This window comes from Eumetopias jubatus, unplaced genomic scaffold, assembly GCF_037043125.1.
Source record: "Eumetopias jubatus isolate StellerSeaLion01/CBP00866 unplaced genomic scaffold, mEumJub1_p1.0 scaffold_3, whole genome shotgun sequence".
Lineage (NCBI taxonomy): Eukaryota > Metazoa > Chordata > Mammalia > Carnivora > Otariidae > Eumetopias > Eumetopias jubatus.
In genome coordinates, this window is record NW_028274809.1 from 79,258,500 (window position 1) to 79,379,933 (window position 121,434).

Genomic DNA, 121,434 nt, shown 5'->3' on the forward strand with positions numbered 1-121,434 from the left:
CTCTTTACATTATCTCAATTCTTGTGCACCTAAAAATCAATGTGGGTGTTGTGTTTATCCCCTGTGTCATAGTTTGCCAATATCTGCCCCACTTGAACTTGCTAAGTCTTCTATGAGGGGAGGAATGTGAGGGGGTGGAGTGTAAGTGAGGGCATTGTCTGTGCTTGGGTGCAAATGAACACACTGGCCCTCTCATGCCCTGCAGAGTGATTGGAGAAAAGCAGGAACTGCATTCTCTAGGGGACTGACTATAAATTTGAATGTCAGAGCAAAACTCCTCTAGCTTAACACCATTCTTGTCCCTTTGTAGACTTTGTTCATCAATGTGTAATTTTTCCTATCAGTTAGAATACTTCTAATTGTGACTAATGAAAGACCCAAGTAAAAGTGGCCTATAAAACAGGGGATTTATTATCTCATATACCAAGAATTCTTAAGTCTGGGCAGTTTTCAAGGTTGATTAATTTGGTAGCTTAATAATGTTAGAGACCTAGGTGCTTTTTGTCTTTCTTCTTTAACTTGGTCATGTTCCTCTTAGGGTCTCAAGATGGCTGAGGCAGACTCTGGTAACACATGCAGACATGAAGATGAGGGCTGGCTTCATGGGTATGTAGTCCGGATGCTCTGTTGGGGCCCCAGACTCAGAAGAGTGCCATGCCTAGGGGCTAATGCTCTGTGATCGCCATCTTGAATTTCTTAATAATTTTACTTTGGATTTGTGTTTTGTAAGTGAAGTTAAATGGAACAAAGGAGCATAGGACCAAGGGCTTGGAGCCTTGACTCATGTGCAGTCCTGCCTCACCAGCTGAGCTGAACAGGTTTTAGATCACCTGCTCTCTGGCCCCTGCCCAACAATACTGCCACCCCTTGCCTCCAGTGGGGTTCTGAACATAGATGTGGGTAGAATCAGGGTCAGGGTCATGTGAGCTCTGTATGCTGAGTTGCAGGGTGAAGCTTCAGATGCCTATGAGGTTATCCATGCCAAAAGAGCAAGTAAAAAATACCATGGCAGGTGGAGAGAGACAGGTGAAGAAAGGAACAAGGATCTTCCCATTTTAAGTCTTTCCTGAGCTGCACAAATTATTATTATTTTTTTTCATTTAAATTTTAGTTAACCTACAGTGCAATATTGGTTTCAGGAGTAGAATTCAGTGATTCATCACTTACATACAACACCCAGCACTCATCACAACAAATGCCTTTTAATACCCGTCACCCCTCCAGCCCCACCTACTTCCCTCCATCAACCCTCCGTTTGTTTTCTATTATTGAGTCTCTTATGGTTTGTTTTCCTCTCTCCTTCCCCCCCTTCCCATATGTTCATCTGTTGTTTCTTAAATTCTATATATCAGTGAAATCATTTGTCTTTCTCTGATTGACTTATTTCACTCAGCATAATATATTCTAGCTCCATCCATGTCATTGCAAATGGCAAGATTTCATTCTTTTTGATGGCTGAGTAATATTCCATCGAATGTATATGCCACATCTTCTTTATCCATTCATCAGTGAGCCCCACAAATTATACGGCTGTCCCTAAATACTGATTTCCAGCATAGGAAACAGATTTTACTGTGGGTCTCTTTTTTCTAGCAAAGGAAGTCCTTTGCAATCACTCCCAAGAGATTCTAGTTCTACAAAGCCCAGAGTAAGAGCATATATTCATGCGTAAACCAATGACTATGTAGTGATTAAGACTGCTGTGATTGGCATAGACCAATAGAGATTCACCTGTAGGCTAGGAATGGTCTATCCCTGAACCCATGGTTGCTCCAAATCTCAGAACAAAGTCAGAGATCTGTGAACAATGAAAGATAAGAGTGAGGTGCAGTGGAGTGTGGGATCTACATAAAAACCAGGAATGTCTGTCACGCTATTCTCTCCCTGACTCATCTCTTTTTTTATTCTATCATATCAACTACAGAGGCCATAAGGATCCTCAGAAATAAATGAATCCAATACTTTTTTAGTTGTTTTAACAGTGGGTCCTATTTTTTTCCATGAAATCACATTGAGATCCTCAATATCAGGAGGCATTTAAGAATAATAAAAGGGAGCTACTTTGGTTGAAACAGATGAGTGTTCCTTGGGTCCTAGTAAATTAGGAAATTGTTATCCCTAAGTGAAAGTGTATCAAGCCAATTCGATGGTGTCTACTTAAGGTGTTGTGTGCTCTGAAACATCTTTCTGTGCTACTTAAGTTCATTTTCTTAAGGTCTCAAAAATATCTTAAAAATTGGTGTTTGGCAAGATACATGTGCCCTACAGCATATTCCATTTTCTAACTGAAGTGCAACACTTTTCCTCTTTCAGGGCATGTAAAATAAACTAACCCATTAGGAAGTGATATTACAACAATTAATGTTTTTCTAGTCTAATTCTTGTTTTACCTAGGATTTAGTATCTCACCATGCCTTCTGATGGTTGGCTCCTATACTTAATCTCTGGAACTCCAGAATTACATTAAAATCATTAAATGTTCAGGTTTGGATGACTTGTTTGACCAAGCACAATGTTACTGGGCAAGTTGGGAATTGATTTTTATTTTTTTCCCCACATCAAACTCAGCTTCTGGGCAGGAGATCTTATATCTTTCTTTCATCATTGTCCAAGAAGATTTTTATGCCAACTCTTTAGTACCCAACTGCTCAGGTACACTCCCACAGAAGTACAAATGCAACCAGCTGAGAATGTTGGGAAAGGAAATCCAAGCCTGACTGTACACTTGGGCTTTACAGAAAACATTTGGCACTTGGAAAGGCCTCGACAGAGTGCATCCTAACCCTTCCACATTCCATCCATCACTTAAACACGGTACAAATTCATACACTGCAAGCCTCGCCCCAAAGATACACACTGTAATCCACAAAACTGCACCCCTGTGTCCACACAGTCGGAAACACACTGGATTTCTTCTGCACACAGATTCTGCAAACAAAGGCCAGAGTCTGAGGTTTTCACCACAAAGATTCCGCCAGGATTAATGCCGCAAAGACTCCGCCTGGGAAAGAAATGCCTCACACAAATTGAACTGAGCATGGCTAGTGGAAGAGGAGGAAGGACTCTAAGGCTCATACAGGCTGCAGTGTCTTACTGGCCATTTTGTAAGTCTCAGAATTAGGCTTTAGTTCAGCAAGGTCCGGTGCACTGAGGCTGGAGATCTTTTTGTGGTGTCTGCCAGGGTTTCTTAGCTTTGCTCTAATCTTAGGTCTATGGCATCGACTAACTGAGGCTGCTGACCAGGAAGGAGTGTACAAAGAGGATGGCGTAAGCGGCGGCCCCAGGTTGGTACTGGAAAACAAAGACAATCCAAACCCTTAACATACTCTGCTGCTTGAGCAATACCTCTGTTATATAGAAGGACACGGTGGAAAACAAGAATCACACTTTGACCTTCTCTTTCTAGACCATTGCAAGGCTGCCAAGCTGGTTCCAGCATTTCCGGTGGCATTTAAGTATGGCAGAGATGCGTGACATCTCAAGTCATAAATAGCAACATAGGATGACACTTGTGAAACTGCTTTGTAAACTAGGAAGAACGTTTTCTTGTTCATTGGTCCAAACTCCTCATTTCCAGAGTCAAACTGAAACCCCAAGGGGGCGAGTGACTTGCCCATGACTTCCAGTCTCCTGGCCTTCACTCTAGTCACCACAAAGCAGACAGATCTAAAAACAAATGCGCAGAGCTGATTTTTCTTGGCTTAGCTAACTCTGTCAGATACATTGTTATGCATGTAATACTGGTAATTACAATCTATCTGGAAACGAACATCATTAACCACAGTAAGTTGTGGATGGGAGTTCTTGGAGATAATCATTTTCCTTGCATCATTCAAGTGATTTTGGAACTCATAGAACGAAAATGTGTATCATTTGCCTTCTATGTCCAGTCAGCATCTGCCTGAGTCTTAAGACGAAAGGCACAATAATAGTCACAGACCCGTGATGCACATGTGGCCCAGAGCTTGGGGAAGCTTGTTAGTGTTGCCCTTTAAAGGGCGTGTTTAGAATGTGTCTTCAGCCTCTCCAGGTACTCTGGGCTATGCCAGTGTCAGGGTCATCTTGGCTCCTGGCCATCAAGTGTGGGGTAACAAGTCCTGCCAGCAACCACAGCTTGAATAAAGAGGATGAGTCACAGAGAAATTAAAGTTCTGTGGTATTGCATGGTTAGTGTTGAGGAGAGTGATAATGGGTCAACAGGGAACAATTTCTAATCAAGGACAGGACTACTTTTCGGAGGGGTACTTCTTTGACTTTGGTTTCGGGGGGGTACTTCTTTGACTTTGGTTTCGGGGGGTACTTCTTTGACTTTGGTTTCGGAGGGGTACTTCTTTGACTTTGGTTTCGGGGGGTACTTCTTTGACTTTGGTTTTGGGGGGGTACTTCTTTGACTTTGGTTTCGGGGGGGTACTTCTTTGACTTTGGTTCTATTTAAAAAATAAATAAATCAGGTATGCATATTTGGCCCCCAGTTTTGCTGCTTCTCTAGTATAACCTTGGTATAAATTGAACATAAGCATCTTTTTGACCTGGTATTTCTTGGCCGTAACATGTAATCTAGTCAGTCCTCCAAGCTATGAGATTCTATTACCAAGGGGTCAGCAAACTTTTTTAGAAAAAGGCCTGACAGTAAATATTTTAGTCTTTGGGTCCCTACTGTCTCCTCTGTGCTTCACAACCTTACCATTCTAGCATGAAAACAGCCACAGACAATTTGTATAGAAATCATTATTGCTGGGGCGCCTGCGTGGCTCAGTCAGTTAAGCGTCTGCCTTTGGCTCAGGTCATGATCCCAGAGTCCCGGGATCAAGCCCCACATCAGGCTCCCTGTTCAGCAGAAAGTCTGCTTCTCCCTCTCCTTCTGCCCCTCTCCCTGCTCCTTCTCTCTCTCGCTCACGCTCTCTTTTTCTCAAATAAATAAAATCTTAAAAAAAAAAGAAATGAGTATTGCTGTGTTCATTTATAAAGTTTTATAAAAGTTATGGCCCTTGGAGTCATAGTTTGACAACCTCTGCTCTAATAGTTCTGAAATTTCTAGACTCACTCTAGTGATAGTGAGTGAGAAGGTAGATCTTAATGGGTTCTGAGAAGATTTCAGCGTGGAAGAGAACCATGTAAGGGTGGAAAAAAGAGGTCAGAGTTCTATGCTTTAGTCATCATTAAGAGGCTGGGGAGGGAGAGATTTGGAAGCCACCAAGGTCCCCCTAGAAAGGCTCCAAGTCCCCCGTGTGGGGGAGAATTGGTTGAACTGATCCTTTTACCACATTCTGCAAGTTCTTTTTACTAAAAATAGTAGAAATCATTAGAAGGAAGTTTCACCTACTATCTCTGCCCTACTACCAGCTTGAAAACAAACCGAACCTCATTTGACATGTTTGTAGATGCCAACAGACGTGTATTTTGAGCTTATACCCCAGCGTGTGGTTAAATATAATTTTGGCCAGGGCAATGTAACTTGTAGGCATGGAGACACATAGTTTGAGGGGCTTGAGCTCCTGCTCTGTGTGCGTGTTCGCCTATGCCACAGAAAACAATCCCATCTGACTAAATGGGAGGCTTAGTGCCAGATGTCAAGCCGGCTGAGACAGGCACACAAGCAAACAAGCTAACCTCAGCCTCCACTTCCTCCTCCACCAAGAATCTATTAAAAGACTCAAAACGGCTGTTTGGCCTCAGAGAGTGGGACATGATGCTCAGCAGCTGCAGCCCCGTTTGAATGACAGTCCTCGTGGCTTCCCTGCCCCAGCACAACCCAGAAGTCAGAGGAGGAAACAGAAGGGCTTCCAGGATGGAGATGGGGCAGGAAGCGGGACAAAGCACTCATGATGGAGCCGGGAGACAGCTGCGGGGAGGCGGACACTTTCTGTGCTGCTGCTGGTCCACGCCCGTCCTCCATCTACCTCTGAAAATGCGAGGTCTGAGGCTTGGAGGTAAAACTTAGGAAAAGTAAGTGAAGTGACACAGAAGCCTTTGATCATGCTGCAGAAGAGGCCAAAATCCCAGGGACTCCGGAGTTTGCCAGTTCTTCCAAACGTTTGCCTTTATAGACACAAAGGGAATCATTTATCAAGTGAATAGTATTTTTACATTAAATATATATCATAGAATTTTGCACACATAAAGAACATACCAGAATATATAACAAACTCCTGTGTATCCACTGTGCAAACCTATTGAATACTAACATGTCAGCCATACTTTTTTAGAGGAAATAAAATATTACAGATACAGTTGAAGCCCCCTGTGTATCACTCTCTTCTCTGCTGTGCTCTCAGAGGTAGCTCCAAGAGTTCCTGCATTTGGCGTGTATCTTTCAGCATATTTTATACTATTATACATGCTTAATATGCATACATAATCTGTAGACATTTTGTATGTTTTTACTTTTTATAAAATAGTATTGTAATATCTATGATACACACATGTTTTATATATACAGTTTTATATATATACATATGTGTGTGTGTATATATATAGTTTTTTGGCCTACTTTTTTATAAATTATGCTTTTGAGAAACTTTCTATGTTGGTACATAGGACCCTAATTCCTACATTTTAACTTTTGTATACAATTCCATTTTATAGATATACACAATTGAACTGGAAAACAGACATTCATTAAATATTGAGAGGAAGTATTTTACTGTCTCCTGTGTCTCCTACTGTTTTATGCTCTGAGTACATAGAAGTGAATAAAATAGAGTTTCCTGCCCTCATGGAATTGACCTGGTGGAGAGTGACAAGAAACAAACAAATATATAATAGAACGTCACTTCTGAGAATGTCTGAAGGGATTATAAAGCAAAGTAAGGGGACAGAGCAAAGAGGAGAGGAGATGTGACTTTAGAAAGCCTCTTGGAGGAAGGCCTTTCAGAATTGGAAAGGTTTGAATGAAACCACCAAGTGGTTTCCAAGTTTTTGTCATCATAAACTATGGTGTAGTCAGGCTGTCCAACACAGCATACAAAATGCCATAGGCACGTATTTGCTACTCCTGTGTGTATCTCCTTGTCAAAGTGAAGGCACATATTCTGGGCAGGGTTGTGTAACATGTTTTGTGCATTGAAAATGAAAATATGTATATGGCATATTTATGGAAACAGGTGAGTGTCCAGAAGAAACCAACACAGGACTTCAGGTCACTGTCAGCCTTTCCCTCCCCACCTGTCTCCAAGCCTCCAGGGTCAAAGTCCCTGCACACCAGTGACCCATGCAGAGCTCACTGCATGGTTGGTGGGAAGTCCTGCTCTAGGATGGAATTCCTGGACAAACGAGTGGGGGCATCTTCAGCCTTAGGACATAATGCCAAGTATTTCTTCCCCAAAGTGGATTTACCAATTCACCCTGCCCTTCAGCAGCACACAAGACTTACCATTTCACCACCGCACCAGAACGTGGCATTATGAGCTTTGAAAATTTTGCCACATCTGTTTATATGGGCATCTCCCTCATTAGTTGTCACATTGAACATCTTTTCATATACTTATTGGCCAATGCTGTTTCCTCTTCTGGGAGTTATATCTTTTTTTCCATTTTTCTACTGGGCCCTTTGTTTTTTTCTTATGAATGTCTGGAACTACTTTCTAGAATCCAGGTACTAATCATCTGTCGCTTATACGCAGATATCACTTCCTAGTCTGTGGCTTGTCTTCTAATTTTGTTTATTAGTACTTTTTGTTCTACAGACATCTTAAACTTTAATGTAGTAAAATCTGGTAATATTTCCCCTTAGGGTTTGTGCATTTTTGCCTTGTTTAAGACTCCTTCTCTGTCTTGAGGTCATATGGTAGTTTTCTATATTTTCTTACGAAACTTTTCCTGTTCACATCAAGTTCACATTGAACTTTGTCTAGCACTGATGTCCTGAGATCCAGGTTAGTTGGTGAGGTTTATTTTATTTTATGATGACTTGGTCCTAGGACCATTTACTGAATTGTCCTTCATTTCCCCGTTGACTTTCATAGATCACCTTCATAGACATGCATGCCTTCTTTTTGCAACGTATGCTCCCTTATTTGAGAAAAAGAGCCTAAGAGCAACATTTAGCACCTTGCCACAAGATTCCTTGATGGCCTGTGAGTTAGCTCTTGCACTGCCCAACACAGCAGCTGGGAGCAACTCCAATGCTGGAGGGAATCTCCACTTATGATTTGTGGTAATTAAACTTGGGGAGAACTTTTTGACTCAAGACCTCTTTAAAAATTTCAGTGCATTAGTCATGCCAAAGCTCATGTGCTATTATCATGAGCTCCAGCCTTCAGAACTTCAGAATGAATCACAGCCAAGGTACAATGTGTGCCCCGTAGTTCTCTACAGACTGGAGCCAACCATCAAATTTCATATATTCCAGGTTTGAGAAATGTAATTAGTTGACCTACAATAAACACTCTTTATCACTCATGGGTGTTTTACTCTGTTTCCTGCAAACTGTGAGCCACGTGCATTATAATCCTCATACATTATTAAAACAGTTTGTTTTCTTAAAAAAATAGCTTGGCAAAATAATATTGGAATTAAACCAGAAATTCAACTTTCTGGACTTAAAAATGGCACAGATCCAGACTAAGATTCAGAAACAAAACAAAACAAAACAAAACAACCCTCAGCTATTTTAATTAACACACCACCACCACAACAAATCAGCAGTTTGAAGAAAACTTCACAAATACCTTATGGTAGAAATTTCTGTTAATGGAAATACCATGGAAATGCTAACAAAGGAAAAGAGAATGGAATCTACCCTTTACTGGACACCTAGTATCAATCAGTCACCACAGAAAGCATTTTTATATATACTGTGCCATTTAAAACTTACCACAGCCCTCAGATACATTATTTAAGTTCCCACTTTAAGGATGAGAAGATCAGATTTAAAAATCTTGGTAATCCTGTCAAAGGTGCAGAGCTGGTAAGCATTAGTTCAGGGATCCAGCCTCAGATCCGTGTTGCCTAACGTCTTTGCTTATCCATTTTCCACCATGGCTTCTGGTTCTAGCACTTGGATGTGTTACTGTAAGAAGAATCATTCAAATAGCCTCCTTAGTTTCAGGACGAGGGATCAAGTTGAAGTGTGGGACTAGAAATGTGTGACGTCTCTGAGGCTGTCCTCAGTCTCCTCTGGAGTAGACCCAACCTGTGGCTGATGTCAGAATCACCCAGCCTCTGACGTAACACGCAAAATTCACCGAGAATTGTGGTACCCTGTCATCAGGACGTCTGTAAGCTGGGTCACTGGGACTCCACTCCATATTACAAGCCCCATGATGCCTCCAAAATCTCTAGGGTCATATGTATATTAGAGCACAGGATGTTTGAGTTTTAGAAAGATAATGTGCTGTGTTAGCAATTATCCCAGAACACGTCCTACAGGTGTGAGGCAGCGACTTGTAACCTTATAATTATATTGATATTTCTGCTGTGGAACAAATGAATATTCATAGTGAATAGGGGAAAACAAGATAATAAGTATGCCTGTCAGTTCAGGTAAGACTTGGCCGCTAAACAAGTTAGAAATACTTTTGGTTTAGAGTTTTGGAGATTTCAGAATTGCAGACAATTGATTCTGAACCTGTTTTTCAAAAACTGGATGCTTCTGGGAAACTATCCTGTTACTATTTGCAGGGGAGAAAAAGAGTAAATACTACATGAAACTTGAATAATACTTTGCTCTCGACAAAATGTTTTCACACATTATTTCACCCTCAGAGTAACAATGTGAGAGATTTTTATTCTATTTTATTGGTAAAGCTGTTCAAGTTCAGAAAGCTTGAGAATCTTGCAGGAGGTCACGTAGCCAGGAAATAGTAGGCCTGGAAACACTTATATCCTCTGAACTCTATACCTCTGACCGGGCCTATAGGTTCTAATTCCAATTTCATCTCTTTGTACTGTGGACCCTTCAAGCCACTGAAGTAGGAAAAACCGAGTCCTCCTCCCAAGTTTGTTCTTTACTCTCACATGACTACCACATTCCCAACACTTGTGACAGCAGCTGTGTTGCGGGGGGGCGGGGGGGTTCCCCACACCAAGCTACTCTGTGACACTGGCTGGGTGCCCTACAATTTTAACTCCATTCTGGCAGTATTTCTCTGGAGATAGCATCCGATCCCACATGTTAAGGGCTCAATTAAAGGGGGTTAAGTGTCCCTCTAACTTGAGATACCAATCACAAGTTTAGGTTGTTACCTGTGCTCCTGCTTGATCAGCTATAAATTGGGAGGCTCCTGCAACCCCGCTCCTTAGATTTGATTAATTTACTAGAGTGGTTCTCAGAACTCAAGAAAACAGTGTATTTACTATTTACCAGCTTGTTATAAAAGGATATGATAAGGCATACATGTGAACATCCAGATGGTAGAGATGCAGAGGGCAAGGTATGTAGGAAGGGCCACAGAATTTCCATGCCTTCTCCCAGCGTCTCCATGTGTTTACCAACCCGGAAGCGGAAGGGCTCCCAACCACCTACTTTTGGGATTTTTAATGGAAGTTTCATCATGTAAGCATGATTTATCATGAACTTCTTTTCCAACCCCTCTCCCCTCTCTGGAGAATGGGGAGTGGGGTGGAAAGTTCCAAGCCTCTAATTATGGCTTTGCTCTTTCTGGTGACCAGCCTCATCTAGGAGCCATCTAGGAGTCTACTCAGTCACCTCATTAGAACAAGAGACACTCCTATCACTGAGGAAAGTCCAAGGGATTTAGGAGCCCAGTGTCAGGAACCAGGGTCAAAGACCAAATATTCAAACAAAAGATGCTCCTAGTGCTCTTATCACTCAGGAAATTACGAGGGTTTTAGGAGCTGTCAGGAACCGGGGCCAGAGACCAATTATGTGGTTTTTATTATCTCATACCCCTAAATCTCACTGAAGTTCGGTTTCCTTGTCTATAACCTAGAGACAATTAGTTTTCTGCCTAATTCAAAAGACTGTAGTGAGAAGATTATATTGTGCTATGCAAATGTAAGATCTTATTACTGTACACCTGCATCATTTGGCTCAAAATCCATGTAGCTTGGTCAGGACAGGGAGTATTATCTGTGACTTCCTGGGGAGCTCATCAGAACTTATACAATGGCCAGAAGGGGACCTGTCCTCTCCTGCTGAGACTTAGCCCATAGCCACAGCTGCAAAGTTCTCATGTTTTAAATTTCCAGCTGATCCCTGAGCACATTCCTTTCTTGTAATGCAAATTTTAAAGGACATTGGCCTTCAAGCATGCTGGAAAAAATAAATTGAAACCTCTTTTTCAGTCTTTGGACCTTGGAATATATAATTCAGGTAATAAAAAATATATCACATGTTTTATTGCACATTTCTACGTAATACAGAAATAGATATTAGGGTGGAAGTTATCTTTCTTTTCAATACAGTCTTTTCAGGACTTCATGAAAAAGCAGCTATGCCAAAATCTGCTTCATGGAAAAACTCTTTAAGAGGGTGTCCAGAAAAATGCAATAAAGGTCATTAGTATGCCAGGAATTCGGTATTTGAAATATTGACCAAACCAGTTCCTACGTATATATTTTGTAGGTTACCGTTCGTCCTATAACATCACAGGACAGATTGGGCGTGGTCTTGTCTTCTCGACACTGGCATGATGGAAATTTTATACCACATTTATTATTTTCTTCCTTCTAATTTTGCATACACACCAAATTTCACATAAGTAAATAATTAATTTCTTGTGTGTATGTATATAAATATTGCACATACATATGTATATATGCACATGCATTGGACACATATCTATTGCACATATATATCTATGTGTGTGTGTGTAGGCATACACACATTATATGAGTGGTCATTTATTCTACAAACATATATTAATTACCTCATGTGAATCAGCTACTTACATGAGGCATTGGGTATAGGAAAAAAGAATATAATCTAATTCCTAACCTCTAGCAGACGGACGTTCATGAAAATGAATAATTTGGTTAGTGTAGTAGAAGAGCATTATCACAGTTTTATTGAGGGTCCAAGGAAATTGCATGAGAGAGTGTATATATATCTTCTCCATTAGAGAATCTAGAACTATAGAGATGCTACTTTATATTTTTCAAACGTGGAATATTGTTTTGTATCTTGTATATGCTTAATTTCTATTTTGTTGTTTAATAGTGGTTGGTTTAAAAAATCTGGAATGCGTTATTCTGGAAAAGCGATCAAACTTTGTATTTGCGTGTGATCCTTATGCAGGTGCCTTGCAAATCATCTCTTTACTGTTCCAACTTTAGTATATGTGCTGCCGAAGAGAGGCCTCAAACTTCGTATTTGAAAGGTAATGCTGGAGTGATTTCTGTATAGGACCAACCCAAATGAATGCTTTTTAAATCCAGATTGTGCAGACAGTATGTTGTCTTTTCATTTGTTAATAACTTCTTAAATTCCAAAGCATAGCAATTAGAATTGGATCACACATATAAAAGTTTAGATAGAAAAGTTATGAATTAAAAATATATATGTGGTTTCAAAATGTTTCAGTCATTCCCTTGTCAGCATCCTCACCTTTCAAGCCAGTCTTTCTGTCTTTGGAGCCAGATATACCATGTCGTATCTCTGTTGCTTATTGAAAATTTTGACAGGCAATGAGATGGAATGTACTTCGGCGGAAATACCAGGGAGAGGAATTCTGGAAAGTATTCAGTCAGTGGCCTTGGCTTTCCTTAGCATTATGTGTTGCTAGGGTTGTGTACAGAGACAAAGTTGTCACTATTAATTTCTGTTTGTGAGGCATTCCGGAGATATTGTTGAAGATAAATCCACGTTGTTATTTTCAGGTATGTGAGCTGTAAAACTGACACTTTAGCCCTCTGGCCATTTTTCAAAACATTACCTAATCCATAACATCATAATGATGACTAGAGGGAAACTTTCAAAAGCACAGTCATAAAGTGCCTCGATAAAGCCCACCGTAGGTCTTGTAGCAAAAGCTGATGTGAACGCCTCCTGACAGCAGCTGGAGGAGGCACCCAGATGTGTCTGCCATTGTGCCCATGTCATTTATATCCTTCAAGAGTCTCCGTTTCACGTTGGGATGGAGAGCCGGGCAGGGAGACCACATGACACAAATTGTACCAAATCCTCCTCAGGGAGGAAGGAGCCTACTGCATGGTTATGGCAGATAAAAACCCTGTTGACCTCTTTATCTTTAGACAGTGGGGGAGATTCTGAGTCGGTAAAGCCTTGCTCTTGCACCTGTGCCTGTCGGAGGTCCAGCCCCCTAGGAAGGGGCGGGGTGAGACGCAAGGGCCCAGAGTAGAAAGAGCAGCCTGCCAAGACAGGACAGGCCCCAGCCTGCACAAGGCTGCATGGCTGGCACTTCTTCCAGAACCAGCCAAAAACGACAGACAGCTGGCGAAGGGACTATAACTGGCAGGGGCTGGTGTGCTGCTCATTTTCTACGTGTACTCACAGAGCCAGAACTCTATCTGCCTCGTACCCATGGCATCTGCAAGAGACATCTCAATTGGCTCAGTTCTCTTCCCTGGTGACTGGTCTGTCTTCTCGCCTCTTTCTTACTCTTTCCTTACCCTACATCCCCCACCTGTGCCTCTGCCATTTCCGATCCAGAGCTCCTGAAAGGTTAACCCACATGGTGGTTCTCTACACTAATTGTACATTAGAATCACCTGGGAAGCCTTAAAAAGACGACCTACGCCTATGCCTCTGTGCGCGGCGCTTCTAACTCAGATGGGCCACGAGTCAGCATACGTAAGAAATTCACCAGGTGATTCTAATGTGCAGCCAACATTAACAACCGTTGACCTAAGGAGTTAGGGCTTTTTAAAGTAAGTAATGAGTCGCGCTAGTAATGTTTCTGGATTGGGGAGTGTGTGAGAAAGATACATCTGGTGACATTTTGCAGGGTATATAGGAAAGGGGAGAAAATGGAGATGGAAACCATGGGTTTATCAATTCCATCAATATTCAAAGGAGGATCATTCATGGTGGCTGGAATGCCATTGCAGGTAAAAGGGCTCCACTCACAAAACTTTGTTTAGGCCCCATTAAATATTTTGTTCAAATGTCATTTAAAATGTCTTCTGTGATAAAAGATCAAATACTCAGAATGTGTTTCTATGGAGGAGGATTTGTAATTGACAGTGATTTGCACCTGTAGCTAAGGGAAAGTGGGATTGGCTTTCTTTCAGACTAAGGAGACATGCAGATACCCTCAAACCTATTCTCCATTTTTATGTTAGATGATGAATTCTCCCTCAGTCTGGCTGGAGGCCAACGAAGCTTGTTTTGGTCAGATTGGAGATGGGGAATATCGAGAATAATCCCATCCATTCACTCGAGATCAGGGGCTATGAGGTCATGGAAGCCACCACTCTGCAAAGGTAATCTAGCCAGAAGATAGAGAAATTGGGAGAAGTTAGTTATAAAACATATTCATGCTGCTGATATGGAAGTACAGTAACATGTTCCTATTGCTCTCTTCTGCAAAATGGAAGCAGAGAGAAAAAAGTGATTCTAATTTGCCAGTTAAATACTAGAAAGGTATGATAATTCATTCAATCATTAATTCATTCTTTTAAAAAAATTTTATTGAGGTGATATTTCAGCAACAAAATTCGCATTTAAAAGGGAAGAGTGAAGTGTCATTTACTACATTCATGATATTATACAATCACTACCTCTATTTAATTCTAAACCATTTTTAACATATAAATACTAATTTATTCTTAAAATATTTATCCATTACCCTATATACAACCCCTGTTGTGCCAAGCATGAAAAACTTTATAAAGAACAATAAAACAATAAAACTTAATTTACTTAAAAAGTAAATTTTCAGTAGGGAACTTGGCCATTTTCCTTTAAAATATAAGACAATATATGATAATATCTATAAAAAAATGACACCAAGTAAAGGATAGCTAATTTCTGATTTGTGGATGTCAGTAGGTTTGGTGTGAAATCCTCATGAAGGAGGCAGTATTTGAGACAGGCTTTGAGTGATGGGAGAAAGAACAAGTGGAGGGAGGCAGCATACTTCTGGTAGCATGAATATCATGAGCCAAGGAAAGAAAGAAGAGGCATAAGAAATACTCAGGGAGTGTGACATGATTACACCTGGGCAGGATGGGAGGAGCAGAAGTTCAGACTGGAAAAGTAGATTATGCCAATATCATTCATAGAGATCTTTGAATAACTGACAAAGAAATTTGGATTTTATTTGCTAAGCAATGAACAGTTACTGAATATTTTTTAAGCAGGAAGAAATATGGACAACACAGTATTTTAGGGAGATAAATGTGATGACTTGGTAAGGATGGATCAGAGAGAAGGAAATTGTCCCTTTACGTAACTCTAGCGACACCCAGGGCACTGGTCTGTCAGTGTGTAAATCAGAGGAGAGAAGCTCCCAAGCCCCCAAAAGCAAGCTGGTGTGGCCATAAAGGATGAAGTTTTTTTGTTTGCTTGTTTGTTTTGGTTTTTTAAGTAAGCTCCATGCCTAACATGGGGCTTGAACGCACGACCCTGAGATCAAGAGTCGATGCTCTACCAACTGAGCCAGCCAGACACCGCAAGGACAAGGTTTTAAGGAACCTCAACCACCACCTGTTGCTTCTAGTCTAAGAACCAACTTTGGTTGCCTTGTCTTAGAGACTCTGTCCAAATACTAGGCCAGTCTTTTGGTAAATCACAGGATCAGCCTTATAGGTAAATCATGGTCAGGAAGTTAGTAATTGTCCTTCAGTGATAATTCCTCTAGTGACTCTAGTCCAGGGAAACATGGGTCTCTACTGAACAGGGCCTGTTTGACCATATGCATGTCATGGCAGTGATGGTTATTCGATTGACAAATCAAAGGCAATTTCTTCTTCAGCAGAAGCTTGTGGTCAGGTGTGCAAAGAATCCTCTCGAACATGAGGTATGTAGATTTGCTCCACTGGTCATGTTATTCTCATTCAACAAAAATATGCTGAATGCCTACTGTGTGTTAGTCCCTCTCTCATCAAGGACGCTCACCGGGCAGAGAGAGAATATCAAGTCCATTTGCACCATTTCCCTAAACTACAGATGACAGGTGTGTGGCAGGCTTTCCCTCCACTTCCTACTTCTCAGTCCAGGTGGTCCTAGCGCTCCTTCCCACTGGTCACAGCTCACATCCTCCTCAACACGAAGCTGCAGGCTGCCTCCACATACACCGAGTAGAGGGGACTTATGGGATGTTGCTGATTGTCATTTATTCACGTGCCTGCCTTGAAACGAGTAGTTTCTTCTTCCTTCCAGTGTTAAAATGCCTAAACCAGAGCAATATCGCTTTATCGTGTCATTCAATTTTAAGTGTCTGCTTTGTTTGGGCCTCCTTCAAACTAGGAGACTTGCAGTACAAAAAAAAAAAAAAAGTATATTCAGTCTCCCTTTGATATCCTTGCTACATATTCCGTGTTTATCTCCTATTGTCTAGAGTCAGTTAAAATGTGTAGGATCAGAAAAGGTCTAATGTGACTGGAAAAGATTCGCTGGAGACCTCTGGGCGCACTATTCAAATATGAGTCTCCACTGGGTATTTTTATGACCCGTCCTTTCACCTGCTGGCAGCCCTCAAGCTCTGAGTAGTCCTTCTCTCTCCACTGGTCTCCTCACCCCAGCAGAGTCCCTCCCAAGGATGTCCTTCCCAAAGTTGGCATCTGGACCACAAGGAAAGTTTTTCCTTTTCCCTTCAATTGTGGAAGTACAGGCTTGTCCCACCTCAAATCTGTCCCTTCCCTCTGCCACCAAAAAGGAGAAACTCCAGATATAGCCTTGTTCATTGACATTCTTTTGGGAATGAGTCAAATTCCAGTCCTCACATCTTCTAGGTATTCATACGTCAGATTCTCTGAGTTCCTCCTAAAGCCATCCCTCACTTGGATTGAGATGAAGGGTAAGTGCCCCTTATGTCCTTCATGAGTGGGGAAGGATGAATGTCCAGCACGCCAATAATTCTCCCTTTAAAATCTTACTATTAGGGCACCTGGGTGGCTCAGTCAGTTAAGCGTCTGCCTTCAGCTCAGGTCATGGTCCCAGGGGCCTGGGATCAAGCCCCACATTGGGCTCCCTGCTCAGCGGGGAGCCTGCTTTTCCCTCTGCCTCTGCCCCTCCCTCTGCTTATGCTCTCTCACTCTTGCTCTTTCTCAAATAAATAAATAACTAAAATCTTTCAGAAATAAAATAAAATAAAATCTCACTGTTAATCCCTTTAGCCCTCAAATGAATTCTTGGCTATGTCTTCTATAGCCTGGAGGTGGATGAGGGCTAATCATGACCGCATAAGTATCACAGTCTCCAAGTGTGTCCTGCACAGGTGGTTTAGCTTCTGCCTTGGGCTACTGCATTTTTCTCTCTGAAAATCTAAGACAAGAGGAAAAATTAAATTTAATGACCAATTATATTTCTATTTTTTTGTGTGAATTAAAGTTCAGACAAAATTTGCAAACTACATGTCTACAGGCCCTTCTCTGAAACTTCTCGGAGCAGGTAAGTTTCAGAACTCATGATTTTTCAGATTTTATAAAGGCAATATGATGCACATAGCATAGATTATGCCACACTCCCAGTAGGATCAGGGGCAGCAGTATTCCATAACAAATTCAGCAAAATGTGCACATATTCACCCAAAGTTGGTGAATTAAGATGACAAATGGTGGTCTGATCGTATGTGGAGAAAACTCCTTAGGGCATCAATTCTGCTCTGTGAACTCTTGGGAAAGAATTTTTAGGAAGTTTTGGTTTTGTATTGTGAATGGCAGACCTCTCTGCTGTCTCTTCACGAGACTTCCGCGTGTTTTCAGTACCTCTTGGGATGTTTCTTTTGTGTATGACACATGCCGGGATAGGTCACAGTTTTATTAGTTATATTTTTATAACATCTTTTTAAAGTGCTCTTTAAGCTGCTGTTTAACTTTATTAAATAATTCTCCTTTTGAATTTTAAACAGTGAGTAAAAAAAGGCTTGTTAATCTTTTTCTCCCTTAACCAAGGCTCCGTTGGAATCCTGGCAATTCTGAACATGTAGATAGAACCAAAGCAAAATACCAAAGGCAGTCTTTTAGCCATGAACTTGGAAACTGAAACCTACAATGTTATAGCATGAAATATCCTAACCAAGAAAAAGGTATTTTGTTTTCTAGTTTGTGAACACTCTGTGTTCTTAACTTGGAAACAGGCACAGGGAGGATTTACAGGCCATTCCCACGGATGCGTTTCAGTAACATTTCCTCATTGTTTGCAATGAAGTGCGGGAACGATTCTGGCATCAGTGCCTACTAATTTCACACGCTCTCCCCCTCGAGTCTGTATGGTCCCAGCCCCAGATCCCAGCACAGAAGGGCATTGCACCTGGCCCCTCTCTGCAGCCTTCCCTGTGCTGCGTCTTTGACACACGTGTCTTTGTTCTGCCTGAATGTGTAGCACATCTCCTTTTCCCAGCCATTTCAAACCTGGATGTTCATTTCCCATCCCTTTTCCAGTTCATTTTGTTTATAGGAAAGATTTCTGGTTATTTTCTAGATTTTGACTGCCGGCTGATGGACCGATAGGTTCTGCTGGCAAATTTGAACAATTTTCTGTGTTTACATCTGTTTCTTCTCAGGAGCACCCAGTGCTAGACTGGTTGTTGGCATGCCGCCGATTTCCTTCTCTTTGTCCAGGTCTTGATTTTAAAACAATACAACCTCCACAATTTGCCCTGAAGTAATTATCAACACTTCTCCCAGATGCATGATGTGGAAGGGATTTCTTTCTGCTGGAGATTACCTTCCCAATAGATGGAAGGAATTTTCCTTTCTCTAAAATGACTTCATGTATCTCTATCGTTGCTTTCATTGTCTTGAGCCAATGCTTTGTCTTGGAATGGTCTATCAGCCTCTGCTTTGTTCTATTTGTTGTTTATGCCTGAGACCCTGTCTGTTTCGCTGCACTTAGGATTCTCTTTTTGTCACCGTACTTTTCCCAACGGTAGTTCTAGGGACTCCTAAAGATACAATGGGTTATATGTTGGTGTGTGTTTGTGTTTATGATTTTTCAGCTAAAAAAAAAATCTGAGATGGCTGATGAATAGTACTGATTAAAAGGTATCTGTCGTCTACCAAAAAGGCATATTACTTAAAGACAAAATATTTTTAATGGGTAAACTATGCAGAATTCTAATCTATACTTTCCAGTTATCTGTTATAGAAAACCCATGCAGTTTAGTAAGGCTTCAAGATTGCCAAGTTTGAATACTTAACTTCAAGAGTCAGTGCTCAGAATGGGAAGTACACAGACTCTAGAACGGAGAACGGACAGACTTGGAGTCAGGTTGTATCATTCAATAGCTCTCCTGGCCCCATCTCTCCATTTACAAGATGGGAACCCCAGGGGTGCCTGGGTCGCTCAGTTGGTTAAACCTCTGACTTTGGCTCAGGTGGTGATCTCAGGGTTGTGGGCTCAAGCTCCACGTCGGGCTTCCTGCTCAGAGGGGAGCTTGCTTCTCCCTCTCCCTCTGCCCCTCCCCCCTCCTTCTGTTCTCTTTCTTATTTTCTCTCTCAAGTAAATAAATAAGATCTTTAAAAAATAAATAAATAAAATGGGAACAATAACATTTGCTGTACAAGATGTAGTTAAGATACATTCACACATAAAAATGCTTAGAATATAGTAAGCACCCCTCCCCCCAGAGGTAGCCACTTCTACTTTTATTATTGATTTTTCTGAAAATGCCCTCAGTCTGCCTCACTCAAGTGCTCTTACTGGCATGATTAATTATTATTCTTGAGTTTCATAAACCACATTTGGCTTTAATGAAATGATGCATATGTCCATCTGGAAAGTAAGTTAAAAAAATAAATATAATTCTACAGAATGACTAATAGCCCCTTGGGAAGAGCAAAGCACTTGGCAGGCTGAGGATTTTTAGGTATAGGACATAGAAATTTTGTCTGGGAATAAACAATCAACGCCTACTTTTTCATTAAAAATGCCAGAAGAAATATATTAATGTGTTCAGAGTCTATATTTCTAAGGGTTCATTTCTGCAACTCCCCCACAGTAAACTTTATTGTACTCCATTTATCTCCTTGGAAAACCAATCCAATTCTGGGATATGATATGTCTGAAGGAATATTCCACTTGCTGACTCGACTCTCAAAAGTTTTCTAAGATGCATCATGAATGAGCTTTAAAGAATTTCTCAGGAAACATAATCATTCTTGCTTGTCTAGATAAAAAACCAAAAGATGTAAATGGGATAAGGATCTCTCAATTTGGCAATAGAACAAACGTTTATAGAGCTCTTTTAGGAATTCCTATGAGGCAAATTGTTTCATATCAGCATTGGTCTGACCCAAGGGAACCAGAGGAAAAAAATGGAGACAAAAAGGGTTCTATGAAAATCGTAACAGAAAATTAAATTTATGAGTTATAGTAAAGATATTCATGGATGGTTCAATTTTCTGGCAATTCTGTTACTTAAAAATGTTGCATTTTATAATTAAATTCAAAGCATGTGTAAAAAGGTACCAAGCACTTGAAAAAGCAAGTTTAACTATTTACCAAAAGCTATATTTTGCATGTTTAAAGTAAGTCTTTTAAACCAAATACTCTTTTGATGCTTCATTATGCCTGGGGCTAGAATGGAGCATTGTTTCCATTAATTTGGCATTGTTATATCCACCAAGACTGTGTGTTCTCTTCTTAATACTTTCCCATTTACTCTCAGTAAGTACTTTAAACTACTTCACCAACATTTTAATAAGTCATTTTTAAGTTACTTGACATAAAGCTTCTAATATGAACAACACCCCAAAGTAACGTCTTAAAATGATCTGAATTTTGCTGTTAAGATTTCTAATGAAAAGCAGAACTCTTCCAAGGAGCAGAGTTAATTTTCAGACTTAACTTCCAAGCCTCCCAGAGACTGGAGACAGATTCACCATTGGTTATGATAAAGGAACATGAGACTTGCTCAAGAAATGTGGGGTCAAACTGGTGCCGAAGGCAGGGAAGAGATTTGGTGCTGGGTACTGGAGAACAGCAAGGCTGTGTTGGGGATCATCAACTTTGACATTTAACTACACATTTTCTCCAGAAGGTGGTGCTTGTCAGTCACTCCTGGATGGTTGTTAGAAAGGACTAAAACACATCCTAATTCTTTTAAGAGTTCCCCTCACTAAAAGAAGCCAATGAATACAGAAGCATTACTAGTTGGGCAACAAGACCTTATGTGTCTGCATATCCACAACTCTCCCATAATAGGCACCAGGGATCTTGGGCTGGAGGAATGGGTGGGGATAGACCAGTCCAGTCCTTCAGGCTTGGGAAGGGAAAATTCATGGAACCATAAAATTTTAAGCTGAACAAGTTTTTAAAGATCATCTGTCCTAAGAGGTCTTAACAAAACCCTAAGCTTGAAGTTGTTATATCATTTTGAACTTGAAGTTGTTATGTTATTTTGGAGTCATTTGCAAATTTCATATGTGTATTTACTGAGGAGGGGGGTTGATAGCTTTCATTATATTCACAAAGATGTCAAAAAATAAGTAAGATTAAGTAACGCTCACTTTATTTTATTTTTTTATTTTTTAAAGATTCTATTTATTTATTTGACAGAGAGAGAGAGACACAACATAAGCAGGGGGAGTGGGAAAGGGAGAAGCAGGCTTCCCGCCGAGCAGGGAGCCTGATGGGCTTAATCCCAGGACCCCGAGATCATGAACTGAGCCAAAGGCAGTTGCTTAACCAACTGAGCCACCCAGGTGCCCCGAGTAACGCTCATTTTAAAAAGGAGGAAGCTGAATTACAGCATGGTTAAGTGACCTATTTGTGTCTCTTTCAGAATAGCAGCGGCAGGGCGAGACATGGAACTCTGAGCGATGTTGCAACTACACAAAATTCCGACAAGTTTTCTTTATTTTTTAAAAATAGAAGTGTTTAGGGGCACCTGGGTGGCTCAGTCGTTAAGGGTCTGCCTTCAGCTCAGGTCATGATCCTAGGACCCTGGGATCGAGCCCCAGCGTTGGGCTCCCTGCTCTGCGGGGAAGCCTGCTTCTCCCTCTCCCTTCCCCTTGCTTGTGTTCACTTTCTCTCTGTCTCTCTCTCTCTGTCAAATGCATAAATAAAATCTAAAAAAAAAATTAAAAAAAAATAAAAATAGAAGTGTTTATAGGGTACTCTGCTAAACTTGTTTCTGTATGGTCTCAAAATAACTGTAAGGTTGGTTAAATATTCAAAGCTATCACCATTATGCTAATCATTTAAAAAAATGTTTCATTGACCAAATGTTTCCATTTTGATTGATTATGTTGGCATTATCCAGACATAGTCCCAATAACAGCACACTCCCATGACCAAGGTCCTGTAAATACTCTGGCATCTCCCCCCTTACCAATAAAACTATTCGGCAGAAGTATGCAGCATAAAAGGGAGAAAAATGGGAAACATATGTCTCAGTTCTCCATGTGAAATCTATAGCCATTAAGGGACTGATTTGCATTATGTGACCTAAGCATACAGTTAGTTAGCGACCATGGGACCCAGCAAAGCGAAAAGAAGGAGCAAAGTTGGAAGAGGTATTTCCAAAGGGGACAGGATTACAACTCTTTTTTTCTAAACCAAAACAACTCAGAAGCAAAACTAGTGAGAAAACATTTATATAGGACAAAAGAAATATAGTATCTTGTACTCCTATGGTATGAAAGAGTTCCTAAAAATTTAGCACAGGCTGATAAAAAGGCAAATATTCTGAGAAAATCTATAAATGAATAATTGTGGCAAAGTAACCTTAATAATGTGGCCCAAACCTAAATGAACAAAACATCCTCCACAACATTATCAACAAAATAACACCTATGATCCCAAATGAGTATCATAGGATAACAATTATTAGCCTGACTAGTGTTCATATCTTTCCCCACCTCTGAGCACTTCACTTCTCCTACCACTGAGAAAGGTTAGAAGTCGAATTTTCATGAGAAAACAGAATAGAAAAAGAAGGTAAGTCCCCCGGGGTCGCTGCATGGAGCCGGAACCTGGGAGTGTGGGCTCCCATGACAGTACATGATAGGCGCTTGGAGACTCAAGATAACAAGGTAGACGGCAAGGAGAAGAGAATGCTGTGGGGTAGAAAAGGGAGAGACTCTGGGTGGGGGGTGTAGAAAATAGGAAAGGTGAGACCGCTTAATAGGGTTAACACAGGCCAGGATAATAGAAGCCCTGATAATCTTGAAGGAAATACAGTAATGCTTGACAATTCCAAGTTGGGGGATGTCTCCCTAAATGTGACACTGTGGAGAGGGAGGCAAGGGCAAAAAGCAATCAAGGCTTTATGAAAGACTTACACAAGCCAAAAAGAAAATAAACAGTGTTTTCTAAAAAGAATGTCCAGGTCTTGCCATGTGTTTATGATGTAGATACCCCATGTGTGACCGAATTTTCACAATGGGTCATTTCACCTTCAGTGTGATGGGCATATTTGTCACTGCACTTGCCACAAAAGGACGTGTTCGGTGCACAGTGGAATCTCATTATATGGATGATGATAAGGACTGGGCTACAAGGAAGTGAAGGGTGAAAGAAAAAGGCTAGATAACTTAAAACTTAAATGAGCATCAAGGTCAATTGCAAGTTTCAACACATGGTAATACCAGGAAGTGAGGTAAGTTAGTAAATCCCTTCTATATTTGGGATGGCTGCTATCTACATTAGTCAACTATGAAAACGAACTAGACTTCTTCATGCTTGTGAAGGTGTGGAGCATAGCAGGTTATAGTGAGTGTCCATGGCCACAAGGGCCCGGCTCAATCCTGCCATAAATAGTCTTTGGAGGCTCTGTTTTCTTTGTTCGCCTATGTCCTGAAAGTCTTCACTTTAGTGACTGGCTTGCTAGGGCAGGCTTTGAATCAGGGATCACCACATCAAATCTTCAGATTGTGATTCAGTGGAAATGGCTAGAAACCCCTTGCTTCTGGCAACCATCAATCTGTTCTCTGTATCTATGAATTTGTTTTTTTTTTTAAGAGTCTACATATAAGTGAGATCATATGGTATTTTTCTTTCTCTGCCTGACTTATTTCAATTACCATGCCCTCAAGATCCATCCATGTTGTTATAGATGGCAAGATTTCCTTCCTTTTTATGGATGAATAATATTCCATTGTATACATACCACATTTTCTTTATCCATTCATCTATCCATGGACTCTTTGGTTGTTTCCATACCTTGGCTATTGTAAATAACACTGCAGTGCATGGCAGTGCATATGTTTAAGTTAGTGTTTTTGTTTCCTTGAATAAATACCAGAAGTGGAATTGCTGGATTATATGGTAGTTCTGTTTTTTTGAGGAACTTCCATACTCTTTTCCATAGGGCCAGCACCAATTTACATTCACACCAGCAGTGTACATGGGCTCCCTTGTCCCCACATCCTCGCCAATGCTTATTTCCTGTCTTTTTGAAAATAGCCATTTTAAAGGTGTGAGGTGATACCTCATTGTGGTTTTGATTTGTATTTCCCTGAAAGTTAGTGATTTTGAGCACCTTTTCATATACCTGTTGGCCATCTCTATGTCTTCTTTGGAAAAATGTCACTTTAGATCCTCTGTAGGGCAGTTTTTGTGCCTTCAAAAATCCCACCATGGAAAATGTATCTGGGGCATGCTGTTTCACAATGTGGTTTATGAATCATTTGCCCCAGAGTGCATCACTCAGTAACCTCTAGTCCAGACTAGCAGACAACCTCCTCTAGATATGTCCCCCTTCAATATTTCCAAGTGTTACCTGGGGTGTACTTCCATGTATCAAAGGGTTGGTCCTGTTTGCACCCAATTGCCCCCGGGATGTGATGCCCACACACTCTCCTAAATTTGGAGAATGGCAGCCAACTCTACAGACCGGCTGTCACAGAGGGCATCCCACCCATCTTATCACAACTGGTGCTGGCAAGCTAGAGAAATGCCAGGCATCTAAAAACCCAGACAAAAGAGATCTGCTGCCATGTCTCAAGCAGCGTGTCTATGTGTATCATTCATACCTGCAGCAGAATTGCGTGGGTCTGAAACTCATAGTGAGTTCCAATCTCTGCCCAGGCCCAGAAGATTTCAAGACTTGACATTTCATCCAAGGGCATTCCATCCCAAGATAGTGTCTGCTCCCAAGTCTCTCTATCCCAGAAGCACTTTCCAACGAACATGAATAAGACCAAGGCAGGTTCTGATGTTCACGGTTCAGACCACTGATCTTATTTTTTTCTTACTATCAAGAAAATTTTTTTCTCTGGAGCTTTTGTTGCACTTCCCAGCCACTGGACATTGGTAAACACCACCCAGCAGGCTACAGAAGCTTTGAAATTGAGCAGAAATGTACAAAGAGCTGTGGCTCTGTGCAAATTTGCCAAAGCTCTCTCTAGTCATCCTAAAATTTCATACATCAGTAGTTGTTCTCTTACTCCCATCAGTAGATACTCCACTATCCCGAGTATAACATAGAGGCAAAGTGTGAACATTTGAGTTATGAAGTCCTGGCTCAGAAGATGACATCCATTCTAGACAAGTGTCCTCGAGGGAGTTCCTGACTCTCTTTAACTTCTTTCCTTATCTGCACCCTGAAAATAATAAAGAGAATAATAATCTTATGGGGTGGTTAATGAGTTTCAAATTAGTGATATAAAGGGTTTAGAGCAGTCTTTGACACGTAGTAAGTACACGGCAAAGGGTAGTTCTTACGAATATCAGTAATAGCCTCTAATAAATATCTGCTGTAAGGTGAAGCTGTGGTCCACCCAGTCATAGATGGGGTTTATGCAAGAATCATGCTGTAGGGGCACTTCTCTGTTCTGCCCCTCTTGAGCAACAGAATCTCAACCACAATGGGCAGGTGGGGTCCTCTTATTCCAGATACCCATCTGTAACAATACCTGGCATGATCCTTAAGTGAGGACTTTATGAAGATAAAAAATTATTAGCTGAAAATGACCGGGCCTACCCAATGGAATGAAAATTATATACAAGTCACTACACAGTTAACTCAAATATATTAAGATACAGTAAGCATGCGGCTGTGATATTAATGTCTAGTTTCTCCTCACTAGAGAAGCTGTAGAATTGATTCTTTTTTTCAATTATATTTATTATTCTCTTCCTTTTTTTCTTGAAATGTTTCAGAATTTTGAAAAGTTCTTGTATTATATAAAACAAATGCTCAGTGTTAAACAATTCACGAACCTAAAATTATCTCAAAATAATAAAAAGCTAATTTTAACAATTCAAAAGTATGAAATTGTATAAAGTAAAAAATATAAGTCCCCACGAACCTTTTCCCCTACTCTTTATCCTCCCGCCAGAGACGTAGACACGATAAAGCGTTTGGTGTATGCACTTCTAAACATTTTCTATCCATATATAAACATGCATATATGTGGATATATGTACTTTTTTCTTTGCATAAACTATCTCATGCTACACATGCTGTTCAATGACTTGCTTTTTCCCTTAGCATGTATTTTGGGCAGTTTCCCACATGAGGACATTTAAATTTTCTTAATTTTTAAACATCGTGCGATTTAGATTGACTTAGTTGTTTAAAAGACTTAAGCAAAAGGGTGCCTGGGTGGCTCAGTTGGTTTAGTGTCTGATCCTTGATTTTGGCTCAGGTCATGATCTCAGAGGCATGAGAGCCAGCCCTGCATCAGGCTCCGGGCTCTGCTGAGAGTCCACTTGGGATTCTTTCTCTCGTCTTCCTCTGCCCCTCTCCCCATTCATACACACACACTCTCTCTCTCTCAATCTCAAATAAATAAATAAACTCTTTTAGAAAAATTAAGAAAAAAACACTTAAGCAATGTATTCCATTATGTTTATGAGCAAGGCTGTGCAATTTCAATGTTTTTTTTGGTGACTTGTACTTCTTTCCATGTGGCCTGTATCCTTTGTCAAACTTCCTACAGGATGATTTGTCTTCTTATTGATTTATAAGAACTTTCTGTTTAATTTAACCCTTTAAGACTCACATGTGTGGCAACTATATTTATCCAGGCTATTATGTCATTGTTTTATTTTATTTATGTTTTATGTTAAATAAGTATTAAATTTTAGTGGTCAACTTATCTAGGTTTTGGCTTATTAACAAATTTATTGTTATGCTAAGAAATGTATTTCCCAGTTTAAGATTACCAAAAAAGAGTTAATTTTTTTCCTCAGGGTTTTACACTTTTAAAACATGTTTAAACTTTTACTCCCTCTAGAATTTGTTATGATGTAAGGAGCAAGTATTGTATTTTGTTCAAATGCCTACACATTTGAACCTACAATATTTGCTGAATAGTACATCTTTTCCCAACTGTTTTGAAAATCCATTTTAACATATATAAAATTTACATTTTTCCATGAATATAATTCTGGGCTTCCCATTCTCTTTCATTGATTTCCTTGTCTATTCCTGTACCGTTATTTTAAACGTTATCTCTTTTTAACATATTTTAACACTTTGTATATTATTCTCCCCATGTTAGTTTCCTTTTTTACATTTTCCTTACTTTCCATGAGTTTATTCTTTCTAATAAATTATAAAATATCTTTATAAAAATAATTCATTTTTTTTACCAAGATTGCAAAGAATTTCAACATTATTTTAGGATGAATTTGCATCTTTATGTTGGAGAGTGATTCCCCCGCCCCCCAGGAACAAGTGTATGCTTTTCTATTTGCTCAAGCCTTCCATTATATGACTCAGTAAAATGGAAATATTTCTCTTCAAGTATATCTTGTTTATTTCTCGTTGATTTCTTGACATTTTAACATTTATTTTGAATGGGATCTGATGGTTAATTTTCTTTTTTTTATAAAAGACAGTTATTTATTGTGTCTATTTTTTTAACTGCCATCTTGAGTGATTTCTCGTCTTTTCTCTAATGTTTTCTCATGCGTCTTTCAGGCGTAAAATCATATTATTTGATAGAATTTAGATGATGAATATATTAGTATTTGCTGTGTAAGTCTTTCAAATTTTTTGTGTTTAAACATTTTCTGTATTCTTGAAAATTTTCATAATAGAATGTGGTAGTGAAATAATTTTATCTGACTGTACTAGCCCAAGCTTTGAATATTTCCCTATAACCTACTTATAATATATAGCTACATGAGATACTATCTCAGATTTATTTAGCAAAATACTTATTAGCTTACTAATTATTCTTGTTATTGAATACATTTTCATTTCTTTTTTTAAAAAGATTTTTTATCCATTTATTTGAGAAAGAGGCGGGGGTATGGGGTGGGGAGGGAGGAGCAGAGGGAGAGAAGCAGACTCTGAGCTGAGGGTGGAGCCTGTCCTGGGGCTCGATATCAGGACCCTGAGATCATGACCTGAGCTGAAACCAAGAATCAGACGCTTAACTGACTGAGCCACCCAGGAGCCCCTGAAAACATTTTTTTATTCCTTCTATCTCTAATTCCCCTTCCGTCCTTTTTAAATCAGAGTAGTGGTTAATTAACCCAATGATTAGGACTTATTTTATAATTTCCTATCCTGAGAAATTTTTTAAAAGTCATTGTGGATTTAACTGATTTTAGCATAATTCATTATTTGTATCTTTAATTGTTATTATCATTTGTAAGCACATGCTGCACAAGGTCCCTGCCCTGGGGAGCATATCAAAGCTCACATTTAATTATTATCTTGAATTTTCATGGTATTCCAGGTAACAACAAAAGCTACAATAACCTAGAAATAATTAGAGTATATAATTAATATTACCAGTTTAATGTTACCATACACAGTGTCCAATCAACCAAATAAATAATTATTTAAATCTCCCAAGATTATTACAATTGACTAAATATCTGTTGGGACAATTTGGCAATAATCTCAAGTCATGAGGCCTTATCATGCACATGCCATTAATTTTATTGCTTTTATGCTTCAATGTTCAAATAGAATAAAAGGATTAACTTTGGTTGAGGTTTTATATGAGAATAAGTACACAAATGCCTAGTTTATAAACGGATTCGTTTATTCTATTATATTATACATTTTCCTGATAGGTTTATAGAGCAGGTACTTTGCTATAGTCTATATTTTAGGCACATCCAAACACATGGACTTATATGATGAACTTCTTAAGAAATCAAACATTCACATGTACGTATGCTGTATATCATTAAGATGATTTGAATTCCTTGATATACTTATAAGCCTTCTTTAATTGCATGACGGAAATGTCTTTCCCAATAGATTTTAAGTTTCTGCAGGACAAAAACATGTTCTTCCTTTTTCATTTTACGTCCATAAACCAATTGGGGTGCTGCTTTGTTCATAGAAAACAAATAAACATAATAAATAAATTATTGTATGAATGACAGAGCTTGTAGGAAGAGTAGACTTTCTTATGGTAAACATTAAATGCCATCCCTATGTTTAGCTCTGGTGATGAAGAGGCCAGGACAGAACTCTACTAAGACCCTATGTGTTTTTGGACATCGGCCGCATGAAGACTTAACGGCCGGAGCAAGTGCCTCATTGGGCCTGATTGGATTCTTCCGCCCCGACTCTGTTCCTGAAAAGGAACTTTGATTTATTGTTGCACTAAACTTACAACACTGAATAGTCACTGAAACAGTATAGGTCTTACCTGTTAAATGAACAAATAATAGGGACCCCATGAAAGCTTGTTTTTAAAATACAGAAACCAAAATGAAGAATATGATTCAAGCCACCCCCAGTTGTGCACCATCCATTCATCAGATGATCTGAATCCTCCCTCCTGGGGTACAGATGCTGCTGGAAAGTGCCTTCGAAATGCTCTAGAGTGCAGGAGGAAGGCCAGGAACCTATGTCTTAATGAAAGCTATGAACTAGAAGAGTAATGTCTGTCAGATTTTCATATGGTCCTACTTTTCTTCTGACTACATCATTTGTCTCTTCTAGTTCTGTATTTACAATCTCTTTCCATTTTGACATTCTCCCTTCCCAACAATATCTGCCTTAAGTGCATTTTATCACCGAGTGTGGTTTCTCTTCCAACTTCCACCTTCATTTTTCAGAGTCATCTGGTGGTTTTAGCGGCATCTCTGGGACTGGCTCCTTCTCTGGTCATGGAGGCCAACATGCAAGCCTGCCTCTCAGACGGTACTTAAAAGTTGTAAGTCATGGCTAATTCAAGGGCTGCCTATTGTTCTAGAATCCTGAAATTTGGGTATTGTCTCCCTTCTGGTCCACCATTTTTGTAGAAACAAATTTCTAAACTGCTGTGCACCTTATTAATGATCCCAACTCTTTTGTCAGTTACCTCTGTATCCATTGTGTATTTCCAAAGTCCGTTGACTGGAGCTCCTTGCACTATTCTATTCCAAGGCATTCAGTCATCTTATAAGGGACTACAAGGTTTTCTGATGATACCCAGCACTTTGCTATTCTTTTTGGCTTCAGCAGCCCAGTGAGCTGGGCTCACTGAGACAACAGTCTACTGCGCCTGAGAAATCTTCCTGCTGTCATGTTAGTATTAGGAAAGCAGCACTTTCCTTCAGAATTTTTGAGAGTCTTTTTTATTTGGGGGCCAGCTTTTGTCAAGCTTTGAGATGCTCAAGCTGTTGCAGTTTTTTATAAGACGCAGTTTGATCACAGATATTAGGTGAGTGCCCTGCATAGAATGGCAGAATTTTCCACTCCTACACTGCCAGATGTACCTGTAGAGGATGAACAATATTCATATTTTCCTATGTCCTATTTCTTGTAATCTATAATCAGTTGTTTTAGAACTGGAGTTAATATTTCTTGCCTTTTGCTTTATTTATATATTGACATATTTATATATTTAATTTTGTATTATATTATTTATTATGTAGTTTAATTTTTATTTAATTATATATTTATTATTTATTATATTATTACACGTTAAACTATTATATATTTAATATTAAAAATTTTTTTGGATAAAACACTTGACCATGATAGTCTATTCGGGAAGTATATCAAAGAATGTGGGGTATACTGTTCATTGCTCATCCTGTGGCAGTTCTCTTCTTCCTCTTTGGTGAGCAACCTTGGTTTTCTCCCAGTGGCTATGCACCTAAGCACCCTAGGATGGATCATAATTGATCTGTGCCACATGTGGTAATTTTATGTCCACAGAAGGACAAATGACCTGGTTTGAGCTAATGTGAAATAGGGGTGAGAGGCTTTTGGGAAATCTTTTCTTCCCCGATGAAGAGAGGGCTGATCACAAGGGCTGCTTGTTCCTTCTTTCCCGTTTTTTTTTAAAGATTTTATTTATTTATTCATGAGAGACACACACAGAGAGAGAGAGAGAGAGGCAGAGGGAGAAGCAGGCTCCCCACTGAGCAGGCAGCCTGATGCGGGACTTGATCCCAGGACTCTGGGATCATGACCTGAGCCAACGGCAGACGCTTAACCATCTGAGCCACCCAGGCACCCATCCTTCTTTCCTGTTTTGAACATTGTCATGTAATAATATGATGCTTGGAGCTGCTGCAACAACCTTGCCTTATGAGAGACAGGCCAAGAAAACTCCGAAATATTGATTTGAGTGCTTATATTATTGAGCTACTCAACCAACTACATGAATCACACATCTCCAAATATCTGTGATGATAAAATATTATTTAAGCCATACTAGTCATAGATTCTGTTTCCTTCTGTCAAAATAATTATATCCAACCAAAATGTAAGAAAAAAAGAAGTCCGTGAGTATCTCCCACCAGATATAATTAAAATATTTGCCACATTTCCTTTCAAACACTTTCCTATGCATGTATACAAATACATTTAATTTCCATTTTTATAAAACTAGTATCATATTGATATGCAGTTTTGTATTCTGCCTTTTATATATCATTGTATTATGTCTTAGAGTGTCATTGAAAAAATCTCTAAAACCATGATTTACCATATGAATTACCATAATTAATTTGCATATTCATCTTTTAAAGTTTTTTGTTTTAATTCTGGTGTAGTTAACATACAATGTTTTATTAGTTCCAGGTGTTCAATACAGTGATTCTACAACTCTAGACGTTACCCGATGCTCATTGTGACAAGTATACTGTTCATCCCCATTGCCTATTTCACCCTAATTTACATATTCCTAAACAGAATGTATCTTTCCTTATTTTGTGTAGTGTTCGAGACAGAAATTTTGGTTGCCAAAAAGCCCTGATGCTATGTTCTGGGCAAAGAACAGATACACAATAATTGTTAGGACCAAAGAAACTTTTAAAGGAAATTAAAATCAACATCTCCTCTAGAAACTAATAATTACAGGGAGAAATCAGATAAATAACTCAAGAGATGTGACCTTTCCAAAATATAGCTGTGAGTAGCTTTAAAGATCCCAAGAGAAGAAAGCTAAGGTTAACTTTTGAGTGTGGGAATAGGTAATTGTTTTAAAGTTTGTTTCCTCTAAGGAATGACCAGTGGAGGCACTCACTCTGCCATGCTAGCTTCAGGGTCTGAAGTGATTTCAGCTGTTTATGAAGCCAAGGGGCACATAAAGAGTCCCTGATAGTACGTGTGGGATACCAAGTTCCTTACGTTTTCCGGAATTGTGACCAAGAGAGCACTCAATACTAGTTGAGATTTCTACTTAAATTTCTGGCATGTTTCTTCTTATATGAAGCAGAAAAAGAATGAGGGAGGAAAAATCCCTAGCTCAGGGGCTCCTCATGCACAGGTCCCTAACCTCATGGCATCTGCATTTGACCGGTGCAGCAGCAGGTGCCCTGCACCACACTGCCCTTGGTTAAGGCTTATCGTCTAAGCATAATGGCTACTACTTACAGAGGGAACACGCGCTCTATACCTGGCTCTCCTCTCCCTCCCTTACATAACTTGACTTATAAAGCACACAATAACCCTATTGAGGTATGTCCCATTGTAGTCTCCATTTTACAGGTGGAGAATGGAGGTTAAGTTCACAGCCGCACAGCTGATATGTAGCAAAGCTGGGATTCTAAGTCTGGAGTCCACATTCTTACCCATTAGGACAAAGATTCTCAAACATTCCTGGTCCACAGTGACCTTACTATTTCAGCATATTTCTTAAATTCCCCCAAGGGCACAAGAAAAATCTAATGGTCTCCTTTATTTAAATAGCTGAGTCAAAACTAATTAATTTTATGTCTTAACAACTTACTAGCCATTTTGAGAAAGAATGCAAGTGCAGTGAAAGAAAAGATATTTTAGTTCATTCTTATGTAGCCACAATTCTTGCTAATGTGATGTGTGCACCTGCTGGGCATTGCACAGCTTCTCGAATCCTAGAATCACTGCAACCCTCATTTTGGATTCCCATCGATTATGGCACCACATTCACTTTTATTAGAGCAACTGCCAAAAACTCAGCTTTATAATAATAAGCTATCATTGAAAGAAATATAACATGATCTAATGTTTAAATTATGAACACCTCAAACTAGTAGTTTTCATAGTGTCGACAGATGTTAATTATTACCGTGTTTCCCTCCAAAATTTAAAATACCCCATGTAGCCCCTGCAAGTTCCCTGTGCAACTCTGGGGCATCTCAGTGCAGTTTGGGAATGGTGGCTTAAGGGGAACATTGCCACTTGAGTTCAGGACCCAGTAGGGGAATGAATTGTGATTACTTTTAATTAAAAAAATAGTGCGTTGTCAAATTATACTGTGTTGCCAGTTTGGTTATTCAAAGCTTTATATATATTTAATTGAGGGATTCTTTCACTTGGTGTAGTGTTCCTTAAAGATGAGTGTTACAAATCAGTGGAAATGGAGTGACGAGAAACCATTTTGAGTCTCAGCTACTGGGGGCTTCTATAAAAAAACATGGGGCTGGGCTAAATAGTTCCCTCCTACCTTTTTTTTTTGACTAAATGGTTTCTAGAGTTCTTCCTAAACTTTGATTGCTAGAATTTATAAACTCAGTTCTTTTCTTTCCACATTGTTTTTCCACACCCAGATTTTCTTCCCCTAATTTCCTTAAGCATGGAGCCATAGGCCATGATGTTGTAAACAGACTGTAGATCAAAGAGGGCAGACTTCCTGGATTCTACTTTGAGCTCCTCAATATACTATCTCCTCACTTTTTTGCACCTCATTCTCTTAATCTGTAAAATAGTGTCTGTGTCACTAAATTGTGGTGGGGCCAAACAGTTAGAGTTACATTGTAAAGCATTATATGCCTCTATTATGAAGATGGCGAGTACACGTTTGTATTCTAGGAGTGTTAACATCTGTCCAGATTAGCTGTGGGCTGTGGTAATAATTGCAAATTTTTTAAGGGAAAAATGATTTTTAAGTTTTCTTAATTCATTATCTATATGCCAGTCCCACACCACAATTTTGCCTATCTATGATCATTTTAATGTTGGGTTGATTAAATTAAATAGTTTTAATGCAATATGTCTTCATCCTATCTTTGTTTATCTTGATACCTGATCATTTTGATATTGGCCAACAAATTTTTGATTATTTTGAGCATATTTTTAAACAAAAAATGGACACGTATCATATTACTCCAAACTTGCTCATCGTTAAAAGTTGGAGTTCATCAAAAGTTAGCTTCCCTAACCATCCACTCCTGCCCTCCTTCCCCCTAAAATTGAAAACATGACTTGGTTAGTATATTATATACCGATTTTTCTTAGCACAAATCGTAGAGGTCAGACATTAACATTTTGATGCTTTGGGGAATAAGGTATTACAAAAACATATTTTCATCTGATTCATGAGGTCATTGAGAATGTGGGTAAAGATGCCATTTATGGCATTACAGTTTCTTCTTTTTCTTAATGGACTTTTCTCTGTTCTAGATATGAAGAATGTTGTACTTCTGTAACCTTCTTTTATGTCTCGCGATGGTTAGTAATGGAGATAAATAGTAAAGAGAGATGAATTTATAGACAGGAGGGAATAATATATGGAACCTACATTCCTATAGATCAGTATTTCAACAAGCAATACTCAAGAAATCCATGTCATCTAATAATACAGAAGCAAATATATTAAAGAAAACTCAACACTGAATGTGTATAATTTCATCATGTAAAATAAAATAAAAATTATAGCATATTCTCAAGACCAAAAGTCGTAAAAATAGGAATTGCATACAGGTTTTGCCCATCACTAACTGCACTCAAATTAAATAGAAAATTTGGTGTTGAAACTCAGAACATCTATGTATTCTTTGTTGTTTTTCTCATGGCAGATACTCAGAGCAATAGTTGCAGAAATAAAGACAAAGATGAAGTATATTTGGAAGAGTAAAATTCAGCACATAAAACATTAGAAGAATAATTTCAGACATTTGGATGTGGACATTTAGAGAGTCTTAAAGACAGATACTTTTGTCAGCCAACATGTTATATGCAAATAAGAATTTAATAAGGATGAAAACATATGAACTAGTATTTTTAAATGTTTTCTATACCCTGTTTAACAGTCCCCGCTCCCCCAAGCCTAAGTAAGTTGTTATAATTATTAGCATTTCCCTCAATCTGGTTTCTTTGCTCTAGCCTGGAGATGAAATAATTCCTTTATTTCTCAAGGTAAAAAGAAAGAAAGGAAAAAAAAAAGTAAATGAAAGGGAAAAGAAAAGAAGCCTGGATACTTTGAGGAGACAGGATGAATTTAAATTATCGGAATCGCTTGAACTGGGTGTAGTCAGGAAAATAACCCCTTGCTGTTATGTCACTGAAATATTTACCATTGTCACTTGCTCTGATAATTACTGTGGGTCTTTGTGGATTTTAAATTAGTTTTGCCAATTGTGCCTGTTCATGTTCTCTGCTCATTTAGATCTAAACATTTATCAGCGAGTTAAATAATAAATTTTGCTTGATTTGAAAAATTGGACTGTTGTTTTTTCCATCAGTCACTTGGTGAATTAAATCAAATTCCAAATGCTACTTAATAGCAACTAAGTCTACTGAGTATTGACTTTAATTAATTTTCTGCCTCTGCCTCTGACAAGCAATCAACAATTAAACCAAATTTAACTGCTTGAAATGCAATCTCTTTCCTTGGTATATCTTCAAATCCCTGTTAATATAATAGCTTAAACCCATTCCTTGTTCTTATAGTGAAAACTCTGTGTAGGTGGCAATTTTTTTTTTAATTGAGTTTTCCATCTTGAATACATCAAGTTGCTGAAATTCTTGATCTAAAGCTCAGGCATTTTAGAAACATTAGTTAACTCCTATCTCCTAACTAAACAATACTCTTAATTTTCTGATAGTCTTCAAGTCATGTCTACCAAACCATTTACTCCATTCCTGAGAAGCTTCGGTTTCTGAAATGAGCTTTCACTTCTTTCTGATAAAATAACAGCTTTGTTGGACATGCTACCGGATACTTATACGTTAGCCTTCAACTGGATTGTCTTACCTCCCAGAAGAAGTGTGTATGGGAACAAATAAATGGAGGTGACTCCAGGGGTCATGGGAAATTTCCATGGCATACAGAGCAATGTGAGATATGTCTAAGGAAAATATTTAGTTTCATAATTTGGGAATAGGATTTCATTTAGCACTTTTGGAACATGTGTTTAAATCAGTAGGCAGTAAGCTCGGGAAAATAGTGCCGAAGTGCGAAAGCTTTCTGTCATTTCGTCATGAGCTTTGACGACTCACAAACACTGACAGAGTGCTGGAGGAGCATGCACCATAGAAGCATACCCACTCCATTTCCTAAGCATTGCATGTAAAAGTGTCATGGGGTTGTTTTTGTTGTTTTTTCCGTGTCATGCCCAGAATTTATTGCATTATTACCCTCATTCTCCATTTCCTTTAGGCTTACAAGACTCTGGGCCCAAAGGAACCTTTAAAGCTGTTTTGTCCAATCTACGATCCGGTGCCACGTCTGTGCACCCCCTTTGCATTTCCCAATCTCCCCAGCAAGTAGCAGATGTTGAAGGAAATGCATTAAATGAGCTATAAATGTCTGTTATTTGCTTACCTTGGGCTTATCAATTATCAGGAAGTCCCAGTTCTCTGTGAGCCAGGTAAAAGGGGGCCCAGATTGAGGCTACCTAGAAATACATGGCTTTGATATGCAGAGAACCCTTCTTGCAATCTCTGTAGGCATCTATCGCCTCCCGTTTTTGACCCTCTTAAGAGGTTAACTTCTACGGTTCCCACCAAGCCAATTGTCGAAACCAAACCAAACAAAACAAGGTTTGATCCTTGTAGGATCACCCTGCCTCAGGTGCTGGCCAGCTGATGGGCCTGGGGCCGACTCTACGGCCATGGCCCTGGCATGATAATACAAACGTTGGTCACCACAGTCTTTTTCACTCTACCAGGCTGGATCTGAAAAGTACTTTATTGTGATTTTGGAAATGATCAGATGCTGTTGGGACACGATTCTTTTAGAACCACATCAGTACTATTTAATACTAGTCATTGTATTTATGGCACAGAGTTCACAGATAGGAGGCAGAATTGCAGAGCAGAACTGAATACAGAATATGTGAGTTTGAATCCTGTATCCCTCACTTGCTGGCTGCATTGCATGACCTTTTTTTTTTTTTAAGATTTGTTTATTAATTTTAGAGAGAGAGAAAGAGAGAGAGAGAGCAAGTGAGTGGGGGCAGGGGCAGGAGAGAGCATCCTGAAGCAGACTACATGTTGAGCGTGGAGCCCAATGGGGACCTTGTTCCCAGGACCCTGAGATCATGACCTGAGTGAAAATCAAGAGTTGGCCGCTTAACCAACTGAGCCACCCAGGAGCCCCTGCATTGCATGACCTTAAGCAAGTTACTTAAACCTCTTTTAGCTTATAAAATGAGAATAGGGGCGCCTGGGTGGCTCAGTTGGTTAAAGCGACTGCCTTAGGCTCAGGTCATGATCCCAGGATCCTGGGATCGGGTCCTGCATTGGGCTCCTTGCTCCGCGGGGAGCCTGCTTCTCCCTCTGCCTGCCGCTCCCCCTGCTTGTGCTCTCTCTTTCTCTCTGACAAATAAATAAATAAAATCTTGAAAAAAAAAGAAATAAAATGAAAGTAATAAAAAGACATGTAAAGTGCCATGGACGGTGCTTGCCTTTGGCAAGTGTAAAATGAACATTAGCTATTATTGTTATTAGTTTTGGATAAACTCTGTTGAGGCCATCTTTAAGTAGAGTCAGGCCAGTGGTGAAAAATTAAGCCCAGGCAGAACTCTTGACATTTTCTATACTTACTTTATATGCTGCAGACATTTCAAGGAATTGTCATGCTAGATCATCTACCCTTTAACTTTAGGCAAGTTTACGGTGCTTCAATCTCATAAGTGGATGACAAAGAATTATATCTTAAAAAGAGATCTGGGAAAGGGTATTCCACAACTTCCTCTTATGACAAGCAGATGCTGGTATGGGGAAACTGTCTTGCATCTTACCTAAATCTTTTGTGTTGCAGTTTGGACCTATTTCCTTATTCTTTTCTTGGTCAAGGGGAAAGGCCCCAGGTCACTGGAGTTTGTAAATTGTGAGCAGGTGGGGATGGGCGGGGCAAGAGAGGCAGGAAATGAGAACGCCCGACTTGAGGTAGGAGATCATGGTTCTGGACTCAGTTTTGTCCCAACTTTCCCAGGATGAGCCTGGAAAAGCCACCAGTTTTTTTTTTTACCTGTAGATGATCTTTCAGGTTTATTTCACCTCCAGTCTGCTATGACTCCCATAAACATATTGATTGGTGAATACTTCTTTGAAATCATCTTTTGGTATAACCCAAATAAATTGTCTACCACAGGGCCTGGTTTATAGTAGGAATGCAATCTATTTTTGTCCCTCTTGATTCTTTCTTCCCCCTTTTTACCTCCCTTAGCATTAAGAGGAATCCCATTATTGGAAAATGGTTTCTGTGATGATGGTCTATTGTAATTATTTTTTAAAGATTTTATTTATTTATTTGACAGAGAGACACAGCGAGAGAGGGAACACAAGCAGGGGGAGTGGGAGAGGGAGAAGGAGGCTTCCTGCCGAGCAGGGAGCCTGATGCGGGGCTCGATCCCAGGATCCTGGGATCATGACTTGAGCCCAAGGCAGCCGCTTAACCGACTGAGCCACCCAGGCGCCCCGGTCTATTGTAATTCTTAGATCCCTCATATCTTGTGAATTAATTAAGAGCCCTTTAACAGTAAACACTGGAAAAGAAATAGCGCTTATTCATTAAAGATAATGGGCAAAAAGGAAATAACAGTATCAATTGTCTTTGCTCTCCTGGTCAAGGTGCTCATCCCTGGGATATGGCGTGATTGATGGTGTTAAAGACTCTTCTTATTCCAGTTCCAGACCCCCACTTTGAGTTGTTTTGCTTATTCTTCTGGTAGAAATTAAAGAGTCTAGTTTGGTCTCAAAATGCATTTAAACCCAATGGCAGCCCCACACCCACCTATAGGGGGCTTCACTCTATTTTCATACTCTCTGCATTTACTTTTTATTTTTACTTATTTATTTTTTAAAAAGATTTTATTTATTTATGTGACAGAGAGAGACACAGCGAGAGAGGGAACACAAGCAGGGGGAGCGGGAGAGGGAGAAGCAGGCTTCCCATAGAGCAGGGAGCTCAATGCGGGGCTGGATCCCAGGACCCTGGGACCATGACCTGAGCCGAAGGCAGACGCTTAACAACCGAGCCACACAGGCGCCCCTCTGCATTTACTTTTTAAAGATCAGAGCAAAACTAGCTTCTCCCAAGTCATCCATTTGTTTTTACTGATTACATTAAGTGTGTGTGTGTGTGTGCGCGCGTGCATGCGTGCATGAGTGTGTGTGTGTGTGTGTGTGTGTGTTGAGGGGATGCGGGAATGGAGCTTACCTTTAAGGACCTCAATTATTTTCTGCAATACGAGATATCAAAATATTTCTCTAGCCAGATTTTGCTGACTGGTACAAAATTATGTCTGATTCCCTCTCGCCATTTGCACCCTGAACATGAATATATCCAGGAGTGGAAACATAATATTTTGCAAAAAGAATGCCTCCTGTGGAGAGCATAACACATGACTTACCTTTCCAAGGCAAATAAGAGCAACCACGTTTGATTAATTACAAACAGAACTCAAAATAGCTCTGTATGAGTGGTTCTCAAACTTGGCTGCTCCTTGGAATTACCCAAAGAGCTTGTAAAATACTGATGTCTGGGTCCTGCTCCCTAAGGTTCTGCTAGAAGTTGTCTGAGATACAGCCCAGGCATTAGATTTTTAAAACCTCTCCAGGTGACCCTAATAGGTAGCCATGTTTGAGGATCACTGATCTATATCTGTGCACCTCATAGTTTACTTATCAAAAATTCTGTGAGGGAAAGAGGCGGCATTAAATTTAGATTCCTTAATGACAAACCGATTGTTTCTGAATTATGAACATAAATATTTCCCTCTTTAGATTACTCTATTACAGAAAATAATTGAAGGTAACGTATGGGAATTGTGTCTTCTTTAGTGGATCCAACATAGCAATGAAGTGAAGGAGATAGAAATGTATGCTGTTCTTAAGTAACATGTCCAGAGATGTGCAGACCCATCACTATTAGGTAGTTCCACACATCTAAGAGATGCTCTCTCCTCCTATCTTGTTGCCCTTCTGTTTTTAATAATGTGATTCCTCATATTTTTCCAGAATAGCTGCTCAAGTTCTAGCCATCACAGCAGGAAAGAGGAAGGAGCAAAGAATGAACCATTTAAAGATACTTGCTAGGAGTAGAACAGGATGTTACCACTTACATTCCTTTGCATATGCATTTTCCTGGTTCTCAGCTGGGGACAATTTTGGCGTCTCAAGACGTTTTTGGTTGTCACGACCTGGATAGAGTGAAGGTTGGGGGTATTGGTATCTGGTAGGTAGGGGCCAGACATGCTGCTAAACGTTGCCCACTGCCCAACACAGTGACCGCAACAGTGAATTATCTGACCTAAATTGTCGATGGCAGAAATGTTGAGAAACCCTACTAAGTGTAGCTATAAGTTGATCGTATGGCTCTATCTAGCTGCAAGGAAGATGGAAAATTGTAGTCTATATTCTGAGAGGTTATCTGCCTATTTAAAAATCAAGGATTTTATTACCAAAAAGGGTAGAATGGACATAGTGCGAGGAGGGGGCAATTATTTCTCTGTGCTATATTGTCCTGTAACTTCCGACTCTGGCCAAAGCAGTTTGAAAGCTGAAGTTTGTTCCCTTACCCATGATCCATCTCTTAGCCATGGTGCAAACTCATACCCTGCATTGACTGGCCAATTTTTGAAGCAAAACCAGCCATTTGCATAAACAGAAATGCAATTTTAATGAGGGCTTTTCAGGCTACTGTTCCTGGGAAACTGGGGTTATATTTTCATGAGTTAATCTCTCATGAATATTCAGGAGAAGCCTGCTGGGCATTGACTACAGCAGTAGTGGGTTACAAAAGGAGTTGCCAGTACATAATGTGCACTTTGCATTTGCATTTTCCTCCCCCCTCCCCTTAGGTAGAACTAGGAGGTAGAGCAGGGGTGCCATGTTATCCACCTCCTGTGGTCTCTTCCAGTGCTGAACGTGCACAGAAACAATATAATAGAATAAAGCAAACCTCAAGTACATCCAAGCCACTTCCTTATTTTATGGATGAGAAAAGCAGGCCCTGGAGACTGGGCTTCTAGTCCCAGCCCTTCTTTAAAGTAAACGTGCAATCTCAGGCAGGTTCCTTATCAACTCTCAGCATCAATTTTCCAGTCTTAAATGGGAAAGCATTGGAGCAGATGAGGTCTTGGGTCCCTTGTAACAGTAAGTTATGTGGTGCCATGAAGCTCTGATTCTAGGAGGTGATCTAGGAGCTTCACCTAGACTTAGAGTGTGTGGAGTGAAGGAGCTGAGACTAGAACCTGCCTTCTGTATCTGAGCTCCGTTGTGGGTTTTGCAGTTTTTGCTTTCGTTTTCAGGTTTACTGGCTATCAGTTAGCATAATGGGAATGTGAATATGCCAAGTGGCCAGTCTTTCCATGAAGACAAAGTTGTTAAATAGTGTTAAAACTGGAACATTCCAAAGACTTTTTCGGTTCTATTTCAAGTCAACTCAATTTCAGTTCTAGGACAGTAACAATTCACAGATACTGAATAACATTGTCTGAACTTTGGAAGAAACATCAGTGAGATTCTGTCTATAAAGCAATTCTTAAAGTCCATGTCTTTTTATAATGACTTTATTTTTTTAATTTATTTTTTTGTTAACATATAATGTATTATTTGTTTCAGGGGTACAGGTCTGTGATTCAACAGTCTTACATACTTCACAGTGCTCACCATAGCACATACCCTCCCCAGTGTCCATCACCCAGCCACCCCATAATGACTTTATAGATAAATCATATAAATTCTTTCTATTTTTTAAATATCAAGGCAAACTATTATATCTGATCTGGATTTATTATTGGGTTTAGAAACTTAAAAAGAAAGGACATCAAGATAGTGTTTAGCAGATTGCCATGAAGTTTTCCTCAGACGGGGAAAGTTTCCCGACTGAATTTTTTTCATCTGATTGATACACTTATGTACAGCAAGCTTTGTCTACTGTGCAGAAAGCTTCACAAAAATGCTCTTCTTTAAAAAGTTATGGAGACTACTTAGTTTTCTGGAATATCTTTTCTTGGGCTTGATATCCTGTGAATGTTGGAGGCAAACGCAGCCATATCGGGGCAATGACATCATACTGACTGCCTCCTCTCCTAACCTACACAGTTGCCTTCAAAGAGATGAGAGAGAAGACTCCCACTGCAGAGAAAGTGGACTGTCCCACCAGTGGATGCTGCCCAGTGCCATTCGAATGCAACAGTGTGGCTCATGCGGATCAATAGTTTCCTTACAATTTTTATAACCTGTTGTCTCTTCCCAAAATTCCTCTATGCTTTCTGAGAAAAAGCCGTAGGTCAGGGCTCATATCCCTTGTGGATGAAAATGCCTTAAAAAACTTAATATAAATCCTACCAGTTTACATGTATTGGGCATGTTTTGCAATCTAGAATCCAGAATAATGTGGGCCTTAATTGCATCATAATCTCAATGTTGATGTAATGTTTTCCAACATTTCGGATTTTACTTCTCACAATACTGCTTTATTTGTTTTTCATCCCATAGAGTTTAACCTCTATAAAACAAGTTGACAAAACTTACAAGGATCAGGAATATTTTTAACAGGTAGATAAAAATACTCCTACTCCTAGTTCATATCAGAGAGTATTGGAAAAGTTAGTAAATTTTTAAAGAGTTTTCAGTATATCCAAATATTTTGAAAAGTGAATTCTTTGGAAGTTGCCATAGCAGCAGGTATTTGAGGCTAGAAATATCTTTGAGATTATATGTTATGGCAGTGTTGAAATTGTCTTATTATAGAAAATGTCACAGATTTTCAGTTCAACCTTACTTGGTAACGTCACGGCAGGTAAGAAAAATCTGAGAAAGTAGTAGGGAATGTAGCTATTGCTAATACTTCATTTAACTTCGCCTTCCTAGACAATTTAAAAAGAATGAAAACATTACCTTGTGCATATTTCTTTCATTTAGAATAACCCCATTTCTTTGATAATGACATTCAGCACATATCAATAACCAGGTGTAGATATCTGCCAAAGATGCAGATTGCATTTCACATAATATGTCCTATTTTGCTAGGCTAGTTGCATAAACAGAAGATGATTACTTATTCCACTGAGATCAAACAAAGGAAAATAGCAAAAATGTTAGATGTTACCTCCATGGTGACATCCAGGGAATCTTCTTCAGGGTTGATAACTTTACAATGGGAATCTGAAATAATTATGACTACACATGCTGGAGAATGAAATGTTCTCATCAGGCAATGATTACAACCAACATCAAGAGAGAATTTCAGGCAGGCAATCAGAAATCACCAATTATGCAGAGTATCTGCAAGAGACGATGTTAGCTCATAAAAGTGCTGAAGTGAATAACTTGATAAGATTTTAAAGGAAGCAGATGGGCCCATTTTGGCTACATACCGTTGACTTATCCAAACTATATACACAGGTTCAAACAGATTATGACCCATGGTAACAGCCTACTTGTATTGTGACATTCACTGCTACCCTTTACTCTTCAAAAATTTACAAAATGCTCTTCAACCAGAGATGGTGAACAGAGCAGAGCAATGATTGTTTAAATGGATTCTATTTCTCTTGTACTTTGGCTGCCCAGACCCCATCTTCTTCCTCAAAATATGAATTTCTAATTTACATATCAATGAGGCACAAAACGACTATTGTATTTGTTTGCCTGCATATGTCTGAGGCATATTGTTCTACCCCAAGGTAGCCACTTTGTCCATCTTTAAGATTTGTCCTGTTGGTCTTTCTTGATGAAACAACTTGACAGCCTCTTGCCAGCTCAGGGATTCAAGTTAGCAGATTTGCGGGATGTTCCCATACCATGGGAGTGAGAAGAGATTTCAGCTTTGCGTAATTGGCATTTCCACATCTTTTTTTTTTTGTGTTATGTTAATCACCATACATTACATCATTAGTTTTTGATGTAGTGTTCCATGATTCATTGTTTACATATAACACCCAGTGCTCCATTCAGTCCTTTATAATACCCATCACCAGGCTAACCCATTCCCCCACCCCCTCCCCTCTAGAACCCTCAGTTTGTTTCTCAGAGTTCATAGTCTCTCATGGTTTGTCTCCCCCAATAATTTCCCCCGCTTCCTTTCTCCCTACTAGCTTCTTTTTTTTTTATCATATAATGTATTATTTGTTTCAGAGGTACAAGTCTCTGATTCAACAGTCTTACACAATTCATAGCACTCACCATAGCACATACCCTCCCTAATATCTATTACCCAACGACCCCATCCCTCCCACCCCCCACCACTCCAGCAACCCTCAGTTTATTTCCTGAGATTAAGAATTCCTCATATCAGTGAGATCATATGATACATGTCTTTCTCTGACTTATTTCGTTCAGCATAATACCCTCTAGTTATATCCACGTCATTGCAAATGGCAAGATTTCATTCCTTTTGATGGCTGCATAATATTCCATTGTGTGTGTGTGTGTGTGTGTGTGTGTGTGTGTGTGTGTATGTGTGTGTGTGTATATCTCACATCTTCTTTATCCATTCATCTGTCGATGGACATCTTGGGTCTTTCCATAGTTTGGCTATTGTGGACATTGCTGCTATAAACATCCGGGTGCATGTACCACTTTGGATCACTACATTTGGGTAAATACCCAGTAGTGCAATTGGTGGGTCATAGGGCAGCTCTATTTTCAACTTTTTGAGAAACCTCCATCTTGTTTTCCAGAGTGGCTGCACCAGCTTGCATTCCCACCAACGGTGTAGGAGGGTTCCCCTTTCTCCGCATCCCTGCCAACATCTGTCGTTTCCTGACTTGTTAATTTTAGCCATTCTGACTGGTGTGAGGTGGTATCTCATTGAGGTTTTGATTTGGATTTCCCTGATGCCGAGTGATGTTGAGCACTTTTCCATGTGTCTGTTGGCCATTTGGATGTCTTCTTTGGAAAAATATCTGTTCATGTCTTTTGCCTGTTTCTTGATTGGATCATTTGTTCTTTGGGTGTTGAATTTGTTAAGTTCTTTAGAGATTTTGGATACTAGCCCTTTATCTGATACGGCAACTCCACATCTTAAATGTGAGGTCACTAAAGGACATAGAATCAATCAAATATCTTGTCCACATCACACAACTCATTAGTGGCAAGGCCCAAACAAGAACAGAGATATTTCCATTTTTTATTTATTGTGGATTTAAAATGCACCCCAAAACTTAGGGACTTAAAACCACAATGATTTATTTCTCATGATTTTTTTAGTTGACTGGGAAGGTTTTCTGTTGGTTTCACCTGGGCTTATATGCATGGTTGCATTTAGCTACAGTGTCATCTGGGCCCAAAGGAACATGATGGGTTTCCTCACCTGCCTCGTAGTTGGTACTGGCTATCAGCCAGGCCACTTGGGATCTATGTGGCTTGTCATCATCAAGGAAGCTGGACAAGATGTCCTTACATGACAATCTCAATCAATATCCGAGAGAGCAAAAACAAAAGTTGTAAGCCCTCTTAAGACCTAGGCTCAGAGCTGGCAGTGTCTCTTGTTCCATTCCATTGGTCAAAACTGGCCATAGGGACAGATCAGGGAAAAGAAGGAGAAATGTGTTCACTTCTTAATGGGAGGAATAGCCAAGTCCCATTGCAAAGGAGCACGGAAGGCACTGCCATAGCCATCTTTGAAAGTGCTCTTGCACACCAGGCTGTCAGTTTCAACAGGTAAGGACAACACTCTGGGTAAGTCCAGCCCCCTCGCCATCTGCATCTCTGCTGATTTCACAGCGAACCCATGCAATCAAGTCTGTCTGTAAACACTTGGCCAACATCCCATTTGTAGAGAAAGAGCTTCCCAATTGTGATTCTTTGGTTTTACAGATTAGTGAAAACTTTAAAACCATCTAGTAAAAATAACTAGGTTCTCTTTTAAAATAAAATTGATTTGAAACCTAATACATTTTATGAAGTAATAAAACCTTGAGAAAGCCTTTCTCTGCTCTGAAGTAGAATCCTTAAAGTTTGATTAGTTTCCAACTGAAAGCTGTCAAGTTGAGCAAAAAGCCTGTGTTCACAGTTCATGAGGGATGCCATTTGGTAACCTGAAGGTGGCAGATGTGAAGGCCAACAGTGGAGGATGGCAGTGGGGCCGGGGCCCAGGGGCCTCCAGCTGCTTTCCTGATGGGCTTTTTGTCAGGGTCTCTCTTCTGAGGAACGTGACTCCTTGTGAGTGGCTGTAAGTCTTAGAATAAATATTTCACTAGTCATGATGGTTTTGAAAACTTAAAGCTGTGAAGGACACATTGGAATCTCTGTGATTTATGATAAAGCTGAAGGAAACTTGATCATTCCAGTCCTGCCATATGTAGCTGTGTGGAATGTGCAAATGAATTAAACTAGCAAACCCCACAGATTTTGTTTCTTGATTAAAAAAAAAAAGTCTTAAGTCAGATCAGCTAACAGGCAATTTGAAACAGGGATTTAGCAAGGCAGCTGTTTTAAATGAAATTCCTTCCAAATGCTTCTCTCTCCCTTCCCCCTTCCATATTTTCTTACAAGGACTCAGAGAATCTTCTCTTCCACATTTTTTTGGTTCTGCATATGAGTGATTAAAAAAAAACAAACCTGCAATAGTCCTGTAACTTCACATGTTCCTCCTCTGTCAGTTTGCTCTTGGAGGATAGGTAATGTGTCTTGTCCACCCCAGCATGCCCATACAGTCTCACGCCCTGTACATCGTAATTCTGTGTATGGTACATAAGATTAATAAAATGTGCAAATGTGCTTTTTGGTATATTACTAAATTTAATTATTACAAATATCTTTTTAAATTTAAAAAATTATTTTTCATTACAAGTATCTGAAGAGAAATCAGAAGAAAACTGTTTTTTTCCTTTTGTAAAATGAGCATTAAATGACTCAAAGAAGTTAAATGACTTGCCAAACTGTATACAATAGTTAGATGGCTAAACCAGTTAGAGCCCAAGTTTCCTGAGATGTAGCTCTGTTCTTTTTCTAGTATTCCATGTTGCAATTCCATTATAGGTGTTCAATAAATATTCATTGAATGAATGAGTAAATCTTCTTGTTACTGTCTTTGTTACTGGACATTATAGCTTCATGAAGATGGCATGTTTTAGAATCTAAAATTCAGATTAGCACTCTTGTTCTAGAACACAGTGATTCTTTGACTCTTGTCTTTAGTAACCCGTGAGCAAATCGAACTGGCTAAAAGAGCAAGGAGATGATTCAGGTCGTTTGGATAAGGACTGGTCTGCAATGATAGGTGCTGGGAGGTGGTCAGACTCCGTGAGCTGAATTTTCTGCTCCTTGTGGCATACATCCACATTCCCTTGCTTAAAACTCTTGGGCAAAAATTCTAAATATTTTAGATTTTGGAAAAAAATATAGTGTATATTCTGAATATTATATATACATATGTGTGTATATGTATACATATATATAAACATTAGGTAGTACCACATAACAAATGTATTAATATTTCTGCAGTGAGATGAATATTTTTAGTAGGATAAAGTCTATTAATAACCTGAGGTCAGATTTTTCCACTCAGTGTGCTTTAGAGCCAAACCTACAAAAACATGTATAGTTTCTGAATTTTCAATTTTGGAATTCTGGATAAGAGACTGTGAACTTCAATTCCAGCGAGAAGGCTGGTCATGTATAAGTAGACTTTCTTCTAGAAAGGGAAGACTTTCTTTGAGTGACAACCATTTGGAAAACAAATGATCAAACAAAGCCAACACACCCCGCTGTCATCTTGTGCCAACAGAAAAGGCAAGATTTCTTTTCTAGATGGAAAGGCACCGCTCCTCTAAATCTCTGTGGTATGCATTTCTCCACTAAATTGCTAGTAACAAATCTAATCTTTTGGGGAGAGAGCATCACGTTGAAGCTCTTTAATGCCCATTTGAGTGAACTTTGTAAATAATAAGTATTTCCAGAGAAATCCACACTTTATTTTTATTACATGTCAACCCAATTATCTTACCTGGCATGTCTCAGGAAAACACAGTCTCCAGCCACATTTTTCTCCATCTGTGTGCTCAATAACCAAGGGCCCAATTAATGGCTACTGCTTTTTCGGCCCAAAGCTGTCATATTCCCAGAGGAGACACCCAGTGGAGAAAAGGATCACTGTAGAAGCACAATGCCGTAGATCATGCCACATCCACCAACTCAACCCTGAAGAAGGGAATGGGGATGGGATGCTTTGAAATAATGACTCAATATAAATCCCACCTCTTAAAATCAGAGCCCAGATTTCCTCCATGTCATTTTCAAAGTCAAAAGAGAATTATTTTCTTAAATCGCATTTTATTTTCCTGGGAACATCTTCCCTGCTGGTTTCATCTTGTGTATACATGAACTACCATAGCAACAATTTCTGTTGCTGTCATCCTTGTCACTGATCCGGAGTCAGTTACCAGAGAGCCTCTTGAGAAAATGCGTGGTAGAAAGAAGTGTGGATCCTGCAAAAAATGTGAGTCCTGCATCGCTTTAGCTCAACCAAAGATCCTGGCAAATGGATATTATCTCCAGTTACCAAAATGTCTCTTCATAAATCATATATATAAGAAGGCTCCCCATGAAATGTGAAGCTTCAGATAAAAGTGGGCTTTTAAAAAGAGACAGTGTTTTCTAAAAAAAATGAGCCTGGAATGGTTATGAAATCCAGTTGGATTGAGGAATGACATGAATAAGAGATCAGCTGTAGCTGAAGGACAAAACGGGTATTTATGTTTCAAGGTATCTTAGAGCTCAGATTATGAAAGTTAGCAAAATGAGATTAAGTCATGTGGGAAGGGAAGTTATCTATTGCATCCCTAGTTTGAGCCAGCCACTGAACTTGTGTGTGTGTGTGTGTGTGTGTGTGTGTGTGTGTGTGTTCCTATTTTATCATTATAATAATTCTATTGAAAGATCCCCCTGACTCACCCTCTTCCTTACTGCAATCCTTCTCTGTACCTAGCAGCTATAATGACTGGTTTACACATGGAAACATAATTACTCGCCTACCTGAAACTGGTCAGTGGCTTCCCATCTCACTTTGGAAATACACAAAATTTGGGGTGCCTGGGTGGCTCAGTCGGTTAAGTGTCTGCCTTCAGCTCAGGTCATGATTCCAGGGCCCTGGGATCGAGCCCATGACAGGCTCTCTGCTCAGCGGGAGTCTGCTTCTCCCTCTCCTTGCTGCTCCCCCTGCTTGCACTCTCTCTCTCTCTCTGTCAGATAAATAAATAGAATCTTAAAAAAAAAAAAAAAGAAACACAAAATTTGTAACATGACCACAAGGCTCCATATGGACTGGCCTGGATCTGCCTCTGAAGCCTCATTAGGTGCCACCCACTTCCCTGTACCCCACGCTCTTCTCACATGGGTCTTCTTCCGGTTCCTTGCCCATGCGACTTTCTCTCTTCCTGTAGGCCTTTGCATACGCTGTCTAAAATCTCCTTATTCCAACTTGCTGCCTGGTTTCAATTTAAATGTCAAATCTTCTGGGAAATTTCCCCTGGTTGTAGACTTGATTTCTCATACTTTCTTGTAAAACATGTACTTTGACATAATTCCTTGCTATTTTTAATTATATAGTTACTGGTATGATTGTGAATTCATCCTCTTCCCACAAGCTTCTCAATTCATTTAGGTGTGGAATTGTGTCTGCGTGTTCCTTTCTTAATTCCCAGTGCCAAGCCAAGCTCGTGGAACATAAAACCTTTCGATAAATACTTAAATAAAAGAGACAAATGTCACTTTTATCACATGCATCTCTTATTGACGATTCTCTTGCTTGTCCAGTGAGTTCCAAGCCCTGTGCTACCTGACCAGTTTCTCTCAGATGTGAAATGAGCACAAGCACATATTTCTTACACAGTTGGGGTGGGATCTGCAAGTAGAGCCTCATGATGATGTAGAGAGAGGCCCGGGTAAAGAGCAAGGGCACCCAGCTCTCTTCCAGGCTCCCCAGCCAGGTCAGTGGCTTTTCCCAAGTCAACTTATTTCAATGTGTATTACACTTCTTATTTGTAAAATCTGATAATATCTCTTCCTCCTCTTCATAAAATCATATCAGAAGTAAGGAGATGAAGATGAAGGTTGCCTGGAATGTCCTACAGAATCTAATTATGTAGTCAATTTCTTATTTAATTAAAGTTATGTTCCCATACATACTTGTAATCTAAATCAAGTTGTATTGAAGGGAAAAGGATCTAGTTTTCCAAATACACCTTCAAAATGATAAGAGAACTGTAATAAATAAGTAACAGAAATTCCTGGAACTATATCTTAGCTTTCCAGAACAGAAAAGACAATATTGTTCTGAAATTTCTGGATCTGAAAAGCTGAAGCTCTTATTAGAAGGGGGAGTAGTTACACCTGCAGAATTATGTAGGAGAAATAGTCTGTCCCAAATAACTTATCATAAGCCTCATTAAATAACTACTTAAAACAAGACAGTTCTGACTGACAAAAGGCAGATGTAGACACTGAAAAATAATGCTGGGTCGTTAATTTAGGAGCGGGCTTCATGCTCTTCCAGATTCAACAAAATCTTAGACTACAATAAAGGTATCCTTTATTTTGAGGGCATAGAAAGGAAGGAGATGGAAACAATTATTAATTCTTTGACCTTTAAAAACTTGATGTGTTTATCTTGGAGTCAGGGGGAGATTGGGATGCAGATCATTTCTGATTAGATATTTTACTTCACTGCCTACTCAGTCATGGTTTAGTGTTAATGTGTGTGTGTGTGTGTGTGTGTGTGTGTGTGTATGAGAGAGAGGGAGGGAGAGAGGGAGAGAGAGAGTGTGTTTTAAGAGGAGTGGTATGATACTTCAAACAAATAATCCTGTAGCCAACGGCAGCTGTTCCTGATTTCTTTTAATAATCCATGACAAAAATATTGAGTGTACAGTAATGCAAACAGCCAAACAATGAAATGAAAACAGGCAGAAGCAATCATTTGCTCTAACTCCTTCCATTTTATTTGAATACACTGAGTGTGTTGAGATGTTAAAATAACTGTTAGTGTTTTGGAGATCATCAGCACTGTTGTGGCACTGATGGTGTGTGTGTGTGTGTGTGTGTGTGTGTGTGTGTGTGTTTTAATTCCATTTAGGGGCTGAAGAATGCAAAGTCAATAAAGCTACTTTTGTTCTATGCCTAAAAAGTCTTTCTGCCTAGCTAATTTGTCCTTATTTCTTTCTCCTTTGTGTGACTCATTGATTCTTTCATGATCTAACTTAGCCAGACCTTGGGGATCCACTTCAGATGAAGAGTGTGGAGATGAGTTAAAATATATATTATCATAACAGCTGGTACCAAAAGTCCTCTTAGATTAGAAGCCCTTTCATCAGGAAAAAGCCTCATCAGGTGCCACTTTGTTCACTAGGCTCCTGACACACTGGCTCTCCTCCAGTTCCTTGAACAGGCCACTTTCTTTCCTGCCTCAGGGCCTTGGTATGTGCTGTCTATTGGGCCTCAAAGGTGAGATTGTAAGGGCAGTAGATGATATAGGAGAGGGAATGGAAGAGATGGGTATAGGCATTAACAATGAATTGAGAATTGTGCACTTAAGATTCATACATTGCATTCTACATGGATGAATTTTCTGGGGCTGCTGTAACAAATTACCACAAACTCAGAGGCTTAAAACAGCATACATTTTACTCTGGAGGCCATACGTCTGAAAGCATGGTACCAGCAGGGCAGTGCTCCCTCTGAAGGCTGCGGGGGAAGACGTGCACTTCGCCTCTTACAGCTTCTGTTGGTTGGAGGCATTTGTTGGCTTGTGGCCACATCACTGCAATCTCTGCCTCGTGGCCACATTGCCTCCTCTCCTCTCTCTCCCTCCTCTGTCCCCTGTTTATAAGCACACTTGTCATTGGATTTCGAGCCTTCCTGAATAATCCAGGGTAATCTTCTTTCTCAAAATCTTTAACTCAATCATATCTGCAAAGACCCTTGTTCCAAATAAGGTAACATTTATAAATTCCGGGGATTTGAACTTGATAGCTTTGGATGGTCATTATTCCCTTAACCTCTTCAAACTGAACTGCAAAATGTTTAAGTTGTGTTAAGGTTTCTTTTAATAAACTCTTTGGTTATTCACACATTGTAATTTTTTGTTCATGTATTTTTACACTCTCCATTTTTTAATAATCATGTTAGCTAATATATTGACATTTTGTAGACTCTTCAAAGAAACAGCTCATGAATTTGGGTTGCCTTATAATTGTTATCACGTTTAATAGAAATGTTTGCATTTATCTTACTATTTTTTAGAGAGAGAGTGTACTGCACAAGTGGGGTTCAAGGTGAGGGGCAGAGGGAGAGGGAGAGAGAATCTTAAGCAGTCTCCACACCCAGTGCGAGCTCGATCTCACGAACCTGAGATCATGACCTGAGCTGAAACCAAGAGTTGGTCATTTAACCAACTGAGCCACCCAGGCATCCCTTGTCTTACTTTTTTTAATGATATAGTCCCTATGCTGTACTTTTTGTCCCTGTGACTTATTTATTTAATACCTGGAAGTTTGTACCTCTTAATCCCCTTCACATTTGTCTTTCCCTTAATTATTTCTGCTTTCATTTGGTTTGTTTTAGGGGTTTTTCCCAGCTTTTCATTTGGATATTTAATTTATGCATTTGTATTCTTTCTTGTTGGTTGACCTAAGATTTCATTGCAAGGTATTTTCTTCTTCCATCGTAACGAAATCCATAGTTGTAATACATACTCAAATCTTTGCTCCAAGTGTTGGTTTAAGAAGAGATCTCTGATTTAGAAGTAGGATGATATTTTTGTTTCCTAATTTGCACATTAATTAAAGTACTATTACATATTATCAGAAGATGTTGCCTCTGTTATTGTTTACTTTTATGAATTTATCCAGTTTTCCTTGTGGCCAGATTTCGTGACTGTTCCATGAGCACCTGAAAAATATGTTCTGTGTTCATACTTGGAAATTGGGTAGAGTTCTCTTATTAATATGTTATTTGGGTCTCCCGTACCCTTAATAATTTCCCCCCCTTTTTAAAATTTATTTTTTATTTAAATTCAATTAATTAACATATAATGTTTCAGAGGTAGAGTTCAGTGATTCATCAGTCTTATATAATACCCAGTGCTCATTTCATCAAGTGCCCTCCTTGATGTCCACCACCCAGTTACCCCATCCCTCCACTCCTCTCCCCTCCAGCAACCCTCAGTTTGTTTCCTATGATTAAGAGTTTCTTACAGTTTGTCTCCCTCTCTGATTTTGTCTTGTTTTATTTTTTCCTCTCTTTCCCTATGATCCTCCTTTTTATTTTTTAAATTCCACATATAAGTGAGATCATATGATAATTATCTTTCTCTGCTTGACTTATTTCACTTAGCATAATACCCTCTAGTTCCACCCACATCATTGCAAATGGCAATATATCATTTTTTGATGGCTGAATAGTATTCCATTTTATATATATATATATATATATATATATACACACACACACACACACACACACACACACACACACCACATCTTCTTTATCCATTCATCTGTCAGTGGACATCTGGGCTCTAATTGTTTTTTAAACTTGATCAAGGACAGAAAGATCTGTATATTTTATATGATTATCTCTCTTTTCTTTCTTCCTTTATAAGGTTTTCTTTAAGATCTGTATTATAGAATGATACTAAATCAAATTGTTTCTCCTAATGTGATTCTTCTTATTTTTATTTGCAGTTCCTGTACTATTTGCTCTGTAATTATTAATGCTAGATTATTTGGTATATGGGTATTCATAACTGCTAAGTATCATGGTAAATGTTATTTTTAATTTAAGTTGGCCGTAATCCTGTCATCTAATGCATTTTGTCTCAATTCTCTCAAATACTAAGATTGTGACCCCTGCTTTTCTACCTGTTTGTATTTTCCTCATGTGCACATTCCCATATCTTGTCAACCTTTCTGATTCATTTGAAGTATGTATTATATAAAGCATATAATTGAGTTTAACTTTGCAATTCCAATAAAACCTTTTTTTCTTTTAATAGGCAAATCTATCCATTAGTACATTTATTAATATGAAAATAATGTTTGATCTTAAGTGTGTGTAACATATTATGTGATCATCTTTCTTTTCTTTCTTACTTTATATGGTTTTCTTTAAGATCCTCATTTCCCTGGCTATGTGTATACCTTTATTCTTGAAATTTGAAAGGTTTTCATGTTTGTTCTGTGTGATTGCCATTATATAGCTTTATACAATGTCCTTAATCTTCTATTCCTTTTGAAAGTCTCTCTTAATTCCCTCATATTAGCAATGACAGAATAGGTATTGTTCTATTGCCTATCCCCTTTTCTTGGCACCATCCAATGCATGATCATATGTCTTTATTTTTTTTAAGATTTTATTTATTTATTTGAGAGAGAGATTGAGAGAGAGAGAGAGAGAACATAAGAGGGGGGAGGGTCAGAGGGAGAAGCAGACTCCTTGCTGAGCAGGGAGTCTGATGAGGGACTCAATCCCGGGACTCCAGGATCATGACCTGAGCCAAAGGCAGTCACTTAACCAACTGAGCCACCCAGGCGTCCGATCATATGTCTTTAAATATGCTTCATTCTCTGTTACTTACCTGTGCAGACTTAGATAAACTTGCACATCTTCTCCTCATGGGTTGAGTGTTGCCCCTGGGAGCTTTCCCCTGCCCCAGGTTCCTTTTTAGGTTGAGTAGGCCTCCTTGACTTTGACGGAAACCCTGAGGCAAAAAAGTAAAGAGCATTCATTGAGCTGCCCCAACAACTGCACTAGAGTCAGAAGTGGGTCTGGGGATGTGACTTGAGCGCCGAAAGCACCTGCTACAGCGTCTCCGGAATGGTGGATGTTAATTCACACAGCATCAACTGGGCATTGATATTGTGCTTGAGCCTCAGTTTGCATCCCCTCTATGGCACCAGTAAGTGTGGGAATGGCTGGAAAAGGCTGAGAGGTTCACCCCGTCTATCCTTCTGGCTTATCTTCCCTTCTGCGTTCTGAGCTACAGCTACTGTTGTTGCTAGTCTTGCTCCCATGAGAACAAACACAGGCTACGAGACTGGTAATGGAGCATGCTAGTGCCCGATGAGCAGCCTGACTTTGGAGACAGACACTAACACTAGATCCAGTCTAAGAAACACAGGTCAAAAAATACTGTATTTGTGATTGTCAAAGTATTACTAATTACGACCTCATAAATCAGGCTTAAAAAAATAAGTCACTAAAAAGTGGATTTCTGTGCCTTTTCCTAGCCTAAAACAAGAAGAAATAGATCACTTTTGTAGGCTGCTTAGATATAGCTATTTTTCTAATTTGCAGTTACTAAGATCATAGACCCTTAGGTATTACATCCTGGATTAAAATCCTGCCTTTCCGGGGCACCTGGGTGGCTCAGTCATTAAGTGTCTGCCTTCGGCTCAGGTCATGATCCCAGGGTCCTGGGATCGAGCCCCGCATCGGGCTCCCTGCTCCGCGGGAAGCCTGCTTCTCCCTCTCCCACTCCCCCTGCTTGTGTTCCTGCTCTTGCTGTCTTTCTCTCTGTCAAATAAATAAATTCTTTAAAAAAATAAATAAATAAATAAAATCCTGCCTTTTATACACACTGACCATGTGACTTTTGGCAAGTTACTGAAACTTTCTGTGACTCAGTTTCTTGCTCTCTTAAATGGAGGTAATTAGATTAAATAAAATGACATGTGTAAAGTGCTTTTAGAACAGTTCATAGTGTACCCTGTTACAAGTGTTATTTCTTCTTCTTCTTCTTATTGCTTTTATACCCACCAGACTGATAGTCCCTCTTTGTGTGTGTCCATTATGATTTTCTAAAACTTCTCTTACTTACTGTTACTTGTACAATGCCGATCTTTCCTACTAAAATGTACACTCCGTGAGAACAGGGACACTGTTGATCTAATCCACACCTTATCGCAGCTTCTAGTAAATGGAGTGGAACACAGTGTGGCTCAATACTTTTTTGCATGAATGGATGAATGAATCAATGAATCATCCAATCAAGACTGCTCGTTTAGGTCCCTTATGTGTCATTTTTATGAAGTAAATCACATATTTTGAGCTTGTTCACTTATTACGGAGAAGCACTAATTTCTGCTATAAGCTTCGAACATACCTTTTAAAACTATACTTATATTTAACCTTCGGTGGAGAAATATGAATCAGACTGACAGATCACCCTGACCCATAAGTCTCCTCTCTTCCCTAACCACCAAGCAGGCCATCAGCTTAGATTCCCCAAACACCCCATATTTTTCCTCATTGAATTATCCAGGCTGCCTGACCACTCAGGCAAAATTTTAAAAAGATTCTCAGTTCTGCCCACACCCCCATCCTGTTCCTAGTCTCCTGGAAAACAGTCACCAATACCTTTGCTGCTATATGAATACCTAGATGGATTAATTTCAAACTTCTCTGATATGGATAATTACTTATTTGGGGTATCTCCCATTCTTTTTAAAATTTTGTGTCCTAAAAGCCAGAACTGACAAGCTTCAAACTGGATACAGAGACATTGACTCAAATAGTTTTGATTTCCAGGGAATCGAGATGATTTAAGGGTGTAAGCACTGTGCTGAGGTAAGCCTTGGATGAGATGAAATTGGCCTTTTCCAGGGGCTCGGGATCTCTTCCAAGTACCTTGAGATGTTGCATTCAACTGACACATTAAAGTCATGGGCTGGGCATGCCGGAGAGCAAACTGTGAAGAGGGAAAGACTGGAAGGACACTAACGTTTATCAAACCCCAGTCATGCCAGGTGCATCATCTCATTCAATACAACTATCCTATGACTCCTGTAATTGTACCTCTTTTAGATGATAGGAAACAGAGATTCAGAGTTGAAGCTACTTGTTCAGGGTCTACAGAAAGAAGTGGCTGTTCCTTGATCATCCCTCATTGCAGATAACTATCACAGGTTCATCCCAAGCCTCAGTTGTATAGTTTTGGCTCTGCTCTTACTCCACAGTGTGCAGTAATGCATGCTGTAGGGAATGCTTCCTTTGTTGTGTCCACTGCACCTGCAACTTTGCCCACCTGCCCACCCCCAGACATTGGTCTTTCTGTCAAGCAGACCCTGTTTACATGAAGCTTCTACATCTTTGCCCTACTCATGTTGAAAATAATTAATGGCTTGTTTTGGTATTTGCATGGTATTGAGTGTATAGACACTTCAGTATATGAGGCCTATTCTTTCTTAACTTGATCATTTTCTTCCTGAGTTCTTCTCCAGACTCTGTTTTTACTTTTCAGTCTCCCTTGCTGACTCATACCCCAAGTATGAGCCTATCCCACCTTATCCTCCTTTGGGAGCAACACAATGTTTTCTCAACCAAGCTCATGCCTTTATGACTTTCACTATCATTTCTATTCAGATGAATCATGTCTCTATTGCTGACCTCTCAGTTTTACTCAAGACTGGCATTCCCAATTACCCAGTTGGACATCCAATCAGAGCCTGCTTAGATTTGGACTTGTTGATTTTGAGATGCTGGCCTCATACCCATTGGAGACTTCAGACTCATCTCTGTATTAGTTGGTTCATCTTTAAGTGGATGCCAAACTTATAACTCAGAATCAACAAGCCCAGTCTGGTCTTTCTTTCATAGCTTATTGAATATCATTACTCAACCCCTCAGATGTAAAGCCTCCCAGCTACCTTTGTCTTTCCCTAAGCAACCACATCTGTCAGGTCACCAAATTTTGTGCATTCTATTCAACCATATTCAGCCCCTTTTTATCAATCCTTTGTTAGATTAGAATCCCAGTTCATCTTCACTCTTTGTTTGACACCTTCTTACCTTCTAACTAGCTCACATCTTTCTGCAAGTTCATTAGCACTGACACCGTAGTTATTTTTCCAAATCACAGATCTGATCTTATTTATTCCTTTACCCAAAAACTCTAATTTCAGAAACCCTATTGCCTGTAGAATAACAATACAAGTCCTGAGTAAGCATTTTAGGACCTTCCGAGGACCAGCTCTATCTTCCTTTCTCACCAGTCCTAATCATAATGAACTACACTGGAGCTGTGCCAGATTAACTCAGGAGCCCTGAAGGCCCCACCCTGGCCCAACGTTTGTGCCTTGCTCATGCTGTACTGCTGTGTGCAGGATGGCCTTCCTTCCTTGCCCCATCCCCGTCAGCCCACATCCACCACACCCCAGTCCTTTCCCGATCAGAGTGCATTGCTCCCTCATTTACCTTCAATTACATTTAGTTGATAACATATAAAAGTCTATTTTTCTATCATTTTTTAGACTTTTTGATCAGGGAAACCTTTCCTAATCATTTCTACAACTATATTACCTGAAGTAATTCTATAAAAATCCCGAATTAATCTCAAAATCTCTTATATCTTGGACTAGAAATCTATCAATAAGACTTTGGTATTTAAGGAGATCATGTCAAATCATATTGTCACTGACATCTTTACTTTGGGACTGTAAATTGTTAGCACCATTTTAAAGGTAGGAGAATAGTGATATGAAGGAAATAGTTGATGAAAAGCAACTAATAAAATTGTGAAAGATTTTGGAGTAGAGTTCAGTACTCTTCATTGTTAGTGCTATTTTTGAGACTTGGGATATCTAAGACACAAGCCACTAGCCAAATGTAACTATTCAAATTTAATATATACAATGGAATTTTATGCAGCTATAAGAAAGGGTTGAGATCTTGTCATTTGCGACAACATGGATGGAGCTAGAGGGTATTATGCTAAATGAAATAAATCAGACTGAGACAGACAAATACCTTTTGATTTAACTTATATGTGGAATTCAAAAAAAACCAAAACAAGTGAATAAACAAACAAATAAAACCAGAATCAGACCTATAAATACAGAGAACAAACTGATGGTTGCCAGAGGGGAGGGTGTGAGAGAGTAGGCAAAATGTGTGAAAGGGAGTGAGAGGTACAGGCTTCCAGTTGTGGAATGAACAAATCATCAGAATAAAAGGCACTGCATAGGGAAATAATAAATGATATTGTAATGACATTGTATGGTAACAGGTAGTAGGCACACTTGTGAGCACAGCATAACATAGAGAGAGGTTGAATCACTATGTAGTACACCTGAAACTAATATTCTGTGTATCAACTATACTCAAATAAAAAACTAAAAAAAAGAATACATTTAAGTTAGCAAAAAATAACGAAAAAAATAAAAATTCATTTCTTCAGTCATACTAGAAATATTTCAAGTGTTCAGTGGCCACATGTGGCTAGTGACTACTGTGTTGAGTAGCACTGATACAAAACACTTACATCATCACAGAAAGTTGTTTTCAACAGTGCTGTTTTATTCCCTTTGTAGGATATACTTGATAATGCATTTCTCATTAAGGAAATCTTGTTTCTTTTTTGGTGTTTTTGTTATTTATTTTCACTTGCTTCTACAAATGTCAGTTCTGGTGTTTGTGCTGTGTCAGAAGTAACGAGGAGTAAATGATTTTTCAAAGACCTTTTATAAACTGGCTTGATTTCTTCCATGTTCTCAGAATTTCTTTCAATCCAATTTCTTCTCAGCTGGGATGATGAAAAAATGACTCCCTTGCTTATGACATTTTCTTTAAGGAATTGAACAAAAAATCATACAATTTTGTGCAAATCCATTACATGTCTTAGTTATGAATCCATATGGCTTCCACTTCACTTATCCCAACTTAGTTATCAGCATAAGCCTGTAAAAGTCAAATTTTACCCACAAATGGAAGTAATAGCAAAGAGATCTAAGGACAATTTGGCCCACTTAGGAAGAACGGGAAGTAGAAGAAAAGCATTTGCTCTACTGACATTTTCACTTAGGGCATGTACACACACACATACCCTCAATATTATAACTTACTCCTCGAAAATGAGGGCATTAGGGTCCAGATAAAAGCTACACCGTACTCCACTGTTAAGGTCTTTTGTCAACTGTACATTCTGAATAAAGATCCTCTCTTACCTTAATGTATGGGAAACCTGAACTTATTCTCAAGACAATGAAGTGATCACTCCTATCTTTGTACTACTTCTGTAGTTTAAATACTATTGCACACATTGTATATGTTTGCAAAGTCATCTATTTGCATATAAGACTCTCTGACTCTGCTGTCATTATTTAAGGCAGGAAAGCCCACTCATCTTTTTATCCCCAGTATATAGTATAATGCTTGGTGTAGTTGGTGTAGTTGATCCGTTCCTTAAAGTCCTTTTTTTTTTTTTTTAAGATTTTATTTATTTATTTGAGAGAGAGAGAAGCAGACTCCCTGCTGGGCAGAGCCCGACACGGGGCTCGATCCCAGGACCCTGAGATCATGATCTGAGCCAAAGGCAGATGTTTAACTGACCGAGCGACCCAGGCACCCCCTTCATTCCTCAAGTCTTGAGAGGTCCTACCTTCCATACTCCCAGCCACATTCCCCAACCACCATTACTCCCTCATCACAGTGTTTTAGGATAAGAAGATACCTAGAAGCAATACCAATCATCTCTCTTTCCAGTGACAGGGAACTCTGCTCTGCCAAATGCAATCATGTTCACCATCCCTCTCAACTTTACACCTCCTTATCCAACAAACCAGTAATGAGCAGTGAAGAAATCCAGAACATGCAGGAGTTCGATGGGCATCTCCTCACTGGGCACTGGCTGGACTACAACTGGAATAGACTCTCGAAATTGCTTGCTTCCAATCAGTGCCTGGAGAGATCAAAGGCAGTCCACAACCTATCTGTATCTGAGATGAAAACAAAGTTAGCAATTTCCTAAACCCCAAGAGGATAGCTGAACAGGTTAGTGCTTCAGATCTTGCCCAAGGCAAAATGATGATTTTTCTAGAGTTTTCTCTTTTTTAGCACCCTTTTCCTTTCACACAAAGCTTTGATCAAACTAGTTTTTAACTGATGATTTCAGCTTTTGAAGACTCAAAAGATTTAAAGACCCACTACCTTGTTAATAATGGTGTGTTAGGGCAGTGGGGTATTAGAGGAATGGGGTAAGCTCAGGATCCTGAAGATTACACTGTTTGCAGTTGCCTGCCCCCACTTGTCATGAGTCCATCCTGATATGGCTGGGCTCACATGAAGAAAACTCCCAAAGACAAACATAATTCATTTAGCTTTGAGATCAGAGTCTAAAAGCTGTGGAAAGAATTTCACATTTTCCTCCAGGAAGGAAAAAATTATAGTCTGCTCAGTCTCCAATCAAGCCTTTTTATGACATATGGAACAACTAAGTTCTTTTTTCCACAGAGGCCAGCTTTCATTAATCAAGTTTTTCAACTCCTATAGAAGAAAGTCTCACACATAACTTAAACAAGTGGTTAAACCAAAAATATGATGTGGTTTTTACTTGGTTAATCAATGATTTAATAGTTTCTGCTGGATTTTTAGAACCATATTTATTTTCAATCTTCTTTATCAGCAAAATTAGATCTATTACATGGCCAAACTGACTGCACAAAATTGCTCATTAAAAAGACCCCCAAAAAAGAAAAACAAAGAGTGGAAGAAAATCAATTCAAATACCAGCATAAAGACAGAGCCATTGATGTTAGGAAGCTCTGGGAAGTTTATATATCATTTGGAGGTTTTGTTTTGTTTTTCCCAAAGCTTCCTTTTAAAAGGAGGATATTGATCTTTTTTTGGACAAAAGCTGATATATTTTCCCTAGGTCCACGCTATGTATTCTAAAATTATCTGATTTTTTAAAATATTCTTTCTTTCCTTGGTCTGTTAACATAGCCTCATAAATAATACAAAAAACCCTGTTGCAAAATATCTATTGAGACCAGGAAACTGTTTCTCTGTATTAGCTTTGTTCTCTTTCTTCTCATTTGTTTGTGACTGCCTCTCTTCCTTTCACGTTTAGAGCTTAAGATAAAAAAGAAAAAAAATAATAGTAGTCGTAGAAGTACAGCAGAGGATTGAGGATAAGGGAGCAGATCGAAATCCCCGCAGAAGACATGTGCACCATGCGTTTTTATTACGCCCGTGTCAAGTCTGCATGAAACAGTGTGGGGTGTAATTTTACCACACACAATTTTACCAAGCAAAACACCGTGTCTCTACAGAGGTTGGATGCAGGGAAGCTGGTCACACTATGGTGCCAAGGAAAAGTAAGCATCACGTGGCTTTGATCCTGATTCCTATATTTAATATCCACCTTGACATCCTTAAAGCTCTAGCTATATTCTGTACAGAATATACTGGAAGCTACATACCTGGTGGGAAGTTCCTTGACAGGCAACTAAAGAGCTGACATTGGGAGCATACACTTTGGAGCATTAAGCGATTGTGAACAGCAGATAAGCATTCAGCCTTGAGAGTCCATTTTCCTTTTAAACCCCAGCATAGACGCCGATAGCGGTCGGTCAAGGTTACATTTTTACATGTTTGGCATCTGTCTTCAACTGCAGCATATAAAATGCCCCCAGACAATGCATGCTTAAAATTGACAGTAACTGAATTTGGACAGGGGCTAGTGATTGTGCCACTAGATTACAGAGGCCGGCCGCCTTCCAAAGAATCCACATTTGCTCAGCATCTGGGATAGTTTAAAGCTTATAGAAAGTGGGAATGGATGTTAACAAAGGTAGAATAATACACATCAAGTTCAAAGATAATACAAACAAACCCATATAAGCAGTGACATTTTATGTGAAGAGAGGCCTTTAACGGGAGGAGTCAGAGGCAAGTCTGCACACCCTTTCAGCTGTCTAGACATTTGGAAAGAAGGAAACTCACCAAGCAGTTCAAAACCTGTCTCTCTTACACTGATTGAATCTGGCCACAGTGGCTTAGCCTCTGCCTTAAGCAGAACAGCTCACGCTTCCTCTCCTTCTTCCTCCGCTGCTACATAAGCTTCAGAGTTAATAGTTTGGGTCAGGGTAGTTATAGATAACATTTGACTCATGTGTGAAAACCAGAAAAGAGCCCAGTGATCTTGAACCTTAGCTAAATGTTTCCTTCATTCAGGGGCGCCCCAGCTTTCCTGCGCTACCAGCCTTCAGGTGCTCAAACCAGACATCTCCAGTGGAGACCGCTGACCCCCACCAGCGAAGCCCCGCAAGCCTTAACGCTGAGCGCATTTGAAGGTAGGGGTTTCTCTTGAGTGTCTGAAACCATTGTTGACTTCTCCCTAGAAATCCAAAACTGACTTTTAGTGAAAAGAAGCTTTTTCTCTCCTTACCAGATATTTGGATATTGGTGATGACTGATTGGTCGATGATAGCCATTCTTGGACTAATTTGAAGCCATGTCTCCAAGGTCACCTTTATTTAAGGTTTATTTAAGGGTCAAGAATTCAATTTCGGTCTTGAAAAGAAAAATAATTATTGGCATATATGCACCCATTACAAAGAAAGTGTAAGCGCCTTCTATTACTTAATTAAATTGAAATAAAATAGGATGGAATTTTATAGCAACAGTTTTAAATTCACCTACCACCTACAAGTGTTCCAAGAATCTTCCAGGACAGCATCTACTGAACAGAGAGCAAGGTTAACAAATAAGGGAAAACAAACAAAGAAACAAAAAAGCAAAAAAGCAAAAAAAAAAAAAAAACCCAAAACAACAACACAAAAAACAAAACCAAATTACCACTGTGGGTCAGACTACCTTATGCCAATTTTTTTTTTTTCTGTCAATTAGGACTTTTTGCAAGATGGCAGTTGCTTTCTAAAATCAACTCTGAGAGATTAGGGATGTACCCCAAACACATAATTTTCTGTAATCAAATATGTATGGTGTTAGGGTCTTCAATATCACTACTTGGAGCTTCATGTTTCCTGAGTGGATTATGTCCAGTTCAATGAGACCATCACTGTAGACATGCAGAGCAAAACCATTAAGAATAAATTCTATTTATGAGTCGATGTTCACTGATAGCTCTGACTTCAGTGAGGGGATGCTTGGCCAACCTCTGGCATTCTAGAATCTTGGTTATCCTCCCTCTGGGGGGCCAGGCTGCATGGGGCCCCAACCTGGCTCTACCACTAGTACCACTAGTACTAACAGCATAGTGTGTGACTGTATTTGTCAGGTTCTCCTGAGAAACAGAGCCACTAGCACGGACGTGCATACGATACAAAGAGATTTATTTTAAAGTGTTAGCTCACACAACTTTGGAGGCTTGCTGAGTCCAAAATCTGATAAGGGAGGCTGGCAGGCTGGGACTTCTAGAAGATCAGCTTTTATTCCATTTAGGCCTTCCACTGATTGGATGATGCCCAACGACATTACGGAGGGTAATGTGCTCTACTCTGAGTCTACCAATTTAAGTGTAAATCTCATCCCAAAACACCTTCACAGAAACAACAGTCATGTTGGCCCGAATATGTGGGTACTGTGGCCCAGTCTAGTTAACACGTAAAATAAACCAGTGCGGTGACCTTAGGCCACTTAACCTCTTTGTGCCTCAGTAGGCTCGCCCATAAAACAGGAGTCATTCAAGTATGGGTACAGACTTCACAGGATGACTGGGAGTATTAAATAGGTTGACTTCTAAGTGAAGTGTGTGGAAGATTTCCTGCACACAGTAAGCACTTTATTGCAGATCTTTGGAAAAGAAAGGAATTTTCAAGATACCAAGTCCACTTTGAGATCCGGAGAAGTGAAATGACTTGCCCGGACTTGCAGAGTGAGTTGATATCAGAGCTGAGATTTGAATAGCTGTCCGGTGACTACTGGAGACCCTCTTTGCAGCTGCTTTCTTTGGCGGGGTGGCTGCTGCCACAGTCCACCGGGTGAAGCATATTATTGCCACAATTTAGAATCCCTTCATTTTTGAGATGTTTTTAAAGTAAGTCCTTGGTAATCACTATTGCAGAAATGTATGTTCAGTTATTTATATCTTCAGGTTATTGAAAAATACCTCTCTTGTCTACTGGATGATTCATTGAACTTGAGATTCCTTTATGCTTCTGCTGTTCCACATGAGTCATTCGATTCCCTTGAGACAGACTGAGCTAACACTAACACCTGGTATTTCCACGGAACCCGGCCTCTAAGGTTCAGAGAGAGTCAGGGTACAGTTAATTGAAAAGACTTGCATAGTTTGAGTTGTTCTGTTTTTTTCTTTTCTTTTTTTTTTTTTTAAGGGTCTGATCCGCCTCCATTCTGAGACTGCTGAGAAGAGCTCCTTATGCAGAATTTTGTTTCCTTCCTGTCAGAAAAGTTACTTGCGGGGCGCCTGGGTGGCTCAGTTAAACGTCTGCCTTCGGCTCAGGACATGATCCTAGGGTCCTGGGATTGAGCCCCACATCGGGCTCCCTGCTCCGCAGGGAGTCTGCTTCTCCCTCTCCCTGCTTCTGATCTCTCTCTCTCTGCCTCTCAAATAAATAAATAAAATCTTTAAAAAAAAAGTTACTCAAGGGGGGCCCGAGTGGCTCAGTCATTAAGCGTCTGCCTTCGGCTCAGGTCATGATTCCAGGGTCCTGGGATCGAGCCCCACATTGGGCTCCTTGCTCGGCGGGAGGCCTGCTTCTCCCTCTCCCACTCCCCCTGCTTGTATTCCTGCTCTCTCTCTCTCTTTCTCTTTCTCTCTCAAATAAATAAATAAAATCTTTAAAAAAAAGATTAAAAAAAGAAAAGTTACTCGATCTAAGATTCTTTGGCAGTGTTTCTCAGAATGAATTATGCTAAGATCACCTGGATTATAATTACCCAGAGACTCGATTAAAAACTATAGGTAACTGCTCAGCACTACAGAACCACTGAATTTGAACATCCAGTGGTTGGATCCAAAAAACGCCTTTTTTACAAGTTCCTCATGTTGACTCTTATGCCACAGAAGCCTGAGAATTGCTGCCCTAGATTACAATGATCTTGCTAATAAACACTGCATCATGGAATTTTAAAGCTGTAATCATGTCTTGTAAAGTTTCTAGGTTGATCCATCTCCACTTGTTTAATTATGTTGCATTCTACACTGCTTCTGGCTGAAAACAGTTTCTCAGCGCTTCTGCATTAATGAAGTGTGGCTGTGCTTACATACTATCTCCTGATTTGAGCTGCTGGCTTAGTAATTCTTGTTAGCTCTGCCTCATGGGAGTTCTAGTAAATGTGAGTGCTTACTTTTAATGCTGACTCTTAGCACCCATGGTTTATTACATTTAGTGCCACATTTTTAATCGCCCAGTATAAAAGTTTCTATTTTCAAAGCACATTAAATCTCAACTATATTCTGGACTGAAGTCATTCCCATCCTTAAGAAAAGATTTAGTAAATAACATACTGTTGAAGGAATGATTTGTATCATGTAGAAATATGCATGTGTGGACGTTGTTACTGACTGTATACACTTATACCATTAAGTCAAGGAAATTATATAAACTTACATCATTACATTAAGGAAAGAAATCAGTGCATCCAAAGGTAAAATGACACAGAACCCACTGGGGGACTCCTACCTGACCAACTGACAATAGTAAGGTCAAGAACAATTTTAACATTTAGTGAATGTTTACTACATGGCGGGTGGGGGGAATATGCTAAGTACATTCATGTATTTATTTAATCCTCCAATGACGCTCTAAATTAGATAATTTTCTTTGTCTCCATTGTTCAGAGGAGAAACTGGAGCTTAGGGAGGCCATGTTTCTTTCCCATAGTCACACAGCTTGTCAGGATTTGAACATGGGCCAATCAAACTGAGAAGCCCATGTTTTAACCCTGCCTCTCAGTAGACCAGCTTCCTGCTCTGCTCTGTTCTATCTGACCTTATTCATAAAAAGAGACACTGAGATTTGGTCCTTGAGAATGTATCACTCTCAAGGGATTTTGAATGTGCTACCACTCCAAAATTGGAAGCACACCAGTAACGTACTGCAGAGGGGCGTGGCCCTGCCATGGACCCAGCCGAACCACGCTTTAGAATAGCTCTATTACTTGTTAAATATGTGACTCAGTGCGAATCATTTAATTTCTCTGGGCAACATTGAATTCATTGATCATACATTGACCAAGGGTGCTGGAATCTCATCTCTTCAAGCTACAATCTACTGTGATTTTTGTATATTTTCACAGAACGGGCAGAGATCATCTGGTCAGGGATCATTGGGTTGTAAGGAATAGATGCCCATTCATGCTTGTTGAGGTAAAGGACTTTTATCATAAAGAAAATGGTTCATCTTACAGAAACAAAGTTTGAGGGGTACAACCAAACTTCATAAGAACTGGAAAGCTTTCATTGGTCTCCTGTCTCCTTTTTCCTGCTGTGGGCTCAGCCATCTCTATTTCTGTTTTGCTACTTTGCTTTTCTCCACCTCTGCAGATTGGCTTCCTTGCCTCGTTTTCTCATGACCAATCAGAGCTGCCCAGCATGGCTGCTCCCAGCAACACCTCACTTCAGTCTCCAGGTATCAATTCCAAATTTCAAGGTAAGAGCGTATCTAACTGGCTGGATGTGGGTCACACGTCTGCTACCGATTGAATTTTCTGGGCCAAATGGATAGGATGGGATGTTTTGACACTTGATGCTGTCCATTCAAGGAAATGACTTCAACAATTTATGCAGAAATTATACAGTCTGTGAAAAATTGAGAATGGACCCTAAGAAAAACAACTGCATTTTTGAGTTACTTTCTCTTATCCTAATTTTGTATCTTTTGATCCTATCTTGTTCTCACTCTTTCTCAGCGCCCTTGTGTCGCCCTTCAGCCAGTCTTTCCTAGGCTCCCTGGTTTCTTTCCTTCCACTATTCATGAATTTCTCATTTCTTTGAGGTCCTGCGGGCAGATTTTCAAGATAGCAGCAAAACAAATCTAATCAAGTAATTCCTACCTAGAGTCAAAGTCACGATTTGCAGAGTGATTATTATGTGACAAACACAGTGCTAAGCCCTTCACATGTACTTTTTATTTACTCCTCACGACAGAGTCACCAAATAAACATTATTAACTTATTTTTCCACCTGAGAAAATGGAGGTTCTGTGTGGTTAAGGAGCTTGTGCAAGCTCGCACAGCTAGTAAATGTGCCAACTGGGAATCAAATCCAGCTTCTGGAGCCTGAACCGCTGTGGCTGTGGTTGCTCTGGTCACGATATGCCCCGTGCATGCTGTGCAGTCCTGCAGCTGCCCCGCATTGACTCATGACAGCCAAGTGGTGGGTTTTCAAGGATTCTGAAAGCTGGTTATGGAACACAGCCAGCATGAAAATTTAAATTATAAAAACTTGCAGTCACATTAAACAAAGGTAACAAATACTCAAAGCTCATCATAATGATTTTGCTTTCTAATTATTTTACTATGCTTTACCATGACATCCACACCTTAGCGTCTTTATGTCTATGGTATGTGTATGATGGAGACGCTGTGCAATGACGAATGGCGTGCTACCCCACACCTCCTCCCAATGCTGCGTCTGGGGGTGTCATGCTGGTGGCTGGAAATCAGACACTGCGAGAGTATTTACTCTACAGAACTCGGCAAATGCCGCATCTGAATGCACTGGCAGTCTTCTTTAAATGAATAAACAGACAGCTGTGTGGCCTACACAAAATCCATCTAAAGGCCGAATGGGCCACCAGTGTTTGCCCCCTGCCTTAAAGAAATGCATCTCTAATGGATGAATTGTCGACTGTCCTGAGTGCCAGAGCACTCTCTTGAGTGTAGGCATCTGACACAACCGTACATCTGGTCAATCATGATTGCCTTCAGCAACCACCGATAGCCTGTGGTTGAGATGAAAGGAAAGGAATCAAATTTGCCCTAGCCAGTGGTTGCCAGTCACCTAAACTGAGGACTCTTCAAGGCCCAGCTGAGGCCTCCCGTCCTGCACAGCCAGGCGTTTGTCCTGGCCGACGTAGAGCCACCGCCGTCTCTGTGAAGAGCTGATGTGCCTCCTTGACTGTAGCACCAGCGAGCGGGCAAGAGCTGACCCAGAGATTCAATTAAAGTGCAGTAGCACTTTTCATGCATTCTGCCTTTGCATCTGTTTTAGACTTTGTTTATTCATTAGTTCTTCTTTCTAGGTCAATGGGAAGCCAGAGAGAAGAGGGTCTTGCAGCTGGAGGAGATAAATATGTGATGGAGTGTGTGGGTGGCCATTTAATGCTGCTCTCTGGGATGAAATGGTGTTGGTTTCTTCTGTTGTCTGTAGAAGTAGCAATTATCCTTCTCTCTTTGACTGAAGCAGTTATTTTTGGGGAAAAAAGCTTTTAAGTCTTTTGACTAAGAACATTTTGGGTACCCTGTGGTTGGTTAGCTATGTTTAGATCACTTGCTCTGTGACCTTGGGCAGATCTCCCACCCTTTCCACTTTCTTTTGTTAAGCTGAGAATGTTAGAGTGATGTGTCTAGATCCTAGATCACGGAAACAGAAAGGTTTCTAAAATTTTTGAGCTTCCAGAAAATTATTTAAATTCTTCAGTGTAAATTATTTATTTATTTATTTAAACAATTACCCCATTTAGTGCTAATTTATTCTGTGCCTTGAACATTGCATTATATCCATAATGTATCCAAAATTTTATTGCAGGAACCGCACCCTTAGTTTCCTAAATGATTTTATGTTCTGATTATCTGTCCCTGTCCGAGTTATGGAGTATTGTTTGAACTGTGAACCTCCAGAGTGTTTCCTTTTTGTGGATTTCTAGAAAATTTTTTTGTTTCACCTAGCAAGGATGAGTTTAATCAGCAAAAAGAATTTATTGAATACTCTATTTTCATTATAATGTCAGTATGATTTGTTGTAAGGAAGAATCCAAGGGACTCAAACAATTTTCCTGCCTTCTACAGCCAACCACAACAGTCTACACAGAAAGACAATTGCCGCCCCCACACCTTCAAAAGCTGCGTATCATCAGAGTCAAGCAATGAGACAGACTATAAATATAAATGAGAAGAATCTTTCTTTGCCATTCACTTAACCAACTCTCTGGAATAAGTTTAGCTCTCCATCCGCTCAGCAAAATACATTGCCATAGTAGGCCCCCTGCTCACAGTGAGCTTACCACCCTCTAGGACACCTGCAGTTGAGTACTACTGCCCAAGCATGTTTGTTCCACATATGTCAATGTACTTGTTATTAAAATCACATAATGAAATCAATAAAATATGGGGGCATAAAGAGAGGTGTGGAGTTTTTGTATGAAAATGAAATTGATTGCTTTATAAAGACTTTTAAATATAAATGGCTAGAAAAATTATTAACAAATTAAGTATTGCAAAAAAAAAAAAACCCTAAAAAGATTAGGGGGAAAGATCACAGAAATATAGGAGGACTTTGTATTCACAATATTTGGAAGGTTCTTGCTTCACTTTATTATTTTTTCAAAGATTTTATTTATTTAGAGTGCAAGTGGGAGGAGGGGCTTAGGGAGAGGAAGAGCAAGAACATCAAGCCGACTCCTGACTCAGCGTGGAGTCTGACAGAGGGCTCAGTCCCATGACCCCGAGATCATGACCTGAGCTGAAATCAAGAGTCAGACACTTAACTGACTGAGCCACCCAGGCACCCCTTGCTTCACTTTAAATAAACCCAAACTGGGAATCATGGAGGATGCATTATGGGTGTGTTGTATGAAAGAAAGATGCTGTTAAATTCTATCAGCAGACTTTTAATTAAAAAAAAAAATGGCCCTATATCAAAAGTTTGATGAATTAATGTACAGCTTTTTGAGTTTTAAATTGGAATGTTTATGAAATATAGGTATCATGACTATGATTCTTTCCCTAAGCGGTTTTGTTTTTTTTTTTTGTAGTCAATTGACCTGTCAACTACTGGTCTTGATCTCATCAGATTAGAGAACTTCTACCACATTGAAAATTTGGAGGAAAAACAAGTCAGTTAGTTTCAAAATAGTTGGGGGGTTGATCTAAAAACTATTGGTATGATTTTATCACCACCGAGAAGCAAAGCAACATTCTTAGATAGAGAACAAGCATACAAAGGTTAGGAGAATGCAAACTCCCAGGCCATGAGAGGTAAAAATCTCTGTAGAAGAGTAAAAGGGGAGGAAGAAAAGGCTGAGAAGAACATTTGGAAAAAGCTCGGAGGAGCTAAGGGATCTGATTTTAGGGAGTAGGCAATATCGAGCCACAGACTAATTTTGATCAGGACAGTCAAATTATAAAGGAAGTATTTCAAGGAGTTTTTCTGGTAACAGTGCACAAGATGAGATGAATCCTTGATGGCAAATATAATTTTTTCTTGGGTGTGAACTCAGATAACTGGTATCGTTTCCCAGAACACTGTGATGAGGAATACAGCATGAGGTTGGCTGCAGGGAGAAGGGTGCCATTTTCTGTTGGTGATGCCTGCCACAGGCAAGGAAAAAGAGGCTGTAGTTTCTATACCTTTTATTCGTTGGCTCTGGGTCAGATTAAGGGTGAAGATAGTGGACGGAGTTATGCCACTGCAATAGCATGAGACATAATAAGGAAGGTATGAGAGATACTTTGAAAATAAATACTGATTTGGTTCTGTGGATAAAATTATGACTGGAATTAAAAAAATTTTTGAGTCAAGCAAGATACTTTGCCTTATTATTGACATAAGGAAATCATTAGAATATAGTCATAAAGAGCACATAATTTAGAGTAAGACAGAATTCTGTTCAAAATCTAGACCTGTCATTTGCTGTCTAAATAATTTGAGACATCCAAAATTTTAAAATTACAGGAAGTATTTAAAGCAGTAGCATACTGTCAGCGGTCAGAGGGCGGGATCGCTGCCTGGAGACGGCCGGAGCTCTTTCGCCGTGGCTGCCGGGCCGAACTCAGTGCAGAACCAGGATGCCACTGTCTATGTCGGGGGTCTGGACGAGAAGATTAGCAAACGGTTGCTGTGGGAGTTATTTCTCCAGGCAGGGCCAGTAGTCAACACCCACATGCCAAAGAATAGAGTCACAGGTCAGCACCAAGACTATGGCTTTGTGGAATTCTTGAGTGAGGAAGATGCTGAGTATGCTATTAAGATCGTGAAGATGATCAAACCCTATGGGAAACCAATACAGGTGAACAAAGCATCAACTCACAACAAGAACCTGGATGTGGGGGCCAACATTTTCATTGGCAATCTAGACCCGGAGATTGATGAGAAGCTGCTTTATGATACTTTCAGCACCTTTGGTGTCATCTTACAAACTCGAAGATTATGCGGGACCCCGACACAGGCAACTCCAAAGGTTATGCCTTTATTAATTTCGCTTCATTTGATGCTTCGGATGCAGCTATTGAGGCCATGAATGGGCAATATCTCTGCAACCGCCCTATCACTGTGTCCTATGCCTTCAAGAAGGACTCCAAGGGTGAGAGCCATGGCACAGCAGCTGAACGACTTCCGGCAGCCCAGAACCCACTCTCCCAGGCCGACCGCCTTCATCAGCTGTTTGCAGATGCACCCCCTCCACCCTCATCTCCCAATCATGTGGTATCATCATTGGGGTCTGGGCTTCCTCCACCAGGCATGCCTCCTCCTGGGTCCTTCCCCCACCCCCAGTGCCGCCTCCTGGAGCCCTTCCACCTGGGATACCCCCAGCCATGCCCCCACCACCTATGCCTCCTGGGGCTGGAGGACATGGCCCACCATCAGCAGGAACCCCAGGGGCTCGACATCCTGGACATGGACACTCATATCCTCACCCATTCCCACCGGGTGGGATGCCCCATCCAGGGATGTCTCAGATGCAGCTGGCCCACCATGGCCTTCATGGCTTAGGACACACCCATGCTGGGCCCTCAGGCTCTGGGGGGCAGCCACCACCCTGACCGCCACCCAGAATGCCTCATCCTGGACCTCCTCCAATGGGCATGCCCCCTTGAGGGCCTCCGTTTAGATCTCCCATGGGTCACCCAGATCCTATGCCTCCACATGGGATGCATGGACCTCCTCCACTGATGCCTCCTCACGGATACACTGGGCCTTCACGACTCACACCCTATGGCTACAAGCAGGGGCCCCTCCCTCCACCGTGGCCCACACCCTGGCCTCCAGTTCCCCCTCATGGCCCACTTCGAGGCCCTCTTCCCCCTCAGTAATTGCTCGTTCTCTTGCCTCCTGGTCTATCTTCCCAATATCTTTTCAGTTCCTTGGACCAGTCAGAGTTGTTGTTGCTCCCTATGGCTAAGGCACTAATCCCTCTCAGGCCTTTTTTTTTTTTTTTATTAAGTGTAATGTTTTTCACAGGAGGTTTTTTTTTTTTTTTCTATGTTGGTCCTAAGTGTTTTGCAAATGCACAGAGAAAATAAAACTAAACTCCTTGCTTAAAAAGATAAATAAATAAAGCAGTAGCATACTGTCTATCACAAAATAAGTACCCGGGAAATAATATTTATTATGTTGAGAGCATGGCCAATGAAAATCTGGCTTCAAAAATATTTTACTAATTTTTGTCTCATTACACACTGCTTTAAAAATAAAAATCCATAAAGTTATTGTTCTAATAGTTGGAATTTTCTAGCTTCTTATCCCAAAAATGAAACTGAACTGACTCTAGATAAAAAATAAATTATAATCCATATTTCCCTGTCTTTGGAAAAGAGGCACCAACATTTGTTTTTCTACGAGAAGCTAGAAATTACAAAATACCCCTCTGTCTGGACTGCTATTTGCCCACCATTTGTGGAAATAATCAAAGGCTTTGTAAATGAGGGTTTATCATAGCTATGAAGCTATGGTCTGAACTGCAAAATGTTGCTACGCCCATATACAGGCATTGCAATCTATTTCTCCTCCTAACTCTACCCAGTGGGCAGTGATTGCTTGGCAATGCACATGAAAACACTGGGCATCCATTCACAGGATTTCCTGATTTGTTTGCGAGAAGCTGTGATGTTCATTTGCAATCAGGTTTTGGCAAACTCTTGGCAGAGAATTTCTTTATAAAAAAGTACAGAGCTCTTCATTTGGCAGAACTCTTTAATATGTAGGTTTGTATTTCCTGTCTTCTACTTTCCTTAAAAAATGTTGTAGAAACACACACATACCCATTCATTAAGCACTTTGAAGCAGCAATCTGTATATTTCCAAACAAAACATTGCCTTACCAACATGGTTGATTGTTCCAAACAAAGTCTCTTTTCTGCAGAATTCTACCAACTGAAATTTGAGACTGAGAGCCAAAAAAGTAGACTTTGGCTAGCTATAAAGTTCGTTACTTGTGGCAGAGATAGACATGAACCGATTTTAATCCAAGGGAAATATCATGAGTCTTCATATTATTATTTCCAGCTCTCCTACATTACATGGGGAAATCTGTTCAGGGTCTGAATACCCGAGAACTGATTTCTTTTCAAAACCTATTCCTTCCCGACAATTTTTTCCCCTGAATCCACTTGGAAATGGCGAACTTTTGGGTTCAATGTAAAAGTAATAAAGCTGTGACACAGTAAACATATATTATTTACAGCGATGACGAATCATTGTGGTTATCTCTCTTACTGTTGATTACTCAAACACAGCCAATTCGGAGCCTGCATGTGTTAAAAGACAACATCAAAAAGTCTGACATCCAAAATGCTATCTCGCATGGAATGAAACATCAGTTAACGGACGAAAAAATGTCCATTCGTGGCATAAAAATTTGAGAAACTTTCTGCCTTCACAGCGTGAGCAGAAGGAAATCCCAACAGAGGATGTTCCATTCTAAATCCTCTGCCCCCAGCTTTTCAAAGGGCCCAGAAATTGCACCCAGCAAAGACGCCCTGTCAAAATGATTTAAAAGGAGGAAAGAAAGTTGCTAGAGGGGAATTCATACTCCAGATAAAAGGAAACAACTTTAAGTGGTCTTCGCTGGTGGCCTATGTTGAGACATAGAACAGCCAAGACGGCTGTTTTTCCAAGAGGTTAAATTTCAAAAAGAGGAAACAACAGCAAACAGGCTGCCAATTTACTGAACAATGTCACAACTGGCTGGAGATGTGTTCAAAGTAAAACTACTGATTTACAAATTCCTGGGTCTAACATGCTCTTAAATATTAACACTTCTTAGGAAACTTTAGAGCTTGTGTGTCACGTTTATGACTTTGGGTAGACAAGGCTCTATCCAAGCAGACTGGTCCTCATGACAATTCTTCGCCCTGTAATTAAGCCTGACTGGGGGGAAACCACTGTGAAGTCAACCTTTGATGCCAGGAGCAGCCCCTGGTGCCCAAAGACGCAGGCTGGAGCTCATACCCCATGCATTTCTGGGTGGTGTATGTTGTAGGGGGATGTTTACAGCATGACTCCAAAATAATGATCATAGCAGATAGAACGTTATGTTTTCTTTTTATCAGACACGGAGAGCTGGTTTGGGAAGGCGAGCTGGCTTGCTGGAGAAGGGGGTGGGGGAGGGGCCGCCGGCAGGGACTCCCGGAAAGAAGATATGTTTGAGAGGGAGAAGGAGCACAGAAAGAGAAGTGAGTGTTGAAGAGCCATCATTCTAACATTTTAGGAAGGTCTAACAGGTTTTAAATATCCCTTATACCTCAGGCAGTGCTTCGTTCCAGAAAGTAGAAATCTCTCCAACTTATTCAACTGTAAGCAGGGTCCAAGGATCCACTCACAAAAAAAATTTTAAGGATGTCTGGTGAAGGTTTCAGGACTGGATATATGAAACCATTAAATATATATTTTCAAGAAGAGAAACAGTAACCTGAAATGTATACTCCTTTTTTTTTTTTTATGTATACTCCTTTAACTGGAAAAGTACTTAAGTTATCATATAAAAAAATATGTACACAAACACCTAGGAAAGCATAAGACATTGCATGAAAGCTGCATGACAATTAATTGTACTGTAGACATTCATTTTACGTATTTATGTGTTAGTTCATGTATATCTATCCATCTATCCATCTGTCTATCATCTCTACCCAGTTATCCTTGGAGAACGAAAAGCTGTAAGAACAGTATGTTAGAGGAAATGATATTGTTGATGGTAACTATAGTCTGAAGTTTCTATAACATCAGTGAATGCTTTTTAATACATGTCTGTTTTTCATCCAGAGGTAAAAACATGTACAGTGATAGAGCACAAGTCGACACGTTATTACTATGTTATGTCCAATTTCCTTAAGTAAGAAAGTAATAACCAAGATTTACTGAGTGTTTTTCACCTGCCAGTATCTATGCAGAGCACTTTATACATCTTATATCATTTAATCCTTGTCAGAAACCTAAGGAGACAGAGCCCATTATGATCCCCATTTTCAGCTAACACGACGGAGGCTTAGAAAAACAACTTGGCCTAGGCCCATTAAGCAGAGTCATAGGTAATGTTCTAGAGGATGAATAATGTGACTTTAGATTTATCCAAATTGGTTCAATAATTAGTGATGCCATAAGTGGTTCCTTTTATGTTGTCTAAGGAAGAGGTTTTAGAGAAGTTAGTTAAGGTTTAAAAAAAAAATAAAAACAGTGCCTGAGAAAGCAGTCTACCAGGACACAGAGCTCATGAGCTTTTGGGAAACAGATGGTCTGGGTTTCTCGTCTGGCTCTATCACTTCTAGATGGTAGTTGCATAATCTTTGGCAATGTGTTCATGTATTAGAAAGAGATTACTTCTAATCTTATCACATGAATGTATGACTTTAACATTTACTTGATTGAGTTCCCTTGGTTCTTTATGTAGATGATGGCCATTATTAATTCTAGAACTAGCTTGTTGTCCAGCAATACACAGGGCTAGAAATCCATTTTTTTTTTGCATATTGCTGTAACAAGCAGGTTTTTTTTTTTTTTTTTTGCTATAAAGCAATATTTCCAAGCTGTCATACCATCATGATATCAAAAAGTATGCACCAGAAGTACTTATTGTCTACAGCTAGGTATAATTCCTCATTGCTCTTGGGTTATAATAAAGGAAACTTGAACTTTTAAGATAATGTCTCGTGAAAGATGGTTTAAATTTTAAACAACAATATTCACCAGCAAAAATCAAATCACAGCAGCCCTGAAACTAAGCTTTGGGTTACTTCTCATATACTCTTTACTTAATCTAATACAATGTCACCTCATGTATCATTTTTTATGTAAAGAATCGCCACTCCTATGTCATTGGTCCCATAAAGAATGCAGAAGATGTTATTTTAAATGTGCCTATTTATACTGAAAAGATAAATGTTTGTTCTTTACCAACAATGTGGATTTAGCAATGTGGATTTTACTAACAAGTAACAGTGTGCTGTGTTTGTTGTTTCAACATGAATGATTATGTTCCAAAGGTGGGGCGGGGAAATCTGCATTTTTTTTAAAGATTTTATTTATTTATTTGACACAGAGAGACAAGAGAGAGAGCTTTCACAAGCAGGGGGAGCAGCAGACAGAGGGAGAGGGAAAAGCAGGCTTCCCCGCTGAGCAAGGAGCCCAGTGCGGGACTCGATCCCAGGACCCTGGGATTATGACCTGAGCCAAAGGCAGATGCTTAACCGACTGAGCCACCCAGGTGTCCCATGAATCTGCATTTTTAACAAACGTCCCAGGTAATTCTCGTACGTACCCCAAATCAAAACCTGCTGTCCTAGGTGGTAGGGTTTCTGTTGCTTGGAGGATACTCTATTAAGTTTCTTTTCCAATCTTCCCTCCCCTTCTTAAGGAACTTGCTTTCACCCTGTGTGTTATGGGGTCTGAGTCCCACAGGCCCAACTATGGACCATGGTTAATTAGAAGAGAGATGTTCCCCAGAACCAAAATGGGTCCTTGAGCTATTCTCTCTGGTGAATTGTCATTCAGACCCAGAAACTGGTTAACCTCTGCTATGTACTGAGAAGTAATGGAAAATGAGTCATTAACTTGGTTAAAGATGAATTTTCTAGCCCCAAAGTTGGAACTAAAATATATAAGTAGATAGATAGAGAGATAGATTGATAGATGATAGATAAATGATAGATAAGGAGGTAGATAAAGATATCTTTACAGGAAAAAAACCTCACATAGCGTGAATAAAACTAAAGGAAATTTAATATCATTTCCCATGTCCCCAAAACCAAGTGTGAGAAAAGGGGAGAACTCCTAGCTAAATAAGAACTAAAGGCTCTAGCTTCTCACCTTCCCAGGCAACATATAGCATCTATTAAAATGGATGTAATATTTAGACTCAATGTAGATCATTCAGTCTAGATTTAAGGCTGACAGGCTTGGAGTATATTAGCCCATAGTCTGACCTAAGGCAGAAAGCTTGCTTCAAGGTGGCAAAAGGAAAGGGGACCGGCACAAGCTCCTCGAGACAACTTTCCCAGCATCTCTTCTAGCACTCAGGACAGGAGTGGTCAGGCTTGGCTGAGAAAAAGTGAGAATGAGTCTGCAGAAAGAAAGAATTTTTTCCTTTTGTTTTGTTTTGCTTAGTATAATGTGTGTAGTTTTTTGTTCTTTGCAATGAAATAATTCCTGACCAAGAGAGCCCCAGTAGGCAAAAAATAAGGACTATTAGAGCATGAATTTACAAGGTGCCTCAGCTACTTGGTTCACTGATGCCTGAAATTCTATAGGAGCTTTTTTACTATTTTCATGTCATTTATTTTATTTGCACTCATTCAAATGTAATATTTCTGAGAATAATAATAACTCCTGAGGGTCCATAAATCACCCATGCCCTCAGGATATCAGAATTTTCCCCGCAAGCAGGGTTTGGTACATAAGCTCCCAGAACAGGGGGTGATGCCAATACCACTGTAATCGCTGGTAACTTCCTCCAGCGATCGGTTCCTGCTGCCCCAAACCTCAGCGTGAGAGGAGGACCATCAGAGAGGCTCCTTCTTGGTTTGTTCTACCTGGCAGGGGCTAGCAGAGGCATTTCATACACAGCGAGGCAAGAATTTCTCACAGTAACCCGATGATGTTATCAACATTAGTGCTCATGAAGACTTGAAGGATCAGAGAGTTCAAGACAGCAGCTCAGCAAGCACTAAAACTAGAACGGTTCCGTCTGTCGGATTCAGTCCTATCTATCTATCTATCTATCTATCTATCTATTTTTTTAATATTTTATTTATTTATTTGACAGGGAGAGAGAGAGAGAGCACAAGCAGGGGTGCAGAGGCAGAGGGAGAAGCAAGCTCGTCGCTGAGCAGGAAACCCGATGTGGGGCTTGATCCCAGGATCCTGGGATCATGACTGGAGCCGGAGGCAGCCACTCAACCGACTGAGCCACCCAGGCTTCCCTCGGTCTATCTTTTTAACCCTGGCTAGGATAAAAGAGGAAGCTACAGTGAGGGATAGAGCTAAAACAATTAAGGTTGTGAATACATTTATACAATTTAACTTTTTGCCTGGGCTCTCTCTGATAGGAAATTTATTACTTCTTAACATTTGTAAGCTAAAACAGTATGTGCTACATTAACTGGGAACAGCCCACCTTATTATTATATAGAGATAGAGGCAACATCGCATTTACCTAAACCCGGCGTTCTCTAGCTCAGGTTTTCAACCCTCAACTCTCTGTAAATAGTCATGAGAAGATGCAGTTTTAGAAGAATTTTTGCTCATAAGAATGCTCATTCTGGGGCGCCTGGGTGGCTCAGTCGTTAAGCATCTGCCTTCGGCTCAGGTCATGATCCCAGGGTCCTGGGATCGAGTCCTGCATCGGGCTCCCTGCTCGGCGGGAAGCCTGCTTCTCCCTCTCCCACTGCCCCTGTTAGTGTTCCCTCTCTTGCTGTGTCTCTCTGTCAAATAAATAAATAAAAATCTTAAAAAAAAAAAGAATGCTCATGCTAATAGTATGTAGATGAGAACTAAAACAAACTAAGAGGACTCTTTCATCAAAAAGTGCTTAGGAAGGATGAAATTTATTTAAAATGTTAGGTGTCTGTGATTTGTGATTTTTAAAAAATCAGCATAAACTCCCTCTCTCATAGTTTTAACTGGGAGATGCTATCTCATTAACCAAGTAGCATAGGAGTATGCATTGATGGTGAAAACTTCGGTGGAAGACACTTAGCCCTTGAGAGTGGGACATTTCTCTAATGTCACAATTTGAAAATTCATCCTGCCTCTTACATGTAGGTTTATATGCTCTTTTAACCTACCTCTCCCAACACCTGGATTAAAAATAAGCTGGACCAGGTTTGATAAATATACAGTAAAGTGGCAATCTCATGCATGAAGTCCTTTTAAGAATGAAATAAAATGACTTTTCTCACACAAATGCCTAGTAGAAAGAAAAACTTTATTAAGTCAGGTTCTGCATTTTAAGAAATCTGATTGTTAACTTAGTGTTCATTAACACAGGCTAATCATCTGCATTATAAAATATGAGCATTTAGAGAAGTTTTTTTTCCCAAACTCTCATTAGGGAATGAATGAATGAATGAATGAAATTTGTGTAATTCTTTTGACAGTTCAACACCTATGCATATTATTGCATGACCCACTTGGTAGAGGATAATCTATATTGCAAAATATAAAATGATGCGATGGTCTGTGCTAGACTGTGGTCTCTTTATCATTTTATTTGTTGCTTCTGAGAGTCCAGTTTTTAAATAAGAAAGAATTGCCGTACTACAGTTCTCATTATTTGGGTCTGTACCCACTTAATAGAATGAAATGGCAAATTTTAAATTGTTCAGTTTATGTACAAAGTATAGATTTTCTGACAGGGTAATTTAGACTGCCCAGCATGAATAGACTGGTTAAATTTTCAGATTAACCCCATTGACTAGATAATTACCTACTATATTAGGAAGTTCTGGCTCACAAGTTCTGGCAAGTTACCTAGAAAAACTGGAGTCAACACCACCAATATAGTTGTAAAGGATTTTAAAAATAATTTTATACAAATATTCATTTGTATGATTTTTCACCTCATAAATAGTGGTTGTTCTTCCTTATTTTCTTAGGTAGTGCTATTGAGTAGTATGTGACAAATCTGTTACACGTAAAAATCTCCTTATTCACAAGTTGCCACAATAGGAATACACCTATTAAAATTTATTTGTGTTATTTCTTATAAGAGAAATTAAATTTAACCACATTACCCAAACAAGATGGAGACAAAATGGTCTTCAAGTAATGTAGAGACATTCAGATTTGGCTTGACCTCACCTTTAGGCTCTGAGGAACTTGGGGTGTGAGGAAATAAACGATACTATAATCTCTAAGGCAACAAAAGAAAATAAGTAGGTAATGCACCTTAGACATTTACACAGATTAATCAGACAGTTTAAAAAAAGCGATGGCTCTAGGAAAGTCCCTCCTTCATAGCTCCTGGACTGGTTTATCATAGAAGACGGCATGTTAGCCCTTAGCACGGAGGCTATCTATCCTGCTTGAACTCCAAGCCCAAGAGAGTAAGAAGTGAGAGAGCAACTCAGATTTCTCCACTTCCCCATCCCACCTTAGTAATCTCTTCTTCTATGCTTCCATTTTGAGAAAAATCCTCGCTAGTGTTTGAAACTGTCCCGCACAGGTGGTGGCCTGTTGGGCTTTAGCAGAGTAACTACGCCTTCAGACAGCACCACCCCAGTACTCATGTGGGAGAGATGAAGCCACAGGGCCATGTGCCCTAATTCTGGCTTTGCTTCCCGTGATCTGCAGGAAAGCAACAAAAGCAGAGCTACTCTAAACTTTACATGCTTTGCTGACTCCCGGTGTGTATGTGTGTGTTTACAAAGTTTACTAGGCTATATTAGAATATATACAAAATGCGGTACTACAGAGAACACCCTTTTAAAAAATAAAATTTTGGGGCGCCTGGGTGGCTCAGTCAGTTGAGCATCTGCCTTCGGCTTGGGTCATGGTCTTGGGGTCCTGGGAGCGAGCCCCACGTTGGGCTGTCTGCTCAGCAGGGAGTCTGCATCTTCCTCTGTGCTCTCACTCTCTCAAATAAATTTAAAGATTTAAAAATAAATACATAAAAATAAAAAATAAAATTTTATCAAGTTCATTGAACGTCCTGTATACTCTTCCCCAATTGCATCTACTTAACTTCCTGACAAGAATTACTGCTTTTTTGAATTTGGTATTTATCACTACTATGCATTTATTTTTTCCTTATTTAGCCTTTCACACTGGCTAAAAATTCTAACATGTCTATCTTAAGATAATTAATTTTAGTTTATAATAAACCAAATAAAAGGAGTGAATTTTAATTAAATATGAAAAAGATATTTCTATAGAGAATAACATATTATGGTAGCTTTGCTAACAGTGGTTAAAAGAATCAAAATGGTCTATTTTGGAGACTTTATCTTATGCTAAATATACTGCCCCTTAAACCACATCACTTAGCTATTCTCTTGATCAAATTTGCAATTTTAGTACCTTTAGTACTTTAGTAACTTTGTGCTGTAAATCTCACAAAGAATTTTAAAAAGGAGGGAAACTAGCATACAAAAATCTTATTTCTGAAATGGGCTGACTGGTATGAAAGAGAAAAATTGAAAAAATCTAGAATTAGAGAAAGGCAGACATATTTAGAAAAAAATAAAAATAAAATCTAAATTAAAAATTAAAAAATAAAATTTAATTGATTTAAGAGACAATTAAGGTGACTACGAACATATTTAAGCTGAAACACAGATGATTAGAACTCAGTTTATTTTAGCAGTGCTCTTCCAGAAGATTTTATAAAAATAGAAAATGAAACAAAAGGAAATTCAGCATAAGAGCTTGGCAATACTCTTTAAAATTCATAAGGGCAATTTCTTTCCAACCTTCATTTACCTTTTCTCATGAAACATTCCAAGAACAAACTAAGAGTTATTGAAATCATTTATCATTTTCCTCCCTTTGGAAAGGTGATGCCACTTTAGAGGTGTGGTGAATTTCCAGTCTTTAGAGCTGGGAAATCACAATTTCCAAGCTGGGCTCTGCCTTTTAATAAAACACTCCATATATTGTTAAATTATTTATATTGCATACACCCCACTTTAAGTAATTTATCCTACCAAATTTCAAAACAAATAAGACAAAAAGTAAGTATTTGTATTCCAAAAAGAATTCACTTGAAAATGGGGAAGTTTCCTTAAATGTGAAAAATTTGTGTATGTCTTGATTTCAAAATAATAAAAATATTGTTTATGTGTTTCTAAAACTGAATTTCAGAAACAACTTCTTTTGGATAAATTTGTCTGCATATATTTAAAAATGAATGCAGGATTCAAGGTACTGTTCAAGGCCTGTAAACCCTCCAAAGTTTTTTGTTATTTTTGTATATACTATTTTTCCAGGCACATTTATAAAAGAATCAGAATCCTCCAAGATTATTGCTCTAGGAGTCCAAGAAAATTGACTTTTTAGTGCTCAAGTACAAAATGATACTGGCAGATATTTTACCTCCAGAGAGGGAAAACATAAGGACTTGTTCTGGTATTAGTATTAAAAACAACGGATTTCAACAATGATGTAGGTCTTGTCGGCCATTGCTTATTCACAAAAACAAATTATGTCTATCTAATTCAAATGAACTGTTGCCCTTATAGAAGTGAAAAGGTCACCAGCACTCATGCTTTATTTTACAATGTTTTCTTTTGGAAAACTTATTCAGATAACATCTAGGCATGAATTCCTTGCCTTTTCAGGAACAGCTGTTTTATTGGGGAGGAGGGCGGTGGGCATATGCAATAATGTTTTAAAAGAACTAAACTTTATTTAGCAAATCTTGGAGAAACTAACCTAAGCGGTTGGCCTTGAGGATTTGAAATCCCAGAATTTTTCTCTCCAAATTTGTTTTTCATAAAAATTTGGAATATATATATTCAAATGAATAAAGGTATCATTAGATATATATGAGACAAGGAAAAACTCACTGCAAATACAAGAAAAGTAATCCATCCTATTTTCCTGGGGCTTCCAAAGTTCTGCAGTTGACTTCGAGCTGATACAGCTGTAGGTAAGAATCTAAAACCCAGGTGCAGTGGGCAGAAGGCGGCCCTGGAGATCCCCATATCCTTGTCTCCACATCCTGCAGCCCTGTCTTATCTCCCCTAGTTGAGTGTGAAGAGAACTGTAAATGGGATGGAATGTCTGTCGCTCCTATCAGTCTATTACCTGATATGGCAAGGTGAAAAGATTATGGCAGTGTAACCAACGCCCCGAATCAGTTGATTTTGATTTAAATAAAGGGGGATTATCCTGAGATTACCCATAGATCCTTAATCTATCCAAGAGATTAAGAGGTCTTAATCAAGTGAGTCCCTCCAAAGAGAGCTTGGAGGTCGGTAGTGTTCTCTCCCGCACGCCTTGAAGAAGTAAGCTGAGATCTACAGCTGCAAGAAAGTGGATTCCCACTTTCTTGGGAGGTTGAAGGAGGACCTTGAGCTTCTGATGAAATTGCAGCCCTAACACTGTCTCCCATTCTCCTATGCTGGTTGCTTTTAAAATCTTCTGTTCCTTGCACGCTGGTAGTTTACCTCCATGGGCTTTTGAGTATATTCAGTTGTGGGCGTGAATCCATGATGCTAGCAATCTGCAAATGCTTTCATTTTCATTCTAGGAAATATTCATGTATTCTTTGACAATTTTCCCATTCTGTTTTGTTCCATTCCTTTTTAGAACTTACATTATTCAGAAATTAGACTTTATCCTGTATCTCATAATTTTTCTCTCTTATTTTCTTACCTGGTACTGCTTTCTGAGATTTATCTTCAACGGTAGCTTTTAAATTTCCTGGTGACTTTTAAAGTCATGTTAACCTATCTTTAATTACGAAGATCTTGTCTATTTCCTCCGTAATGTCCTTTACCCAACCTGCTGCTCTTGTTCATGAATGTAATACGTTTTTCTGCAGCTCTGAGAAAATTAATTTTTAAACATTTTCCTACTCTCTACATGGTCTCTGTTTCCTCCAGATTCTTTTTTCATCTGTTTGTTTTGGTCATTGCCTTGTACGTCAGTGTTTCCCCTAATATCTATTGATTCTTTGTTGTCAGTTGACATTTTAAGAGTAAAGTTTTTAAGAGTAGATGCTGATTAGAAACTCTGGTTTTCACATTAGTGGAAGTTGCTGCAGGCTTCATCACAGGCTAATAATGGGCACCAGGCCATTACTGGGAGAGCCCCAGCTGGGAGCGTCACTAACTAACCCTAGCCCTGAGGGCAATTTGCTCAGCCTTCGGTCCTCCAATACCATACCTGGTTGCTAGGGTCATATAAACTGAGCAGAAGACAGTTCAGGTCTCTCCACTCAGTGTGTTAATCGTCACTTAATTCCTCTGGTTTCATTACAGCATATCACTTCGTTTCAGGAAGCCTGGGGCACCACAGTTTGTAGCCTTATTTAGGCTCTCCTATCTTCTTCAGGCTATGGGAGGAGTGACCGCTAGGCTGGATGTAGGAGTTGAGGTGATCTAAGGATCCAATTTCTCTTTTAATAACCTTTCTTCCTATTTTCAGCCCTACTTTGTGCTTCTGCTTTCATAGGCAACTGAGGTCCCCAGTACCTAAACCTTTTGAGGGTTTTCTGCATTGAATAACTTTTTAGGCGTGTTGGGGGAAAGGGAAAGTAGACCTTCCCCCATTGAAGACTTTCCTTCAATCTACTAAGTCAGTTATCACTTAAATATCTGCTTCCTAGCTTCTGAATTCATACCAGTAACTCCCACCCTATGTCTTCTCCTCTCTGATGGTCTTTTTCATTATGGGTATGGTTAGTGTTGTGCTGATAAATGGCTCTTTGGAAAGATGAAAGAAAGAAAAGGAAAAAAAAAAGCTCTGATTTGTAGCCTTTGCTAATTTCATGGTGTCTACTCCCACTATGACTATTTTCAAGCTACCGATAGTTTAATAATGGTTTTCAAGAGCCCTGAATATTTAACGATTGGGTCTTTTTTTTATGATAGTTCAATAACCTTTTTATTTTATTTTATTTTACTTTATTATGTTATGTTAATCACCATACATTACATACATCATTAGTTTTTGATGTAGTGTTCCATGATTCATTGTTTGCTTATAACACCCAGTGCTCCATGCAGAACATGCCCTCTTTAATACCCACCACCAAGCTTGACACCATGTAATAACTGGCTCCAGCCCAGCACTGTTTATACCTTTTTTAAAATTTGTGTGAGCGGGAGAAGAGGCTTTGAGTCTTAGCAGGGTTTTGGGAGAAGGTTGACCTAAAGCTAGAAATTCACCCCACCATATTTAATGGGAAATGTTAATTTCTTACTCAGCTGCTTTGTGTAAACATAAAAACACCGTGACTAGAAAAAAAGTATTCACACGAGTGGAATAAATATAAAAAATGAAAATTATCTGGAATATATGATGAATTTGTTTTTTCCTCATTCAACTTCACTACCCTTACCTTTCTGTAAGTTAACAGGCTTTCCTCCCTCTCGCTCTTTCTCTCCCTTGCAGATATAAACGCATCTATTAAAATGACTACATGACTTAAACAAAACAAAGTTTACTTCCTTTGTCCATAGGCTTAAACTGAAAACTTCACTTAGGAGATGTATTTTAAAATGCTGAGAGGCTATTTAGTGCTGTGCTGTCCTAACAGCCACTCATAAGACATTATCATTCATCGACATCTCGGAGGTGTGGTACAAATAAACTAAATATTGGAATAATATTTGCTTTCACATTAGTCACTGCTCAGTTACTCAGAGATGTAAATTAGAAAGAATATCTAACTTGTACAAATTATCTTACCCTTTCTAACTGGATTGTGAAATATCTATCGCCAGCTCCGTTTCTAAGAAATCTTAAGGCAAAACCTGAAGGCCTCGTAACACTGTGGCTGCTGGTCAGGGACGCTGCCTCCTGTCGCGTCGAGGTGTTTCCCCAGATGGCACCACCGAACTAATCATCTTCAGTGTGCAAATTGCAGTGGGGAAATGTTAAGAATCATGGTTCATAAACAGAGGTTAATGCGTTTAGGCAAACAATACAGTGAGTGAATTAAAATGGCACTTCTTTTAATGAGATAAAGCTTATCACACACCTACAGAATTCATGAGGAAGGTCTGAAAGACTCAGACACTCCCCAAATTTAGAATAAAAGCAATCCTAGGTACTGTCTTTTTCACAGCATTCATTTGTAGGTAAGGAAACCGGTCTAAGTTGGTGAAGCCAGTAGTCAAATGGGGACTAAGAAAGATTCAGTATTTCTTTCTCACACCTGAAAATCTCACGTCTAAAGATAGCTGTCACCCCAAAATCCTCACCCAGGATCAGGAGAAAATGAAACTGGAAAATCTGCATTCCACACACTTATCTGGAAACGATGCTTTTAGTTCCCCATGCCATGGTCTCACCAAGATATAAGCATACATTTTTGCAATGTTCTACTGTGTGAAGTAATTAAAACCCATGGTTTTGAGGGTCACGACTTGTTTTTGTTTATACCATGACTTCCGTTACTGCTCCTCCTGAGATCTCGCGTGAGTAACGTGAGTAAGGAATGTTGCCTTTGGCTGTCTTACATCCTGTGTCTAAAATACAGACGAGTGTGACCAAAAGAATGTTCTGAAAACCCAGCAATGCTAAAGGCAAAACAAAAAATCATGACTTTGGTAACTGCTCTCTGCTTTATGTAAAAATAATCTCAGCTTTTATTTATTTATTTTTTATTATAGTTTGTTTGCTCCTCCAGCCAAATATCTGAAGCGGAACCCGTGTTGGACACAAGCCATATCTCGGTGTTTGTTGTCATGTGTAGTATGTTCAGAAAATCTGCTTTGGTTTATTTTGCATGATGTCATATTACATGAAACAGTCTTAAAATGTAGCTATTCATGAGAAATTTCCTGAGAGAAGTTACAAAATGTACACACGACTTGAGTTAACTATTGAGGCTTAAAAATTTTTTTACATAATAAAGACAAAATTTTCCATTAAGTTAAAAAATAGCCCTGAGGTGTGTAGAGCCTCGGCCAGCTTTGGTGGTAATTACTCAGTGTTCTGATCTTTCAGTGGGGTCTGACCATTCTGGCATCACTGGCAAGAAAAGATCCAAATTGTATTTCAGTGAATGGCCTTTTGAGTGAATAAATGTAGGTAAGACTTTATGATCAAAACTGGAGTGCATCTTGTATCAAGTATTAAGCCTTAATAGCCACTGTCTACGTGCTTTCGGCAGCATTTCTGGGCCAGTCTTGATAGCTGCTACTCCAGAAAGGTGAGGGCTACCATTCATCACACGTCATCCTAAACTGCCGATTGCAGGTGGCCTTGTGGAGGCTTGATATCCTCTTAAAATTTTGTCAGACTTCCTTTCAGCAATTTATGTACTCGATGACGTATGATTTTCTTGGTGTCTTGTGATTATCACTGAATGAAGGGGAGAAGTTTTGTCCTTAGAAGGCCCTGATAAAGGAGATTCCCATCGGCAGAGGAAGAGAGGACAAGGTGATTGACCTGTCTTAGTAATGCATCAGTGGATTATGATTTACAGGGCAAGAAGATGAAAAATATTTCTTTTGTAATCCAGGGAAACTTGTGTGATAAACAAATGAAAAATATCTTAGGGTTCACTCTTCTGTGAAAAATAGTACAAGGGAAACTCCAAGAAGGTAAAAATAAAGATACAGTCCAGGATCCTTTAAATTTGGACTGTCACCGCGCTAAGGAGCTCATTCAAGAGATGAATAAGCACATGTGTACTACTGCATATCACTATACTATCACTGCTGCGGGAATTCTAGATAAATAACAATTAGACTTTTAGAAACATACTGCTGATGGTGTGCTGGAAGACAATTTACTCCTTGTAATTGTTCTAGGGTGAACTCCTTGTACATTCTTGTGTGGGTAGATGTTTTCACTAAGATCACTGTATCCAAGAATTTACTTGCATCCATGCTGGTCTCATTTTTCTAAGGTAGCACTTTTACCACTCTCTTCTGGGGAGTGTTTTATTTCAGTATGGCAGGGTTTACTTCTTTCCTGTTGCTTTTCCATCACATTCTATCCCTTGGCCCATTACAGATCCTCTCCCACAGATGTTTAGGTCTCAACTGGCCTTTATAGTTTGCTCTTCCTGAAAAGTCACATGACTTTTCAGGAAGAGCCTGAAAGTTCCTTAAAAGCCTATATGTGTTACTTCTTTCCAATTTAATCATGACTGGTTTCCTCCTTTTCTCCCTCCACCACCAAAAAGGGGAAAGAAGAATGACCAAAAGATTCCTGCTTGCTTCCATGCTGTGGTTTTTGGTTCTGCAGATTACGTTAAGGTTGGGCAGCTTCTGATTTGCTTGGTGTGTTACGATTGTCACTGGCCATACAGAGGTCAGGTGTCATTGAGAAGTTCTAAGCAGGAGGAAGGGAAGCGTCATGAACCAGGAGGAGGAGGACAAGGGAATTAGCATTTGGCTGGAGACCCATAGCAGGTTGGGCTTTTCTGGCTGTTGGCCAAGAAGGCTCATTCCAGGGCATAAAGAACAATCCACACAGATTGCTTGCTTTTTTATGTCGCCTACAAAGTATAATAATCCTAAGTATGGATAGATGCCGAGCGTCAAGGCTGCGGAAAAGCCACACATTTGCTCACATCCACCCTAGCACAGAATACCAATGGCAGCAGCCAGCAACACATTCATGAAGGGAGCGACTTTCCTCTGTGATCCCACAACTTGGCCAGAGAGATATAATATTTGTAAACATCACTGTGATTCACTATACAGCATCAGTTGTGTTGAGCAGATAAAAACAAAACAAAACAAAAACAAACGCAGTAAATATTGCTGTCTTTGAATCATTTCCTGTTGAAGAGGGTCAGCCCGACCATGTGTGTAGAGACCAGTTGATCCAACAACATCAACTTCTCTGGTGCCTTTTTCTACTTTTAATTAATCTTTTGGCAGCATGTTGATATAAGTTTAGGTAGCACACTCACTTCTATACATAAGGTCTAAGAAATAGTTTATAAAATTTTAAAAGAGAGACAAAATCAAATATGTTAAATTTTCTCTTCAGGAAGAGAAAATTTTAGCCTACAAAAATTGTACTGGTTGATACATGACAGTCTTTCCTTTTATAGCTGCACTACCTCGGGCCTTAAAATTGCTTCATGAATTATTGCACAAAGTTCACTGGATCATTTTTTTCCAGAGACCCTCTCCTGCCCAGGCATTCCACCTCCTTCTGATTCCCTCTGTCTTATAGGGTATATATATTCTGTATATTTGTACACACACACACACACACACACACACACACACCATAAATATACCCCTCAGTCATTGTGCATAGAAATTTTTCAAAAAGCTGAACTATGTTACAAAGTCTAAACATTTTAAAGTAAAATAATTTATTTAAAGTTGAATATCTCTTTTGCAAAATATGTATAGCATCTAACTTATAAAATTATTGTAAGGATTAGAGTAATATACATAAAGCACCTAGACTATTGCCTGACTAGTGGTAGATGCTAAATAAATCACAAGTGTCATTATTATATTATTAAAATGTTTTCCAACATTCAAGTAAGCCCCATTATATAGAGTACTGCAAAGCTAAGTGATGTTTGTGAAATTATTATTTCTATTATGCATAGTGTGTATGTCATTATACATGTATATTCATGCCGGGCTTAGTTTTCTATGGGTCATAGTCAAAAATCTTTGAGAGCCATTGGTAGAGAATGGACTGGAGAAGTAGCCGGCTGGCAGATGTGTCTGGAGTCTCATAGCAAGGAATCATGTGGTCCTTCCAGCTTTGTCCTTTGTAGGAGACTGGAAGACAGGGTTTTCCGAGGCCAAAAGCCTATCCCTTGCAGGTGTTTCTGTGGCTGAATTCCAGGGAAGATGGAGAAAATCACCCTAGGATGCAGTGGTCTAGGTGGTGCCCAAGCTCAGGGCCAACCAGTTCCGTGGCCATACACATGCCCACAAGCCCTAGAGTGTTTGGGAAGGGTGGGCCCACTGCCAGGTGCTCTTGGTGATCCTCCTGCTGATATGGTTGCCAGGAAGCTCTAGGTTTGCCTACGAGGCTCCTGAGCCAGGATTTGCACATGCTGTCAGTGACACTGGAGTGCAAGCTGGGACGAGGAGAGACCTAGATCTGTGGGTGGGGGAGCAAAATTATGTTTTCCTCTTGCCTGTGCGTCGAAGGCTGTGGTGTTAGTTCCTTCATGGAGCCAAAGCAAAAATCAGCCTTCTCTGTATTTTCTGGCTGAGAGAAGAAGGAGACAGATGTTTTGTAAATTCCAAAACCGTGTTCTAAGATCAGAAATCCTACAGTGTTCTGGGGAAAGAATGTTTAATCAGGACATGAGCAACAGAAAGTGATGAATGTCTGGCATTGTCAAAAAAAATGTAATAGTTATTATTGTTACCATCCGAGAAGGTGGAATTGTACTTACTAACAAAAGAAACATTCACACAAATGAAGAATTTGCATGGAGAGGCTTCTGTTGGAGTGTGGGAAAAGCTCAGCCTATTCCTCATGGTCAGTAAGCCGCTCTTGGCACATCTTGGGCCCTTGGGAAGCTGAGGCTCTCAGAGCCAGCTCAGGGAGGGGGGCATCTGGCTCACCCGATTGTCAAGAGAAATGCCTTGGGAGAGTCTGAACACCATTCTGCTTCAGCCTCAGGTTCAATTTTTAAGACCACAAGCGCAATTCTTCGAAGTTTAGAGTCAGCCCGGGGTACAATGCGTTGGTGTGAGACATTGGAAGGTATGGGAGAGTAAAACCAGGAGGCCCCAGGTGTTGAACCGGCCCCAATTCCCCGGTTCCCCAGACTGTAATCATGGACCGGTCAGGCTCGAGGACCACCCGCCGCTGTGCCTCTGCGTGGCCGCCTTACTTCTGCGTTGTTTTCTGAATCCTTCTTTCCGCCCACCATCCCGGGAACTTCTCAGTGTCCTTCTCCTGCCTAGGAGGAAATGGAAGAGAGAAGGGGGATGCAGGCTGGTTGCATGAAGAGTCACAGAACACCCATAATCGTCCTGCTGTGAGTAACTTTCCAGCAGCTGGCCCAGGGAAATGCTGACTGGGTGCTCGTTAGAAACCTTGGAATCACTGCTCCATGGTGTCTACTGACTGAGAGTAGAGCAGAGATGAGAGGAAACCCCCAGACAATGCCACTGTCCCTACATGGGAGGGCGAGGGTGCCCTGGTTTCTTTTTCCCTCCTCCCCTTCTGAAGGCTCAGGTGTGCACCCCCACCACTGAGGAAGGTTATTAGTCATGTTAACTAGGTTAAAAAAAAGTGAATAACCTTGCACATGTAAGTGAAGTTCATGCAGATGCATCATAAAAAGTGATGAGAGAATGCATCATTGGCATAGAAATGCTCCATTTCCTAAAGCATGTTGCTAGATGTTTTACACACGCATATACTCCCCTAGCCACTAGAAAAAGGTTTTCCAAGTTACACATTGGAAATCCTGTGTTATTCAGGGTGATATTTGTACAATTGAGCAACTGGTTGCCCCTTGGACCACTCCACAAATTTCACTCACAACTGAATTTTTAGCACAGGGCCGTCATTCCAGGAGTTGGCTATGTGTTTTTAGAATAGTCCTAGACATTTTTGAATAAGGAAGTTATTCAATGTCTTGCAGACTCTGTATATTAAATTTTCCTGTTACCCACCTTTTTGTCTTTTTCAGATATGTTTAATACTCCAAATCAAGGGATATTTTTGCCAGGAATTTCCCTTATAACTTCTTTAAAAGTTTATGCATTTGGAGGTAAATGTAATCCATATGTTCCTGAGTTACCGTCGCTTTTTTTTTTATCAAAATGTTATTCTCTACAAAGTACTTGATCACCAATAAGTTATATGAGATTTTTAAAAGCCTTTTTTTCTTAGTAAAGGGAAACCACATTTGATCAATAACACAGTTAGTTATAGAGTCAAAGTTACACAAGGACTTATGAAGATATATTGTTTTACTATTTAACTTTAATAAGTTAGGCTAGAGATATTTGGAAACTCACCAATCACTGTCAGAAAAATGCACACTATTGTTTTTTTTCTCTTCACAGGCTAAAAACTCTATTTTTTGTTTATAAGATTCACTTTATCTTCTCATTACAGTGACTTTCAAAAAAAAATTGGTTCCTAGCTCTGCAGTTAAAATCCATTGCAACTATGTAATGTAACTGTCTTATATTTGAATACACGTGCACAAAAAGACCCTTTGCAGAAAACCCCTAATTCTGTAAACCTGAGCACATACAGTACAAAGTTATATACACAATACAATACAAGGCAGTAACTCTTTCCAGATGATGAACTCCCTAAAGGCAAGAAGAATGTCTTCCTCATTGTGGTATCTACACATAGTAGGCCTTTGATAAATATTTGGGAACAAAGAAAACATGATTGAAAGTAACAGTAAGAAACATAGTTCAGCAGAGTCTGGTTTTAGACTGCAGAAGGATGCCAGCTGAGCAAGGAGGAATATGTCAACAGGATACAATGATACACCAACCCCTACTTTAATCCAACTTCAAAATGGATTAAAGGTACATGGTGGAGGGCAAGAAAGGGCTGGGAATGCGTTCAATCACACAGCTGCTCAGGCTGCGCCCTTCCCAGCACGTTCCTTTGTTGGGAAGAGGAGCTGGGTTCGACTTGGTTACAGGGCTATAAATTAATTTATATTCAAACTTCTAGTGTTAACATAATTGGTGTGCTTCAGAAGTAACCATATTTCAGTGTGTCTACATAGAATTATGTATATATTGTATATAAATATATGAAACTAATATAACAAATACACATTTGTTCATATATATTTGTTCAGCTATATATTTTTACATGCTGTGTATAAATTTGTGTATATATAACAAATTAGATTTGTTATGTTATATAAATTTCTCTATACATAGAGATTTACATTATTTATAAAGGAGACCAATATCATTACAGTTCACAAAGTCCTTTTATATCACATGTTATTGACCCAAAGAACATTCTTTTCTTATAGACTCTTCAAGGAAGCGGGCAATGTTCTCTGATGTCTGAGGCTTATTTGCACTCAAAACTTTATGTAAATTACTAAAGAATATAACATGAAACTCCCTAGGGACATTTAGGAAATGTGAACTCTCCCTAATTGATATAATCAAATTTCTAGAATCACAGAAGAATAAAGAAAACTTGTTTGAAAGCTACATTCCCCACCAAAGATTTTCAGTGGATTATTTTTTTAAGCTGCAAAGACTATGAAATGGAAACCAAAATGGGATCTGAGCCCCAATAACACTTTCCCACATACTACACATTCCTGACTTCTAAACACAAAGTCATAGATCAGAGTTTCAGGCTCACAGAATTCCAAGCTTACTGTCTCCACAAAACCCACATTCACCTTTATAAAAGAATGTTGATTCATAACATAGACATTGTGAAGGATATTTAAATGTGTAAGCAATTTTTCGGTTTTACACACCTGATTTACTAATGACCCATACTTAGAACCATTATGATCTTTCTTCTTCAGTGTTATCTTTTCTCTCATGCTAAAGACCCTGGTGATCCTGCCAAAACAAACACCCAGAGCACCACCCCCCCCAACACACATGTGCACACACCTCACAGCAATAAACCAACAGGCAGAACTTGGAGAAAGTTGTGTAGTATAAATGTGGAGGAAGGAATCTATGAAAAGCAGGAACTGATCTACTTTGCTACGGGGCAAGTCATCAAAATGCAAATAACAGAAGAATTAAAAATGCTGTTAGTCATTCAAACCTGAGTGGATATTAGCTTAATCAGAGCTGGCGTCATTCTCATTAAAATCAGCTTCCTCTTTTCGTCTTTCTTATTGCCCATTCCTGCAGAGAGTTTGAAGTGATTGGGTAGACCAGCAAAAGTTCACTGTGGGGTGGAAAGTAGGGGTGAGTAAGAACAGCACTGCATAGTTTGGGACACAGTTGCAAATAATAAAAAATTGAATGGGGAAGAATATTTCAAATGACCTTTATCTATTTTAGAATTTGGACAAAGCCACACCAGGTACCAAAAAACTATCTGCTTTTCCTGTCTTCTTCTTCCTTCACTGTTCCACGGCCTTCCGCGCCCAGAAGGCAATTCGACACAGTCCCTTTACCACACTCATGGGACCTGATCCAACATAGCATCTTGATGACTATTAACTACAGAGCTGGTCAGTGGGTTTCTGGTTCATACCTCGGAAGTGCTTTCTCGAATACAATCAATGTGTATGTTAAAGACTTCCTATGAGCCCACATTGGTTTCAAAGTGATAATAACAAAAGTAGGCTTTTCTTATTTTTTATTTATTTTTTAAAGGTTAATTTTTTTTATTTTTAATTTATTTATTAGAGAGAGAGAAAGAGAGGGAGAGCAGGGAGGGCGAGTGAGAGGAAGAAGCAGACTCCTCATTGAGCAGAGAGCCTGATGTGGGGCTCATTTCCAGGACCCTGAGATCATGACCTGAGCCAAAGGCAGATACTTAACTGACTGAGCCACCCAGGTGCCCCAACAGGCTTTTTTTATTGAGCCAGGCAAAGGAGAGGAAACCCTCTGCCCCTGTGTCCATTACTGGACATATGTATAATAAACTGAGCAAATCACCGGGAAGCACACAATGATGAATCAGTTGTTGTCTCTGTCCTCAAGGAAATCAATCTGGTTGGGAAGACAAATATGTAAAGAAATGAAGACAATTGAGCGTTTAAAGGTATTACGAACATTGTTGCAGTCTGGTGTGAGTGATGCAAAGAAACAGGGTCAATGTAAAATTTATTTGGGTGGCGGGGCCTATTTCTGATATTCAGTGTTCACAGGCAGAGTGGATTCATAGAGTCCAGTGGTGCGGCAATGAAGGGTTTATGACAGGAAGATGATATAGATGAATCAATAGCAAGAAATGTCTACCTTCCCTGCCTGATTACATGTGGGGTCCTAGAATCTGGATACCAAAGTCAAGCACCCATAAATAAAAATTTACCCACTATTCAGGGGCTAAGTGGGCAAAAGAAACAATCCATGCCAGTATCAGCAATACATATATATATATATATAATATACATCTATATTTTTAATATAAATATGGATGAAAATTAGTAGGTTACCTGTGACTCTGAAGTGTAACATAAGATCATCATGTTATGGAACCTTTGGCTGGGGTGAGAAAGTGGAGTTAAAGGTGTTCTATGAGTTTTGACATTGAACACAATGTTCTGATGAATATGTATTTGAGTTGCAGCAAAGAAAATTGGCCAAGGTATGGTGGAAAGTGAAGAGCCGGTGATGGAAAAAACAAGTATAATCTTTTGATACATGGAAGGGAGACTTTAAAAATTATTTGTTTATTTGTTTGTTATTGGAGCATAGCTGACATACAAAGTTAAATTAGTTTTAGGTATACAACATAGTCAATTGACAATTCTTTACATTACTCAGTGCTCACCACAGTAAGTGTAGTCACCCTCTGTCATCAGACAATGTTATTACTGTGTTATTGACTATATTCCCTGTGCTATACTTTTCATCTCTGTGACTTATTTATACCTGGAAATTTGAAATGAAGAAAGTTTGGAAAGAAGACTTTTCAAAGTTACTTTTGTTGCTGTTTTCTCGGGGGTCAGGAGGAAACAATTTACAATGAAGTTGTGTTAATAAATGTATAGTAGTCCCCTCTTATCTGTGAGGGACACATTCCAAGACACCCAGTAGGATGCTTGAAACCTAAGATAGTACCGAACCCTGTGTATACTATGTTTTTTCCTATACATACATATCTATGAGAAAGTTTAATTTAAAAATTAGGTATCATAAGAGATTAACAACAATAATTAATAAAATAGAGCAATGATAACAATGTACTGTAATAAAAGTTATGTGAATGTGGTCTCTCTCTAAAAATATCCTATTTTGTACTCGTCCTTCTTCTTGTGAGATGATAAAATGTCTACATGAGGAGATGAAATGTGGTGAATGATGTGGGCACTGTGACTTAGTGTTAGGCTACTACTGACCTTCTGACAATACGTCAGAAGAAGGACCATCTGCTATGCTACTGCGAGTAACTGAAACCATGGAAAGTGAAACTGCAGAAAAAGGGGGACAGCTGTGAAGTGAGATAGAGAAGCAATTATACAAAAATTATAGCCGGCAAAGACAACACACAATTATTTCTGATAAAATGTTCAGATAGGTAAAAAAAAATTAGTTTGGTTGCATGATCTCGTCATATATTTTTCTCAGATATTCCTTTCCCTTTTTAATGGATAAAAACTAATAAAGAGGCCTAATTTAATAATTTCTGGAATGTTTTTTAAGATTTCATTTATTTATTCATTTATTTTAGAGAGTGAGAGAGTGGGGGGAGGTGCAGAGGGAGAGGGAGGAGGGAAAATAATCTCAAGCAGAGCCGATCATGGGGCTCGATCTCATAACTCCCAGATCCTGACCTGAGCCAAAACCAAGAGTCAGACACTCAACAGACTGAGCCACCCAGGTGCCCCTAGAATGTTTTTAATATATCTTTACATTTATTCTCATTTTTGAAGAAAAGGGGTGATCTAAAACAATGATTTCTACAAAAGAAAAACAATACAAGTCATTTGAATTAATATATATGCAATATATATAACTATATATATACACTTTAAGTATTTATATTGAAGATAATATTGAATTGAAATTAACAAAGGAAGCACATCCTTTCCATCATGCACAACACCTAGACGTTTTCAGATGCTAAAAGAATTTCTTGGAATATTTTCTCCTTCTCTCAGTTAAGAATAAAAATTAAGTTGTTCCAAATGTCATTTTATGTAGTGCAGAAAAGCAGTAATACGTCCAAAAGATAACCTATGGTGAAAATATCATTTGAGTGTTCCTGGGCATATGCTACTATTTCAAAATGATTTCAGAGAAACTCCCCTGTCATAGTGCCATTTTCCCAGTAGCGGTGGCAGCACCAGTAACCAGACAGATACTGGCTTTTCTGGTTCTGAAGAGCAAAGAATGTTGACAGAAAGCACCACCCCATGATTCATGTGTCAGAACAGGGCTTAAATCATTCTTCAGCAGAAGAATTTCCAAGGTTATTCCTTCCCAGAAGCTTTATATTTAAGATACTCTGCTATCCCCATGGTTACCAAAAGGGGAAGAAAAAACCCCCAACATACTTCAGATTTCAGCTGTTATGCTGTTGAATCCCAAGCACTAAGTGACCTTCACCTGAACAATGTCTTCTGGATGGTTTCAGTTTTTCTCATTTGACTCTGGATGAATCAAATTTTTTAAAAATTATTTTTAAAAGCAATAACTTATTTTTTTTATTTTTTATTTTTTTATTTTTTTTTGACAGTCAACATTTTTTATTGTTATGTTAATCACCATATATTACATCATTAGCAATAACTTATTTTTAAAAACAATGAAAAAAATTACTCCAAAGAAATAACAACAGCACATATCTTCTACACACATAATAATAAAAGCTAGATTTTTGCATCTAGCTATATTGTTTAATTTTAAATAATCTGAGGGAATTGGGAGCAGGAAGATCATCTAGAAAAAAAGTGATTTGAGAAGATTTTTAAAATAATGATATAAGCAAATGAAATGAATTATTCCTTGAGTAGAGTTGTTGAGGCTAATAAACCATATGAATGATCCCCACCAGCTCCAGTTAAAGGGAATATTAGTAGTTAACAGGAAATACTAAGACATGAGAGCAAAAACCATCTAGGTTATATGGCCCATTGGTCCTGTAATTTTTTTTTTTCCTCAAAGAAAACGTAAGAAAGTGAGGCAAACAAATCAAAACAAAAAGACCTAGAAGGGCAACAAAGCATACACCTTGTCTCTGTTTATTTAAATGAGTCTATGTTTCTAGTTTTAGAGTTGGCTCAGGTCTCATTATCCATTGTGAGGATGTTATGGGGTGGGTGTTTCCAGCAAAGTTCTGTCCCATTCTGGCCCTGAAACAATGACACAACCTAATCAACACAAGACGTTCAATACTTCTATTGTGTCCTCAGTATGAGCACTAGACACTGTATAAGATCCACAGATGGGTGTAACTGAGTCCTTGTTCTCAGGGAATACACAGCTTAGCTGAGGACCTATTATTCTACCTTTTGTGGTAATTGGATTTCCTTTTTGGTGCTTGCACAAGGAATGAAGTGAGAGCGTGAAGGAAAAAGAATTAATATCTACTCGGAAAAATCAGAAATTACTTTCTAGACTAGGCTGACCTTGAAAGTGTAGGAAGGGCAGGATTTGAATACATGGCAATCAAAGGGCAGCTGATTACAAGCAGAGAACATAGCACCAACAAAGGCGTGGAAGCTCGTATTTGGGTTCTAATGAATTTGGAGTTGGTGTTCTAGAGGGGGGAGACTGCAGGTCAGAGAAAGGTAGCAGAAAATTAGGTAGGGTCATTCTATGGAGAGTCTAAAATGCTAGTTTAATAAGAATGCATTTCAATCTGTAGATTATTGAAAGTCATTAAATGGATTGTTAAAAAAGTACTGATTGAGCTTCTTTAAAGATTTTTTTTTTTTGACACAGACAGAGAGTGTACAAACAGGGGAAGCAACAAGCAGAGGGAGAGGGAGAGGCAGGCTCCCCGCTCGGCAGGGAGCCCGATGTGGGGCTCGATCCCGGGACCCCGGGATCATGACCTGAGCTGAAGGCAGACACTTAACCGTCTGAGCCACCCAGGCGCCCCCTGATTGAGCTTAAAATGCAGTCCTGACCATATTATATCTTGAATACAAGGAACATTGTCTACAGCAAGTGCAAAGTGGTGCAAAGTGGTGGGTTAAGAGGAGATGGTGTCCTGGGGTTCCTGGGTGGCTCAGTCGTTGAATACGTTGCATACTTGCTTCTCCCTCTCCCACTCCCCCTGCTGTGTTGTCTCTCTCTTTCTGTCAAATAAATAAGTAAACTCTTTAAAAAAAAAAAAAGAGGAGGCGGTCTCCTGAAGGACCTGTGTGAGGACTCTCATCTCCTTACTCTTCATGTTGCCCCACAACATTTCTTTCCTCGCCCCAACTCACCCCCAGCCAGTTTTCCTGTGTTGGCTCTCCAGAGGAGCCCCCTCCAGCATCAGTCCTATTCCACTGGGAATGTTTCATAAACAGTGCATGTATCCCTAGGTTTTTAGATAAAGAACCGGGCGACAATCAGCCTGGTATCAAGGGAATGCTTTCTGGCTAGTCCAGTGGTTAACTCCAGAGAAATGTCCACAATTTATTGTTTCTCCACAGCCTATCTCTGGCCCAAACAGCCTCATGGTGCTTCCTAAGGTTGAGAGGGTATGAAATGAAATGCACTACAGCTGAGGAGGCAGTGGGATGATGCACACAGGAAAATATGTCAAGTAGAAAATCTAAAGGACTCTGAGAAACAAACTGAGGGTTCTAGAGGGGAGGGGGTGGGGGGATGGGTTAGCCTGGTGATGGGTATTAAGGAGGGCATGTATTGCATGGAGCACTGGCTGTTATACGCAAACAATGAATCATGGAACACTACATCAAAAACTAATGATGTAATATATGGTGATTAACATAACATAACAAAATAAAATTAAGAAAAAAAGAAAAGAAAATCTAAAGGCTAGAGACCCTGCTTATGTCAAACTCAGTGCTGGTCCTACCTCAGAGACACAAATCCACAGAGCGTGCATTTTTAGTGGGGATGATATCACCTTCAAAAGGTGAAGATTGGTTCTTGGGGTGGAAAAGCATCCCTCTTTTGTTATGTGTAAAACACAGAAACACATACCATCATATATAAACAGTGTATCTGTGGTATTGAATTATCATGAGGGAAATATTATTAACTTACTAATTTATTAAGAAAAAATATGTCTTAAGAAGCTCCTTAGGAGAGCAAGGATGAAAAAAGGACTGAGAAACACTGTCATAGGAGCTTAGGAACCTCAGACTTGCCCCTGTGGGTTCACAGTGGAAATAGGGAGAGAGAGATATATCTGTGAGCCCACCTTGATTCTATCCTCTGAGCCAAGGCAGAGCTCCCTGAATACTTAACATTTGCTCTGATAAGGCTGAGGTAGGTATTCAGAGAGCTGATGGCAGAATATGAAATTTCCGGGTCTTGCCAGCCTATGCAGTGATCTGGCTGAGTGGCAGCTGGGGAAGAAGCAGGCTCTGCCCCTTACAAGTGTGCATTCAACTTGAAGGTGGGAATTTCCCGGGCCTACATTAGAGTTCAGGCTTACACAGACAGGGCTGGGGTTCCCCGATATTTCTCTGTACTTGGGGACAGACATGCAACGCTGAGCTTAGCCATGAATGCTATCTCTCCAGAGCTTGCAAGTCTCCCTTCTCATGGGATATGGAGATATTCGAGAAGGGCGTGTTTGGCGGCATTGGGCTTCCCGTAAGCCGGCGGACTGGAATGGAAGAACACTTTGGCAACCAAATTCTGCATGGAGTGATGACATATCCTCTTCTCTGTAACTGAGGGACAAACAGATGGGGAGAACCAGCAAAGGTCTGGGGCCATCCATGACATCAGATGGGGAGTCTTCTTTGTTTCTATTAGAGTTTCTATGTAATTGTTTTGTCCACCTACAATTGGAGTCTTGCTCAGTATCTGAGACTCGAGAAGAGGGTGGGAGAATGAACAGAACCGGGAAGCAAGGAAAGAGGTGGCCCTGCAAGGAAGGCATAAAATGTTAAGCATGGTGGAGGGGAGCCGGCAGCAGGGAGTAGGGGAGAGTCAGACTGCTGAACGTGGAGGTGGCGGTGGGCTCTTAGGGCCATTTTAGCTGAGGAGAAAGAAAATATGAAGAAAATTGCTCTGAAGACTAATTGGCTAGATATGTAATTTTCTCTAATTATGTTGTAGGAGGAAATTATGCATATTTATATATGCCGAGACTGTATATCCCATACAGACATGCAAACACATGTATATTTCGTCTTATTATAATGTGTGGAATATTTGTGTATGTAATTTTCTAATTTGATAATTATTTAATGAAGTTCTTCTTTCAAGGTACCTTCCTTTGAATTTCTTTTTGTGTTCCTGTATGTGAAGCAGAAAGTGAGAGGAGACTTCCAAAAATGGAAATGCATCAAGGTAGGCAATGAGAACTTGATGAGGCTGTCACCCTTTAGATCTTAAAGGGATTTCTTATGAAGGGTTGAATAATACTCAATATAATTACTTGCTGAAGGATTAGGACACATTTTTTTTTAATTATAAGTTTATACAGGTAAATGTTTATGGGCTTGCACTGACAAGCTCAAGAGTGGTAAAGAAGTTTTAAGTCTTATGGGAGGAGAAACAGGTCCACAAAAGGACGTACTACTGCCATCCCACGTCATTTAATGTGGAATCATCTTTGGAATTTATGTTCATGCCTTTTATGGTGAAAAAAATGGAGACTTGATTTGCATTTGTAATATGTGCTCAGGTTCATATCCTGTTAAATCCAGCTAAGCTCACACGCCCATGTCATTCTGACAAGACTGAGGTGCTAGTGAAACTAAGACTTCTCTAAGTTGTTCAGACCAACATTGTAGCTGTGCTTGCAGAATGTAGTGGAAGGACAGAGATTTTTACCCTGTGAAATTCGAGAAAGAAAAGGCCCCAATTTTCCACACGGCTGATGTGTTTGAAATCTAGGTTGTCCACACCAAGTCACTACCTTGGTGAAACAGAATTCAGCCTCATCTGTTTCAAAAGGGAACTAATTATACGAGGGTGCTAATATGGCATGGAGAAAAAGAATTCTTAGTCATAAATCAAGTATGCACCATTGAAACCACATGCTTTAAAAAATAATAGCTTCCATCTTTATAAGAACAAAAATCACAGTACTTGAATACTGCAAGCTTTTGTGTCCAACTTCTCCCCCTCCATCCCACTGAGAAGGGAAGAACCAGCTTGTCATCAGTGCACTCCTCTCCACAAATATCTGTACCTTTTAAAAAAGCACCGCCAGAAGCCGGGCTCATTCCTAACAGCACAGGGGCTCTGGCTTTCCAGTGCTGATTCTTGCCTCCAAGCGCATACATACCTAGGGATGAAATTTCTTTGCGTGAGGTGGGCCTCACAGCTTGTGTTTCTAAATATGCTTTTATATCTTTGGTTGGTTGGTGTCACCGGTCCCTCACTATTCTCTATATAGCAAATGTGACAGAGTCCCATAATGTCAATTCTCAATGAAGATTTAGGTATATCAAAGCTAAATAATGGAAGACAAGTGGGCTTGATCCAGGGTTAATAAACATACTCTTGTCATTTCCTTTCAAACATTCCTAAAGAGTTGTTTGCAATTAGGACCCTTTGTTCACAACAATTTTTCCAACATGTTTTTATTTATGAAGGAACAAGGGTTAAAAGAGGTGAGCAAATGCCAAGACTTCTTTTTTTTTCCCTCTTGGCTGCATTTTCTCTTTTGTGATTTCAAGAATTTGGGGGTGGTTTTGTTGTTGTTTTCTGTTTTCAAAATCCAGTTGATATAAACCCTTTTCTAATTGCAGAATTTGGCTTTGATGTCATGTCATGAGCCATTTCTAAAGAAGTACAAAGTAGAAATGACATGAAGAGTTATGCTTCAATTACTAAATCATCTTTCCGCTGTGATAAAGCCCCATATATGGTGAAATAAAAGCCATCGGTTCTGTATGCAGTGAGAGAAATTAAGGTCTCTAAAAACACAAAGCCAAAAAACTTCCACATGTAAAATTCTGGTATTTGTGGCTTTAAGTATGGGATCACTCATTACTCAAAAGAAATATTTTGACGAAAAAACAATTTTCCAGATAGAAATATCTACAATAGAAAGTATTTCTTTTCTAGAAAATGTTGTGTTTAAACAGCACCAATACTGATGGGCTTTCTTTTAATTAGTCACCCATTTGCCCCTCCCTGAGGAAAAACTAACTGGATGAACTGTTGGTTTTCACAGTATTCCACCTTCACTGGAATAGAAGCTAAAGAGACAAAGATAAGAGTCAGATTTGAATCATTCTTTTTTCAGACCTGGGTCACTATGGCCACCACAAAAACAAAGTCAGAAGATCATGAATCATACATGAATGAATGCCAAATGTTTTTTCTCCACCTGAGGAGATATTTGAATGGGAAACAATAGCTTGTAAAGTATGCCATATGTCCTGTGTAATTCTAGTAATGTGTGAAAATACTCAATTGTAAAAAAAGTCACCAAAAGATAAGAACCTAATTCTTCCATACCAAAAACCAAGTAAAAAAATAAAACAGAATATCATGAAAGAAAAACAAGCATTTCATTTGCTCTAAATAAACGGACTAAACCTATAAGTGTGGAAGAATTTCCATTTCTGCAAGGAGGATTGCAATGTGACTGAGAATTATTGGCATGCAAAATACAAGCAGGGCTGCTTACACCATCGTGTGACTGGTTCATCACCCACTCGAAAGCTTTATAGTGACCTATATGGTAGGAACTCACTCAAACAAAGCTTATTAAAATCTAGCTTTTATGATGTTGCTGCAACGTGCAATTTTTTTATTCAGGTAGCCGTAGCAAAGTACATTCTGGAGAGATTATTCTAACACATTAGCCCTTATTCATAATAATGACCCTTTAGTTGGCTGATCTGGTGACCCTTACCGTGTTCTCCCTAATATAGTCTTTTACATGGACAACTTCCAAATATTGACACAATCATTAGTAATAATGTTTGTAGGATAAAAAAAAACCCTTGCAACACCGAATTTAGATAATCTAGATTATTCTTCAAGCTTCCTCACTTCTTATCTTTATGTAGATGGTGCCTACAAACAGCTTCCTAAATTCCAAGCCAGTCTTTAAAGTCCGTGTATCAAATTGCCCAAACTCACACAGCCATTTGATAATCAGCAACAACCTCTAGCAATCTATTCCTTCATCTGTAATATTAGAAGACTGAATTGATTGATCTTAAAAATTCTTTCCAGATTTACAGTTCTTGTTCTAACAGCAAAAGAAATACAGAAAAGCTTCAAACAAAGTTGGATGGGAAGCTAATATTTGTAATGTCATATGAAGAGATTAGCTCAGCAATTTCCATTAATAGGATTCATATGGTGAAATCCCCCAGAGCTATTTAGAAACAAATCTCTGATTGCTTAGAACTATAGGTAGAGCCGATTTACTTGGACTTATTATTATTATTATTAAAACATTCAAGGTATTCGAAGGTTATGCTCTGTCTTTCTTGGGATGGGGTAATAGACATCTAGAGAAGAGATTTTGCCTAGGTCAATGCCTTACCTTCTACATGCGGCATACTTCCTTCTCTACATGGGGTAGAGAAGAATGAAGAATGCTGTAAAGGTCACAGGAGCAGAACAGGGCTGTGGGTCGGCATGTGGTAAGTGTTTCAATGCCTTATGGTTTCTTGTTGATGGTAGGCTAGCCTTCCAATTGTATTTAACACCTCAAATAATGGAAGAGGTTTTGAGATATTATAAGCAGTTGCAGTCATCATTTTATGAGTTCCTTGTGGAATAGTTCATGCAAGACAAGGCAAATGCCAGAGTCAGAGAGGGAGGAACCAATAAAAGAAAGTTTTCAAAGATATAAAAGAAGTATTTTATCATATTCTCCTCCTTTAAAGTGGGTATGTTTGGATGGAGGGGCTGTGTAGGGTGTTGGGAGGGAGTGTTATTTTTCATATAACATGGGTTTACAAACTGTTCCTAGAGAATATTGCTAGGTGGTTCGGATTTCTGTAAATACGAAGAATTTCAGATTTTTAAAAATTATTAAATTTGAAGTTTTGGAACAAATGTTTTATTTATTTTTTATTATGTTCAATTAGCCAACATATAGTACATCGTTAGTTTTTGATGTAGTGTTCCATGATTCATTAGTTGCGTATAACACCCAGTGCTCATCACCACACGTGCCCTCCTTAATACCCATCACCAGGCTAACCCATCCTCCACCCCCCTTCCTTCTGTAACCTTCAGTTTGGTTCCCAGAGTCCGGAGTCTCTCAGGTTTGTCTCCCTCCTTGATTTAGAACGAATACTTTAAAAATGAAATAGTTTTTGTGTTTCACATTCATATGACTCACTCTTCAATTGTTCTTTAAAAATACCTATATGATTTAATGGTAATAAGATATATAAGTTTTGAAGAATTTGCTTATTAAAATTTTGAGAATAAACAATTTTTAAAAGTGAAGTACACTAAGGAGTTGCAAATTACATTTGATTCATACACTATTAGCATATAATAAGAATTCAACAGTGGAGGCAAACTGATGTGTACAAAAAACTTAAGAATTCATAGAAATAACAAACTAGCTCTTTCCTCTCTACGAGTTCTTCTCTTAAATCCCATGGGTAGTTTTTGGCATTCTTTCCCCCCTGTCTGCAATGTATATCATGTTATAAAGTTATTATAGTGGAATTGTGGTATTTTCAGGTTTTTCTGCTCCTTGTACTAGATGATCTTTATAATCAGGGCTCATCTTTCTACCTTAGTATCCTATGTGATTACCGAATATAGTAGGCATTCAATAAGAATTTGCTCAATAACTTAGTTTTGCTTTGATTTATTTTTAATGCAGACAAAGAGAAAAGTCATGTTTTAATCAAGTGCTTTAAAGTCCTGGATGGTGATATTGGGACACTTATAAATTAAAAGCTGAAAAGAAAGACGACAGCCTGGAAGAAAATATTTGCATAATATATAATAAAAGGAGTACTCCTGAGGAACAAAGAACTACAAAATAACAAGAAAATCACAAATAGCCAAATGGGAAAGTAATAATAATTGAAAGATATGAATAAAAAATACCAATGGCTAATAAGCATATGAAAAGAAGATAAACCCCACTAATAATAAAAAGCCAAATTAAAACAATAGTGAGCTATCATGTTTGCTGCTTTCACAAAACAAAACTTTAAAAGGTTAATAATACCAGCGATTGGTAAAATGTGGGGCAATGACTACTCATATATTTTTAGTGTGAGTGTAAAATAGTACAGCCAATTTTGGGGGAAGAGGTTTTCATTTTCTAATCTATTAAAATTTAAAACACATGTGTTCTCTAAACCAGCAATTTCACATCTTGAAATTTATCTTAAGAAAATACTTGTACAAAGAAGCATGTGTCTGAATGTTTCTGGCAGCATTTGTTGCATTAGTGAAAAATTGGAGGCAATCTAAATATCTATTAATAAGGTGTAGGTTAAATAAATTGTGGTCTGTCCATCTGCAGAAATCTGTACAGTTATAAAAAAGATTAAGCTGAATATGTGTTCATTGACAAGGGAGATATCTGTGACATGGCATTGTGGGAAAAAGCCAGTTGTGAAGGAATATATATAGTATGATCTTTTTATGGTAAAACATATAATCATAATAAAAACTATGTGTACTAGAGTTTGAGAAGTTGCATACTATAAATAGTTACTGACTCCTGAGCATTAGGAGGCAGCCAGAGACTTTGATTTTACTTCCATATACTTACTTTTGCATTGACTGATGTTGCCACGTAATTTTTTTTGAAGATTTTATTTATTTATTTTAGAGAGAGAGAGGGACAACATGAGTGGGAGGGGCAAAGGGAGAGAGAGAGAGAATCTCAAGCAGGATCCATGCTGAGCGTGGAGCCCCATGCAGGGCTAGATTCCAGGACCCTGAGATCATGACCTGAGCGAAAACCAAGAGTTGTTCACCTAACCGACTGAGCCACCCAGGCACCCCGCCACTTAAATTTTTAAAAACACAATGTTTTAAAAATAAAAATGCGGGGGGGGGGGGGCTTTGTGTACTTAAAGTCAGTAACATTACATATGCTGCTTTTTTATCTTAAGTATTTCTAGTGAATATAATACATGCATATGCTTTAAAAAATCACATTATACAGGAAGAGAAGGTTGTTCTTCCTTCCATCTGTGCTGGTTGTTCTGTGAGCCTGCTAGGCAGCTGCTTCCAGGTCTTCCTTCAACTGCTCTCCCAGTTTGGATACACTTGAGTTCATGGTTTTCTTTTTTCTTGGTCCATTCCCTCATTTTGCTGAAGATGATCCTCAGAAACTTCTGAAAAAGTTTGCTTGGGAAATTCAATCTTTGAAAAGAGTTTTATTTAATTTTGTTTTTAATTTAATGTGACATATACTAAGAAGTTACAGATTAGATTTGATTCATATTGTATTAGTATATAGTAAAAATTCAATAGTCAAGGCAAACTGATGTGTATAAAAAATTAAGAACTCACAGAAATAACAAACTAGCTCTTTCCCCTCTATGACTTCTTCTCTGATAATCCACAGGCAGTTTGTGACACTTATAAATTAAAAGGACAGAATACAACAGCCTGGGAGAAAATACTTACATCATATATAATAAAAGGAATATTTCTAAGAGATAAAGAACTACAAAATAACAAGAAAACCACAAACAGCTAAATAGGAAAATAGTTATAATTGAAAGATACTAAAAAAAAAATACAAATGGTTAATAAGCATATGAACAGAAGATAAGTTCCACTAATAATTAGACAATAGTGAGCTACCAGGCTTGCCCATTGCATAAAACAAAACATATACTCAATCCACCACCTAGAACCAAAAGTCACAGAGAAGCTTCCAAAGACAAATCTTCATCTCCATTAAAATGGATATTTTTCCATTAAAATGGATATTTATCCATTAAGATGGATATCCATTAAAATGGATATATTTAGAGAAAGCACCTTGTCATGCAATATTTATTACGTTTTCACCACAACTTCCTGAGATAGACAAAATTATCTCTAATTTACAATTAAAAATGAGATGCAGTCAGATTGACTTCCTCAAGGTTAAAACACTGGTTAGAAATGCAAAGCTAAGTACTATAATTCTACTGCCAACAACAACTATATTGAAAGATCACAGCTTTAGAGATGTGCTTTCAGTCTCTGGCATATTTTATTTTATTTTTTAAAGATTTTTTATTTATTTATTTGAGAGAGAGAGAATGAGAGATAGAGAGCACGAGACGGAAGAGGGTCAGAGGGAGAAGCAGACTCCCTGCCGAGCAGCGAGCCCGATGTGGGACTCGATCCCGGGACTCCAGGATCATGACCTGAGCCTAAGGCAGTCGCTTAACCAACTGAGCCACCCAGGTGCCCCAGTCTCTGGCATATTTTAGGATGTATGATGGTTTTGTGTAAAAAGCCTAGGGCTGGAAGAGTCAGAAGGCCTAAAATCAAGTCTTATTTCTCCTAACTAGTCAACCACACCACCATGGACTTTTTTTTTTTTTAAGATTTATTTATTTATTTGAGAGAGAGAGAGAGTGCATGGGAGGGGGTAGGTCAGAGGGAGAAGCAGACTCCCCACTGAGCAGGGAGTCCGATGCGAGACTCAATCCCGGGACTCCAGGACCACGACCTGAGCCGAAGGGAGTCTCCCAACCAACTGAGCCACCCAAGCGCCCACCACCGTGGACTTTTATTTCCTCATCTGTAAAGTGACAAGGTCAGATGTGATGGCATTGCCAAAGTTCTCTCCAGCTGTCATGGTTGATGTTTCTATACACCTAGTGACCATGTCACCAAATGATCTTGTTTGCGACATAATCAACATGACTGTCGAAGTGTTTTCTGAGCATGTTGTTGTGACTTTACAGTGCCCTGTCCTTAGTGGGATGGGCTTCATCAAGAATTTTCCCGGGGTACCAAATTAAGTCTAATAATATTTAATAGTGAGGACTCTTGCCTAATTGGGACAGTCATGCTCACTTAGTTGAGATGCCTCTAGGTGATTGTGGGGTATTATGTACAGAATGTGGGGTGACTGAGCACTGGTGAAGCCATAGGCTTCTTCAAAGAATTCTGTTAGTGCTAAATAAGTGGAGCAGCATGGAGGGCAAACTCTTCCCCAGCAAAATCATCTCTCCTAGGTTAGCAGAATCACTTCTCCCAGGAAGATTACTCTTTAGTTCTCTAAGAAAGATCAATTAGTAGAGGCCACTCTTGTTTCAGAGAGAGGGGACTCTGATAGCCATGTCTAGCGTGCTGAGTGCTCAATGTAAGTGCTCAATGTATGTACCACAGCAGACAAAGTTGTGTGGTGTCTGCCAGAGAGAATTTTATCATTTACATTAAAAGACAAATCCATATAGAGGAAGGAGGCAGGAGCTGAATCTGAGGCCCAATGAAAAATCTTCAAATGCGCCGCTTATTAGCCAGAATTTAAAGGAAAAGCACAGGGTCATAGATTCTTCTTTACCATCTCCATAACCTCAACAGAAGGTGCCGAATGTAACACCTGACTGTTTTTAGCCATCAGTCTCTCTCTTAGATTAAATGAGGTCTCTGTTTCTTTGGTTTCTTGAGCTGTTGTTCTATTGAGGTTTGTTGCCTTTGTATTGTGAAAATCTTGACTCTTTTCAATATAGTTTAATATAGTTTCAATATAGTTCAATATAGTTTCAATATAAATCTTGACTTTTCCTCCACTTGGCCTTTTGACAATATTTTCCTTGTAAGTGGCATTAAGGGAAATTTTATAATAGAGAATTTTATTATTTTAAGATCTAAAAGAAAGCACACTTAATTTTTTCTCACTCTTTTTGGATGAACAGTCCTATAAAATGTGAATTGTTTCCTTTCTGGGGAGATTTTGGCTTTATCTGATATATGTTTATATCATATAATAGTGAACATGTCCTAGAAGAATCATAATATTTCCTCAGTGGTTGAATGCTCCATGCATACAATTTGTTCTTAATCCAAATAATCCCAGACTGCATGTCCCATATAATCACTGCAGTTGCCAACAGCAGACTCATCCTACTTAATTTATTTTTTTTTTCAGAGAGAGGGGTGGAGCTTTTAGATCAGTCATTTAACAAAGTTAAAGGTGTAAGTTTAATTATTGCTTTTCAGCAGTTTACATTACATTTGAGCTCAGTAACACCTTTGAGATTTCTGCTACCCAAAGCAGGAATGCTCCATGCCCTTGATTTAACCCCCTCTGAACCAGGTGCTTACCTGCACTATTATTAGCCAGAGTATTTTACAACCCCAGCTGATCCCGAGAGTTACTTCTCTCCACTATCTCACTGAGGCACTCAGACTGGGGCAAGAGAAAAATGGAAGTTAAGTGAAACAGTATGCTGAGGGCAGGTGGATTTCAGCACCCCAAAGAGAGACCTGAGTGACTCTTTAGCAAGGACAAACATTTATTTAGAGTTCTTTCCTTTCCCTTTGGTACCTCTTCACCCCCATGTCTGACCTGTTCTGAGTAGTGAATTGACGGCTTTCACTACAATGGAACTCAATAATTTGGGATGTAATAAAATATTCACTGTCCATGATTTTCATTTTAAAATTTTAGGGGCGCCTGGGTGGCTCAGTGGGTTAGGTGGCTGCCTTCGGCTCGGGTCATGATCTCAGGGTCCTGGGATCAAGTCCCATGTCAGGCTCCCTGCTCAGTGGGGAGTCTGCTTCTCCCTCCCCCCCCACTCCCCCCCACCCCAGCTCATGCTCTCTCTTCCTCTCATGCTCTCCCTATCTCAAATAGATAAACAAAATCTTTAAAAAATAAATAAATAAATAAAATTTTAATTATTTTGCCCTTCTTATGAAATCCTTTGTTTATAAGACAACGCATGTATGTTTCATATTAGTTTAAAATACTTTAAGTGACTTGGAAGGTTGTCTCAATTTGGAAAGCAGACCAATTATGCCATTTTTTCTATTTGGTACTGTTTCCTAGTAGGTACTCAATAAACAACAATTGTTGATCAGATAACTGCTAGAAATGTATTTTATAAAATAACCCGTAGAATACTTTCTCAGTATTCTGGTCCATCTGATGAGTGTTAAACATGCCAACAATTAACTAACTTGCTTCAGTTCAGAGTTGATGTCTTTCTCTTCAGGGCTGTATATGATTACATTATTTATTCTTCTAAATAAGGTCATCTTGTGACCTATTGAATGCCTAAGAATCTCTACTCACTTAGAAATTCAGATTTATTGGATCAATTTATAAGGTCAGAATTGTGCCACCGCTTCACAGCTCAAGAATTTCTTCCACTAGAGGCTCGGGTTACGCCTTGTATGCATTCCATGGAAGAGTTTTACATTTAATTCTCGACCTTAAAAGAACGTGGTTAGGAGAAAGAAGGATTGTGAATGAATTAATGAGGAAGGCAAAGTTCAGTGAAAGTCTGAAAGCTGATCAAGTTTACAGAAGTGCCTCAGCTACTTATTTGTCTGTGATTTTCCTTGGACCTCAGGTTCACGAGCTTTGCAGTTTTCAAGCAGCCCTGAACTCAGTTTCTCTGGCCTTACAAGATGGTGTTATGTGTCTTGCTCCCCATGTAGTTTTTCTAAAGGCACTTTATAAAGCTATGGTGATTTTTTGAACCCAACAGCTGGTGATATAACAAAGGTCATTGTCAGATTTATATCTAAATATACTTTACAAGTATAAGACTCTAGCAAAGTCAAGCAAATATATAGAAGTATTTTACAAAAATCTAGTAAAATTAAAAAAAATCAAATCACATTTAATCATACATTTAAATAATTGCCTTTCTTTAGAAAAATGCATTAAGAAATTGAGACAATGCCAATAAATCTCCATATTTATTGTTAGCTATGGACTAAATTATGCCCCCCAAAATAATATGTCGAAGCCCTAACCCCCAATGTGACTGTATTTGGAAATAGGATCTTAAGGAGGTAATGACATTAAATGATGTCATAAGAGTGGAGCCCTAATCAGATGGGACTGATAGCCTTAGAAGAGGAGAAAGAGACCTCTTTCTCTGTCTCTCCATTTCTGTCTCTCTGTGCAGAGGAAAGGCCATGTGAGGATGCAGCGAGAAGATGGCCACCTACAAACTAGGAAGAGAGGCTTCATCAGAAACAGAACCCTGTCAGAACTTGACCTTAGACTTTCCAGTCTCCAGAGCTACAAGAAAATAAATTCCTGCTGTTTAAGTCATATAGTCTGTGGTATTTTGTTATGGCAGCCAAGCTAAGACATTTTCCATATTTATTAAAAGTGCATAGAAATGAATAAAATATGCCATAAAGTTGCAGGGGGGGTGGTCTTCAGAATAGCTGTCATGTTGTTCTGTCTAGAATGCTTGGCTGTTTGGAAATCATGACATGTAACTCTAAAAAATCACTTTATTGGGTGGTCAGAAGGAAGTTCTAACCCTGGTATAGCTCTAATTCCCATAAAACTTCGTGGAATTAATATTCCGGGAATGTAAACCAAATGCGTCATTTTAAACTAAACAATGGTGAAGTCTGTCTATTCACAAACACTCAAGAGAATCCCTAAAGATTCATTTTGCCCAAGATGGAGAGAGGGAGAGCTGCTCCCTCAGGGGAGAACACTGTGGGGAGCCGGTAAAGCTAAGACATTGTCTTGACCAGCTTTCCTGGATCTGTGACATTGTTCTGCCTTCTTTCATGCAGGTAAGCATAGAGACAAACAGAAAACATTACAGAAGTCAGAGACGATTACTAGAAACAAAAGAATGTAATTGAGTCATTATCCACAAGCACAGAGAAGCTAAAGGTTAAGTGACTTGCCCACAGTGCTCATTCACAGGAAATAAATAGTCAAAATCGGAAACCAAGTCTCTCGACTTGCATTGTCCACGCTCTTACCCATCCACGACACGTAACTCCTCTCTCTACATGAAGAATATGACGGGGCATACAAGATGTGTGCCACAGATTCCATGGCATAACACAATGCTTTATAACATCGTATAATGGGTGCATGTTGCTTGATGGAAAACAACCTGAAATACGAGATACTTTTTAACACTGAAGCCATTTCAAACATCTGCGTCTTATAGTGTAACTGTTTCCCTTCCTTTATAAATTATCCAGGATGTGGACAAGTCAAATGGTCCTCACATATATTCAGAGGAAGTCAACAAACTTATTTACTTTCCTTGGCTGGTTCTTATTTTGTTATCTCTTATAGAGGTACATTCTTGAAAGAAAAATAATGATTTGGTTATGCGATCTTTGTCAAAATCATTTGTAAACATTCTTCCATAATGGAAAAGAATCAACCTTGAAATAAACTAAAACAGTTATTTTTCTTGACTGAAAGTACTTGCCTCAAAAAGAATTTCAATTAATTTTCAACTATCAAGGATGCTATATTGGTTTTTTTCCAGTTTTATTGAGAAATAATTGACATACATTACTGTATAAGTTTAAGACATACAGTATGATGGTTTGACTTACACATAAGTGAAATAATAACCACAATAGGTTCAGCTAACATCTGTCATCGCATATAAATACAATAAAAAGAAAAGAAAGGAAAAAAGGGGGAAAACTGTTTTATTTGTAGCACAGAATCTTTTGGGAAGAAGACCAATAACAACAAAAAGCAATCTGAATTTCTCAGAGCCTTAAGGTTGCTCCAAATTTATATGTCTGAACTTATGTAATAACAGATTTTAGTGTTAATTGAACTTGCTTTCTATTTAAAAACTCTGTCTTAGAAGCAAAATCCACCATAGGTAATGACTTCTAATTGTAGTTTTTCATGTAGTTTGTAGTATCTAGGTTTTTTATTTTAATTTCCTCAATAAACTGGTCACAAATTATTATTTTGAACAATTCACAACTTGGCAATTTAAAATTTTGCTATAGCATTTATCAAGAAAAATTCCATTTGCTGCTGATAGGGAGTGTCATATTCTCCAATAGATCTTGGCCAGCCAAGGGAGTGCTTAGGTAAATTGTCTCACCTAACACCACAACCCTGTAGTTCATAGTAGAAGATGAAAACTGAAATCATAAAGGCTCAACGGGGAGTCAGCTCACTCTGGGAATGGTGTTGGACCATAACAGATATTATAAGTTACCACATTACTAAGTAATGATTCTTGCTGCATGAAATAGTTCCCTTATGTGTTTCTTAAATTCCCCTTGTTGCACTTTATTGTGCATTTCCTCCCATTTAGTCCTCGGTGAAAAATGAAGTTCCTTGGGGTGCCTGGGTGGCTCAGTTGTTAAGCGTCTGCCTTCAGCTCAGGTCATGATCCCAGGGTCCCGGGATCGAGCCCCACATCGGGCTCTCTGCTCGGTGGGAAGTCTGCTTCTCCCTCTACCACTCCCCCTGCTTGTGTTCCCTCTCTCGCTGTCTCTCTCTCTCTCTCTGTCAAATAAATAAATAAATAAAATCTTTAAAAAAAAAATGAAGTTCCTTGTTAGTGGAGATGAAGAGTGTCTAGTCACCAAACTTTAAGAAATTTTCATAGTCTTGATAATAGGTATTGTATATATATTCTTCTCTACAATGAATAATCTCACTTCCCTGCATCTTTCCACATCTTCTCTCATTTCAAAATCCCTAGATCACTCTGAGAATGGAAGGAACAAGATAAGGAATTAAGAGTTAAGTTTCTAGTCATAGTTCTACCACAAATTAACTGTATGCCGTTGGATAAAATACTTCAACTTTCTGGGCTTTGTCACCAGTGAAATGTGGAGTTTGGACACAATCATCTCTAACTATTCATCTATCTCTAAAACCAAATTTCTGATGCTTCCCTGAAATCTGTCTAGTTCTTCCACCTTAATTAGGGAAGCTACAAGTGGACACAGCATGCTGGTGCTAAGTACAGAAGTTAGGTCATCACCAGGACATGTTGTATTACTCCTTCTGAATCCTGGTCTCATAGTATTACTACTTCTGAATCCTGGTCTCATAATATTTTAAAATTATTGGATGTAAGTGGTGAAAGAATCATTTTATTATCCATGTTGACCTCAAGACTATTTTCCTGCTAATCTTTCTCATCCTTACTAGCTTTAAATTATTTTTTAGCTTTGTTTTTAAGTGTATCAGCTAAAGACATATCTAATTAACATTCATTTTGTTTGCTACTGATTATTTCTCCAACATATTATTTTATTTTTATAATCTGGGCAACCATGGACTAGCCAACCTTTCCACCTGGCAGTTATCATTTACTTCCTTAATTACTATTCTCACAAATCACCAAGGAAAATATTTAGCAGTATCAGGGCTGGTGTTGGCCCCAGAGTAGTACCACTAATGTTGACACTGATCCTCTGATAAAGTCCTCTCTGCAAAATGACCATGAGTTATGTGATCCACCCTAGACTATGTTCCCAATAGACTTATTTTCCATTTACCTATTTATTTGATTATATTTAGTGCATATATGCTGTATTGATCTACTTTTCTTGAGAGATAGAGAAGCAGCCTAAGGCAAGAGGGTGACACCTAGGAACCTATTTAGATAATAGAAGGAAACTTAGCATGGAAGGAAAAAGAAAAAACAACAGAAATATTATAGCCAACTGAACTATATTAATTTCTATATTAAATGTGATTGGATTAAAATTTCCAATTAAAAACAGAGATTATCAGAATGAATAATAAGACTGTATGTTGCCAATATGAATACACACTTTAAATATAGAATCACAAAGAGTTTAAAAGTAAAAAGATAGAAAAAATATACACCATCCAAACGCAAATCATAAGAAAGCTGGTGTAATTGCATTTCTGTCAGACAAAGTAGGCTTCAAACAAGAAGTATTGTCCAAGATAAAGAGGGATATTTTATAATGATAAAACATTGAATGTATCGACAGACATGACAATTCTGAACATAATACACCTAATAACAGAGATTTAAAGTCCATTAAAAAAAACTGACAAAACTAAATGGGGAAAAGAGATAAATTCACAATCATCACTAGAAACTTTAAGAGGCAACACTCATAAATTGATAGAACAAAGAGATTTTTCAGAACTCAATAGAAAAATAAGATTTGAATAGCACTACCAACCAGTGACCTAACAGACTTTTATAGAACACTACATCTGACAGCTGCAGAAAACACATTCTCTTCAAGCACACATGGAATGTTAAACAAAAAACCAATATGCTAGTCTATTAAAAACCCTCAGTAAATTTTAAAGGATTGAAATCACAGTGTATTTTATCTGACCTCAACAGGATTACATTAGAAATCCTTAACAAACAAACAAACAAAAAATCAATAAATTCCTCCAAGTATTTGAATATTAAAGAACATATTTCTAAATGACCTTTTAGTCAAAGAAAAAATCAGAAGAGAAATTAGAAAATATTTTGAATCGAACAATAAAAAACACAAATACTGAAATTTGTATGATGTAGCTAAGAGTGTTTAAAGGGAAATTTATAGCTTTAAATACTTATATTAGAAAAACAATAAAAGTCTAAAGTTAATTGCATTTTAAAATTATAGAGAAAGGGGCACCTGGGTGGCTCAGCCGTTTAGACATCTGACTCTTGATTTTGGCTCAGGTCATGATTTCAGGGTTGTGAGGTCAAGCCCCACATGGGGTTTGGTCCTCAGGGAATCTGCTTGGGATTCTCTTTCTCCCCCTGCCTCCCACCCCCCCATTTGCACTCCTTCTCTTTCTCTCTCTCTCAAAAAAAAAAAAATTATAGTAAGAGAAAAGGAAATTAAGCCCCAAGTAAGTGGAAGAAAGGAAATAGTAAATGTAAGAACAAAAATCAATGAAGAAATCTTAAATAGTAAGAATATCAACACATTTGGAAGCATCAAAATTTGGTTTTTCTAAAATATTATTTGGATTGATAAACCTCTATCAAAACTAGTAAAAAATTTTTTACAAATGCCAAAAGCAAGAATGAAAGAGGGACTATCACTACAGATCCTCAGAAAGAAAATAAGAAAACTCTATGAACAGCTCTATGCCAACAATTTTGACAACATAGATGAAGTGGAAAAATTCTTTGAGAAATATTATTTCCAAAATGGATACAAGAAGATATATAACCTGAATAAAAGCTGTACTAACTGAATAAAAGTATTTATGTTAAAGAAATTGAATTTGTAATTAAAAATTTCCTCAGAGAAAATTCCTGGCTCAGACACTTGGCTCAGGGTAAATTCTATCAAATATTTAAAGGAAAAAACATCTTATACAAAACTTTTTGGAAAATAAAGGGGAAGGGATTCATCCCAATATATTTTATGAGGCCAGAATAATCTTACCACTGAAATTTGAAGATGACACTATAAGAAAAGAAAAAACAGACCAATATTCCTCATGAACACACATACCCGCAAAAACCTTAACAAAACTCAACAATATATTAAAAAGATAATACATTATAAGCAAATAGCGTTCATCCGAAGACTGCAATATTGGTTTAATATTTAAACATTTACCAATTGAAATCACTGTATTAAAATAAATGAGAAACTCACCCCAAAATTTTAATAGATATAGAAAAAACATTTGACAACACCCAACAAACTCTCAGCAAACCAGAAACAGTAGGAAACTTCCTTAATATGATAAAGGATATTTATGAAAAACCTGTAGCTAATATCACACTTAATGGAGAAATAGTGAACACTTTCCACTAAGGCAAACATCAAGCTAAGGATGTTTGCTTTCACCATTCCTAACCAACATTGTATTGATTCTAAGAAAAATTTAAACAGTCTTTATTTCAGACAACAGGATTTTGTATGAAGAGAATCCTAAAGAATTTAGCAAAAAAACAAAAACAACCCCCAAAACAAAAACCAAAAAACCTATTAAAAACAATAAATGATTATGTGATTTCAACAAGGTCACAAGATTTAAGATTTCTATACAAAAAAATCAATTCTGTTTCTATATACTAGCAATAAATAGTCAGAAATAAACATTTCAAAATGATGGCAAAAATACATGACATACTTAGGAATACATTTAACATACATGTGCAAGACCTGTACTTTGAAAAATACAAAATACTTATGAGAAAGTTAAACACCAAAAAAAAAAAAAAAAAAATGGAGAGGTGAGCCAGATTCTGTGTCAGAAGACTGAATATTGCTAAGATCCCAATTCTCCCCATATTCATTTATAGATTGAATGCAATTCCAATCACATACCCAGCAAGTCTTTTTTGTTTTTTCCTGACAAGCTGAAACTAAAATTGATATTGAAAATGTAAACGGTGTTGGTTGTGATCTCTCCTCTTTCATTCATGATTTTATTTATTTGGGTCATTTCTCTTTTCTTTTTGATAAGTCTGGCCAGGGGTTTATCAATCTTGTTAATTCTTTCAAAGAACGAGCTCCTAGTTTTGTTGATCTGTACTACTGTTCTTTTGGTTTCTATTTCATTGATTTCTGCTCTGATCTTTATTATTTCTCTTCTGCTGGGTTTTAGGCTTTATTTGTTGTTCTTTCTCCAACTCCTTTAGGTGTAGGGTTAGGTTGTGTATTTGAGACCTTTCTTGTTTCTTGAGAAAGGTTTGTGATGAACATGGACGCAAAAATTCTCACCAAAATACTAGCCAATAGGATCCAACAGTACATTAAAAGTATTATTCACCACGACCAAGTGGGATTTATTCCTGGGCTGCAAGGTTGGTTCAACATCCGCAAATCAATCAATGTGATACAATACATTAATAAAAGAAAGAACAAGAATCATATGATCCTCTCAATAGATGCAGAAAAAGCATTTGACAAAGTACAGCATCCTTTCTTGATCAAAACTCTTCAGAGTATAGGGATGGAGGGTACATACCTCAATATCATAAAAGCCATCTATGAAAAACCCACAGTGAATATCATTCTCAATGGGGAAAAACTGAGAGCTTTCCCCCTAAGGTCAGGAACATGGCAGGGATGTCCACTATCACCCCTGTTCAACATAGTATTAGAAGTCCTAGCCACAGCAATCAGACAACAAAAAGAAATCAAAGGCATCTGAATCAGCAAGAAGAAGTCAAACTCTCACTCTTTGTAGATGATATGATACTTTATGTGGAAAACCCAAAAGACTCCACCCCAAAACTGCTAGAACTCATACAGGAATTCAGTAAAGTGGCAGGATATAAAAATCAATGCACAGAAATCAGTGGCATTCCTATACACCAACAACAAGACAGAAGAAAGAGAATTTAAGGAGTCGATCCCATTTACAATTGCGCCCAAAACCATAAGATACCTAGGAGTAAATCTAATCAAAGAGGCAAAGAATCTGTACTCAGAAAACTATAAAATACTCATGAAAGAAATTGAGGAAGACAAAAAGAAATGGAAAAACGTTCCATGCTCATGGATTGGAAGAACAAATATTGTGAAGATGTTAAAGCTACCTAGAGCAATCTACACATTCAATGCAATCTCTATCAAAATACCATCCACTTTTTTCAAAGAAATGGAACAAATAATCCTAAAATTTGTATGGAACAAGAAAAGACCCCAAATAGCCAGAGGAATGTTGAAAAAGAAAAGCAAAGCTGGTGGCGTCACAATTCTCGACTTCAAGCTCTATTACAAAGCTGTAATCATCAAGACACTGGCACAAAAACAGACACATAGATCAATGGAACAGAATAGAGAGCCCAGAAATGGACCCTCAATTCTATGGTCAACTAATCTTCGACAAAGCAGGAAAGAATGTCCAATGGAAAAAAGACAGTCTCTTCAACAAATGGGAAAATTGGACAGCCACATGCAGAAGAATGAAACTGGACCATTTCCTTACACCACACACAAAAATAGACTCCAAATGGTTGAAAGACCTAAATGTGAGACAGTCCATCAAAATCCTAAAGGAGAACACAGGCAGCAACCTCTTCGACCTCAGCCTCAGCAACTTCTTCCTAGAAACATCACCAAAGGCAAGGGAAGCAAGGGCAAAAATGAACTCTTGGGACTTCATCAAGATAAAAAGCTTTTGCACAGCAAAAGAAACAGTCAACAAAACCAAAAGACAACCGACAGAATGGGAGAAGATATTTGCAAATGACACATCAGATAAAGGGCTAATATCCAAAATCTATAAAGAACTTATCAAACTCAACACCCAAAGAACAAATGATCCAATCAAGAAATGGGCAGAAGACATGAGCAGACATTTTTCCAAAGAAGACATCCAAATGGCCAACAGACACATGAAAAAGTGCTCAACATCGCTCGGCATCAGGGAAATCCAAATCAAAACCTCAATGAGATACCACCTCACACCAGTCAGAATGGCTAAAATTAACAAGTCAGGAAACGACAGATGTTGACGGGGATGCAGAGAGAGGGGAACCCTCCTACGCTGTTGGTGGGAAAGCAAGTTGGTGCAGCCACTCTGGAAAACAGTATGGAGGTTCCTCAAAAA

The 121,434-nt window shown here is 39.0% G+C and overlaps 1 non-coding gene and 1 pseudogene across 1 annotated transcript; one reads left to right on the forward strand and one right to left on the reverse strand.

The window, feature by feature from the left end:
- Positions 1-12,157: 12,157 nt before the first annotated feature.
- Positions 12,158-12,261, reverse strand: LOC114216546 (U6 spliceosomal RNA). Its single transcript, XR_003610799.1, has one exon. It is a non-coding gene; the product is annotated as a U6 spliceosomal RNA (small nuclear RNA).
- A 3,618-nt stretch (positions 12,262-15,879) lies between these two features.
- LOC114216473 (splicing factor 3B subunit 4-like) lies at positions 15,880-73,499 on the forward strand (annotated as a pseudogene).
- The last annotated feature ends 47,935 nt before the right edge of the window (positions 73,500-121,434 follow it).